Genomic DNA, 144,179 nt, shown 5'->3' with positions numbered 1-144,179 from the left:
ACTTGCATTTAGGCACCTAAAATACCTTTTATCATGATTAAACAGACCTTTATATGAGGTTCAAGGCTTAACAACATAATCCAACCAATTTTGTGTTTAAAGTCCTCAGTTTTACATGCTGTTACATGCATTAAAATCAGCAAGACCACAAGGGTTCCCATATTTTTGCACAGCCAGTTTTTCAAATTTTATTTAATTTCATAAAACTAAATACTGCTTTTCAAAAAATCTTTGTTTGGAAAACATCCCAGTACTTAGCTGTTCCTGGTAAATGAAAGACATACCACTTTTATCTTTTTTGTGTGAAAGCAGAGTCAATTATAATGCCGGCTGAGAGGGGTTCCCAAACTTTTTCATATGACTGTAGCTGAGGTATTTTTTTGCTAACCTATGTTCACTATCAACCACAGTATGGGCCCCCTGCCATGACCTCCATGAAACCAAAGGGTTTTGGTCGAGAAGCTTAGCCCAGGATGGAGCCCCCTGTGTGGGGCTGGCAGAGCGGACATCTGGCCTCTCTGCTGGAGGTTGCATGGATGAAGCCATCCATCCACCTCCAGGACCCAGCTGGATGAAATCACATTGAGCACTTGGAGTGCCAGCCAAGGGACATGTGAGTCACACACACACACACACAGTGACACACACACACAAACATAACCATGCACGCACTGACACACACACACACACACATCTAACCTAATGTTCAACCTTGTTCCAGTAAAGCCAGCACATCATTTCCAAATTTGGAAAGAGAATACGACCTGACACTTAACAAAACAGAGCACAGTTCTAGATTGTCCTAACATCTAGGATGAGGATGCAGCTGTTCAATTGTTAATTCTGTTCTCAAAAGAAAAAGAAAAAATGAATCTCTTCATTTGAGCAGAGAACGGACAGCACAAAATTGTAAGTAGAATGGGGCCAGAAATGACAGACTGTGATAACTAAGATGGATGGTTTGAACCTCCATAGGAAATGTGTCTCTAGATTTGACCCAGCAGAAAAGCTTTATTTGCTTTTTTTTTGTTGCAGTTCCCGGCTTTCAGTTATAGTCTGTTGTATTGAAAATCCACTGAATGTGTGCTATGAGTGAATCAGCACCCTGTAAAAGCCTGTTCCAAATGGATCTGTTAACCCACATTTACACATCTAGACTGTTTCGTTTTGTGTCAAATACAAATGTAGGATCAGAGAGAAAAAAAAGTCATAAAAAAAGAGATGAACAGGCATTTAATAAAGAGAAAGGCAGAGAATGAAGGCGGGATAAGCCAGGGCTGATGCAGAGAGAGAGAGAGAGAGAGAGAGAGAGAGAGAGAGAGAGAGGCTGGCTGTCTGGAGGTAAACAAGACACACAGCAGTTAATTGAGCAGCCGTTGCCATGGAGACATTGATGCTGGACATCCGGCCAGACCCAACCCCAGACACACACAAACACAACAACACAACAATGATTTAATCCTGCCCCTCGACACACTGAGAACTGCAAACCTGAAAATGAGCATTTACTTTCATTGGAAATACTTTATTATTGGATTTGTCTGTATGAGAAAACAGGTACGATAAGCACCACCAAGACAAACCAGTCAGCACAGCAAAGCGCAGAGACTAAGTCTGCTACAAACATTACAAACTGTGAGATTTTATTTAAAGCCAAATGTACATTTTCATGTTGCGTTCATATTGCCCCAGCGAACCATAGCAGATTCCTATCAATCCTGAAATGGACTTTGTTGTAAAGGATGTTGTCGTGGCCAGATCTCAGTAAATAGGCCTATGGTTGAATACTTTTGCCTATCCCTGCTTTTAGTCCAATGAAATAAAAAGTAAAGTATCTCCCTCCATTCTTGAATAAAAGAAAGTAAATAGTGTCTCTGTCACTGCTGTGATTAGATTTCAACAGAAAGGGAAATTGATGACACATGTGCACTACTGAGACCACAGCAGACAGTGACAGAAGGACATGGCAGCAGTGGTGTGTCTGTGTGTGTGTGTGTGTGTGTGTGTGTGTGTGCGTGCGTGCGTGCGTGCGTGCGTGCGTGCGTGCGTGCGTGCGTGCGTGCGTGTCTGCGTGAGTGCACGAGGCCTTAAACACTTCTCCCCGGATGTCAAGTCAAATAAAGGTTGTCGCACGCCAAGCCTATTGTCTATCTATACAAGGATCCCCACCTCCCCATGAAATACCTATCTACAATGTCTAACCCCCGCAAATGTGAAACACACAGACACACACACACACACACACACACACACACACACACACTTCAATCCCCCATTTCTTTGTGTTCAGCAACAGGAGGTGTGGTCGTTTGTCTACAGTTAATGAGTTGGCGGGGCCATGAGGGCCAAGCGGAGGCACGGGTCATCCATTCATTTAGCCCCTTAATCCTCCTTGGCTTCCTCTACACACACACACACACACACACACACACACACTCAATAATAATGCTGCTGGTGATGGCAGACTAGGCATTTTACTCCCACTTGAAAAAGTGTCTTATCTTTCTATAAACAGCTGAAAATCTGTCTTAATCTCACAAACACACACCACACGCACACACACACACACACACACACACACACACACACACACACACATATACACATCCATATAGACCTGGTGTCTGGTGAAACAATAGCTTCTGGTAGCAGCTGGTCAGCAGTAGCCATAGGAGCCTCACACACACACAACCACACACACACACACATTCAACATGTACAAGCCCCTGCATGTCTAATGACGTGCCAAGACGACATAAGAACAAGCGCAGAAGACTTGACCATCTGTGGCATGGAGGCCATGTGGAACATCTGCGGCCATCATTAACACACTCATTTTCACACACACATGCATGAGAAGACATATTAACCAATGCAGGCATGTATGATGACCAAAGCACATCCATCTAGAAGACAACCTCTGAAGAAACTTTTTAGACACTAGCCCTGCTTTCCAATCCCCATACTTTCTGCTATGTAGTATGGTAGAAAAAAGAATTAGGATGTCCCAATTATTGTGGTCAGATTTAGTTTGCATAAAAATACTCGGATGTCTACTACATCTGGTCGAGATTTTTAGTGTTGAAATCAGCATGGTGTTTGGAGCGATTCTGACCCACAATCCAGTGCACCCTGGAAGTGACGTCACATTGTTGGAGCCTCTGTATGAAAACAAGCAAGCAAGAGGCAAGATCAAGTCTCAATGTTATGATGAAATAAATAAGTTAAAGTATGTCCCAATTGTATGCCTACTGCATGTTAAGTAGATTATTTTTTATGTTCAGATGTAGTTTGTAGAATAGGAAAACGTATGTGTTGCTCTTACTAGTGCCCTATGTACTGCCCACCAGCATTTTTGGACAATCAGTGTTTAGTAATGCACTTTAGCCAAATGGAAGCATGCTTGGTAAAATATTATAGCAATTCAGCCAGCCAGTGGCAGAGGCAGGGAGTCTTCTTTGTTAGTGAGTAAACAGGAAAATCAAGGGAACTGTTTATCTCACTAGAATGATCTATTAGCATACTACCTGACTAGTAGCATGCTATGTATTGTGCATGTGTGTGCACAATTTAGTCATTGGAATTATTATGATTATTGAAGATGAAAAAACAACATTTACTTTGATAGATGGAGTGAAACAAGGCTGCGTCATGTCATGTCATGTGGATGTGCGTGAAGAGACACGCACTTGGACACAGAGACATGCACAGACAGTAGTCCTGTTATGATGAACTAGGGAGGTGATAGGACCACTGCTTTTCTGGTGCGTTGAAATCTAGAGATGCTTGGATGGAAATTGGACAGTGTCGTATCCTGACATTTCAGTAACCCATGATGTACGGTCCCCGCATAGAAAGCATTTTTAACAGTCAATAATCCAACAATGACAAATAGCCTACTTTACATTTGTTCTCACTCTCTCTCACACACACACACACACACACACACACACACACACACACACACACACACACACACACACACACTCTATCCAAATGAGTCTCTTGGATTTACCTCAGTTAATTTTAGATTTTTCAAGACATGGGGATATATGTTAGACGTTTTCTCTGTAAGCAACATTGCATTACTATCTAAATAAGAATAATGTTTTTAATTAGCTTGCAATAAAGTCCAACATGATAAGATTCTTCTAATAATATTAGTATGGCATATACTGACAAAGACACCCACACATCAGTCAAAGAAAATGATTGGATGTTGCATTAGGCTTTCATGTAGAAGAAGAGTGACTTCATATGAGAGTCAGGCAATTATGAGTCCTTTTCATTTCCCCGCCATTGTATTCACATGGAAATGCACACATGTGGTAGGACTACACATACACACAGTGTGATACTGCTTACAAAGACATCAGGATTTGGTGAAGAGGAATTGGATTACACACACAGACACACACACACACATACACTCTCTCTCTCTCTCTCTCTCTCTCTCTCTCAAACACACACACACACACACACACACACACACACACACACACACACCTCCCCCGCTTCTGGGAAACACCTGCAGCCATTCTTGTTATTCTGGGGAACAGAACACAGTTCACACTCCCCTTAAGCAATTAGACAACAGAGTGCTCACACACTCACACAAACACACACACACACACACACACACACACACACACACACACACACACACACACACACACACACACACACACCTCCTCCCACACTGTTTATCTGCTCCAAAACAACAAGCATCTCCTTAAGTCTCAATTCCTACTCTATTCATTAGGACTATATTAACTGATCAATCACAGGGACACAAAGATAGTTGAGATGCAATGCAACTGTTTCAAAAATGTAATTGCACCGACAGTAAAAGCTCTTTTTTTAATGTGATCCACTATTATAGTAATCCATATGATCATATAATATTCCATGATCAAAATAATCCTGTGATAAGTCATGAATGATGGTTGTTGTATTATTATTATTATCCATGTGCTCTGTAAATGACCATGTAACATATTCAGTTTGGTAAACTGTGGGGCTTAAAGGCTAAAGCGTTTAAAGCCGAGAAATTCCACCCAAAGCTGCGGTTTTCATTATGCCAACATTAGAAAAAGCAGAAAATACATCCTACAAGTCCATTTTTCCATTGAGATAGCCTAAGTAATTGTGCGGTAATTGTAATTGTAAAAACTAATTAAATTTGTCCTGAGGGCCTACGTAGAAATCAAATGGGTTCATCCACTGGGGAGCATGTTTTCCGGCATGTAGCCACTTAGTAATCTATGAGATAAAAAAAATAATGAGAGAGGGTATTTCATATTGATATCTCATGTACAAGTAGACAGTTTTATCCCGAAGGTGACACTAGAGTTGAGTTCAAAGGGCACCAAAAACATTATGGATGATCCTCTGGGGACCATGAGTATGACCAGCAAGTCTCTATAGTAGATGTTGAGTTATCAAACTGATGGACAGCTGGGTGCTGTGTGTGTGTGTGTGTGTGTGTGTGTGTGCGTGCGCGCACGCGCGTGCGTTAGTGTGTGTGTGTGTGTGTGTGTGTAGGTGGTTGGGTGACCTATATGTGTCATTGCAGTTTGTGGGAGACTTTGGCTTGGGTTATACAGTATTTGGCCATCACACATGTTAACTCAACCAGAAAGGACACACACACACACACACACACACACACACACAGGGGTCAGAGACAGGATTATTGCCATCTCTAGTTGAGCTTGAATACACCTGATTAAATGAATCATGCATTAGTCCAAACTGCAGTTAAGTCCAATCAGAAATGCTCCTGCTTGGCTGTTGGACATACAATAGAGGACCAATCATTCTCAATTCATTCGGTCAGCCTTTGGTGACTCACATGCTTCACTATTATCTGAAAAAGGCAAAAATAGCAATTATAACATTTGAGTCTTCATGAACAAAACTGTACCTGCCGTAACTACTAAACTGCAATACCTACTATCCTCCAATCTTTGAGAAAAGAATAACAATGTCAATGGACTGCACTTGGGTATAGAGCCATTTTAACCGAAGCACTTTACATAGTTTCCCTCATTCACCCATTCACACACACACACACACACACACACACACACACACACACACACACACTCCAATGAAACAGCTACCACGTATGGTGCGGACTAACCATGGGGAGACATTTGTGGTTAAGTGTCTCTTTGCCCGACTCTGCTGGATGTCACAGTGCCTTTGACGTCATTCATAACAAGACAAACAACCTACAAACGTCACACAGAGGTTCACCTGACAATAACAACAACAACAACCTCTGTCGACATAGTGAGCATTGTGACAGGCAGGAGACATGGAGGAGCAGTTGGGTCAGATTTGTGCATGGTAAGATGATGTTTCTCTATTCTTCCATTATTTGACATAGTTCTCTGTCGAAAGCTGTGTTACCAGCAAACCGTATGACGCCGCCTACTCCGTTACCATGGTAACCCATGCAGAGCACTGATGTCTGGACACATCAAGTCCCATCTGATCACTAGCCTTTGAATATGTGGACAAACAGTCAGTGTTAAAAATCATCAGATTTGAGGGGAGTGCAGATGTTGTTGAGAGTGTAGATTTGCCTGCAGTCTGATCATGACTGGTATCGTGACTCATATAGTTGACTGACGGGCCCGACAGGCATAGTGGAATTTATTCAAGAAGGTATTGATAGAAAAACTAGGCTGGTAACTTTGTCATTTTCAAATAGGGGGAGAGCAGAGGGGTTCATGTTGTAAAGTAGCCGTATAGTGACAAAGGTTTATGAGCCTTAAATGATTCAAAGGTTGAATATAATCGTCATCTTTTTTTTTCTATTTGCAGTTAAGATCAGCCATGCGAGCCCCTATATGCTGTTCCACCATGGGGATCAGCACTATACCTACACATCCTCTCCATAAGCCATTGTTTAGTATGACCCACACATGGGATGGTCTCTCCACTTTACAAATATGATTCAGGATTTTGGAAAGCATTGCTAATAGAAGCTACATGTCGCAGGGATCCACTATTGCACTATTAATGAAGAAGAGGTGAATTGGGACACAGTCTGTAGCATTTGAAAACCCTGATCAATAAATACATTACATTGTGCTGATAGGATGTACCTCCTTACCCCGAGAAGGTGACATTCTCTAAAGATAATGATATCTCCCAATTGTGACCTATGCAGTGTTGCATGGGGGGACATTTTTACACATGTATTGAGAATGATCTTGTGTTGACAGGTTTTGGAAGAGGTATACCTTACCTTATGTGACTTTATATCAATGTTAGGATCCTTCTTTCAACCACATTTTTCTCAATGATAATTCATCTGTGGACTGTGTTGCTTTTGGTCAAGGATTTGTTTATTAGACCTGACCTCCATCACTCACAGACTGTAATTCAACGGTCTGTGTGTGTGTGTGCGTGTGCGTGTGCGTGTGTGTGTGTGTGTGTGTGTGTGTGTGTGTGTGTGTGTGTGTGTGTGTGTGTGTGTGTGTGTGTGTGTGTGTGTGTGTGTGTGTGTGTGTGTGTGTGCTGAAGGGATTGTATGGGTTTGATGTCCTTGACTCCTCTCTAATGCTTACCTTGGCATTCAATTTTGACCTGCTATGCTCCATTGACCTCAGATTACAGTACACACAGGCCCACAACTCGTCTAGCACAGACACACAATTAAATTTGACAGATTAGCTTGTCACATTACATTAGATTACATTAGAGGTGTAGTCAAGCATTAAATGCATTAAATGTGTGACGCATGTATGTGCATACACACACAAAAAGTGTGGCAAAACATGCAAAAAGTAGTAGTACCAAAATCAAATCAAGTCAAATCTTTTTTGTTTGTTTTTTGCTATGTTTTATCTGTCTTTTTTCATGACCAACATTTATATGTAAATTAACTAATTGGTAACAGCACTTTCCCATTTATAGTGAGACCGTTGTCTTGTTAACTTAACATAACAATAAAATATCCCATAGATAAATACTCAAAAAGCATTCAAGGAGCCCACTTGACACAAACTGTGCATGTGTGGACCACACGCCTCACACTGACCGCTGCAAGTCTTGTTTTGGAGTATATGAATGTAACTTCAACCGTCAACTTAAAAGTCCACAGACGTCATGTATGTAGGGCCCTTCAGTCGTGTCGCCTTTGAAGCACACTTACAAGCACCCACAACAGCTTCCTACCATCATGGAGACTAAAGACAACAAAACACTTCTGAACGTCTCGTTTTAGTTTAGAAACACTCCCAAACAGCCTAGGGGCAGTGTACACAGCGGAGGGCACCTTTTACAGGACATAGCGCTTTGGAAATTATGTCCAGAGCGTTTTCAACACACACAGACCATAGCGCACACACAGACACACACACACACACCCTCACACTCACACACAATCACACGTACACTCACTCTCAAACCCTCACACTCTCACACTCACATGTGAGAGTGTGAGAGTGCGGCAGTGCGGGGCGGCAGTGGCGAAGTGGGTAGGGAGTTCGCCTCTGGTGTGCAGGGTCGGAGGTTCGATCCCCCGTCTCCCCGCCACATGTCGAAGTGTCCCTGGGCAAGACACTGAACCCCGAATTGCTCCCGATAGTTAGCTTAGTTAGCTTAGCACCCTAGTGCTAAGCCTACCCTGCGTGGTAGCTGCTGCTATCGGTGTATGAATGTGTGTGTGACTGGGTGAATGTGTACAAAAACAATGTAAAGCGCTTTGGGTCTGTGATAAACGGAGATATAGCGCTATACAAGTCCATTTACCACATGTACACACACACTCACACTCACTCTCACACTCTCACACTCACATGTACACACACACTCACACACACACACACTCACACTCACACACACACATACACACACACAAGCAGCCATTATTGTGGACACGAACCCTCAGTCCACAAGTCAAACGTTAAAAGCACCTTGTAGAAAACTGAATTCAAATATCACCACAGTACTTTGAGTTTCAGCTACCACATACAAACTAAGCATAAGTGCAATATTTGCATATTTCACAATGTGGAACTGTGGAATCCTTCCAAAAAAAAAACCTTAATTCACAGAATAAGCACTTGGAAGTTGTCTCCTACCTCTAGCCCACACTGTTGTTGTAGCATTTATTTCCTGTTTAAAGCAAGCTGTATTTTTGAAGCAGACATTGTGATACCTCCCTTTTTTGTGTTGCATTACGTTTGATTTGAAATCAATCTAATAGTTAGGTTCATAATGGAACTTTTGTTGCATGTTTCTGTTTCCTAATCAATGTACACTGGTAAATAAGTGCTTCACATAGTTAATATGGACTTCTTGTGATGTGGAAAATAATCAAAGAATGTGAATAATCGCCATTGAAAAAAAAGAATGGTTTGACAGCCCAGGTTTATTTAGTCTTCCATCCAGAGCCCACTGACCTTCAACGTTATGGCCATGAACTTTAGCAACGTTTACCACCATACAACCATCCACCCTTGCCCTTCTGAGCATCTGCAAGCAATCACTGTGCTTATCTTCATGCATGCTTTATCATGCACATCTCGAGATCCATTCCTGTCTCGTGTATTTCTAACATCCCGATCGTCATTCAACCAAAAACAATCGTGGGGAGCCATTTTTCCCTCACAAGTATACGACCTTTGAGCTGATTGGCTGTCCACACTGAGTAGGTCCCTGTCCAATCAAATTAGATGATGGCCTGGCCTGGCTGGAACAGGCTCATAATGAGGTCCATGGGGTTATAATTGGTTGGGCGAGGAGCACGGAAACAGACGGGTGACCTCCAGACAATTCATCTTCTGCTTTTATCTCTCATCTCTTCCTCCATTCATCCTCCGCTCTCTCTCTCTGTTTTCCTCCATCTCTCCATCTCTTCATTGTGCCGTTCATTTGTCACAGTCATCCTCTCTCTCTGCATACTGTCAGAGTTAAGGGAATTAGGGATGTGAGCATTAAGAAATCAGTCGATTTATTGTGGGTAGTACAGGGTGACCAAAACATAAGTACTAATACTTCACAGGGGCTGTTCAACACTAATTACAATTCTGTAAATCCCCAGGCCACATGACCAAATGTCATTACCATATGCTATGAATGCTGGATGCTTGGCAACCCCTGCAAACAGGACAACCAGGGATGGATTCGCTGTAGCTAAAATTATTATATCAAAGATGCATCGCAATCAGTCTGAGATTTGACCTTTTTACTGTGTATTGAACCCTGCCATTTCAATTTCTTTTACTGTAGTATGTACGTGTAATGTAGGTTAAAAATGGCAATAAATATTCATGGTTACCGTGCATGCCATTATATTGCAAATTCACCAGTTGGATTCCAGGCGGCGACCTTTGATACATCCGTCCTTCCCCCCTCTATCTCTCTCTCTATCTCTCTCTCTCCCCCTCTCATTTCCTGTCCACTTCTCCAGCTGTCAACTGTAGCCTACATTAGAAATATCTCTAAAAACACATGCATTATTCATTGTAATGGATAAAAGAGTCATTGAGTGTAAAAGAGTCATAAAAAGGATTGTTCTCATGGTGCATGAATCAATGAGAATTATCAGCCAGCTGTGCAAAATCAATGGAGTTTTTACCATATAATCTCTGAATGTACATCACCTAACTAGCCCAACACAGAAGGACACAGTTAGTATCACAGGTCTGAGTCGACACTGTGACTATTTAGTGAAGAAAGTTGGTCTAGGCTGCTCTAGAACAACCAGAGCTGAAAGAGTTAATATTGGGTTACATTCACCAGTTGGAAACATATACTGTTGCTAATGTTGCTCTGTGTCTATTGGATGTTTAAGGAACCAGTGCTTTGCTAACTTTGCTAACATGTTAGCAAAGTTTTTTTCCAATCCCCTTGTGGAAAACCACTGTGTCTAAAACGAACAGTGTCACATACAGGAAATCAGCAAAACAAAGCTTAATTCATAAATTGACGACAAATGATATAAAATACATAGCAATGACCATTCAGCAGTAAAGGAGGAGATAGAAATATAATCGAGAGGAGCCTGAGGATTAGCACTTTCAGCATGTAACCCAGGGTCATTCACACATAGAGAGAAAGCCATGGCAGCAGCTCACTGCCTGAGGCCAGACTCAACGTGTGTCACTCACACAGCACAGATACACTCCCTCTGCACATATGAATAAATTATCAAGGCTTCACAAGCACAAATATGAGGACTCACGCACACACACACCCACCCACCCACACACACACACACACAAACACACACACACACACACACACACACACACACACACACACACACTGCAGTCCCTTGTGGCTGACAACACATCACACATCACCACTGATAGACCAGGCTATCAGATTAGTCATCAGATTAGTTGCTGAATGAGTGAACCAACCCCACTTAAAATTAGCTCAAAGGCCTCTTGACTGTGTGTATGAGGCACAACATTAATTATGCCCAAGGCTTAAACTGGGATTAAGACTTTAATTAATCATAGTTCATCATAGTCCATCATGTTTAGCCTTCATGTAGAACTGGGTGATTGTGGATATCTCGGGGAACATAACATTAACTGTATGTAAATCATCTGGTCCTCAGGGGTTAAGGTTTTTCTTTACTACTAAAAAACAGAAAAATGAGATACAAACAAACACGTCATCCACATATCAAAGCATCCTGAGCAGCAGCCACCATAGCCATGCCTTCCTGCATAGCTTCTGTAGAAAACGAGCAGAACAAGGTGTTCAGAGCTACAGCAGCACCACTTACGTTCAATAGAGTTCTACTAAGTGTTGCAATATGTATGACATCATGGTCATTCTTTGAGAAGAGTGTTAACTGTTTGAAAAGTGTGATAAAACAATGAGAAGGGGGCGCCTTTAGCTCAGTTGGTAAGGCGTCCCCTCCATGGGCCTCGGCCAGCAGCGGACCCGGGTTCGATTCCAGCCCGCGGTCGTTCTCTGCATGTCACTCCCCTCTCTGCCCCATTTCAACTCTGTCTCTGCATCATCAATAAAGCATAAAAATGCAAAAAAAAATATCTTTAAAAAAAAACAAAAAAAACAATGAGAAATAGTTAACCCAATTTACTAGAGAAAGTGTGAGCATAAAATCAAGTTGACACACGATTGGCTAAATGTGTATAATCAGTTTTCTCAGTAGCATAAACTGTAGCATCCACCCACTGTTAGGAGTGAATGTGTTAGATTTTTAAAGCTTGTTGATTTGATATTTCTTGTTGAAATGCACCTTCGGAGTTCCATTACATTTTTGGGTATGTCCTCAATCTGAATCATGCAACTTCATAAAATGTGCTGAAGTGCTCCAATGCTATAAGCACACTAAAGAAACAATAGAGAAGTTTTTTCTTTCTTTTTATAATTTTCACGAGCCAAACTCCACTATTATATGCTTATATTGTATATGCTTTGACATGCACCTGAACCATTTGGGGCATGGAAGGCCAGTACCAGTGTCTTGAATTGGAGTTAAAGGTAAACTTCTTTCCCAAAGTTGTTTAAAGTATTTATCAAAACAGCTATGTTCTACCACAGTTTAAAACCAATCCATACATGAATATGAAGGAGCTTTACCACCAGCATATAATCAAATATGGTATTTACTTGTTGTACCTAACCTTGGATTGATATGGTCAAGAAAATAAGAAATAAATGACCACGAATACAAAACAATTGATATTAAAATCGACATTTAAAAAGACTCGGTACTCATGTCATAATAATAAAAATAATAATAAAAATAAAAATAATAATAATAATAATAATAATAATAATAATAATAATAATAATAATAATAATAATAATAATAATAATAATAATAATAATAATAATAATAATAATAATAATAATAATAATAATAATAATAATAATATTAACGAAAAATTAAATTGCATTTTTGGTCTAAATGCACACAAATAAACACCTCCCAACCCTCTACATTCATACTTCTCTCATTGACATATTAATGTGGAATATGAAATGCCAATAATAACCATCTTCCTTATGTTCTAACCACACTTCTTAATGTTACGCATACTCATCACCTGCCCCTGTTTTTACTCTTCACCAACTCCCTCTTGTCTGTCCATTCTCCATATCTCGTCTCTCCCCCCCCCCCCCCCCCATCTGTTTTACACCTCAGCCCCCTCCACTCCTCCGCCCCATCATTTCATCATCATCTCCCTGTCTTGTATTGATAGAAACAGACACTGGTCATTTCTCTTTCTCCCTCTCTGTCTCTCTGTGGTTCAGCTGCTGTGTGTGTGTGTGTGTGTGTGTGTGTGTGTGTGTGTGTGTGTGTGTGTGTGTGTGTGTGTGTGTGTGTGTGTGTGTGTGTGTGTGTGTGTGTGTGTGTGTGTGTCTCTCTCTCTGTCCGGCCCTGCTGTCCTGTGGTCCTGTCTTTCTTAACCCACTTTCAGAGCAGACAATAGAGACAAAGGGGAGTGAGCCCCTGAGGCGCTGGGCGGGGAGGGACATGGCAAGGCCCAGGACAAAAGTATCAAAAGACAGAGAGGGAGCACTACTGCCCATCTGCTGAGGAAGCAAGGGGGGGGGGGGGACTGGAGAGGATCATTATGAGTGAGGAGGTGATTGTGGGGAGTTTGTGTGTGTGTGTGTGTGTGTGTGTGTGTGTGTGTGTGTGTGTGTGTGTGTGTGTGTGTGTGTGTGTGTGTGTGTGTGTGTGTCACTTATCATCCCCATAATACAATAATACATCCATTGATACACTGAGTATTTATCACCCCTATTGATTACATTTAACTTTTTCTGTCTTCCTCCTCCATGTTCCTGAACAAAGAAACACAGCAGTCACCCAGATCATTGAACAATAGTATGATCTTATGTTATCACTTACTTGCTTGCTATTCATTCTTAAAGATGGCTTGGTTTGGTAAATGGTTTTATGGAGGTTCTATTGAAAAAGAAGAAACCACACAGAAATGGGTTTATCACGTAGGCAATGATGGAGACACCTGGCTAGAGGAGTGATTGGGAGGAACGTCCTCTTTCATCTACAACACTATCTCTCATAGTGTACACATACACACAAGAACACAGGCCACCTTTCTACACCAACTCAGTACTAAAGAAAATAATGGAAAAAGGGACGGTCAGTCTTGGTGGAAAGATGAGGTGTGTGTGCTCTTGTTTATGTCCAACACACTACACACTAAACAAAATGAGGCGCAACCTAGTGGCCTTACATTCCATTACACCGGCTGGTACAACATGCAGCCGATTACACCTTATATCATTGAGGGTCAATGATACAGAGTGAAACAATCCATTTGATTGGAAGTTTCTGTTGAGCTTAAATGAGAAGTTAGTGATATTTGTTGTTAATACAAGCATCAAATCACTCTATATTCATACAGCAATCATTTATGTATTAAGAACAGTATGTGCAGTTCTTAATACGGATCTCCCACTCATTCAGCTTTCCAGTTATTGCCAGATAAAATTGTGAGTATCCCGCTCGTTTTTAACCAATCAGGAGACAGAGCGCTATGAAGAGGCGGGTCTCTGTGCCCCTAACGATGACTCGCTGCTCTCCACTGCGGCACAACCGACAAAGATGGCTGCGTGTTTCATGTGGTGGTGAAGTAGGGACGAGGGAGGGGACTGCTAACTGCCATCACTTACTTCTCCTTATAAAGGGAAGAAAAAAACACACCAAAATACTGTTTGTGCAATCGTAAAGGTGCTCTGCCTTTCTTTATAAAAATAGGTTTTATAGACGATGATACACACACATACACACACACACACACACACACATACACACACACACAGACACAGGCACATCTGGTCCATGCTAACACTTGGCTTCCTAATGGAGAAGGACGCTGACCTTATCTCATCAGAAGCCATTAACACAGCCTGCTAATGCCCTCTGTGTGTGTGGGGCGCTGAGTGAGTTCACTAGTCATGGTAATCTCACATCATGTAATACGTATTCCAAGAGAGCAGATGATACACACGAACACACACATACTATAACCATTCTTAAAATATTACTATTACAGCAGCTCCTATTTCTAAAACCTCCGAACTAAGACCAGAATAATGACCAGGAAAAATACTCTCCCTGCGTTCCAAATCTTTTCACTATTCTACATACTACATCTGACCATAAAAATAATCTAGTTAGGATGCAGTAGGCATACAATTGAGACATACTTGTATTTATGTATTTCATCATAACATTGCGCTTTGATCTTGCCTCTTGCTTTTACAGTATATCCGTTGCGATTCTGGACTGTGGGTCAGAATCGCCCCAAATAGCATGCTGTCCTTAACAAATGTTTTGGGTAAATAAGTCAGCCCTTTTAAAAAGTTAAAATTATATATTTTGAGTGATTTATTCATAGTTACCTTTTCAATAGATTCAATTTACTTTGTCACTTAAAGTAGAGGACCTCTTAATCAGACAAGCAGCTGGCACACATTTAACTGCACATTGGTATTGGTTGTCTTAACTTCCATCAACAAAAGTCTTGCTGAACTTCACTCGTCTCAAGAGCACACAAGATGCATACACACACAGTTGATAGTGTCTCCTTATAGCAATAATACACAATTTTGAGTGTTTTTTTAATGCTATAGGGACAATCTCATACATTTGCATGTGTGTGTGTGTGTGTGTGTGTGTGTGTGTGTGTGTGTGTGTGTGTGTGTGTGTGTGTGTGTGTGTGTGTGTGTGTGTGTGTGTGTGTGTGTGTGTGTGTGTGTGTGTGTGTGTGTGTGTGTGTGACACCTCAGCCTTCCACTGCACTTCTAACTTGTCTAAACTGTCCTATCAGGTGCCAGGCCGGTAACAGTGTTATTGATCCAGCAATAGGTTAAAGCCTGATCAATAGAGCAGTGACAGCAGCTAGTCAGCGAGCAGTGTGAATGCCTCGCAGCGCTATGGGCTGTCCTTTGTTAACAGGTTTAGGAGCTTCAGCTAATAATGAAGAAAGCCTTTTGTATAGCAGACACTCCTCAGCCCTTGCTGCCAGACCGTAGGAAGACATATGGCGTATGGCGGTGGGAACAGCCTTAAGGTATTCACGTTTAGTTACACAGGTTGGAACAGAGCTGGAAGATCAGGTGTAAACTCTAAATTGTGTCCAACATGTGTTGTCTTTTGACGCTATCATTTCTAGTGTGAGGATGAGGTTCAGCTGAGATTCAGGCATCATGTAATAATCAGAATTTATTTCCAACTCAATATTCCCCAATGAAAAGCTACTGTTTTTGTTGTGTCTCACACAGTTTGTGTCACTGGTTGGAAGACACAAACTTATGGCTTGTTACTCCTAATACATACTCATGTAAAATGACCATGAAGCGAGCTACTAGCTGTTAAACAGCCTTTGCCCCCTGTATAGCAGCAGTATAGCATCTACAGGTTAGTTAGATAAACACTGAGGAACCTAAACAACAGCAAACAAAGACAAAATGCCATAAAGGGAAGAAATGTGAAAATATCAGTATTTTTGACATATCAAACTAAAAGCGCAAAACCCGCTAGTGACCCTTAGAGGCTGAAGAATCCATTACACCCTAAATTGCGAAGTGCATGGAATTACTTACTCATTTATTAAGATCTGATTCATCCTTGCTTAACAATAAGTGTAGGTTTGACACCACAGGAAACAATGGATTAGGAACAAGCTGTTTATGAAGGCTGGGTTACTTGTCAAATCTAAACATGTTGTCGGTGTGTAAAGACTGATTGAGTAGAACAAGGTGGAACAGATTTGCACTCAACCAGAGGTGAAAACAGTGGACATGGACTGAATTATTGATTAACATTGTAGCCATTTTAATAGGGCTAATTTCAGTTGCACAACGACAACATCTGCTTCCTCTTTATAGCCATGAGCAGTCCATAATCACTCACACACACACACACACACACACACACACACACACACACATCACAATTACATGATATGATTTTTTTTATCTCACTGTCAGTTAGATTCAGGGCCAATCAGAGCAGTCTGGGCTTTTTGGAAGGCGGGGCTTAAAGAGTCAGGCTCTAAAACGGAGCATTTCAGACAGAGACTGAAAAAAGGAGATTCAGCAATGGCAATGTGAGAAATATACAATACACCTTGTGTACCACATGAAAACAGTTTCTAAACAACAAACAATTTTGAATCTGAAAAAGAGCGTAATACATTAGCTTTAAAGTAATTCTTTAGAATTGAAAACAGAGGTGAATGTTGCCTCTAGACAAATAAGCAACAGAACAGACGTCACAGTAAAGAGGTCATTAAATCAGAGCACTCCTGTTAGCATGCAGAAACTTTTCAGAGCAGAGTTTCTCGTAGTTTGTGTCCTTATCACAGCTGAAAAGGCCATGTGTCACTTCTGCCCTTCATGCAAATGCACGGCCTAATGTAATGCTGCAAGGCATACACACACACACACACACACACTCACACACACACACACACACACACACACACACACACACACACAACACATCTACAAGAGAAATTCTGAAGCTCACATATTAATGGAAACGCAAAAATCTAAACATAGTGCAGTCTCACAGAGATAATATAAGCTCACATTAATAGTGGCAATACTGCACCACAACACTGATGGATTCCTATTGGTTAAGGTTGAATTGGCGAAGATTTGAAAACAACCTTCGTAAAGCTTTATTCTCCTGCTGTATATCCACATTCAGCCTCTGGTTACATAGCACACTGTCACACTGAGAGGTTAGACTGAGAAATCATATGAAAAGCTTCCCACCTTTGATATCACAGACATACAGCGCATTAAAGGACTCTTTGTTTCTAGTGTTCACATTAAAGATCCACTTCAAAAGACTGAATGAATGAGTAGGCAGTGAGAGAAACATCCTCATTTAGACCAAATAGCAATACAAGAGGCGGTGAGTGTAAGAGATAAATCAATGGAGAGATGGAAAGCAGTCAGACAAACATAGCAGGCCTTCACTTTACTGATCTCTCAGTTTTCAGCCAATCACACGCTGCGTCTCAGAGGATCTGATCTGCTGACTGTATTTCCATCCTCCAAACCATGGAGCAGAAGGTAGCCTGTGGCAAAGCTGTTAAACTATCCTCAGTGTGTATGGACTGAGCAGGGTTCCTGTGTCTGTCTCCTCCAGCATTACCCTGACATATGAGGCCAATACAAGGCATTTAAAACACACACACACACACACACACACACACACACACATCTGGTCCTCTGATATCATGCAGTCTGACAATGATGTTGTACATTATTTCAGAACCGACTGACTAATCTAAACTCATTATGAAGATATTCAAAAACATGATGGGGGCTGCCTGTTATAGGAGCTCCCATCTTTTAGTGTTTTCTATTTTATAATTAACATGGTGTACAGGTCCATTGTGTCTCACTACATCTAGTTCCACCTGGAATATGCTCTGTAATGCAAAAGGCAGTTGAAAGGGATAATTGAGGCATTAGCATTGTGTGTCTTCATTTAAGATGGCCAGAACATGTTTTTTTGACAGTGTCTCATAGTATTTCATTGGCCTCTCTGTTGTAAAGCTGTTGGCAGAGAACCCCCCCCCCCTGTCTGCTCTCAGTGGTTTGTGTTTTTGAACAACATTGATCCAATATCCGCCCCAGACATATCCTGGTCAGACATGTTCCTTGTGTTCAGTGTTGTGAGTGGAGCCTGAGGCAGCCTCTCTCCAGCTGGCAGCCTGCCACACAGCGCTCTGTCACTCCAAACACACTCACTCTCTTTCTTCTTCTTCTTCTTCTTCTTCTTCTTCTTCTTCTTCTTCTTCTATTTTAATCCTTCCGTCTCTCCTCCCTCCCTGCCCTCTGAGCAAACAGCAGCTTCTGTCAGGCATTCAAACAGAGAAACTGCTGAATATGCCAAAAGTGATGGACACTTGAAGGTGTCCCTAATGAAAACATTTTATAGAAAAGGGCTATAGCACTATAGGGACAGTTTGACATGAAGTGAAGGTCCACGGGTCGGATTCGAACACGCAACCACTGCAACAAGGACTGAGCCTATATAAATTGCAATAATAAAATGTGCAACGTTCCTAGGGTTCCCACTTGCTTTTAGAAGTTCATCCACTTTTCCACACTTTTCATTTACAGTTTCCATCAATGGAGTAAATAGGGCACTGTAAAATGGAGTGAACCACTCAAAGCTCATGTTGTTGAACTACACGTTAAGTGGTTTTGGTTGTTACAGCATTCAGAGTGATGTAAATGAGGTTTGTTCCTTCTGAACGGAACATGGATATGTGTGCTGTCTGACTTCTCAACAACAGACATGGGTGCTGTGTGTGTGTGTGTGTGTGTGTGTGTGTGTGTGTGTGTGTGTGTGTGTGTGTGTGTGTGTGTGTGTGTGTGTGTGTGTGTGTGTGTGTGTGTGTGTGTGTGTGTATGTGTGTGTGTGTGTGTGTGGGTGCATGGGTGCATGGGTGCCTGCGTGTGTGACGCGCGAGTGTGTGTGCGTGCGTGTGCGTGCTGGCATGGAGCCTCTTGGTGTTGCTCCCAGCTGTTATTCCAGTCTTTACAGTCCACCTGGTTAGAGTTGTAGAAAAAACAACCGTGGATTAAATGGAAAAGCATGCGTGATGCCAGCGGGCTTCCCTAGTGCAGAATGAATTTATCTATGACAAGGCACCGCCCAATTTTACCCACAATCTACCTGGCCTGGCTATGTCCCATCTGCACTAGCTGCTCCATTTAACTGAATGGCAGCCAGGAGAGGAGATAGAGTGGTAAAGCCTGCTGCTGCTCCTGTATACTATCTATGTGCACTAAATTCATATAGGCTTATATTCATGTATACACTGTGTGTTCTTGTAAGGGAAGAACAGCCTCTGCATCAAACATGAACACCACCATTAGACACAAAAGCTGATGGGTTAATAATACATAGGAAAATAGTATGTATATATACAAGTGATTGTGTGGAATCTGGAAAAAAGTATAGGCTAAATATCTACACTATTTGAATCATGCTTAAGATATATATTTTGTGGCAAACCGTTCCTGTCTGCTTCTAAAGCATTTTCCAAACATCAAAGTTTTTAGAAATGATTAGCGGTGATGAACTATGCCACAAACATGAACTGCACTGTAGCAAAAAGCATGGAAACAGCTTATTCTGGAGGTGTAACTCCAATCTTAATGTCCCATCTGTGTTAGTGTGTGCATATGTAAGGAAAAGCCAAAACACCACAAAACACTTCAAGATGCAGAGAAGCTTCACAAACCAATTGGATTTAGGGCACGCACAGACAGAGTAAGTCTGTCTGTGAGTGTATAGAGGTGTGTTACTGCCATCTGCTGGCCAACAATCCAAACTGCTCAAACTTCCAGTAGGAGCCCAGGGTTTCAGAAAGAAACTTTAGGGAAATGATTACAGGATTATGACTGTATTATGAAAAAAAGAGAGAGAGAGAGTAGCATCCTGTCTGCACATTATGTCTCTTTACCTGTCACAAGCTCAGAGAGCAATCCACGCCAGTTATCACATAATCTATTATCATTCCCACTGTTTACATAACTCTATTATTTACAGTCATATGCCATTTGTAACGTGTAGGCCTATATATGCATGTATATATGGGTGGGAGTGTTCTTCTGATTGTTGTCATTTTTTATTATTTGTAGCCTAATGCTTTGGCAATACTTTTTTTTACAATAGTCATACCAATAAAGCTTTTTGAATCTAATTGAAACGTAAGCTCACTTTTTCATTGTTCCATCACATCAAGACTGCAGATAGCCTGGCTCCGCCCGCCTACCTACTTCTGCCCAAATTTCATTTTCCCTTCAGTAGTCAGTCTGGGGCTGCGGTGTATTCATGTGTTCGAGCTCAGGAACATTTATGCTCGTCCAATCAGCGAACAGAGCGAGTGGCTGAGAACGATGACGTCGAAGTCGCGCTCCAGTTTCAGTTGAATGCTGCGTTCCTTTATACTCGGAACTCGGAAATGTCTGACTTGGTAGTTCCGAGTTCCGACCTGTCAGTGTTCCAGTGCATCTGCTCGGAAAAGTATGGACGCCTACATCCTTTTCTCATCCAAATAAAAACGTTAGGCTCTAGCAAGTTACCGTTACCAGGTACCGGTAGATCCATAGACTACGATATGTAGTGAAGTCGGAAATTTCCGAGTTCCCTGTACAACTGGAACGCACCGTCAGAAGCCGGCTCATGACATACGTCACGACCAAACGTTATGCGATTGGTTGGAACTTGGCAGATCCAGAGTGGCACTGGGCAGATCCAATAGTTTTAAACTTCAACAGACACTCGCCTCCTAGTGAGTGAACGTTTGCCAATAGGGCAGTTACAGATCTTCTGTACAAATGAAATGAAGTAGATGGTCTGGTTGGACCAGGCTAGACTGCAGAGACACCATAACCAAACAGTTAGACAGAGATTAGGGACCCAGTGGGAAGGACGGAGCACTTTAGCCTTGGCTTTTCAAGTGTCTAGCCTCAGGAAACTTAGAAAGCCTTCTATATTTGTGAGTGGGTCTCCATAATGTTCACAAGCATCTCAGATTACTCCCATTTTTTTTATTAGAGTAAGTCAGTCTTAACTGCTGACACCTGAAACCCTAGGGTCAGATTTCTCAGTAAAAGAACATTTCATTGCATCTGGAAATGGGCTTGTGCATTTTGAAGTATGTGGTGTTCATATTTTTACCATAATCCAATAGGTGTCTTTCAGTACACAACCCCTGATTTAACTTAAAGGTGCACTATGCGGTTTCAGGGGAGGGGATTGGTTGCCATTATCAGTGCCTACAGTTGGTTTACCATAAATCAAAACAAAATAATTTTAAGGCACCTGGTCCCAAACGTAAGACTAGACTACGTACAGTATGTCTGTAAACAACTACAGTGAAACAGTACATTTATGGTTAGATTTATTTCTGACTTCAAACAGTGTTCCAGGGATCCAATTGTCTTGTGAGGAAAGTTTGTTTATTAAGTTAAGAAAATATACCTTACTAAATTTTCATTTCTCTGACACACCAAAAGTTACATAGTGCACCTTTATAGACAGTATATCTGCAGCTCTGTGTCTGGTGTATCGAACAGCATGTTCTTTACACATGAAATGGTCATCTTCTCTTGAATTTTTATCTTGTTGTCTGTAAAAGCTCTGAGAAACATGGGCTCACACAAATTGTAAAATATATATATATATATATATATATATTTTTTTTTTTATTAATAACAGTTTTTTTTTAGCTGATAAGACTGTGAGTATAATAGTAAAACACGCCTTCATGTTTGAATAGCTAAAGTAAAAGACAAAGCTGAAGTATGTCGTTTTTGATTATTATAATGTTGTTAATAATAATAATAATAATAATAATAATAATAATAATAATAATAATAATAATAATAATAATAATAATAATAATAATAATAATAATAATAATAATAATAATAATAAATTGTATTTCGAGGCGCCTTTCAAAAGCTCTCAAGGTCGCCTTACAATCAAAGAATAATATAAAAATTCAAAGTTAACAATTATTTTAAGCATAGGGTAAAAGGCCTTGTACGTTCTGCCAATGGTCACTCGCTGGTTTAACCCCAGGCAGCGGGAGTGTGGACACTGGAGGGAAGCTGTTATTATATCTAACTGAGCCCACCATCTCTACCATTGTGTCCTTGAGCAAGAAACTTAACCCCGGACTGCTCCAGGGGCACTGCTGTACTATGGCTGACCCTGCACTATGACTCCTTCGGGAGAATTGGGTGTGGTGTGCGAGGGATATATGGGAAAAGATACATTTCAATAGCCTTGAGTGAGTTTGTGAAACTGCAGAGTCATGCTTTCCCAAGTGTGCAAGCATGCATAATCATCCCTAACTTTATTTAACTTGTGTAAGTAGGGATGGGCTGGTCTAAATACTGGATGTCAAAATCAGTTTGATATTATGCTGCATTCACACCAAAAGCATCAAATCCCCCTGTGGGTGCTCAGGTGTTTTCTATCGCAGTGCCAGCTCCTGTCATGTCACTTTTGGTGTGAAGGCAGGGGAACAGGGGTTAGCTTGGGTAAGCTAGCTGGATGGCTAACAGTGATATTTATCTCTAGCTGGAAAGTGTCACTGTCTACCATCCAGCCAATTGGTTAATTTTAGACTTCTATACAGGGAAGATAAGTAGAAGCATTCAACCTTTACGTCATCAACTCTTTGTTATTCAGCTGGAATACAGACTCACACACACACTTTGCTCTTTCCATGGCTGTTCCAAGCAGGCTCTCCTTTAACAAATCAATAAGCCAAACACATACGTACAGGCCGCAGATCCTATGGAAGAACACTATTTCAAAGTCATATAATAGAAGATTAAACAATACTGTGAGCCAACCCATTCAAAGCAAGCACTTCATTTTGTACAATGACAAAATGGTACCCACAACTTATAATGATTCAGTGGTCTGAAACCTTGTATATTTCACAAATGTTGTTTAAAATAAATTAGCGTATCACATATTTTCCATACGGTATATTGCATTTGTACAACATGAGTGGTGGTAAATGTGCAAAGTAAATACAGGCCAACTACCCACCAGTAGGCTATCGGCTCAAGCTAAACCAAAACAGGCCTCTGTTACTAAATCAGTAATCATAATCCAATCATATGAATAATAATATACTCTGAGCGCAGTACTTCTGCATAAAGATTAGTGGTTATGGAAAACGTTGGCTTGTTCCTATACCGTGATGACTTGGTTCCTAAGTGGTTCTGAATACTTGAACATCTCGTGTTCATAAATCTCTATGACAACAAAGTTCATTTAGTTGTCTTAGTACGATTGGGGGATTGCATGAAACATCCTACTTGACATATAGGACACACACCAGCGATTAAATACAAAACAAGTAACTATAGTAAATATAATAGTAATCAATAAGAAAAGTGGGCGCTATCAAAAGAGAAGAAACCCAAAGTAGGCTAACATCCTTGATGTTATACAATAAGCTCACTATTGATGAGAATTCCCAGTGGAATATATAATAAGAGCCTATTTGGAATGTAACACAGGGCTAGGGTATAGACACACAGTGATAGGCTACCCATCATACTTTGATGTGATTTCATAATGGAACTAAACTAAACTGAGGACAGATGTTATGGATCATTAGTGATCACATGGGTATTTATACAATCATGTTAAACAAGGTCACCATTAAATGTGCAGTGTAGCTAGCACAGAAAGTCACTACCTTAATAGGCCTACCAAGGGAACGGAGTTAAGGTGTGTGTGTGTGTGTGTGTGTTGTTTTGAAGTGTTTGTCCTTCATTGGTTGATCTCGCGGTGTGTTCTTTGAGCCGCCTCCCTCACATCACATCTCTCTCATAGATCTAGGCTACTTCCAGACCTGACTCACCCTGGGGCCTAACCGAACCAACCCAACAGCACAGCCCTTTTAAATGTCCCCGTTCATCCGTCCTCTGCAATGACACCTCACACATCACACACGCACGGGCCTCTGCAGATGCCACGGCGAGGCCGGTCCCGGTCATCTCCACACACTTCGGTACCTTTCTTTTCGATTTGCGCAGAGCAGCAAAAAATCCCAGGAAACCGCCGCATCATCCAGAAGATGCGCAGAGAGAGGCGGGGGCCTGAGTGCACCGGCTGCCCGGAAAACACTGCAGAGAGACGGGACAGCGCTTCCCACAGCCCCCTCCTGCACGAGACACATTCCAACCTGCTGTGGTTTCAATTAGGCTACCTCGGTTCTCATCGTCATCACCCCGGTCCGGTCCGGTCCGGCCCAGACACAACCGGGACACCACCCGATGCGTCAGCGCGCTGAAGCTCCAACTACAGAGAGCCACAGAGAAGTGTGTAGAAAGTGTCGCTTACCTGGTCCGCCGCTCCGCTCCTCTCCGCTCCCCGCTGCTGCACCGGGAACCGTCAGCTCCGCCTGGGCATCTGGAAACTGTCCACCGGCTCCTCTGGGCGGTCGGTACCGGACCTCTGACTCCGCGCTTCCTGTCAATGCGGTGCGGCGCGCTCTCTCTCTCTCTCTCTCTCTCTCTCTCGCTCTCTCTCTCTCTCTCGCTCTCTCTGTCGTGGACTCTTCCCTCCTCAGCTGTTCTCTCCCAGCTCCGCAAGCGCGCGACCCTGGCTGTGTCGCCGCGTGCACACGCTCCACACGCAACCAGGGGTTGTCGGGCAGGTGGGGGGTGGGGGTGGAGGAGGCAGGTGTGTGAGTGCCTGGGGGGGGGGCATACAAAATGTTTGAACGAGATGTGTAAACGGATAGGCTAAAGTTACAGTATGTATTTAGTTTATTATAGTGGCTTATTCATCTCATGGGTCTAGCATAAATTGAGGGAAAAGTAATTTGTGTTTTTGGTGTCTGACGATGTTGACACAAAATAAGGAATGGCAAGTTAAAAAGCCCATTTTGATCAAAAGGACAAAAGCTGGGAGGTTGTAAAGCGTAGCTCAGTAGCTTAGTATGTTGGATAGCTTATACATGTAATTTAATTTGCCTAAACATAGGGTTTCTATTTGTTCAACATTGCACCCTGTTCTCAAGAATCACTGAAACTGTTCAATCTGGGCCACTGTCAACATGTTCTTCCAGTCAACTGTGATGACTGTTCAGAGACAGAACTAGTCAGCAGATGGCAATATACCAGTGTGTTATATGTATTGATTTTTAAGATTAAAAAAAAGAAAAAAAGATCATTGTTGCATTGTCGCCTTTTGATATTGTATCAATATTACGCAGGCTGACTACTAGTTATGATAAACTTAATTGTATATTATGTTCATGGTCTAATGTGTTAATAAACAAACAAAAGGAAAGAGAAGAAAAGATTCCTAACCTTCACCATTAGGCTACATACATGTCCCCATATCGCACAAAAAGGATGACCAGGTTGTTTTGTGCTGCTTAGAATACTTTCATAAAATCAAACCATGACCCAATGAAAACTTTTGATCAAACGATCAAACATGAAATGTGACATCACAACTGTGCCAAATGTAGGGTTAGACAGTAAGACCACAAAACACTCTTTCTGCCTTTTCTCAGGCTAGGATAAACCGATTTCTAAAATGTTTGCACATTTATACTACATAGGATCTCAGAGTTCAATACACCTTCATATTCCCACTGGTGAAGTAGGTCTTTAAGGATTCTCGTTGGTCTAATGTGGAAGTGAATTATTGGATGCAAGTGAGTGCGCCCTGAGTCTGCAAAAAACTAAAAGTACCAGAACAGTATGTCAAAATATCTATGATGTTAGTCATCCTTGGATACTTTTTGTATTTATTTGTATTTATTAGCAACGATATCTCTCAGCGGGGTGAAAATTCAAAAAAGTTACTGGTTATGACAGCTTCCATTCTCCAAACTTGACAGATGTAAATGGTGAGTCTGTGGTATGGTTTGCCTATTTTTACCTTATAGTCTTCCAGAAAAAATAGTTTGTGCCAACATAGTAGTGTGATGCTGTGACAGTAGCAAAAAAGTAGGCTAAGTAAGTGTAGGAGAATGAAATGGGAATACAATGCATCAAATGTGTCACATCTCATACCAGCACTGTTTTTAAGTTAAATGTGTATGGTGACCATCTTTAACCAGGCAGGGTTTATTTTATTTTGCCTATACACTCCAGCCTGTCCTATGGGATTCTAGAGTAGTTTGGTCATGTCCGAGAAAATGACTTCATGGCTTGTGATCTCAGTTTGGGGAGGTGACACATTTTGAACATAGACCTGCATTAACATATGGGCATGGGGAGTTTGAAAGATGTGTGGGCCTTTATAGCCAGGTGTGGTCTGTTCACATTTGACAATATATATTATATAGGATGGAAAAAATCAACTTAAAAAGTGTTGTAAACGTTAGAAGTTTTAATTGCGACGCCCTACCAACTGAGCTAAGGGCGCCTTATCTATTTTTGAATGTTTTAATTGGTTGTACCAGTTAATCTCCACCAGATGACAGTGTTGCTATATAGACAACATGCTCGGAAGGAGAACATGTTTTATATCATGTCACTCATATTAGATATGAAAAACAGAATAGGTAAGAACAAAGTGTAAGTAAACAAAGGGCCCAATGTAACTCAGCGCACACCTATACAGTCTACGTATACAGGTAACAGATCGTGAGGAGATATTCACTGGTTTTGACAGTAAGGGTTCTCCAGAATCGCTGACTCCACCTTAAATGCCTCCAGCACACACACTGACAATGGCGTCAGACATCATGTATGCAGCAATTAAACCTTTAAATTAACATGAATATTTAACATTCATAGATTCTGAGCTTTTCATTAAGAAGTGCATGTTAGCATTTTTAACTTGATAATTTAACCATTTGTGATAAACTTCATTCGATATAAATTATTTTTCCAAGCAAAGTATTTTTGAGGATCTTAAACATGTCTGGAAGGGATCTTTAAGTTTTTATATTTTGTGACTAGAGAATATTTTTTAGAGTGTAAGTGCTAAACTTCATACTTTTACCATCTTGTTCTGAAGTTTAAATTACAAAATTATACACTGTATAACTAAAACCATAGTTGTGAGACTAGTCAGTCAGGGTAAATGCAGTTGTGCATTTTCTTTGATTTTCATTTATAAATAAACAGCCTGCTTATTGGACATCCTTCTCATGTGTTGCTTGCCTTGTTGAGCACCTGCCCAGCTGCAGCTCCCACTGTCACCACGGTAGCGCATCTTAAGACAGTTGAAATTGGCAGGTAAAATGTTGAAAAGAAAAAAAATGTTTACTTTTGATTCCATTTAGAGTGCTCGTCAACACAATTAGTGGCTCAGACACCTTAATGTACCACACTTTATTGCACATTCTTCCAAGACACACAGTCAAAACACCATTTATTTTACACTGTTTGAAACAGACATTTGGTTACTTAAAGCATTTCATTGTTTGCAGGAGATGGTGTAGTCAATTCTCTGTATAGTGTGTTCACTTTGAGTGCGGGTCTCGGCTTCAGCTGGCTTTCTCCCCGCTGTGCATCCTAAAGTGGGTGTTGAGGTGGGCCGACTGGTTGAAGCACTTCCCACAGACATGGCAGCGGAAGGGCTTCTCTCCCGTGTGGATGCGCTGGTGCCTCTTGAGCATGCTGACCGTGGTGAAGCTCTTTCTGCACACGGCACAGCTGTACGGCTTCTCCTTGGTGTGCCAGCGCATGTGCACCTCCAGCTGGCAGGCAAAGCTGAAGACCTTCCCACACTCCTTACAGCTGTGCCACCTCTGGCTCTGGTGAGGGGCGCGCAGCCCCAGAGGAGGAGCCTTCAGGGATCTCACATTGTGGATTTGCAGTATGTGTAAGGCGGCCTTAGCCTGCTGCTGCTCTGTGTTGTTGCTGTCCAGTTTCTGTGCACCCTTTAAAGCCCTCCCCTGCTGCTGCTGCTGCTGCTGCTGCTGCTGCTGCTGCTTCTGTGTGTGCTCAGTCCTATGGTTCCTCCTCTCAGTGCTGGCATGAGAAGGGCTCTGAGCTGCTCTACCCTTTGAATAAAGAGCCACGCTGCTGCAGTCTGTCCCTGGCTTCACCTCATGGGGCAGTGGTGCGGGGGACACAGTCTGTCTGCTACACACAGTGTAGGCCGAGGGAGGCTCCACATCATGCCCACAGCTACCTCGCTCTGAGTCACTTACTTCCTGTGAACTGTATTCTGTTTGAATGAGTGTGGGTTCTTGTTTAATGTATGGAAGCGCCTCCACACTGCTCCTACCCTCGCATTCAGAGGGATGACCATCTTCTTGGGACTGCACAGAGTGAGGTTCTGAAAGGTAACACACGTCACAATCACTCCAAGGGATGTTCAACAATCAACTCAAGGGTTTTAGGAATGGAATGGGTTTGTAAAATGATTTGTTGGAAATACATATGGATGCTATGCATAATCATTTAGTTAATTACAGATGAGGAAATTATCTCGCAACAAAGTAGCTAGTTTAAAAAGTAAAAAAAATAAGCCCACTATAATAGATAAGAATGATCTGATCCAGTGTGGTGCTGATACGGCCGTAATTCACTCATTAGCAGGCTACCCCTCCCCACCCTGGAATGTACATACAGCAAGAGGGTGAGGGCAAGAGCCAGGAAAATCAGGCAAGACGCCTCTCACCCAGATTCTGGCCTCTTCACCCTGCTGCCGTCAGGCAGACGCCTACGCAGCCTTAAAGCTCGGACTGAGAGACAGAGGAGGAGCTTCTTTCTGCAGGCAGTTAGACTGCTTAACTCCGATGGACTTTAGCTGGCACTCTTGCACTTTCTGCACCACTTTCTAGGCACTTTTATATTTATATAAAAAAAATTTAAATGACTGTTTTTATAGCATAACATATAAGGGATGTTTTTAAATTACTATTACCTATTATTATTTTTTTTAATACTTTATTTTTTTATTTTTCACTTTTAGGGAAACACACATACATTGAAAAAAACAACAACAACAAAACAGTTAGGTCACTGAAGAAAGGGCATAATAAAGCTTCACATCTACAATCAAGACACGTTACGGGTTACATTCCTAGTATTCTTAAGAGGGGATGGACACAAAATCAGAGTCACCAGCATGTCATCACAGTTCAGATAAAGTCCTTATAGTCCAAATGAAGTCAATCCAGCATAGGAAACCAAAGTGGCTGGGTCTTAATGGCTTTTATCCAAGACGCATGCCTCAAAGTCCAGTGTAAGTTTAATCAGACCAAACACAGATGAAGAAGTAGGAGGGGAGGGAAAAAATTAAAACAAATAAATAAAACGGTACATTCCATGTGATAGTGCTAGTAGAACACGTACTTGTCTTACTAATGTGATGACCATTTTAACCAGTACTTCTTAAATTTATCAATACAAAGCCTAAGGCTGAATGTAAGTTTTTCCATCTCGTATATTTCTTTTACAATTGCTGACCACTCTCTTTTGGATGGTGGTTCCTTGTTAAGCCTACTATTACCTATTATTTATTCAGGTTACAGTAATTTGCACAACGAACGACAGAGTGATAACCCTTTTTAATTTCACTGTATGTAAAATGTTATTTTTGCAATCATGTGACAAATACAACTTTGAACTTGAACTTTGAACTTGAACTTATAGTTTGAACTGATTTGATAGTGGAGATATTTATTTATTTATGATATTTATTACCTCATGAAGGAGTTGATTGTTTCACGTGGCACCCTCTAAAATTCTGCTAATTTGCTTATGAACGCATGTATGGAAAAACATAATTCTAAAGAGTTTTAACAAATGGCTTTGGAATTCATTCAAATTTGAAGCAGGCCTGTATTTGAATAGTTTTTACTTTGTAATAAGAAATGCTGTGTGGTTTATTAGAGTCTCATATTACCTTAAACATTAAACCAAATAATAATAATAATAATAATAATAATAATAATAATAATAATAATAATAATAATAATAATAATAATAATAATAATAATAATAATAATAATAATAATAATAATAATAAATGAAGAAACGTGCTGTGCCTGTGGTATCAGCATCAATATCAGCAGATGTTCAAATCCAGGTATGTGATCTGAACTGAAAAAAGTGGATAGGTGCACCATGCACCTTTACCACCTCTACACAGGCTCGCCCACATAAATGGCTGGGCCCCTGAAAACCTCCAGTCAATGGACCCCCCTTACTCATGCTTTACTATGTGTATGCGTGCGCCCATCCCTAAAGAAACACATACATTTGTAGAGAGACTAACTATCTTATCAACCAGGGGCAGCAGGGGCTCCAGTGAAAAAAAACTTCTCTTTCGCGATTATTATATAGGCTATTATTTTAAATAGTAGCACATTTCTGACTTACTTACCAATTTATTGTAATACCCTAACACTCACGCAATTGTTTAATACTCAACAGATCTCTAAAAAATTACATTGGTCTTCTTTAGTATTCACTATGTTCATTACAGGAGCAGGCAACAACAAAGCACACTGTCACAGATATGGCCTATGCCACAGGCAGACTTCCCGATGGTGTGACACCTGGGTCTGGTAGCCTATATGCAGTATGTTCAACATTTTTCAAATACATATTTAAACCGGTTTGTAGACTCAGGGAAATTACAGAGTAATTATCCCGGCAACTTTATAAGAATGTAGAAGAACTACAAAAGGTAGGCTACACCTGTTTTCTGGTGAATACAGGCATCTTGGGACACTTTCCGAAAATATATGTCTTGTGGAAGTTTTAAGTATGATTCAAAGGTCTTTTCCCATCACATGATACCATTCTAAACAGCTTGAGATCTCTGCTATACAACAGAGAAGAAGAAATAAGTCAAAATTAAACACAGGATGAATGACTCTTCAGCAAACTCACATTGACCCAAAAAAAAATTTCAAGGCATTACTGTCATCTTGGGACACCTGTTATTGGCATCTTGGGACAATTAAAATACATCAAATTGAAGTAATAAAACAGTAGCAATTCAAATAAAAAGCACTTTAATCTCAAAGGAAGGGTGCAACAGATTATCTTAATCATTGTTGAGCTATATTGCCTAGGAAAATCAAAAAAATGAACTCAACAAATATTGACTAAAACTATAGCTGGCAGTGCTAATGATAAATGTGATGCTAATTGCTTGCTAGCTATTATAAACCGATTTTTTTTTAAATAAAAGCTATTTGGAATAATCGATTTGCAAATTTTACCATCTAGATGTATGAGGACAAAATTCCCCATTAAAATGACTTGAATCACTGTGTCCCATGATGCCAGTCTTGGGACAGTGACAAAATCACATTTTTTACAGAAAATAAGATTGATCTGAACATGATTTTTTTAAATTCTGATTGACCACTCTATTACCTAACATAATATATACACATTACAAACATCCATACATTTGTTAGATTTTTATGATCTTAACATCATTTACAAGAAAACGCTATGTCATTTGACTTTTCATCTAAATTCACTGCAATGCTGTTGAATGTGGCTAGACCATGCCACCAAAAGTGATGTCATGACCACATAACCAATATTTTTTCATTCCAAACTTTCTCATGATTGGCTCAGTGTAGAATTTTAGAAATAAAATATTATTCATTAAAAGAAAAACAAGATTAAGCTTAACTGTCCCAAGATGCCCATTGTCCCAAGATGCCAGTATTCACCCTAGGCTATTATTTTAAATAGTAGCACATTTCTGACTTACTTACCAATTTATTGTAATACCCTAACACTCACGCAATTGTTAAATACTCAACAGATCTCTACAAAATAACATTGGTCTTCTTTAGTATTCACTATGTTCATTACAGGAGCAGGCAACAACAAAGCACACTGTCACAGATATGGCCTATGCCACAGGCAGACTTCCCGATGGTGTGACACCTGGGTCTGGTAGCCTATATGCAGTATGTTCAACATTTTTCAAATACATATTTAAACCTGTTAGTAGACTCAGGGAAATTACAGAGTAATTATCCCGGCAACTTTATAAGAATGTAGAAGAACTACAAAAGGTAGGCTACACCTGTTTTCTGTTTTACCTGAGGGGTCCAAATAATTTCACAATTCATAGAACAACACCCAGACACAAGTACATATAGACCTAATGTGTAGAGCGGCTCTATACGTTAGGTATACCTGTAAATGTTTCCTATTGCCCTGTTCATAAAGGCCTAGCCTATGAAGATTTGAACTGTATTGATGTTTCATGATCTCTCTTTATTATTATGTTATGCTCTGTTGTTCTGTCACTATTGGACTGTCCTTTTCCAGTTAATAAAATCAATCATATTTAAAGTATAGGCCTACAACACAGTCCATTCCAAAGAGAGACAGTTTGGACCGAGACATTAGTGCTGGTGCCACTGGAGCTCACCTGGCTGCAGGAGTAGCCGCTGCACGGCCACGCTAAGCAGCCGCCTGAGCCGCTCGTTCTCCTCTCTGGAGCGGACCACCTCACTCTGGTACTCCAGCACCGTGTCTTTCACGGCGCGGAAGATGTCCTCTGCCGCAGCGGTCAGCCTGTCATTCACAAACACGTTCAACAGCTCCAGTTTGCTCATGTTTGTTTCTGGTCTGTTGTCCTTCTGTTTACATCATAGATAGTACATCCACTTACCCGGAAGTGGCAGCACACCGGCTACTGCGTGCTGTCAAGCGTTCAGAAGGTACGCCACCTGCTGGACACACTGCACTCTCAAACACTGCTCCAGGGGCCTGTTGCATAAAAGTGGAATAAAGATATCCAGGATGATTGATAAAGCCAGCCTTGACAACGTATAGCCTGGGCAATTTGGATTAGTCAGTTGCATAAACGCCAATCCAGGATGAAAAGGGGCCGCTTTGTCAAGCCAGGTGTAAGTATTTCTGTTAAGTGCCAGCCAGGCCTGCCCACACAAATGGCTAGGCCCCTGAAAACCTCCAGTCAATGGGCCTCCCTTACCCATTACTCCTATCAACAATGAGTGTGAGTGCGCTCATCCCTCAATAAACACATACATATCTTATCAACCAGGGACTTGCAGGGACAGTTGGGGGAGCAAGGGCTCATTATTATTTTAAAATAGTAGCACATTTCTGACTTAGCCCAGCATACCTACCCATTTATTTTGATTCCCTTACACTCACACAATTGTTTAACAGATCAACAGATCTCTTCTTTAGTATTCACTAAAGCAAACAGTTTTTTCACAATTTGCACTTTTTCTATGCTACTAGTTTCTGGTAAGATACATTTACACTAATTGACTGCACCAAATACTGCACTTTTTTGTATTTCTGCACATGCCATTAAATCATTTGAAATCTTTTGGTGGTATTGTTGAAATAAAAAACACTTAAAAAACAACATCAACAACAAATTCTTCACACACAAATGAAAAAAAGGCGGTTCTCTACATGAATAACCAAACCAACCTACCCTCAAAACTATAAAGTTGGCCTGTTTGGTTGCAACATTTAGGCTTAGTACATTATCCTCTCATCACTGCAAAAGCACTGAAATCATTACAAAAAGAGTTCTTAATCTTTGAACTCAAATTTTTTCCTTCAATTATTTCCAACTTCTTTATGCCTTGTGTTTTTCTTTGCATTAAGATTTTTTTAGGTCTATTTTTATTTTTCATTTTTAGAAACAATACAGAAAGCAGGACCTTGGTGGTTATGGCAATAATTAAAACAGGATGATGCTGCTCGTCAGCTTCATTGTGGTATGACCCGGCTGGTTGGTCAATTGGCCAGGTTTGTGAAAAACTGGTCAGACTTGGCTGGTCGTGTCAACCTGAAGATTTATGTCAAAGCCTTTAGAAGTTATAGTCCCCAAAGGGAAATTCTTTTTCACAAAAATGTACGTTATGGGGAGAGAGAATTTAAACCTGTTTGTTGACTCAGGAACATTACAGAGTAACTATTGAATGTAGAAGAACTATAAAAGGTACCCAACCTGTTTTTTCATGGGGTCCAAATACTTTTCACAACAACACCCAGACACAAGTAGCAGGTATGTGTTTTCCGTGAGCAGGAACGACTCAGGAAATATAATCCAGCCAAAACTGTTTAATGTCAAAACCCAATCTTGTCACCTTTTGGCACACAAAGGGTTTATAGTATGGATTATGTTTGAAACAGTTACACTCCACTGTGCTCAATCTGAAACATTTTGAACATTTCTGCTTTTCTACTGCTTTTTAAATGGCCGTAAGCGGAGCCGTGGCTCTGTGTAAACACCCAACTTTGAATAGCCTAGATATTGACATAAATATAAATATCTAAAAATAAAGTTTAGCTTAGTTAGGTTCTTGGCTTCCAAAGACCATGGGCCCCACAAGTGGCTGGGCCCTAGAAAGCCTTCCCACTTTCTACCCCTTATGGGCGGCCCTGGTGCCAGCCCACAGCTTTCAGAAGTAGACCCAGAGATCGAACACAGATTTACTGATATAAAAATGGAAAAGACGGCCCATTTTCCCACAATGCCTTGCTAGTTTAAACCATAAGTGAGGGGGCTATTCATTTCATAGAGGAGCTGTATTCTCTGCCAAATTACCTTGATGCCCCTGTATTGATTAATGCTAAATTAGTATCAAGGACTCCACGCTCCCCCCCCCCCCCCCCTACAGTTACACACAGCTGATGCTGATTGGCTGATAAGACCTTTGCAGCTCCTTTATCATTTCTGCATGTTTAGCATTGTTTTGCAGTTCCTAGTATTATTTCAGCACAAGAGTTGTGCTCTGTGACACGGATCATACAGCTGTTGCATGCATTGCATTGGACAAAATGGGAACTTTTTGGTGACATAACAAATACAACATAGAAAGAGACCCTCATTTCCATTATGTAGGAGAATAAGGAAACCATACAAGTATATATGTGTGTCTATGTAACCAAAAACTCAGACGTCTGGGGAATTTCACCCAAGGAATGAGTTCACTCAGGATTTTAACCGTCACCATCTTTGCCACGCTACAGTCAGAAGTGATGTGTTTTTAGCCTGCAGCAGATGACGTATAGGATTTTCTGCTGACACCTTATGTTATTCCTTAAAGCAGACCTAAAAGCATTCGCATGAGGTTTTCTAATCATCAATTATCGATTGATTTCATCAAAGGCATTCTTTATTTACAGTCATTTGTACAAGTTACATTGAACAGTAGGTTTGTGGGAAAGAGTCAGGAGGACAGAGCAATGCATATTAAGACCATAAAAGAGTCCATCTTTTCTCAGAGCACATTGATTAAACAATGCTAAGACAAATTAGAAAGACAACTAAAGACAGTGTGTCATTGAAATACAGTGTTTGTAATAGAAAGAAGATATAAACATCAGAAACAGTCCCTGAGCTGTTCATTAACGAAGACCAGAGAGCGTGTCCCAGACTAGTTGTTTCAAAGTATGCCCACTGAATAAAATAAATGATTAAAAAAAAAAAAAAAAAAAAAAACACACACACACACACACACACAAACAGGCTCACACATTTGGGTCAAACATTATAAAATGACTAAAGGACAAATAAATAGAGCCGGTGCACTCCATAAGGTCTGAGGTGAAATCCCATATACCTGAGGGATCCAACTATCCTCAACAGTAACATGACTGATCTGTTGGTTCTGTTGACAGGTTCATCCGTTTCACTCAAATTGATATTTAAAATGTCATAATCGGGGCTCTATAGCTGGCACACAAGCAGTTGGGTTGCAGCTACTGTAAGTGCAGCAGCATTCATTATATCTATATTCAGCGTGCTCTTCCCTTTGCATACACAGTATACGGATAGGACTTCTCTCTAAAATGACACAATCATCATTGGCAACATTAAACATCTTCCAGGGAGTCCTGATCAATTGAAGATGTTCTTTTACACCAGAGCTTTTTTCCATGTTCTCTTTTTTTCCAGGACCTGATAAGTTTGAGAAGGATCATGAACAGACATGATCATTTAAAAAAAAAAAGTATATAAACCCTGCGGAATAACTCCTGGGGCCATGAGCTGATCATATTAAAACAATGAAAAGGAGAGGAGATTGTCTAAAATGTTAAAAGCGACGAACATGAACCCAAAGCTTAATATAAGTTAAACTTTGAAGAAAAGTTTTTTTTTTTTTTTTTTTCACAAACACTCCATTGGTAGATATTGGGGTGGTGAGAGTTTGTGGGGTGAAGGTGGTTGGGGGGGGGGGGTAGAGGGATGGAGCCCCTACTCAGCTGTCTATCATCTCAGACAGTTCCTGCAGCAGGTCGTCCTCTCCGATGCCCGGGTCCATGTCCCCCTCCAGGTGGTCCTCAGTGAACTCATTCATCAGATCGTCAAAGTCGTCCACGGCCGAGCTGGAGAGGGCAGTGCTGGAGGTGGAGACAGTGCGGGGCGCGCCAACGCTCAGCCTCCGTGACTTGGCCTGGGTGGCAGTCTTCAGGACAGAGCTGGAAAAACACACACTTGTTATTTATATAGTTGGAACAACTAGCATCTATTTCACTGGGATTGTGGAAAGGTTGGCAAAGGTTAAGTACATTTTTTGTTGTTATCAAACGATGACATCAAATACTAATGTATTCCAGATTTCTGTTACAGTACATTGTTTTAAAAGACAAGGCTGTTTGGACAGGCTTGGCTCCTAATCAGAATTTCACACTCCTCACTTGGGGAGGGATGAATGAAGTTCACATTCTAGAGTCAAACATTACATAGTCAACAGAACAAAACAGTTTTGGTGTGATGAACACAGAATTATGTTTACAGTTTTAAATGTCACCAGAAATGAAAGTATCCCTCCCCTTGTGACACTGTGACGTTGACTAGAAGTGAACGTTGCTGTTTAAATGCTGAGTTAGAGTGGATCTTTACCTCTGGGGCACGGTGGGCTTGCTCTCTTGGCTGTGTGTGAAGACAGGGACGGTCTGCAGTTCCTCTCTCAGTGGACTGGAGTCCAACAGAGGGCTGGGACTCTGAGGGACAGCAGAGCTCAGCTGAGCCTCTGCACAGGAGGATGGGAACACCTGATGGTCAAACAAAACACACCTCATTTAGAGCACAATAAACTGTTTATTCCCTTTGAACTAAATATTTGATGATGATTAGGTTCAATTACCAGTGGGGAGAATGTAATAAAGGAGCTCACAGACTAACTGTGTAAACGGGTATTTCAATCCACAATGTCAATGTGTTCAGGACATGTTAAGTAGAAATGCATAAACAAAAACTACAACATTCAGAAGGTGTGCAACACAATAACAAAATAATGTAAATAGAAACATGAATGCACTATACACAAATGAGGAAATATGAAAGTAAATGTGCCACATCATATTCATTTAACACATGCTCTGAACAGGCACCATGCGAACATACCTGTGTGTCTGTGCATGGTGTGTCCTGCAGTGGCTCCTCCGGGCCTGTAGAGGTGCTGAGAAGAGGCTTGACAGCAGCCACAGCAGATCGCTGCGCTCCCCTCCTCTTCTGGCCTGGCTTCACCTGCACCGCAGGCTTCATGACAGATGGCTTCACATTCAGTTTAGGCCTCACTGAAAAGACAGCAAAGCTGTGAGGATTTGTTAACACACACACACACACACACACACACACACACACACACATGCACTTCTGTACAAACACTGTTTGAACCAGAATGCAACAGTAATGTCATTAAGGAGCATGTTTATGCACAAATTGATCTCTGTTTCCCGGCCTATCCAAGGCTAAGGTGGGTTACCATATACTTAAACAGAAACATTGGTTTTAATATTAAGTATGTATGACAGTACCTTTGGTATCTGCAGTGTATTCCTTGTGATTATTGTTGAGTGTGTTCTGGTGCTCGGCTGGTGATATTGTGGTGGAGCTGCCCAGGCTCTGTGAACAGGTCTCAGGGAGTGAGGTGAGGGCAGGAGCAGTGGGGCTGATCACTGGTGTAGAGGCTTTGGATGTGATGTGGAGCCGTTTACCAACAGAGGGCTTTAAGGTGGGAAGGCTAGTGTCAATGGGCACAACTCTTGGGCTTGCTGCCATAGTAAATGTGACTCTAGCAGGAGACTTCCTCTTCAAGCTCCCTTCAGTGCTCTGTGTCTGACCAGGCTCTGCTTCAGCCGAGCTTTTGGCCTCCTCCTCCATCTCCTGCCTGCGATTGCGTTTTTCCCTCATGATCTCCTCGAAGGTCTTGACCTTAACGCTGTTTCCATTGGCAGCACCGTTCTACAAAAACAAAAGAAAAGACTATCACCTGGAGTCAACAGTTTAGCAGGTAAACAGTCAATAGTGCAGTATCTCACAGATCCTACCTGAGGAACAGCCATAGGACTTTTCACTGGCTTCTCTGTCACATCAGCACTCTTCTCTTTCTTCTCTCCTGTTGTGGTAGTGTCTGCTGAGTCAAACATAGCATTGGTTATTAGGACATTTAAATAGATGGGAGATTAGCTTATTCAAACTGTATCAATGTGAAAGACATTCACAACAGCAAAAGATAAAAATGGTCTATACAACACAGGGGGAACAGATCTTACTTTGTGCAGGCAGTTTGCTGGTGCGCAGTAGGCGGGGCTTCTTAGCACTGGTCTCCTCAGTATCAGAGGTCTTGTTGTTGTTGTTGTCAGCCGTCTGCTGAGCCTGCATCCTGGCTGCCTTGTCCCTGCGGATCTCCTCCAGGGTCTTCACTCTAACCCCCCCATCACTCCCAGCCTCAGCTGGGGCACACTCCGTCTGGCTCTTTGCTGAAGCCTTCTCCACACCGGCTTTGGCTCTCTCCTGCTGCTGTCCTTTCTTCTTGGCATGAAGGACCTCGGAGAAGGTTTTGACGGCGGTTTTGTAGTTGTCTTTGGTGGTGGTGACGGCCTGCTTGACAGCCTTGGTGGCTTTGGGACTGATGCTTTTGGTTGTGTTGGTTTGTGGAGCCTGGACTGAAGGGCCATCTCCTCCACTCTGACACTTCGCTGCTTTCTCCTGTCTGATCTCCTCCAGAGTTTTGATGCGGATCCTCTCGGGGGCTTTCCTTGACTCTCTGTTGGTCTCTGCTGTTGTGGGGAAAACAATCAAAATGAATCAATGCGCATGATGACAGACAAAACCATGGTCAACCTTTCATATTCTTGAAGCTTCTTACCAGGTGGAGTGGGAGCAACACTCCCAGCAGACCGTCCAAGTCTTTCCCTGATAGGCTTCAATACTGCAGAAGAAAGAAATATTCCTTCAGTTTTTTTTTTGTAAATGATGAGGCCTTTCAAAACTACACTCTGTTAGCACACCACCACACATTCTAGTGAGGCAGAAGTGATCATTGAGTAAGATAATTTTTGTATGACTACCTATTTTTTTTTATGAAAATGTTGTCAACCTTTAAAGAGACTGGAAGGCTGCAGGTGTTATTCAGTGAATAGAATTGATGTGTCCTGATACTGACCTTTCTGAGGGGGCATTGATGGCTCTTCATCATCAACAACACTGCCCAGGCGATCCGCCAGACTCCTTTTCATCGAGACACCTTCTCCATCTACAGCAAGAACAGGGCATGAGCTTCTAATCGCTGCTCTTCAAAGTATTATTATTAGCACTGGAAGATGTTGATGAGGTGTCACCAGAGGGTATATTTACCATGGCTGGGCATCCTCCTTCCTAGCCTTTCAGCCACACTGCCTCTTGGTCTCCCACTTTCTCCAAAGACAAGTGTCTCTAGATTGAAAGAGAAAGCACAGGCTGTTTGAGAACAGGGTAATCGTGAGTTTTCTCTCCAGATTGAAAGTAGGTTGTTAGTTAGTCAGTCAGTTTATTTGAATATTTTTTATTAGCTCAACGTTAACAAATATTTTTACTTGTTTCTAAGAATGGTATGTTCCATCTTATCATGCGATGAGAGAGAGAGCAAAGTTATATGCTGCTTCAAAGCTATGAGCAGTATATTTCAGTTCATCAGACAAATAGTGCAAATTACTATGACTCTTTCATATGTCAATATCCGTATCCCAGTCTGTTTCTTTCTGAACAATGCAGTGTTATTGTTCTGGCAATTAACATGGTTAATAGCAACAGCTATGTAGCTAAGTGTCACGCTAATACCCCAGGCATTTCTTTACACTGGTTATACTGTTTATGTTTATGCTAGCAGTACAATCCTTCAATGTACATAATTCCTAAAAATCGTATTCCAAATATTCTCCAAAATTTGATAACATAAAACAAGCCACATATTATATATTAATGGAAAGAGAAATGCAAATCTGGGTATCCAACTCCCTAAAATGTGGAGTATATCATAAATTCCTGATTTTTACCATCTCTCTCCTCGTAGAGGGATGGGCGAAAGAAAGACTGGATGTTTTCTTTCCCCAGGTTGTCCGAGGTGTCGGCGCTCTGGATGGGGTAGCCAGCTCTCTTCATGCTGGCCTTCAGGGCCTTCCTCAGGCGGATCTCCTCCAGGGTGCTCACTCCAAAGTTCAGACATTCACCTGGAAAGACACAACATTGCCCCAGAGCACAACATTTTATAAAAAACCATCTCCCTCAAGTCCCACCTAATGATCTATCTGCTTTTACTCTGACACAGACAAATGACACAAAGGTTGATAAATGTATCACTACCCTATCGAACAGTAAAGCCAAGGACATATATGGACTTGACACAGCGCTAATAAAAAAAATATAAAGAAACAATCACTTCTCCTCTAACTCAACTAATAAATAAGTGTATAGATGAGAGCACTTTCCCCAGTGCCTTAAAACTGGCTATAATAACCCCTGTGTACAAATCTGGAGGAAAAGAGGAGGTAAGCAATTACAGACCAATAAGCATACTCCCTGCCATTTCAAAAGTAATTGAAAAGGTTGTAGCAGAACAATTAATTGCACACCTTGATTCCAAGGCTCTGTTACACCCCATGCAATTTGGCTTCAGGAAAAAACATTCTACTGAAACTGCCTGCTGCTACTTCCTTGAAGTATTGAAAGCCTATCTTGATAGGGGAGGAGTAGTAGGAGCAGGCTTCCTTGATCTACGAAAGGCATTCGACACAGTAAACCATACTATATTACTCAATAAATTGGCCAACTATAACGTTTCTATCTCTACACAGAACTGGATTAAATCATACCTAGCTAGCCGACAACAATGTGTTCGAATAAATAACAAATTATCACCTCTGAAAAACTGCACCATGGGAGTGCCACAAGGCTCGATTTTAGGACCGCTGCTCTTCAGTATATACATAAATGACCTTCCATCCGTTTGTAATGATGTTGAGCTTATGATGTATGCTGATGATACTGTGTTGTACACCCATGGGAAAAATACCTCAGAAGTTGCTTCTAAATTGACTAAGGAAATGGAAAATGTTGCTAAATGGCTTACTGACTCAAATCTTACACTTAATGTTGGGAAGACTGTTACAATGTACTTTTCAAATAGGTGCAAATGTAAAGATTGTCCTGACATTTATGTTAATGGACAAAAAATAAAAAATGTGGAAGAATTTAAGTACTTAGGTGTCACTCTTGATCCAGCACTAAATTTCAAAAAGCATATAAAAAGGTTGAGTAACACAATCAAATTTAATCTGGCAAACTATCGATTCATAAGAAACTCTCTTACAGTTGAGGCATCAAACACCTATCTGAATGCTATGATTCTTTCCCATTTTTCTTACTGTATGACAAGTTGGTCTCAAGCAGGTAAAACAACCTTGAGACCACTTGAATCATTATATAAAAATGCTCTTAAAATTCATGATAAAAAAACTCGTCAATATCACCACTGCAAAATCTTGGATAAACACAATCTGCTTAATTTGAAAATCGCATTGTGTATGCTAATGTGCGCTTAATTTTCAAAATCATACACAATGCTGCACCTCCTCCCTTAAGACAAAGGTTTGGTTGCTCACGCAGCAGACCTGCACACACCTATAGAATGTTGTAGTGCTAGTAGGATAGGGGTATTTTTTATTTTTTTTATTAATTAAGTAATGTAGTGCTTTTCATAAACTTTTTTTATTTTTATTTTGTATCCTATGTATTTATACCATTGTATCTTGTTATCCTTTTAATGTTTAATCCCATGTCTAGATATTATTGTGTCTTGTTTAGTACTTTTTATTACCTGCCCAGGGACTACAGGTGGAAAATAGCAGTTTGCTAAAACCTGGTACAATGCATCAGTGTTTCCCATTAATGTATCATTCCGTGGCGGGCCGCCACACTTTCATTTTGCCCCGCCACACTTTCATTTATTTTTTTTTTTTGATATATGTATATTTTACTATTTAAAAATATACATGTAGGCCTATACATTTCATGTGCAATGCGCGAGTTTCACTAGGAAACAATAGCATTTCCGCATAAAAATCTTTAACGTGTGATTCGCGCTGTGATCTCAAGAAACAATATTTCCTTCAATCATGGACGTATTATCAAAGCACCGCTTGAGGGATCGAGGCTTCAATCTCCCCGAGTCAATCAGCCCCTCCCCCTGCGGTGTCAACACGCGCTGTGACTGTATTGCCTCTGAACACTCTAATTTTTTCAAAGTAAACGCTTCGGACCCCGCGGGACACTCAGTTAAGAGCATCGAGGGGGCGCCGAGAGGCACGGGCTGGGACAGACGGTAGCTCGCCTCGCGGCGGACCGTCAGCTCGATCCCGAGATCCAACTACGAGCTTTTTAACTGCAGCAACTTTAAGATACGCTATTGGAGCTGGAATTGCCGCGGCTGCTGGCACCAGACTTGCCCTCCAATGGATCCTGGTTAAAGGATTTAAAGTGTACTCATTCCAATTACAGGGCCTCGAAAGAGTCCTGTATTGTTATTTTTCGTCACTACCTCCCTGAGTCGGGAGCAGGGCCGGCGGTAGCCAGGGGCCAGGGTGGGCCGTGCCCACCCAAATGTGAGCTGTGCCCACCCAATCAAAAAAAAAATCAATTTTTTTTTTATTTTTTTTTTTAGGTGGAAGTCCAGACCCACTATCGGACGGACCTGTTCATTCGCTGTACAAGAAAATGTCAAATAAAATTCAGACAATTAATTCATACTAAAGAATATACCATTACCATGCATTGGTTCTAATTGTATTATTGGGTGGGCAGGACAGCCTGCCTCCAAGTTACCCACCCGCTTATAGTGGTCACTGGTCAGCAGAGCTGGCCCGAGGCATAAGCGGAATGAGCGGTTGCTTAGGGTCCCGACTGCCAGGGGGCCCCCCCAATTAATTTTTAGTTTGTGTGTTTGATATCAACATCATATTATGTAAATGTAAATTATCATACAATAAAAGGAATACAATGTTTTGGTAGATAGTTAATATCTTAATAATTGAATCAGTTCATCTGGGAGGTAATCCGAGGTTAACTGATCACGTCACGTTCAAGTCCATGGCATGCACAGTGTGTATTGAGTTTATTTAAAAATATTTGAAAATGGGGCTACCCTCAGTTGCCCATGCACTGAGTAGGCCTATAGTCTATTGCCTATTTCAGCCTCGTCTGTGGAAAAAAAGATAACTGGACAACAGAGTTCTTCTGCTTCGTTCCTCTCACTGCATTTAAATTAATTCATTATATTACAGAAAAATATGTCCCGTAAAAGAAAAAGAGCTCCAAGCCCAACCCAGAGGACCCTGCATAATATTTTATTTCTAATTTATATTTCTATGGAAAATCCATGTGTCTTTCTTCAATAGCTTCTAATTCATCCGACCCAGTGTCTTCAAATTATTTGTTCACACAAAATTCCTCAGATTTAGCCTCTTAATCTTCCTCTCAAAGTGCACCAGATTCATGCATTTCACTTTAAAAAGGTAAAAAAAAATCTCCCGGGGGGGGGCATACCCCCGGACCCCCCTAGCAGGGTTGTGACCTCGGCTGGCTACTATTTTCACCCAGCTGGACATCAGAGGCAATAGTGGAAAGTAGTGTGTATACTATATAGCTCTGGACTACCACCATCCAGGTTGCCCAGTCCCAAAGCTTTCTCTTCAATCAGCTCAGACTGCCTACAATTTAAAAAAAAGATACATTATGTTGTATATAATGTATATTATATGTTATTCATAAACATTTGGGAAAAAAAACATGCAAGAGTCAAATCTCCCACACAGCAACACTCAAAGTCAATTTGCATATTGTGTTCTACACAATTCACAGTAAATGTGCCAAAAAGCAGACGCAGAGATCTTACAAGGGCTAAAAATTTTGGCTCGCGCGCCCTAAGAATATTGTGAGCTATCCTTCGTGATTGTAGTCACAGTTATTTGAGTACTAGTAATTCAACAATCTAATAAAACAAAAGGGCGCTTGTGTTCACTCTTTTGAACCACAGGTAACCACCACCTTTGCTTCATTTTTTTGATGGCTCAAATGTGTATCATAGAAAATTATTTATTCATTAACCATTGATAAGTGTGTTAAACTCCATCTTAATCACCATTTATATAGGAATAGTGTTCCTCAAAGTACACCAGATTGATGCATTTAACATTTAAAAGGTACAAAATTTTCTTCCGGGGGAGCATACCCCCGGACCCCCCTAGGGGGGTCGGGGTCCCCCCCCCACACTTTCAAAAAATTCTGTGGGAAACACTGCATCTCTCCTCTTGTTCCAAACAAGGTTAATGTTTCTTTTGTACATTGTCCCTATTCAAATAAAGTCATAATAACATAGCAAAATAATCCCTGTCAGTCCATGAAGGCCACACAGGATTTGGGATGTAGTACAGCTTTGGTCTAAAATGAACGCGTGGCCTGTCCCTCACCTGTTTTGGCTAATTTTCTCGGAGAAGGGCCGACCTTGCCATCTTCTCCCTCCTCTGAGAACTGGTCTGGAAAATACGAAGACACAAGAGTGTTAAAGTCTTTTGTCAAGATGACACAACGAGGTGATGTGTGAGGCGAGAAGCAACAGCTCACCATCTTCGTCCTCGTCATCATCTGCTGGGTTGATGACCACCGGTGGGTGTGTGGGGCTGGGCACGGGCTCCTGGGCCTCTGTCTTGATCACTCCTCTGAGCTGGGGGTTGGCTGCAGCAGGGAGGGGAGCGGCCGGTGGGGGAGACTCTTCCTCCTGCTGCTGCTCCTCGTTCTTGCTTGGACCTGGGACAATTCTATCCGTTATCCTTCTGTCTGATGTCACATAGTATTGAACTCTCAAATCGTGCGTTGTGTGTTTGCTTCAACAAAGCCCACTCACTTTTATCAGCCGGGACAAACATGCCATCAATACAGCGGGGCTTTGCATGGAAGAAGGCACAGTGAGGCTTCTGGCAGCCAGCTGGTTGGTTCTCCCAGTAACAATGAATTACCTTTCGGTTTTTCTGTTTTGATAAAAAGAGATGAACAACATGTAACAGCAGGCAAGGAGAACATGGTCTGATCAAGTCTCAATCCAAGCCTGGTCCATCAGATTTACAAACAGCACAACTTGACTAAAGGAGACATTTTCAGGATTTTCTATTAAAACTTTTCTTATATGGTACTGCGTAGGGCTGTCCCCGACTCTGTTAAATACAGAGACATAACTATTCGCTGTACAATTTGAGCCATATGTTACTTTGCAACCTTGTTGATAAACAATATGACCATGAACAATTAATTAAATGATCCACAGCTTGTGTACATGTATCCTTCACTGGATACATGCACGCTCACGTGTCCATAGACACACTTGTTATCAGAGGCAACTAGAACTACCTCAGCACAACACTGCTTTGTCTAAAGTTTGATCTGTCAGTGGAAACTACTCCCTAGTTAAAGTATAGTGATGCTGTTATTATTCCAGGCTCCACATGTAGCTCACTGTCATCAGTCTACACACACACACACACACACACACACTTTTTCTCACAAACAAACACACATTCATTCTCTCTCCTCGCCCTATTTTCCCCCTCCTTTGAAAAATGACAGAAACCCCTCAAATTGACAGAACTCTAGTCCATGCATTTAAGCCACACAAAGCCTTGGGTGCGCAGAGCTTGATGGAGACACTCGTGAGCTTTCAGTTCAACCGATGTTTAGATTTTGCTTACTGTGATCTCCATGTGGCGAAATTTGCAGACGGCACGGAAACAGCGTCCCTCCTCCCAGAGGTTGCAGGTGGTTTCACTGCCCATAGCGGCCTCGCAGTGTCTGAAAGGGCAGCTGTCCCCCTGCACCACAAACCAAACACAGTCAGACTCTTCCCTCTGTGGTGGAATATGTTAGCTTAGTGCTCAAACAATGCTCAGTGCTCCAACTTACTTTAGAGCAGTTGGAATAGTAGAAGAAGTAGCAGTCATCTCCATGGTTGGTCATAGTAGAGCTGGTATGCGTGATGAGGTTACGACCTTCAGACCCAGCAGCTGCTTCTCTGGGGCAACGCAAAGCACAGCAACACGTCACAAACACAAACCCTACTCCATTACATCATCATCACTACTTTTCTTACAAGCCTTCAAGTGATTTGCTCCAACATGGTATTTTATTCAATATAAATACTCATTTATAATACATGGGCTTTGAACACAAACAGACCTAAATCGCTGTAATACAAATGCCAGGCCAGTAGTTGGCAGTGAAACTTTGTAGGAAATAGCCATTCCGGTGCAATTTGGCGCATTTAAACAAAACTATGGATCACCGTCTATGGTCTCTCTCTGCTGATCACAGTAATGGAGCAGCGTATCACACTTGGTTGGAGGGAAGTTAATAAACTTGTCAGAGATGACAACACAAACAAAGCTGGGTGAGCTGCTAAACACAGCTACGCTTGTTTATGTTGTCTTCTAACTCGCGTGTGTATATCGGATTGTTTGTAGGTTAATAGGATACACAATTGCCATCACAGGGAACAACTTTCTTAGTTTATATCTGGAGACGCTGGAGTTACATGTTAAAAAAGTTCCACTCTTTACGTTTTCGGCCCCAAACTTAAAACTACTTGTGCACCTGTGTTGAAAACGCTACAGTGTAAGCAGCCCCTTAAACTGGTAATGTTGGATGTACTAACAAGCCAATTTTGCTTTCGCTTTTTAGCATCTTGTCACCTTTACCTTGTGTGGCTGAGAAGTGGTCCCCCTCTTGATGCAGTGCTGGTGGGGTGTGTCCGTGGTGGTACGGAGTCCTGAAGGAACACTTGATCCGTGAGATAAGAGGAAAAGGGGGGTGGGTCGCCCAGAGACACTTGTCTTCCTACGACAGACCTTTTCTCAGACTCTCTGGGACCTCTTTATCTCCGCCAGACTGCTATACACTACTGATGCTGGATGCAATACAGTTCTTTGGGGATTTTTTTTTTCTTAATCAATTGGCTTAACCAATCAAATAAATAAATAAATGGATATGAACAGCTGGTAAAGTAGAAAAAATTAGATCCAAAAATGCTTTAACTGATGTGGCAAAAAAGGGGACAAACGTGGGGTTGGTGGGTGGAAAAAAAATCCTCAACTTCTTCTTTGGCTTGGAGGCACTTTGCACGAACGATGGCCGTAGAAAAGAATGGGCAAGATATTCATGCTTCTAGAGATTTTTTCAGCTGTTGACTACCAATTCTGAAGAGAAAAAAAAAATCTTCTGCCAATGTATTCTCAATGCTATCCATATCCAGGGATTCCCACATAGGGCCAAGAAGAGGATGCTTTAAAACCTATGAAATCAATCAAAAACACTCCCCAGGGAACTAAATATGGTTAATAAGAGAGACAGACAGCTTTGCACAAACATACAGGAGACAGTTGGACATTTCCACACATAGATAACCGCATCTCTTGAGACAAACATGTCCTCAATAATGACTAAAGGTCAAAATAGAATTTGGGTATTGAATGATAAGGCACCATGTTTGTATAATTCAGGGATCTAATTCAGAATACAGAATTTCATTTTCTATTTCTAGGAATCCAGACCAGGGTCGTTTCTTTACTCTAGGCATGAAGGCTCGACCCTGATGATCGGCCTGAAGAACAATTTTGTGTTCCATCTTAACGAACAGGCTGGATGCAACAAACTTAACTACACAGACACAACGGGATAAAAAAAATAACGAGACACCAAATTTACGTAGCCACTTTCCAAGTAAAACAAATCCTTCTCCCAGGGCCACAACCCCACGTATTTACAATTTGTTTATATGGACAAATAGAGGAGACCGCTGACCAGAATCGACTTTTCTTGGCAAACGAAAAGGGGGTTACAGGTCACCTTCAGATTTGGATCAAAATATGTGTGGTCAAGCTTTAATACCAAGACAGTCAAGGAAATGTTAACATACTTACTGTTTGAGTAATAAAAAAAGTAGCCCAAAGAAAGCTGGGAGGAACTACGAGCGATCCACGAGCTGTGTTGAAAAGACGCTAAATTACTGTATAGAGATTGGCAAACATTTAAGTACTGTTAAATGACGTAGTTCATTTGTAATTTTGCTCAGCCCAACTAACCAGTAACCGTTTATATAACACGTTATATGTAATGTTATATTCCCAAGACGTGACAAAGGATTCTCGAGAGCAAATAAGGGTTATTTAGCTTAAGCTAGCTAAATAACAGAGGCCTACCTAAACCACCGACGTTAGCTCAGTGTAGTTAGGACAGCTGTCTAATTTGTAATTATCGTGGTATTCACTTTTATACATTTAGAATGTAATGTTACCGTCAAATTTGCTTTATAAACAAAATACAAGTTCTTAATTACCAATTCCAGAGTTTAAAAGATAAGGAAATGAGTGTAGTGCAGGAAAAAACTCCGGTCCCGGATCCTTTACTGCGGCAGCCGCATTAAAGCAAAATGGCGGCAGCACAAGGTTGGGCCTCTGAGTGTGCTGCGTTCAAGCCCAATGGAAAGATAGTAAATTCGACATTTCGACTGAGAGCACGTTCGCGCTCCCAAAATGTCACTTATCGGTACCATCTGGGATCTGGGTGGGCAAATTCTAGTGGTGATTTTTTTTAATATCCTTTACAGAAGGGATGACAACCAACATCATGAAGGGGTAGCCATCATCCTTAAAAAAGGAATGGAGAAATGTCTGATGGAATGGAAACCTGTAAACAGCAGACTCATGAAAGCCAGATTGTGGGGGAAACACATTAACATCACAATCATCCAATGCTATGCACCAACCAATGACAGTGATGAAATAACCAAGGACACATTCTATGATCAGCTTCAAGCAGAATTAGAAGAAACTCCACAACATGATATGAAGATAATAATGGGCGATTTAAATGCAAAAGTAGGCAGCAATAACAAAAATTATGACAGGGCCATGGGGAGGGAGGGCTGCGGCATCATGAATGAAAATGGAGAGAGACTGTTAGAGTTATGTACCACTTACAACCTTGTCATCGGAGGTACCCTATTCCCACATTGCAACATCCACAAACTCACTTGGTGTTCCCCTAATGGAAGAGACAGGAACCAGATAGACCACCTAATGATCAACGGCACCTGGAGACGATCACTCTTGGACGTTAGAGTCAGGAGAGGAGCTGATGTCGGCAGCGACCATCACCTAGTCACAGCAGTGCTTAAACTAAAATTAAGGAGAGCAGGGAAGAAGATAACAGGACAGCAACATTTTGACGTGGATAAATTACATAACCCCAAAGTAAAGGCCGCTTTCATACTACAGCTGAAAAACAGATTCCAAGCTCTGGCAGACTCAAGTGACAACACACAAATAGGACCTGATGATGCCAACATGAAATGGGAACAAATCAAAACCGCTTACTCCAATAGCAGTGAAGTCTGCCTGGGAATAAAACAAAGGAACAGAAAAGAGTGGATTACAGCAGACACCTGGAAAGTCATAGCAGATAGGAGAGCCCTTAAAAAGAAATTAATGGAAGCCAAGTCAGAAAGGATTAAAGATAAATACAAGCTACAATATAGGAAAACCGACAGAACAGTTAAGAGGATGGCAAGAGAAAACAAGAGAAATTATATAAACAGTCTTGCAGATCAGGCAGAAGAAGCAGCAAACAAGGGAGAGCAAGGTAAGGTCTACAAAATCACCAGAATAGTCTGCGGTAGGTACCATAGAACTACCGATACACCAATCACTGACAAACAAGGGCGAACTCTTACATCAGAGGCAGAAGTAGACGCAAGGTGGGCCGAACACTTCAGCGAGGTCCTAAACAGACCCCCACCAACAGCAGAAGCAGAGATACAGGAACCTGAGACTGTCCTAGATGTTAACACCGCACCACCAGAAGAGAAGGAAATAGTTTCAGCCATCAAATCACTCAAAAATGGAAAAGCTCCCGGGCATGACAACCTGAATGCAGAACTATTCAAAGTACATCCAGAACTTTCTGCAAAACTGCTCAAACCACTCTTCACATCCATATGGGAGGGGAAAACAATACCAAACGACTGGTCAAAGGGTGTAATCGTAAAGATACCCAAGAAAGGTTCCCTAAAAAGCTGCGACAACTGGCGTGGAATTACCCTTTTGTCAATTCCAAGTAAAATACTATCAAAAGTCATCATACAAAGAATTTCAGATGCAATAGACAAGCAGCTCAGAAGAGAACAAGCAGGGTTTCGGAAAGGAAGAGGGTGTGCCGACCAAATTTTTACTCTGCGCAACATCATAGAGCAGTGCACAGAATGGCAAAGACAGCTGTATATCAATTTTGTAGACTTCGAGAAGGCATTTGACAGCATCCACAGGGACAGTTTATGGCGAATTCTACGTTTGTATGGGATTCCACAAGAAATCATCCTCGTCATAAAGGGTTTTTACACTAACTTCACATGCCAAGTAGGAAACAGCAACCACACTTTTGAAGTCAAGACTGGAGTGAGGCAAGGATGCGTGATGTCTGCATTACTCTTCAATATCGTCATAGACTGGGTGATGCGAAGAACAACTGAAGATCAACCTAGGGGCATCAGATGGACACTATTTACAACTCTTGAAGACCTAGACTTTGCAGACGACTTGGCACTGGTTTCCCATACACACCAACATATGCAAGAAAAAACATCCCGTGTCAACAGATTTGCACAACAAATAGGACTGAACATAAGCCTGAAGAAAACAGAGGTGATGACCTTAAACACACAAAACCCTTCACCTATACAAATAAATGGAATAAATATACCCACAACAGAAGAGTTTTCATATCTGGGAAGCATTTTAAGATATGATGGAGGAACAGGCAATGACATCAAAAGCCGTCTCAACAAGGCAAGAAACACATTCAGAATGATCAACAATGTGTGGAAGTCCACGAAGTACAGCATCAACACCAAACTCAAGTTATACCAGAGCTGTGTTCTCTCCACCTTACTATACAGCTCTGAATGCTGGAGGATGACGGAGAAAGACCTTTCCAAGATCTCTGTATTCCACACAAGAAATCTCAGAATAATCTTACGTATCTTCTGGCCTAACACCATCTCCAACCAGCAATTACTTGCTCGGACAAACCAAGAAAGTATAGAGACCATTATTACAAGAAGGCGGTGGAGATGGATTGGACACATCATGCGAAAAGAACAGGATTACATTACAAGAACCGCCCTACACTGGACACCTGAAGGCACTCGAAAGAGAGGACGACCCAAAGAGACCTGGCGTCGAACAGTGGAGAAAGAACTGAAAGCCATGAAGCAGACCTGGAGTTCTATCCAAAAGCTCGCCCAAAACAGACAGGAGTGGAGATCCTTTGTTGCTGCCCTACATGCCACTAGGCATAAAGGGCAGTAAGTAAGTAAGTACAGAAGAGGTTTTGATGTGATAGACAATGGACATGTTCAGCTTCAAAACATGCCGAAAAAGCCAATACTATTTTTTGATAGAAAAGGCTTTATCCGACCATATTCTGTTTTGTAAAAACCTTGGAGCCATAACCATAAGTTGTTCAAATGAATTAATGATTTTAAGTGAGCTTTTTCCAAAACGTAGTTTCTTTTTTTTTGTGCAAAAGTTTTCAAATGCAATTGTTCATAGGTGGATGTTGCTAAATTTGCATATTTATTCAAACATTTCTGAAAACATTGCAACATAATAAAAATATTGTTTTAATGTAAGTAATCAACTGGCAAAGTTTCATGATGATATCTATGAGTTAAAAATGTTAACCTATTCACCTGCAGTGTGTCGCCTCCATTACAGTATAGCAGCCTATACTTTAAGAAGGGACAACCACTAAAAGCTACCAATATAAGGTCTATCACATCAAAACTCCTTCTAGGGATGTATAGAATATAAAAAAATCACAACTAGAATTTGCCCACCAAGATGGTACTGATATATCTGGTCTGGCCCATGGACCTATATCATGCTGTGTCTGTCTTGATAGGTTATAATCCACTACATCTCCACTATAACTTCAAAATCATATACTTACACATTATGGTACCAACAAAAATAATCCAACAATAGGCCTATAATATAAAGCAATATTGGCTCCTGCAGCCAATGCCTCTTTTCGACAATGAGCGCCTTTACTTTTTATAATATAAGAACCTAAAGTATACGTTCAAACAAGTGAGATGTTGAATTGGTTCATGAATATAGTTCTAACACTAGTTTTGTATTGTTGTAAGTGTGTGTTGGTACACACGTTTTAACTAATATAAGAAAGAGTTATCTTAAATCCATTCACTTTGCAACAAACTATTTTTTTGATAGGCCTATACCTGAAACCAGTTGTTTCCCTCCGTGTCTCAGATCTGTCTAATCTGACCTGTCCAGCCATGCCCAGTTTTGTCCATCATCGTTTGTGGATCTCCTGCCCAGGAACCCACTCCATTGGGATTCCTTGGGACCTGGTCCCTGCTTCTGCCCAATTTTGAAACTTATTTGTGGCCTGTGCTGCTGCCCCGTTGGAAGTTCCTTTTTTGGCATTAAAGCAGTGTTTCTAACCTAACCTACTCCTGTGTCTGCATTGTGGGTCCAGTTAAAATATTGCTAAAGCAAACAGAAAAATGATTGATCTGAAGATAACAATTCTTTTATGACACTCAAACCGTTTTTCTCTTTCAAAATGACAGAGCAGTGCCCCATCAGTCTCCCATTTTAACATTAAGCAACTGGCAAAATGGGACACTATCAAGAAGATAAGCATTTTAGATAGAAAAAGGCCGAAAGGCTGTTGGAATTGATTCATATTTATTTTGATAGAGAATTATCAACCATAATAAAATGTATTGGAATGAAACAGGTTGTTTTTAGATTTCTAAAAGCTTAAAGCGGCTACGAGGAACATAGATTTATTGGTCGGTTACAACAACATTTACATAAACAGCTTGGTGATGTCTAAAATAATGTTAAGGCTAAAGGCTCCTACAGGTTTAAACCTTTTAAATACTATCTATGGTTTAAACTGTGCATCGCTGCTCAGTACGATTTGACAACAATTAGGTGCAAGCAGTGGCGATTCTAGGGAGGGGCCAGGGGGGGTCAGGGTCCCCCCTGAAATGTTAGCCACCCCAGTGCTAGGATTTTTTATTTAATTTTTTTTCAGATATGTAGCCTTGTTCAGAGATGATATGTATTTATTTATTTTCTTCTTCTTAACTTTTTTTGATAGGTAGTAGTTGCCACGTTCATCACACAAACACTCCAATCCACTGATATGAGATCAGTTTGCAATTTTCAAGTACTAAATTAATGGTAGGACTGTGGCCACTAGAACTGGTCTCTGGTCAGCAAAGGTCTTGAAAACAGCATAAGTGTGCTTGTGACACGCGTGCCACCCATGCACGTGTATGGGCATGTGCCCCAGCAGATTTTTGAAATCTGAATAAAAAAATTAAAGTTTGTAGTTAGCAGGTGTAACATGTTCTTAGTGAGGGCAGAATTTCATATATAAAGGTTTATTTTTAGCAAGATATTTGGTCAAAAGCTAGTGGTCATCCGTCCCTCTGTCCAGTTGTTAGGCATCTGGCTGCTAGCAAGTTATGTTGTCTTGCTAATTTTACTTTTCATCTGAGCTGAAATAAATGTTGACTTTTTCCTTTATTCTCTTCGCCAGAATGCACCAGAATGCTTAGATTACATGTTAAAAACACAAAAAAATCTTCTGGGGGGGTATGCCCCCAGACCCTCCTTCAGGGGTTTAGTTTTCTGACAAACATTACAATGGATAGTAACTTGATTTGGGCATTTGGGATTATAAATAATCTTTGAATTGGTTGTACAGCATCACATGCTATTCATTCAGGTGTGCGATGGCCACCCCACTCTAGCTCTGTGGCCTAGGTATACCTTGGCCACCCCAGTCAAAAATTCCTGGAATCGCCACTGGGTGCAAGAAAGCTCTTCTCAGTATGGGTGAATGGGTGGTTTCGGCCATGTTTCACGAGCTGTGTAAAAGCATGGACCTATACTAAAAGGGGCGATTGTGATTCTTGGATCAAGTGTCACTGTAGGCCTACACAACGCCACACCCACTCATATGGCATTATTCTATGCCCCCCCCCCCCCCCCTCGCCATAGACTATAGCTACATCCCAAATCTACGAAATCCTTCTAACTTTGTTATTTGGGTAGTTAATTGCATGATAGTTAGCATCTGAAAAAGAGAATATTGTCATTTCAGTTTAATTAACTTTACAGATTTGGTAGATGAGGCGGGCTATGCTCTGGTTTTTATTACACAATAAGTATTTTGAACCAATCACTGCAGTTCTTTGCTATGAAGACCATCTGATACGGCCACGCCCACAGTCCTGTCAAATGGTCCAGACAGTAAAAAAGCTGTTTTATTCAACAAAGTTTAATCATATTTATAAAAAAAAAATTCAATAGGATTTTTGTCAAAGTTTATCGAGACATCCAACTTTGATATCATATTGATTTTTACTATTTTAGACCAAGTTTCCAGAGGCTTGAGCTATGCATAAAGTAGCCTACTGGTATTGGGTTATTTTGTGTATTCCTTGAAAATGTAATTAATTCCAAAGCTTTAAGTGTCCCACTTTAACAGTAGGCTATGCCTACTCACCCAATTTCCTGAAGAAGAAAAAAAAAAACATTTTCACGTTTTCGTTATTTTGAAAAGTTATAACCGGAAGTGGTTATTCTGTTGACTTTGTTTTGACAGAACAGGGGTTCAGTTGTACTACTGGGTTTGGCAGTGATCTTATCAGTTGCTCGTTCGGCTGTTACTCCACCGCCTGTTGACAGTCCGTAGTCGTATCTTCTGCCACAATAGAAACTTTAAGTTTGCATTACAACCAAACGGAAAACTTTCGGAGTTAAACACCAACTGCTTGCCGTCGTTGCACTTTTTCAATGGACACTGTTCAGGTAAGTGATCAGCTGAATGCACAACCTGTTGAGTTAGCGCTAGCATGTCGTTAGCAGTAGTGAGCTAACAAGGGCAGGGCCAGTTATTCGCAAGGTGACAAACAGGTAACGATATTTGTTTGGGGCCCGATGTGAACAGCTGTTTGTTTAAACTTTTTTAACTATGTTGCGTGCTTGTGTTTGTTCAGTCTTCTTATTACTCAACTTGTTTGTTGTCCTCAGAACTTGGTGTCTGGATTTTCTCTGGACCTGGGACCATTGAAAGAACCTCTTGGATTTATTCGTGTCCTAGAATGGGTAAGTAAAGTCAAAAGTTACGCTACTTAAAACGTCTCTTCAGCTTAACAACGTTAACATATGTTACGTTGTCCTTATCTGTGATTATCCATCATATTTACTCAGCATTCCTCTCATTTGTTCTCCATGATGTTGCTACTTCATAGTAGTCCATTCCACTAATACCATGCAGGTTAGGTGTATCTTAGCGTTGTAAGCAAGATATTCTAATACACAGACTAAAGCATATAAAAAGGATGAATGCTGTTTTATTGCTTTGTTCATTTGAAACTTTGGAGTCTTGGCTTTTGACCTGCTTCACTGAGCTAAATTATGACACGGTTAATGGATTTACAATCCACTGAGCTACTGATTTCCCCAGTAAAATGTTAACGGAAATTAGTCAGCTTTCTGTTGTAGACCCTTAAACACTTTCCATAGCAGGCGAGATTTTGGAAAAAGCAAACTGGAAGCTCAAACAATTACCAGGGCATTTCCAAGTATTGTAACTTGTGGAGAGATAATAGCTGTTGCATAATGTGTGACAGTTGCCACCCAGAACAGGAGTGCTGTTGATGTCATGTGTTACACAAACAATCCATTTAAATTAAAGCAGGGGATTATGTTCAGTGTCCAAAATTGAAAGCAAGGATCTGAGTTCCTAGAACCATCTCACAATTATGCAACCCCTTCATGACAAGTGTTTCAGTACTACTTAGTCGAGCACCCTTTTCCTTTTATGACCTGCTGCAAACGTGATGCATAGCCAGCCACCAGCTTCTGGCATTGTTCCTGTGGAATCTTAGCCCATTCCTCATGGGCAATGGCCTGCAAGTTCAAGTAAGTTATTCGGTTTTTATGGGATTCAAGTCAGGCGACTGTGATGGTCAATCTAGAATCTTCCAGGGCGTCTTCTGAAACCAAGCCTTGGTTTGACTTTGAGGTACGCTTGGAAAAAAACATTTTCCTGTTGGAAGGTCCAATGACGCCTAAGCTTCAGCTTTCTCAGTTAGGATCTCTGTATCTCACAGACGGCATTAACATTTTCTCCTCAGATTTCCTGATATTTGATAGATTCCATCTTGCCCTCCACACAGTCACACTGCAGTTTTCCAGTGCCGGAGGAAGCAAAGAAGCCCCACTGTAGGCAGGGTGTTCTTTTCAGCATATGCTTCATTCTTCTTCCTCCTCCAGACATACCGCTAAAACATAGGCCTGAAAAGCTTGAGTTTGGTTTCATCTCTCCACAGAACACAATCCCAAAACATCAGGGGTTTATTTGTGTGTGATTTAAGATAAAAAAAAAAAAAGTGATGAGCATATCGAAGTCGACTTTTATTGTGCTTTTTGGTCAGTAGTGGTGTATGTCTTGGTGTCCAGGCATTACAGTTTGCGTCTTACTGTGTAAACTAAAACTACCAACCAAGTATTGCTGCAGGTCTTTTGCAGTCACTCAACCGTTTTTGAGCACCTACCTCCTTTAGGAATCTGTTGGAAGGCTGTTACTTTACCTTTGAACTTGCGAATAAAATGCTTCCAACTGTATCTTTAGGAACATTCTACATTCAGTACCTTTGCTATCTTTTTGTATTATTTTCCTTGTTTGTGAAAGGCAATGATCTCTTCTCTTTGCGTTTTGGTCAATTTTCTTGTCTTACCCATGTTTCTAACTCACAGTCAAATTCCACTCCATAAAATACCTTGTTTTAAACTTTATATTAGGCACACAAACATGTTACAAACCACTTTATTTGCCAAAAGAAGGCTTTTGATGAACGGCTACTACAGTCTAGTTTGTTTGACAAGTGTGAGTGCTCTGTAAGTATTACGACGTGATGACGTATGAAGAAGAGGCAATCGTGCCTAGGCAAGGATCTTTAGGATCAGTAGGTGCAGGACAGGCCATTAGTTACTCTGCTTTTGAGTTTGAGGGTCGTTGTTTCTCAATTGATGGTCACTTAGCTTTCAAATCAGATTTTCACAACTGCAGACATGTGTTGCTCTAAACTTCTAACTTTGCTTCTTCCAGCAGTCAACACGTTACATTTGTTATTTGTCTGGTTGAAGTAGACCGAATTCTTCCAGGGTGAGGCATTCTGTATATATCCAACACTGGGGAAATGCTTAGCCTCCAGATTTGATTGTAATGTAGTCTTGGGAGATGTTTAGAATTTATATTTCTGGATGTCAGACTGGTCTGTCTGTATGCTACAGCCTGTAAACATGGACAATAGCCAGTAACTGCAGGTTTTTAGTGTCTGGTGTAGGGTGGCCATCGTTCAAGGGAGGGAGTGATCTGGCTATTTTTGTAATCATGACCTGTTGGGTCTGTTTTTGGGTCACACTCGCTGTATGTCCACGTGATGTTCTACACAAATATAGGATGTTGTATATAATTCTAAATTGCTACAGTCAGAATCTTGTGACTGGCGGCTGCTGCATCTCATCTGTCCTGCCACTCCCTGATTTGAGAAAGTTGTGTGGAATGCCTCAGTCAGTGACTGTGGGAGGTTTGGATTAACACTGGGCTCTGGCCAGGGAACTCCCGCCCTATCTGGAAGGGTTATTTGGGGTGCTGCCTGTCAGATCGGCCTGGGTGGGTCAAACAGGGCTGAGATGAAAGCTGAGAAATGTTGTAGGGATCCAGACACACCTGAAAGATGAAACCCATTCCTGGAAATCCATGGGTCTGAAGCCTGCTAAATACTGCACTCCATTTCCATATGTATGTTTCTGCTGTTGATCTTGCTGTATTCACAATGGTACTGCAGTGTCAGACTGTTCACCTGGCCCTTTGGGCTTTGGCTAAATGTATACAACTGTTATGAAGTTGAAACCTGGTGATTTGGGAGTGTTGATGTGGGCGTAAGTGAACAAAGGAAACTATTCTTGAGAAAAAGTATGGAAGCAAGAACCACATTCTGGAGGAAGGATGTTCTGTGAGGCAGGAGAGGGTCTGTGAAAGGGAACCTCCCTTAATGTGTTACTTAGTGTTTAGGTACTATAGTACAAATATACATTTGATATGCTTAACAAGACGATTACTGGGAACGTAAAATACTTCCACACTTGTGTGAATTAAGAGTATCGGAATAGTCAGTGGCCAACTAGGTCAAAGTTCAAATAATTCAATAATATATTTTAAATTAACGTCTAATTTGTATTTTACAATTGTTTTATAACTTGTGTATCCAAATATTATTCACTGACAAAATATACTGTACTGCAGTTTGAGCTACCTTTGCAAAAAAAATGTTTTTTAAATGTTTTGAAAAAAAAAAAAAAAAGAATATTCCGAATACTGAATTGAGCTCCAAATACTAATTTAACAAACTCGGATATTCGAATATTTCGGACCAGCCCTAGATATAGCCTAGTATCACTTTTACATGTCATGTTGATTAAAGTTTGGGCTTTTAACTTTTGAGCGCTCCACATTGAAAGAAGCGCAACCGCTCGCAAAAATATAAAGGAAAAAAATCGGTGTTGCAAACAACCGTGGACTATGCAGACCTCTACAGGCAAGAACGGAGAAAGAAGAAAGGACTGACGGACAGACGTTTACTTGGTTACATGGTTGGCATGTCTATTGGTGGCCAGAGTTGGCAGAGAGCTGTTGTATGAAATCCTACTCAGCCCCTTTTGTAGATGGTCTCATTTTAGCATGTAATGTCTTTACTTTTACCTTTTCGGCACCCTTTCAGACGACTGTTAGGCATTAGTGCTACTCAAGGGTGTAAAGGCCAGGACACACCAGTCCGACTACCCGAAAATGGTGACTGCCGATTCAGGGAGCTCCAGTCTTCCCGTTGCGGCCGAAAAAGTGCAAAGAACACACCAAACCGACTGTTGCCTTTCCGTACGCTCTGCGCTTGCGCGGGACGTAATGGCTCCATAACAGCAGGCGGCGCTAATCTGTATTGTGGCCCGAAAAAATACGGAAGCCGGAAATGATGGGACGGCTCTCTAGAACATAAACATAGATAGAAATACGTATTTATATTTATGGACCATGAAGAGCACCATTTTTAGCAGAGTGTCGAGCATGGTGTCGAGCAGTCAACAAGGGTTGATGCATGTGAGTACTCGCTGAATGAAACAAACAAATATATTAAAACGATGGCTAACTGCTGTTAGCTGTTTGTGCTACCCGCCTCACTTCCGGGCTTCACTGATTCGCTAGCCCTCCACAAATCAAATTGCTCCAACTGAAAGACTGTCCGCCGCCGATTGAAGCCCGACGACATCAACGTCGACCGATTTCACGGCACACACCAAACAGATTCGTGTCTCCGAGCCCTCCCGACTCTACGACGGCGATTATCGGGCCGGTGTGTCCTGGCCTTAAGGTTTTCTGTGGAGGGCTTGGTTGTATAAGGGTCACTAGGATTGTTTTTAGAGAATAGCTTATTAATCTTTCGTACAAAGTGGAATGCACAATTTCTAAAACGCCTAGTAGAGCACTGCTGAGGCCTGACATGTTTTTCAATCTTAACCGAACCTTGTTGCGTGACTTATTTGGCTGAAACTAACTGGTCGGATTTGAACCAGAATCTTATTAGCTGATGCATTTAAAACTCTTAGCGGCAGTTTGTGTTGCACTACAGTTGACTCCCTGGCGTCCCTGATAAAGGCATCACAATGTTTCTGCACACTCAGTTCATGCTGAAGGTTAGAGGAAATGGTCTGGGTTCCCCTCTGCTGTCCATTCTTCCTGCTGGTAGTCTATGCTCTGTCAGCAAAGCTTAGGATAACGGCTTGTTTTTCTCTCAAGACTTTTTGCTGACACAAATTCGTACGCAACATGAAAGACAACTTGTAAAAAGTAAAATACTATTTGACAGTATTTACATTTAAAGTAGAACAGTTTTCAAAGGGCTAGATGTTCCATTCCATTTTTCCATGATTTTGTCATAGAATGTGGTCTGATATTTTTTATAACCACAAGGATGAATAATGCCTGATATAGTAACATTAAATAGCATGTTTTGGCATATGTATTTACTCATTTGTTCGTCAGGTTAGAAAAACCCTTGGTTTTAGTAGCTAGTCAAACTTTCTTTTACAGCCTCAACCAAATGTCGTCCAAGTCCATGTGTTGATCACATATCTATGGAAGTAAATTAGTGTCATCGGATTTTGAAAATAAAAAGCCATTGAATTTTAAGCACTGAATATTTATGCATTGAAATAATGTATCTGATTTTTTTGCCGCATTGAAATAATGTATCTGAATTTTTTGCCTCTGAATTTAACTCATTACATTTTAAACAACTAATTTTCACCTTTATTTTACAATGTTCTCAAATTCAAAATCAAATATTCAACGTTAAAAAATTCAACGTGCCAAATTCAACTGCAAAATCCCATGTATGAAATTCAGAGTAAAACTTTGGGGACCCAAGGAAGAGCAATCGATCATAGATGCTCGATCGCGTTCAAACAAAGAGAGCCAGTGGGAATATTAGCTTGTTGCCTTGGATACCCCTGACTGATGCAGGAAGGCAAATCAGGTTTTAGCCATGTCAAACGGCAACGCAAGTAACGATGGTGCTTGGGTGAGTACAAACATGTTTCTATATAGGGAAGAATATAATGGCTAGCGATCTAGCATCTATGATCGATTGCTCTTCCTTGGTTGCCCAAAGTTTTACTCTGAATTTCATACATGGGATTTTGCAGTTGAATTTGGCACGTTGAATTTTTTAACATTGAATATTTGATTTTGAATTTTAAAACATTGTAAAATAAAGGTGAGAATTAGTTGTTTAAAATGTAATGAGTTTTGATGATTTAATGAATTCAGAGGCAAAAAATTCAGATACATTATTTCAATGCTGCAAAAAATTCAGATACGTTATTTCAATGCATAAATATTCAGTGCTTAAAATTCAATGGCTTTTTATTTTCAAAATCCGATGACACTAATTTACTTCCATACATATCCACATTGGCCAGGATGAATTTAGAAATGTTCATTTTCAAAGGAATATCTGCAAATTTGAGGAATTTCAAAATATACATTTGCATTACATTTCTATTTTATTTTTATTTTATTTGCTTATTAATTCGAAATTACAACAGCAGAATCAGGTTTGACTTCCTTCTACAACTAGAAGCCTGATAGCCTGACCCCTGTCAGTCAAACACATAAACTTGCCTGTCTCATAGAATCTCTAACCTTGCACATTTCTCTACCTCCACAGGTCTTCACCATCTTTGCCTTTGCCACCACTGGAGGTTACACTGGGTCAAGTCATTTCAAAATAAAGTGCACAGGTCCGCCCACCAAAGAAATTGATGTAAATCCTACATTTGGTTACCCATTCAGGTACTGTACAACTCTACATCGCTCCCTGTAATACTAACCTCTGCTGTTTCTTTTTAATAAAGCAACATCCACATTACAGCTACTACATTTTGAAATGCAGTTAAGAAATGATACAGGATTTTAAGGTAGTTTTTTTTTTCTTAACATTTGCAACCCACATTAAAATGCCAGGACATACACGTGTTAGCTGCTTTCAGTTGACAACAACATAATTGTGGATTAATGCAATAATCTAAAGGAAAATATCACTCCACAGGACAAACTAAAGTCATGTCCCATGCAACTTTGACACGTGACTGCAGAAGCATTGAGTAAGGATGGGATTTTGGGTCTTTATGCTACTGGGTGACCAGTCCAACATCAGTTTCTGGTTGGCTGAATTTAGATGTGCTATCAAATAGCACGGGGCCATGTAGTTTGAATCAATATATAAAAAATATCCTTCAATTAATATATATCAAGATATGGAAAATGTATGCAGAACCATATAAATAATGTACAGCATTCCAATAATATTTGAATTTAAAGTGGAGTCAGCAATTCCAACACAGTTGGGATGCACGATATTGGATTTTTTGCAGATATACCGATATTGTAAAACTCATTCTGTGGAGTCTCTTCTGTGGAGGAATGAACATATTATTATGCAAACTCTTATCACGTTGGCCCACCAGCAAATGCAGACGTAAACTACGGAGCTTAAAATAATTTTAATTTTTAATTTTTGAAAACGTTATTTTTATTTTGTATAAATATAAAAAAAAATTACATAAAAACATGTTGTGAAAAACATTTTGAGCTTTTCCCTCGTTCTGCTGCAGGTCGACATATGTGATGACGCAGCAGTATATTAACGGTTTGTTATATCGGCTTTTCGATATCCGATATTACATTTTAAAGCCAATATCTGCAAAGCCAATATCCGCTATACAGATAGCGTACCGATAATATCATGCATCCCTATAACACATAGTGCAGGCGGGCAGCAGGTCGTCAGGATATATTCACAGATTTTGACAAAGTGTTTTTGACGACAAGCTTTCTCCAACCTTTTAAACCAGACAAATCCTTTAAATGATTAAATACATTTTAAGTAATCTTTAATGAAGTAGTTCAGACTATGACAATACAAAAAACAATTGTTTCAGCATCTTGGTGACGTCCTCCAAAAGATGCAGCTCTCAGCCAGTAGACTAGGAGAGTAGGCTGGGTTGTGTTACTGGAGAAATCCAAGAAGAGGATCCTCACATTGCAGGCCCCAGATTTCAACTCATCAATGTCCCTTGATCCACTAAGTATATAATGGTATGCTAATAAAATGCTATTTTGATGTGCCTAAGGATGACGTTAGACCCCTACATTTGAAGTACTGCAATGTCCCCTGGGTAAACCAAAGATCTACTGGAATACATCCCTGCAAAAAAAAATAAAGATTCTTAGCAATGAAGCTGATCTAAACCAATCAACAGCTCAGTTTGTGAACAGTCTGTTTTAAATCTTACATGTGTCGCTAAATTCTTCCACATTTTTCTTCTTCTTGCCTTCCCTGGATAGAAGAGTAAGCCAGGTGAGGTCTTGTTTTCTCAGAAATCTCAACCCAAAAGAGTGGAGGGGAAAAGGGAGTGATCAGAGCCAGTGTTAAAGTGCCGTCTCCCTGTGTGTACCTTCCATTCAGGTTGCCAGCCACCCCATATGAGTTACCATCATGCAGCGGCGCTCAATCCAACGCGACCTACCTGCAGGGGGACTTCTCCTCCTCGGCAGAGTTCTTTGTGTGTGTGGGCGTGTTTGGCTTTCTCTACTGTACGGCTACGCTCGTCCTCTACCTGGGCTACCAGAACATCTACCGCCAGACCAGCCGCGGCCCCTTCATAGTGAGTACACACATGGCCTCTGCTCTGCAATGGTCTGAGTTCAGCTTCAGCACTTTTTTAAAATATTTTGGGCCAAATTCACAGGGCTTTGTTAGTGGGGGGGAGGGGGGGGCATGAAATACTATCCAGGAAGTGTACTTGGAGTAACGGATGCACAACGTATATACAGGTGAAACTCGAAAAATTAGAATATCGTGCAAAAGTTCATTTATTTCAGTCATTCAACCTAAATGGTGAAACTAATATATTATATAGACTCATTACATTCAAAGTGAGATATTTCAAGCCTTTATTTGTTATAATTGTGATTATTATGGCTTACAGCTTGTGAAAACCCCAAATTCAAAAACTCAGAAAATTAGAATATTACATAAAATCAATAAAAAAAGGTTTTTAAATACAGAAATGTCGGCCTTCTAGAAAGTATAATCATGCATATGTACTAAGTACTTGGTTTGGGCCCCTTTTGCACGAATTACAGGTCCTTCTCATATAATTAGCATATTGTGATACAGTTGATTATTTTCCATAATGTAATGATAATAATTGAACTTTCATATATTTTAGATTCATTGCACACCAACTGAAATATTTCAGGTCTTTTGTTGTTTTAATACTGATGATTTTGGCATACAGCTCATGAAAACCCCACATTCCTATCTCAAAAAATTAGCATATTTCATCCGACCAATAAAAGAAAAGTGTTTTTAATACAAAAAAGTCAACCTTCAAGTAATTATGTTCAGTTATGCACTCAATACTTGGTCGGGAATCCTTTCGCAGAAATGACTGCTTCAATGCATGGTGGCAATCAGCCTGTGGCACTGCTGAGGTGTTATGGAGGCCCAGGATGCTTCGATAGCGGCCTTAAGCTCATCCACAGTGTTGGGTCTGGTGTCTCTCAACTTCCTCTTCACAATATCCCACAGATTCTCTATGGGGTTCAGGTCAGGAGAGTTGGCAGGCCAATTGAGCACAGTAATACCATGGTCAGTAAACCATTTACCAGTGGTTTTGGCACTGTGAGCAGGTGCCATGTCTTGTTGAAAAATGAAATTTTCATCTCCATAAAGCATTTCAGCAGATGGAAGCATGAAGTGCTCCAAAATCTCCTGATAGCTAGCTGCATTGACCCTGCCCTTGATAAAACACAGTGGACCAACACCAGCAGCTGACATGGCACCCCAGACCATCACTGATTGTGGGTACTTGACACTGGACTTCAGGCATTTTGGCATTTCCTTCTCCCCAGTCTTCCTCCAGACTCTGGCACTTTGATTTCCGAATGACGTGCAAAATTTGCTTTCATCTGAAAAAAGTACTTTGGACCACTGAGCAACAGTCCAGTGCTGCTTCTCTGTAGCCCAGGTCAGGCGCTTCTGCCGCTGTTTCTGGTTCAAAAGTGGCTTGACCTGGGGAATGCGGCACCTGTAGCCCATTTCCTGCACACGCCTGTGCACGGTGGCTCTGGATGTTTCTACTCCAGACTCAGTCCACTGCTTCCGCAGGTCCCCCAAGGTCTGGAATCGGCCCTTCTCCACAATCCTCCTCAGGGTCCGGTCACCTCTTCTGGTTGTGCAGCGTTTTCTGCCACACTTTTTCCTTCCCACAGACTTCCCACTGAGGTGCCTTGATACAGCACTCTGGGAACAGCCTATTCGCTCAGAAATGTATTTCTGTGTCTTACCCTCTTGCTTGAGGGTGTCAATGATGGCCTTCTGGACAGCAGTCAGGTCGGCAGTCTTACCCATGATTGCGGTTTTGAGTAATGAACCAGGCTGGGAGTTTTTAAAAGCCTCAGGAATCTTTTGTAGGTGTTTAGAGTTAATTAGTTGATTCAGATGATTAGGTTAAGAGCTCGTTTAGAGTACCTTTTCATGATATGCTAATTTTTTGAGATAGGAATTTGGGGTTTTCATGAGCTGTATGCCAAAATCATCAGTATTAAAACAACAAAAGACCTGAAATATTTCAGTTGGTGTGCAATGAATCTAAAATATATGAAAGTTCAATTATTATCATTACATTATGGAAAATAATCAACTTTATCACAATATGCTAATTATATGAGAAGGACCTGTATTGCCTAAATGCGGCGTGGCATGGATGCTATCAGCCTGTGGCATTGCTGAGGTGTTATGGAAGCCCAGGTTGCTTTGATAGAGGCCTTCAGCTCGTCTGTAGTGTTGGGTCTGGAGTGTCTCATCTGCCTCTTGACAATACTCCATAGTTTCTCTATGGAGTTCAGGTCAGGAGAGTTGTCTGGCCAATCAACACAGTAATACCATGGTCAGTCAACCAGTTACCAGTGGCTTATGGTACTGTGGGCAGGTGCAAAGTCTAGCTGGAAATGGAAATTGTCATCACCATAAAGCTTGTCAACAGACAGAAGCATGAAGTGCTCTAAAATCTCCTGGTAGACAGCTGTGGTGACTTTGGACTTGATAACACAGCAGACAACTCTCCTGACCTGAACTCCATAGAGAAACTATGGACTATTGTCAAGAGGAAGATGATACACACCAGACCCAACAATACAGAGGAGCTGAAGGCCACTATCAAAGCAACCTGGGCTTCTTCTCACATGACAAAACACTCGACAGTGGTTTAATAATTCTATGTGACAGAATTCTACAACGTCAGAAAATTATAACGGTGGTCATGTCTTTCATTGCAACAATTTTGAGGCAAACAGTAGAATATGATGTTCACATTCAAAAAAAGCAATTCACCAGGAATGTGCCTGGACATCCTTATTGTACCTGTAAAGTGGTCGTTGGAGGTTAACTGGAGAACTGTCTAACCAGAGCTGTGTATGAGCAAGGAGAGTTTTCAGCAGAGACTTCACACACATCATCCACAACAAACCCTTAAAGTTAATCCGAACGCCTATTTGTGGAAAAGAATTATAAAAATCTGTTATTAATCTCAAATATCTGCTATGCTTTGGACGATATCCCTGATACTTTTTAGAACTAATAATAAGCTGTTTTATATAGTAGACTATGTTAACATTGAACAGGGGGGCTAAGATTATCTTGTGACGTTTGCCATGTTTCCCTATGTGCAGGACCTGGTGGTGACTGCTGCCTTTGCCTTCCTGTGGCTGGTGTCGTCCTCAGCCTGGGGCAAAGGGCTGACTGATGTCAAATGGGCCACTAACCCCCTGCACCTGGTGGAGTTTTGCAAGGAGGAATGTGTGGCCGGAGAGTACCCTTCAATGGGCCGCCTCAATGCCTCTGTGGTAAGTCATGGTAGAACATTCTACTTTCTTCTTGAGGGACCCACAATTATCAAAATGGCAGTATAAAAAAAACTGTATAAATCTATATAACCATATAAGCTCATTTTATAGTAGATATGACAGGATCAGTGAGATGTTTCTAGTTGGTGGGGGAAATCAAATTCATATTACTCCACCCACACAACTGTGTACTCTTTAAATATTATCGCAAATGATTGTATCACAGACATAATGTCATTACTCCATACATTAAAACCACAACATGTATGATTATTTATGTATAATGTGCAGGCAAGCAAATAGGCCTCAGCATCAAGGCCATTCATCCACAGACACACCATGAAACCAAATGCACATTTGTTTATTTGGTATCGCTTAAAGCAGCTACGAGTAACATTTAAATATATTTTAAACATCCTCATGTTTCCTCTGATAGTCATAAATTACCTTTAACATCAAACGAGACCATCAGTGCAAAAAAAGACGTTTTTAGTACTGCTTTTGGTCTTGTCGCACACCCAGTCCGATTTTCGGTTTACGCGTGCAGGCTCTATGGTCACATATTTGTATGGGTCGCAGATTTCAGTATGGCGCAGCAACGTGATTGGAGAAGCCTATCCCTCCAGGTGAGGGAAGGGGAGCGGGAGCCTTGTTTGAGACAGTTATTTGTCGTCATAATGACTGTTAACGGGGCTGAATAAAAAAAAAAAAGAGGACGCAATGAAGAAAAGCTAAAAGGGAGAGTGATATAGGCTACGGTCGGGAGGAGGACGTTGCCAAGCAACGTATACACGATTTCACAGGAGCGAACTAGACTGCAGTGTTTACTCCTAAATGAATGAGCGGTACTAACTAGGGCTGTCAAATTAACGCGTTAATTTCGATTAATTAATCACAGAAAAATTAACGCAATTAAAAAAATTAACGCAGATTAATCGCACTTCTATAATGCCTTTTGACCCGGTGCAAAAGTGGTGCGGAGCTGCACCTGTAGCTCGCCGGGCCGGGCGCGTGGGTTAAAGGGAGAAAGGTAAAGAGAGAAGCAAGGGAAAGGGGCCGACTCGAGGGCTCTTTGGACGGTTTATGGGATGCATGAAGGTAGGAAGACATCTTACTTAATTCTCCGCGGTGTCCGTGCATTATTTATTTAGTGGGTGCAACAATGTAGGCTAGGTTCAAAACAGTAGTAGGCCATATCTCTCAATCTTCCTCCAATTTTGTTTGCTAGCTGTCTAGCACCCGCCGTGTGTGTGTGTGTGTGTGTGTGTGTGTGTGTGTGTGTGTGTGTGTGTGTGTGTGTGTGTGTGTGTGTGTGTGTGTGTGTGTGTGTGTGTGTGTGTGTGTGTGTGTGTGTGTGTGTGTGTGTGTGTGTGTGTGTGTGTGTGTGTGTGTGTGTGTGTGTGTCAATATTTTTGCCTATGAGTAGGCTACGAAATGGTGGCAGTGCAGCGCTGTCTGTTGTGGGAGATGGAAAGTCGTAATTTTGTCTGCTTGTTTTTTTGAGAAAATTCGGCGCTAATTCATGTATAAAGCTGGCTGAGGGGAGGAGACAGAAGTTACGAGAGACGGAGAGAGACAGAGAGAGAGACAGAGAAACAAACTGTAGTAGGCTATACAGCTGTTTACAAACAAATATAAAAGTGTCGTATAAGTATGCGATTAATTTAGATTAATTAATCACAGAGCCTGTAATTTATTAGATTAATTTTTTTAATCGCTTGACAGCCCTAGTACTAACACAAAGTTTGCTTTGCTTCACCATCATCAGATGAGTCGACCATTATTCATCTGAAATAGTCATTTACAACAACATAAACACATAACCTCATCGTGATCCATACTATCTGCCGTCTCTCGTTCATTCGCTTTCTGTGAGGACACGGAGTCTTTCAGCTCCTTGAGAGTAGTTAGGTGACGCTGCTGCATCAGCTCATTGCAATCAGGTGTGTGTGGCACTGACTGGCATAATGTTGATGCAGAGTCACTAAACACTCTCACGGGGGCCGAAAAGAGTCCGTGCCCTCACACTTTCAACACACGGACATGCACTATATTGCGCGGCGCCCGAACCATTTGACACTCGCACGCCCGGCACGAGCTAGACAACCGCTTTACGACAGCGGGCGTCGTAAAAATACTACCGCTTTTGTCCAAAGGGGACGCCAACGGACAAAGTTACTGGTAGTGGCTTTAAGTTGAGTGGAAATTGTGTGATTGTGATTATTGTAGACAATATTGCAATTTGCGATGTGATATAAATACTTTTATTTATTTTGTTTTTACACATTTATTGTACTTGCTTGTTTTCTTTTAATTACAGGGAGTATGAATAGTTTTGGAATGTGTATTTCTCAATTTAATACATACTAATAATAAAGTAGCAAAAAAAAAAAAAAAAGCTTTTACCCTAGCCTGCTGCTTTCAAAATAACATAACAGTTTAAATGCTAAATAAAATGTTTATCCCCTTGAAAATAACTAAATACATTTCTCCAAAGGTCAAAGACAGTAGCAGTATGTCACTCATGTTAACTCACTGAACCTTGCCTGGGCCAGCACTCTCTCATGCATTCATGACTTGTCTCTCTGCTGTCTCAGCTGTTGATAGATTGGTTGCGTTGCCACGGTGAACTTAGCCCCTTTTAACTTTACAAGTTTTGCACAGCACTTCTTTCAGTTCAACGTTTCTTATCATATCAGTGCCTTCTACCAACCTCAGTTTAACTACTTTTTCCAATTTTTCACGGTATTCCACATATTGGAGGGAGGCTGATAGTGGATTATTGTTATCAGGCCGCCATTGTTGATAAGATATTGTTCTTACTGACTTACCTGTATAAATAAAGGTGAAATAAATAATAACTAAAATAAAATGGTTGCATACGAGAACAGCCAGTGCCATCTGGTGTTCGAAATGCAAACATTCCCCTCTACTGATGGATTGCATTTGCTGCAACAGTTCAGAGTTAACTTTTATATAATAAAAAGTTGAATGCACTTTGTAAAAAAAAATGTGGTCCTAAAATTGTATTTTTATTTTCCATTTTTGGATGCACTTTGTTTTTCTACTGAACAGTATAGTGTGTTACCAGTAGTGGTGGTGAGCTAGTGTGTATGAGATGGACATGTTGACAATGAATAGAATGCTTGTAGTGAAACTCTTCCACAAACTGATCTTACAAATGACCAGTTAGTCAGCACCACTTAAACACTAAATATTAACATACATGATTTCCTGTCTTTCTGCAGATTTTTGGCTTCTTGAACTTGATCCTGTGGGCAGGCAACTGCTGGTTCATTTTCAAGGAGACTTCTTTCCACAAGGATCCCAACCCACCAGCCACCATGGAGGAAGGAGGTGCCCCTGGGCCCTGAGGCGGCTCCAGCACTGCCATGGACCTACAGCACAATGCTTGGAGCCCTGCACTGCTCTCTGTTAACCTGCACAAATGGAAACTAAAGGAAGGCAATTGTCCTAAACCCCCCCCCCCCCCCTTATACATACAAACACTTAGCTTTTTCTTCAGTTAGCCCAGTCCCCAGTGGCTGAGAAACACTATGATCTTGTATTAATTTCAAATTGTGTCATCAACCCCCAAAGCTCTAAAACACAAAACATGTCAGTAACTTCAATAGATTAGCCTGAAGGTTAATATAATTTCAATACTTTTTTTTCTCCCGGTCAAAGCAACACTAACACAGCCTTGTAGAATAATGACATCAAGTTTTTACAAGATGTTCTCTCAGTTTCTTAACTTAACCATCTGCTGGTTAAACGTACTTCCCTGCCATTCCCCAACCACACTCTCTCTCATACACACACTCTCTCAAATATCCTTCATGACGTTGAAGTTTCAACACTAATTCGATTTATTTTTTTCTACGCTTAACTTTTGATGGTAATAACAAATGTATGCACACTGTATGTGAAAGGGAAAAGTCACACCACACTACTACTGCATTTCTATGTACTTCATGTGTGTAAGCGGAGACTTTATCGTTTGAGTGATTTTCAGGTTGTGACGTGTGTTTGCCACAGTCTCTATGTTTACTGCAGTAGCTGTTGTACTTGACTTCACAGTGAAGTGACTGGTAAGATGTAAGGCCAAAGCGTGTTTAGTTTATCTTTTGGTCAACATGTTACATTCACACTGCTACTAAATAACACTGACTCATCCTAGTTTAAACTTATCTTTTGCAACAACAAAAAAGGTGCAGTGATATTATTTATATACAGGTAATTTGTATTTTTATCTACATGAATTGGTCCATGGTATATTTTTTAAAAACAATGTTGGGTTTCTGTTTGTGTTATCGCAATGCAGAAAGTTTTGGATGCAGCTTCTTGTTTCTTTCTTTCTTTTTTTTTTAAAACATCAGATTTGCTGTAAAAAAAAATGTTGTACCACTGAGTTTCCTTTAAGCTTAATCTTGTGATGGGAAAAAAATAGCTCTTGAGTAACACAAGCGTGTCAAAATATGCTTGACAGATTGATGTTATCCTGCTGAATTTCTTTTTGGCAACATGCTCTACATGTAAAACTCTACTACAGCCAATGCTAGACGTGAGAATGTTTTGGATTCAAATCCTACAGTTGTTCCGAGTCACTATCAATGACTTTTTTTGTCGACACATGATGGACTATTTGCATTGCACTAAGAAGGGATCTAATGATCTCTTATGAAGTAACTGTTTTGATTTGAGTTATTGGGCCATCTATGCAGCTGTTTTATTTATTTGCCATAGGGAATAAATGAGGGGCTGTTGAAATCACTATAAGTAAAATAATATATTTCTCACACACTGAAATTAGGCTTATATTTAGTAAGATGTTTCATCATTTTAAAAAGGATATATCTCTTAAATTTGGAGCACGGCCATAAGTGGGATGTTTCTGTAATGAATTATTGACATTGGACCTAATGTGTTGTGTGCCTTGTTTGTGCAAAAAGAAAAACAATGGTTTATCTGTATTGAAGTGTAAAACATGAGAGCTGCAACTGCTGGATTCTGTCTCCTTTATTAATGACATAATGCAAAATGGGTTCGTTAGTTAGCATGTGTGTTCTTGTCCAGCACCTGTCCTCATGGTTTACTGACATTGAAACACACGTTCTACAACTTGTATGCCATTATGGCCTCTTTTACATTAGTCCGATTGTATATGTTTGTTTTGTTTGATACAGATGATCTAGTTATGCTTTAAAGTTGACACGCTCTAAAGTCATTTCATTCAGAGTCTCTGGGTCAGATCAACCTCATCAGGCAGCATTGACTGCAAGCTGTCTTTATTATAATAACATTGGGTGTCGCCAAATTCAATTATATTACAATTCCATAAATGTGACTTCAATTTCCTGTTTGACCAACCAATCAGTTAACAGTGCTAGTCAGCCATATATGAAATCATCCAATTTACCCTGCGTTCAAAATCACATACTTTTTCTTCTTACTATACTACATACTTAAGCATGCTGGCTTGCATAATGACATTGGATGTATTAGGACATCCTGGTATTTTTGGCATACTTCATTTGAAATGCATGTATTGGGACATCCTAAGAAAATGCTGGCATAGGCCTACTTTATAGGATCGAACTATAACAGTACATGCTTCAAATGCCACTGAAAATGCCTTTTGACCTGTAAACAACAGTTTAGAACAGTTCAAGACAGGAGAGATGTAGCCTATCCTTCTTTGATTGTCATAAGACCTTAAGTAAGAAAAGGCAAAGCAAATCAGTGGTCTAACCAAGTAAATTTACTCCAGTAGCCTACAGTACTTAGTACTTTGTTTGAGGCATTTGTACTTAACTTGAGTACTTTCTTTTCATGCTACTTTATAGTTCTACCCCATTACAATTCAGTGGGGAATATTCAACTTTTTGCTCCACTACAGTTTTCAGATAAATTAAGTTAGTAACTTTTCCAATTAATATTTTTGCACACGAATCATATGAAGTTAATAAATACTTACTACCCAATAGTAGGCCTACCAGCCTAGATGAAACAGTTGATTCATTGATAACTTGAGTGTCAGAAATGTACTTTCTAGTGACTACTTGATAAGTAATTTATAATGCAAAATTCGAGGTTCAAACTTCTCAAATTGAAAATCTCCTGCTTTTCTTTGAATCAGATTAAAATGTTTTACCAAGCAAACAACCAATATATGAAAACAAATAAATTAACACTTAAATCCACAATTAAAATAAAATGTATTATTTTTTACATTTAATTTCCGGCTACAAACCCTGCTTTCACATTAATGCATGAGTAATAATAATCTAATATATAAAAGTAGAACTCACACTTTGAATACTTTATACTTACACAAATACTTACATACTTTTAAAATCAGATTTTACTTTTACTCAAGTGGTATTGTAATAGGTGACTTTTTCTAGTAAGGTATCTCTACTCTTACTCAGGTATGGTCTTCAGGTTCTCAGTTTACACCATAAAATGAGAACAGTAAAAGTAGTGCAGTACTCTCAGCTTCCTGTAGTAAAATGTCTCCTGTGACCTGATGTCTGATTCTCTTACATTATTAAACTGTTAATCCTGATGACTCAATGTGTCAGCAGCATGTTACTGTTGTCTGTTGGAGCCACTCCATGTGATGCTACTATCAGTTACTATACAGGTGAAACTCGAAAAATTAGAATATCGTGCAAAAGTTCATTTATTTCAGTCATTCAACCTAAATGGTGAAACTAATATATTATATAGACTCATTACATTCAAAGTGAGATATTTCAAGCCTTTATTTGTTATAATTGTGATTATTATGGCTTACAGCTTGTGAAAACCCCAAATTCAAAATCTCAGAAAATTAGAATATTACATAAAATCAATAAAAAAAGGATTTTAAATACAGAAATGTCGGCCCTCTAGAAAGTATAATCATGCATATGTACTAAGTACTTGGTTTGGGCCCCTTTTGCATGAATTATTGCCTAAATGCGGCGTGGCATGGATGCTATTAGCCTGTGGCACTGCTGAGGTGTTATGGAAGCCCAGGTTGCTTTGATAGAGGCCTTCAGCTCGTCTGTAGTGTTGGGTCTGGAGTGTCTCATCTGCCTCTTGACAATACTCCATAGTTTCTCTATTGGGTTCAGGTCAGGAGAGTTGTCTGGCCAATCAACACAGTAATACCATGGTCAGTCAACCAGTTACCAGTGGCTTATGGTACTGTGGGCAGGTGCAAAGTCTAGCTGGAAATGGAAATTGTCATCACCATAAAGCTTGTCAATAGACACTTTGTGTGTGCAGTTGTTTGCATGAAGTGCTCTAAAATCTCCTGGTAGACAGCTGTGGTGACTTTGGACTTGATAACAGTGGACCAACACCATCAGATGACATGGTGCCTCAAATCATCACTGACTGTTGAAACTTGACAGTGGTCTTCAAGCCCCTTGGATTTTGTGCCCCTCCACTCTTCCTCTAGACTGTGGGACCTTGATTTCCATGAAAGGCAACATTTAATTTGGATCAGTGATGGTTTGAGGTATCATGTCATCTGCTGCTATTAGTCCACTGTGTTATCAAGTCCAAAGTCACCACAGCCATCTAGCAGAAGATTTTAGAGCACTTCATGCTTCTGTCTGTTGACAAGCTTTATGGTGATGACAATTTCCATTTTCAGCTAGACTTGGCACCTGCCCACAGTACCATAAGCCACTGGTAACTGGTTGACTGACCATGGTATTACTGTGCATGAATGGCCAGACAACTCTCCTGACCTGAACTCCATAGAGAAACTATGGACTATTGTCAAGAGGAAGATGATACACACCAGACCCAACAATACAGAGGAGCTAAAGGCCACTATCAAAGCAACCTGGGCTTCCATAACACCTCAGCAGTGCCACAGACTGATAGCATCCATGCCACACCGCATTGAGGCAAGAATTCATGCAAAAGGGGCCCAAACCAAGTACTTAGTACATGTGCATGATTATACTTTCTAGAGGGCCGACATTTCTGTATTTAAAAACCTTTTTTTTAATGATTTGATGCAATATTCTAATTTTCTGAGATTTTGAATTTGGGGTTTTTATAAACTGTAAGCCATAATAATCACAAGTATAACAAATAAAGGCTTCACATATCTCACTTTGCATGTAATGAGTCTGTATAAGATATTATTTTCACCTTTAAAGTTGAATTACTGAAATAAATGAACTTTTGCACGATATTCTAATTTTTCGAGTTTCACCTGTATGCGCATAGCAAGCTCTATTTGGTCCAGGGTCACCAGATACAATTGAGGGGTGATTAATGGGAGAGGAGAGAAGAATAAACTCAGTCCTGATGCACATAACTGTTTATATAATTATTTTTTTTACTATTTCTCCGCCGCAGCTCAACAAGGGAACAATTTCCAAGAAAACGAAGAGAGGGAATTCAGCAGTACAAATGTTTGTGTTTATTCTGCTTTATATGGCTATATGGCTATTTATTATTTTAACACAGTCTTGGTAGGTGACTTCGAGAGGGAGGATCCTCCATCCACCTGACACATTCAAAGACTGTACATGGTTCTAGAGGGGGTGAAAGAAAGAAAGAAAATAACATCTTGCCAACTCAAATCCCAAATTAAGCTTTTAATGTGCACATTAGATTACCATAAATATGTCAAATAAATAAATACCAGCCAAACAAATACTTAATTATATTATTCAATACATTGGATCAAAATCATCAAAAACACTGAGCAGCTCTGAAGACTGTAAGCAAAGGAATACCTTACATTTAGAGACACCACTCTGCTGAAGCCTCAACATTAATAATGAAGACTGGATTACTAATGGAAACAGGCAACTTCCCCGGGGCACAGACATCACAGTTCCACCATGTCTCATTGAATTTGAATGAGACTGTTTGCCAATGTTGAGGTCCTGTCTTATAAGGGTCCTGTGCCAAAAATTCGGTTTGAAGACCTTAACTATTTTATTTTATATTGTGCTCACGAGCCTCATGTGCTACACACCATTTCATTTGAAAATCGTTTAAATGTTTAATTTGATCAAGTAACAGACCACTAGGGATTTATAGTTTCTTGCTCATGCGTTCTCTTTTCTTTTTCTTTTTTTTCTGCATTTTTAATTGCCTGTACGTATGAAAGATTCACCCAGGTGGGCCTACAGTGGGAGCTGAACATTAGTTCCCACAATATCATGAGGAGATATTCACTGCATAAAGCATCCTCCAGAATTATTAATTACAACTGGGCTTACACTAGAGGACTTTTAAAATACTTTGAAAAGACTGAAGACTGACACCCTCTCACATCTAAAGACTATCAACTCACACCTGAAGACAATTTGTCCTTAGCTATCTGAGATTTTTGTCACAGGCCGAGATTTTGCAACTCATATTGCAAGACTACAACTGAATGGATTTAAAAATGTTTCCCACAATGCCCCTGGTGTTGAAACAAAAACAATGGAGCAGAAAAAGAAGCAGCTTTTGGCCACTGCTGCCTTTGTGTGTGCAGTTGTTTGTTCTGAAAAAAACAGCTAAAAAGAGAAGACGCCGAAGAATATGGACACGACATTGGTTGAGATAACGGGGAAATCAAGGCCTGTCCATCTTACAAAAGGAATTGGAGGTGAGTTATGACAAGTAGTTCACTGATTCATAGTATGGTCATGAGGTGTTCTGCCATTCACGCACCTATTGTATGTGTTTTTTACATGTCTTTTCTTTGATCAAATACTTATTCAGCATATTAGGTTATTAAAGTAAACTGCTGGTTGTCACCATCACTTTCCTTCATATTGAAGTTTTGCAAGATGTTCAAACATTAAGGGAATTGCGAACAGGAGAATATTATGCACCAGCTCACAGCTTGGATACCCTTCTACAGTGCCAGGGATGTTTTGGTGTTAGGGGTAGTACTGGTGTAACATCCATGGGAAAATGCTACACAACCTTCCTGTGAATTAACATTTATTATGCCTAAACCATAAAGCTGACATCATATTCAATGTTGTGTTATTCTATGTGTTAATAGAAAATGTAAATGCATTTGTTTGTATTTGCTTACACAAGGTATTTGCTTACACAAGGTTTCGGAAGGCCATCAGTGCAAGGGAACGGTTGTCTGTCATTTTTGGCCACAGGTAACCACATAGAAGGAATTTACACTCCTGTTGTATGCAGGTCAACTTCTCCTTCCTTCCTTGACCTTTACTCCCTCCCTCAGTCGCTCACATTTCACATGGTAAATTTGACCTGCTGGTTATGAATGGCCTGAGTGCAGGATTATAGTGGAGTTCAAGTTTATACCCTCTCCTCACATACTCATAAGACAAATATGTTTTTTCAACAGCCACTAATACCACATACACACATTTTCAGCTCACAAGTGAAATGGATAATCTGATCACATTTCTGTTGTTTTCATTTTGAAGGTGAAACTTTTAAATCCCTGGGGTTTCAGTACCGCATTGGCAGCACAACAGTCTCCAAACTTGTCCTCTCAACATGTGAAGCTCTCCATGAAGTGATGAAAGAGGACTACCTAAAGGTAAAACAAATTGGAAGTACATTGAAAGAAAAGTTCATATAGCAGAACATTGGTAATCCTACATCAGATATTAATGGATATGAATACATTGCTATACTGTTTATGTGAATCATGACATTTCTTTTTAGACACCAACATCTGAGGCTTGCTGGAGGGCTATAGCCAAGGATTTCTATGAGAAGTGGCAGTACCCGAACTGCCTAGGCGCTTTGGATGGAAAGCACATACATACAGCCTCCTGGTCATTCAGGCAGCACCTTCCGCAACTACAAAGGGCGTTTCTCTGTGGTGTTACTTGCTGTTATGGATGCAAATTACAGATTTGTTTATGTGAATGTGGGGAGCCAGGGCAGGCTTTCAGACGGCGGTTTATTTGCCCACTCAAACCTTCGCAGAGGATGGAGGCCTTCTCAATGTTCCCCAAACAGAACCCCTGCCTAAAAGCAACACGGTGACCCCATACATGTTTATCGGGGATGATGCCTTCCCCCTACAGCTTGACCTACAAAAGCCATACTCGCACAGAGAGCTCGGTCATGACCAGAGGGTATTCAACTATCGCCTCTCAAGAGCTAGGCGGGTTGTCGAAAATGCTTTTGGTATTTTGACGAACAGGCTGCGGGTCTTCAGAAGCACCATCTGCCTGGATCCACATAAGGTGGTAAAGATAACCCTGGCATCATGTGTTATCCACAATTTCTTGAGAGAGCGCAGGTCTGAAGCCTACACACCACCCACATTGGCTGACTGGGAGAGTGCAGACCATGAGATGGTCCCAGGAGTGTGGAGAAGAGATGGCCATGGGTCATTCGAAAGTGTTGCGGCCTGCAAGTCACGCAATCCGACCCATGGGTCCAAAGAGATGAGGGACATTCTGAAAAACTACTTTGTCTCACCTCAAGGCCAACTTCAATGGCAGGAAAGCCGCATATAGTGTATCTATCAGTGTGATGATACCTTAATACATGTGTTTGCTGTACCTTTTGTTATGCAGATAATGTTTTACTGCTGTACAATTGCTTATGTTTACTAGAATGGATGCAATAAAGAGCATAACATTGCATATCTATTCATATTTTATTGTACTTGTGTCAAGTTTAAAAAAATAAGTTAAAAAAATATATAGTAGAAATACAATCCAACCTGCATTTAAAAAAGGCACACAAACTGAAAATGTCTCTCTTGTTCAAGTCTTTATGTAAAAAAATATATAAATTAATAAAATACAGCAATAGTCTGCCACACAGACTTAAACTAATAAATAAGGTTGCTTCTTTAATTACTAAATCAAATATTATTCAACCCTAACTGGTATGTTAATAAAGGTATCGATAATTATTAACTGATTTTAATCTGTTGAAGCAGCTGGACCAGCACTGGACTTCAGCTGGTCTTCTTCTTGCATGTCATAAAGAATGTTCATGATTCTTTTTTTAGCTCTTGTTCTCAATGTGGGGTCCTTAATTTGCCACACCTCAGCTGCCACCTGTTGACCAAATAGTGATTGATCATTATGCTGGAAGCCAGACTGAATAGCTTGGGACATCTCCCTGAGCATCCCAATCTTTTGGAGCTCTATTTCATTGTCATTATGGTTGCTTTTCCTAGGCCTTTTAGCCCTGAGCTCAGAGGACGAAGTGGGTGGGCTTCGTTCAGGGAGTGGTGGTGAAGAACTTCGTCCAGGCTGGCTACATAATGAAGGGGAACCATCATGGCCCTGGTCCTGTTCCTTGCAATCTTCAAGCTGTTGGAGAAAAAGTATAACAATGATCTACTACAGTCTACATAAATACAGGCTTCTGCACATTTCATTGTCTTTTCTTATATTTTGTTTTCAATTCAACAAGATTGTTCAACCATCCATTTAAAGAATAAAGTTCACAGTTGATCTATCAGATTATAATTACAGTAATTAACGCCATTCATGATGGTCTTTGCAATACAGTATGTAGCTCCGGGTGGTGTCGGTTGCTTTGTGGTCACTCTAAACTTGATGTCAGGCTCCTACTACTTTGTCTATTGTTGCTGGTAATGTTACATAATAGCTAATCACCTATTATGTAACATTACCATTACATTAAGAATGGTTAAGTTTTTCCACAATATGAACTTGTGTGGCATACTATTAGGATGATAGTTGCTAATCCAATCCTCAAACAATGAGGAAAGAGGCTACTACATATGTGAGCCATATCATATATTGTGTGTTTTTGGAATAGTGTACAATCAAGTATCAAAACACTATTTCAATGTGCCTTTTGGTGATGAGCCTGGACTGGAAAGGTACTTACATAATCAAGGCTGCTCTCACTGTGGCGGTGAACCACAAATGGGAGCAGGAAGTCCAAGTTATTTTTGAGCCACCGTTGCTTGGAAGTGAGGGTCCTTTTACCACTGCCACTGAGGAGGGGTTTTATAAGACGGCAGTACTGTGTCCTCAAAGAAAGACCTCTGGTTTTCACCTCTGAAACTGAAATAACAGGATACATGAAGTAAACACACAAACAAACACATATGTAGCTTATGACATTTACAACATTCCATTAATGTAGCACCATACAGGGGTTCCCCAATTTTTCATTCCTAACCCCTAAAATACAGTGCCAGACACTGGGGACCCACACCGACCCTGGAGGTGTGTGTGTGTGTATACAGTTTATGCATATCCCTTTGCACACAGCCACACACAGGCATTGTTAGGCCCTTGCAAACACAGGCTTTAAACAAAAGAAAGACAGCCAAACAGCCATACATTTTTATAGTGATTTTAGAAAGAATATTTAAACACAATTTCAGTCATCTCTGTGAATAAATATTATCAGTAATTATTTTATTTGCATGGTTTTATTTGAATAATTTCAAATCATATTTCTGGATGTAGGCCTGTTTGTACAACAATGGGTTCAATTTACAATTTTAAGATATTTTTATTTATTTGTTTGAATGCATCTCTGTGTGCATCTCTGTGTGCATCTCTAGCAACCAGCCGGCAGTCCCGACCCCCACTTTGGGAACCACTGGACTAATAGCATATACTTCTACTCACCGGGGATTTCCAGTGCTGCAGCAATTTCCGTCCACATCTTGCCTTTCTCCACTTTGTCGTGGTATTGGTTCGAGGACACGTCAAACAGGCAGTCTCTCTCACGCCACAACTCGACCAATTTCTCCTCCTTCTCAACAGTCCAACAGAACCGTGGCTTCTTTACCCTCCTACCTGCCATGTTTACATTAGCCAGCTGATTGTCAGTTTGCCGCTTATTTTGTACTGGAGGGTGCGAACCGAACCGATTGGTTTTTGTTAATGTTCACGTGGTTTAACGTCACTTCCAACCCTTAAGACTAACGATAATATCAAACATGTTTGATAATGTGGTAACGTCAAGACGGGGAGAAGACTGGCTGAAATCGGGTCGGAAGACCACCATACACCAAACGACTGACATTACGTGCGCGCGCCACTACTCCAGCACGACTTCTGTGATTTCAGTCCGACATTGGAAGATTGTCTGCGACTGTCAAATCGCGTGAAAAGTCGTGTAGTGTAAGCCCATCATAAGTGACCCTTGATTAAATATATAGCCACACCAGCTAATCTCAAAGTAGGCCTACTTGAGATTGGCATAGGCTATATTTTGGATGAATCCAAACATTTTCCTCAGGAGCCGCTGAATGTGTTTTAAAAGTTTGCTTTCTAAGGATCCCATGAATTCAGGACCACTTAAATAATTGATTGCTATGCATAGACTGTATACAAGGTGCTATGAACTGTCTGACTGGACTCTTTTCCTGTCTATTTCCTAGCTGCTACACTGGTTTCTTCTGTCCCGTCCCTGTGTGTGGGTGTCCCAAGAACGCGCACGCAGGAAGTTCCTATCCAGCAGAGAGCGCAAAATATGACGTAAGTAACTTGCCGCGCAGTGATGATGGCGGTGCGTGAACGCGCAGTTAAAGTAATGGCTGCTCTGGATCGGCGGGTGCCTAGCCTCGATGATTTCGTTGGTCAAAGCTGGACTGCCTGGGCCGAGTGGGCCGGCGTGGCAGTGGCGGGTGGTAAGGAAGCACATTGACGCAAACACTGACAGCTACGAAGCCATTTAAACGAAGCACCGGGCTTTATTTTCGTGGAAACGGAGGAAAGAGCTAACCATGTTACCCAAACAAAGACCCTACCGGGTCCTAGCGCTGGGTGGGTAACATGTTGCTCTCTTCCAGGTCCCACTGCATATGCTGTTTTCATGAAAAATTTGTGATTGTTATGAAGATATAGTCATGATAGTGGGTGTTTTACGGCTGTGGCCATTAAACTAGCTGTCGGTGTGAAGGGGATGCGTTTGCGTTGAATGAAAGCAGCCGGGCAGTGGTGGCATCAGAGCGGAAGGAGGCTAGTATGGATGGTTGGGTGAGCAACTTCTTGCCGTGGAATGCTAGGCTACCTAGCAAGCAAGCCACAATAGCCTTTGACGACGGGGCAGTGAGCGTTAGCATGCTAATGCTAGCAGCAAGAGGATAGAGAGTAGACACCGGTGACGGAGGAGGAGTCTGATGATGCTGTTGCCACCATGTAGGCTAAATGATGGCCCAGCCTTTGGTATATGCTAACGTTACTATGTGTTCTTTTCACTTAATTTGAATGTTTCCTATGTTTTCTTACATCGGCGCCTCCATTTATCTGATGTTAACAGTTCTCTACGCGAGAGGAAAGCTCACATGATGTGTGACTTCAGCCCCAAAAGTGCTATTGCCCTTCTCATCTTCAACTATGTGCGCTCACTCATTGTCCGGCATCTCCAAGTGTTTACAAGTATTTAATGCTCAAATAAAGTCATCCAATTCCCCACAGTAATTTAGCTACTTATTGTTTTGAGCAAACTATGACAGAAATGACTAGTCGAATTGACCTGCAGCAGTCATTGGAGAGGCAGTCGACCCTGCAAACCAGGCCTTTTTATATAACACCGTTAAATGGCCTATTTACATGCCGAATTTGTGAAGTAAGGTTAGACTTTGTCTTGCTGATGAACCTTACTTACAATTTTTGCAAACCGACTGACGTTCCAATTCAGGGCTTATTGAATGTACCATGTCCACTGAGCACAGGGTTGGCGGTTCTATCCCTACTTCCTCATACTACTGTGTCCTTGGGCAAAACACTGAACCACAGTGCTCCTGTGTGGTAGCTTGCTGCTGTCGTGTGTGTGCGTGAATGAGCAGGAAAAACCTGTATAACACGCTTTGCAAAAAAGCACAATATAAATGCAAACATTCATGATTTATATGTGATGTTTCAGGGTCTGATGTGGAGGACTGCAGCAAGAATGGCAAAAAGGCTGCAGAGGCCATGTCGCTCAGTAAAGAGGGTAAGTCTGCATACTGTCATCTACAAGAAGAAATAGTACAGTCTGTTGTTTTAGACGTATGAAAACAAGAAGGCATAAACTAATACACAATGATTGCCTTGGGGCCTCTTGTTTTATCCGGAAAAATAAAGGCTAAATGAAAAAGTAAATTAAAAAAATTGCAGAAATCAGGGAGTATTATTGTAGGGTAGTTATGCTAGTGTTGCACTCACCCTCTCACAGACATGCTGCATCAACGCCACATGGGAGTATCACCCTAAAAAAGCTTCCAAGAAAATTGAGCTGGGGTCCAACCCATGTGCAGTGATTTAAAGTGTATAATTGAAGCTTGACAGAATCGGCGGAATCATTATCACTGTCGGCCACCAAATGGCATTTAGTAGCGTTTCACCACAGACAGTACTTTTTAAGTGAGAAGATCTACCACCATATTTCCATAATGCAGCATCATCCCTGCCTGTCCTCAAAGCCATAATACCATGTTACCTCTTAACTGATACATTTGTGTGTCCATTGCATATGCTCTCAACATCACCCCCCCTCCCTTTCCCCCTGTCAGACATGTCCATCTTCGGCCTGTACCCGGGCCACGATGACTTCTACCTGGTGGTGTGCAGCCACTGTGGCCAGGTAGTGAAGCCCCAGGCCTTTGAGAAACATTGTGAGAGGAGACACGGCCCCCTGTCCAAGCTGTACGCCCGCCTGCGCTCTCCCACCCCTGCCCCCCAGCCCCAGCAGAGGCCCCCCACACACCACAGCCACGAGACCAACGCCGCCTCTGCCTGGGAGGGGCGTGCCGCTCAGCCACGGCCAGCCCCACAGTCGCCTTCCACCCCACCCCAGTTTAAACACTCCAAGAACTCCAAGGATGGAGTACGGTACGTATACAGAGTGGGGCAAGTGGAGGAGAGCGCTCTGCCTCAACCCAGAGTTCATGGGTCATTAACATCAAGACGTCTGGTCCTCACCATCTTCAGACGGGTCAAGAAATAGACACACACCCCCCATAAGTACACAACTTGTCATTATAAGACTTTGTTCATTACCCTGGAATTCCACTGGCTGCGCGTGCGTTGTCCAACGGTTTTGCTCCGTGCGCCCACGTCCGTCAACACCCACCGGCTTTGTTTTCAAAGCAGGCACGGCCAGCTCCGCTGAACAGCTGGAGTTGCGAGACCGAGAAGTTCCTGCGGTAATAAAAGTGACGGGCGATCGCTCTTGATAATATGATTTTATATATGTGTTATTTACACAACAACAAACGCACGGAAGAGATTGTTACCTGCAGTGAACACCGAGTGTCTTATTTTGAAAATTAACCGGAGGTTTTATTGTTTTGTCGGCGTCTGTGTTCCTGTCTATCTCGATGTGTTCTGTGCTAAATTGATGCGGTGAGCTCCGGCATCCAGCAAAAATAGAAGCAGTGCGTATTTCACCGGACAGCTGGAGCAGCAGTGGAGCAGAGAGACGGTGCAGCGGAGCTAGTGGACGCTCACGCACTGACTAAAGTAAAAACCTGACGGCTCCGATGCCTTGCTGGAGTGGAGAAGGACCGGACAGGCAGCCGGTGGAATTCGGCCTTTATTGTCCCAATCAATGAAGGACCCTTGTTAATGTATGTCGTGAACTTTTGTATTTTATTGTTAGGCCTGTCGCGATGAGGAATAAATCAATTAATTTCACGATAGATTAAAATGAGCGATAATTTGCCGGCCGCAATAATTACCATTTGCAGCTTGTTTGTTTTCCTCAAGTCTTTCTCTATCAAAGAGACTAGATGACAAGAGTTTCCACTCCGGTGTATCAACCCTCTTGCTTTTTGTGTGAGAAAAACAAAACCATGTTACCTAGGCTTTTTTCATTGCACATCTCGCTGTTGTCACATCTTTAACATGTTGGCGACTTTGTCGCTATATTTGCCAACTTTCCGCCATTGCGATAAGGCTGTTAAAGACCACGTGTCCTCTCTGTGCAAGAGCTGCCAGGTGACGCTTGTAGACAAGTAAATAGTTCTATAGGTCCTCATTCAATAGGCCACTGCATATCTATAAAAAAACTAACCATTGTTATATGGCATCAAAGACAATGTAAAGTTAGTTTGTGAATATGTAAATAGGCCTAGTGAGTTTTTAAAATACCTGATCAGCATTTTCTATCCATTTAGCCTCTTTCAGAATAGCATATTGTGCAAATTAGCTGATTATGTCATCTAGCTACTACTAGCTACTTTGGGCCAATAACTACACTCAACAAAAATATAAACGCAACACTTTTGTTTTTGCTCCCATTTTTCATGAGATGGACTTAAAGATCTAAAATTCATTCCAGATACACAATTGTACCATTTCTCTCAAACATTGTTCACAAATCTGTCTAAATGTGTGATAGTGAGCACTTCTGCTTTGCTGAGATAATCCATCCCACCTCACAGGTGTGCCACATCAAGATGCTGATCTGACATCATGATTAGTGCACAGGTGTGCCTTAGACTGTCCACAATAAAAGGCCACCCTGAAATGTGCAGTTTTGTCTCACAGCAAAATGCCACAGATGCCACAAGCATTGAGGGAGCGTGCAATTGGCATGCTGACGGCAGGAATGTCAACCAGATCTGTTGCTCGTGCATTGAATGTTCATTTCTCCACCATAAGCCGTCTCCAGCAACTTCGCACAGCCATTGAAGAGGAGTGGACCAACATTCCACAGGCCACAATTGACAATCTGATAAACTCTATGCGAAGAAGATGTGTTTCACTGCATGAGGCAAATGGTGGTCACACCAGATACTGACTGGTTCTGAGTCCCCAGACCCCCAATAAAGCAAAAGAAATGCACATTTCAGAGTGGCCTTTTATTGTGGACAGTCTAAGGCACACCTGTGCACTAATCATGATGTCAGATCAGCATCTTGATGTGGCACACCTGTGAGGTGGGATGGATTATCTCAGCAAAGCAGAAGTGCTCACTATCGCACATTTAGACAGATTTGTGAACAATGTTTGAGAGAAATGGTACAATTGTGTATCTGGAATGAATTTTAGATCTTTAAGTCCATCTCATGAAAAATGGGAGCAAAAACAAAAGTGTTGCGTTTATATTTTTGTTGAGTGTATTTTCCTTCTAGAGGAATCAGCAGAGATAGAGCTTCCTAAACGAATGTCTGTAGGACTTCATGCAAAATCAAAAACACAATGAACTGTATCATCTGTTGTCAGTGTGGTCCAAAACTTGCTTGCATTACAATATCAGAAGGCTTAATATAATTAAAATTGGGAAAAATGTGAATAGACGTGTTCCAGGTCCATTTAATGTGTGCCCCTACATTTTCTGGTTGCGCCCCTAAAAATGTTGAGTTAAGGGCGCCAGTGCAACTAGTAAAAAAAGGTTAGTCTGGTGCCCAGGTATTGATCTTTGAAAGGGTGTACTTGCATTATTATTTCATTAACATTAACTTAGTTGAAAATGGTCTCAAACCGGTTATATTATCGCTTATCGCAATCATTTCTAGGACAATTTATCGTCCAACAAAAATCGAGATTCTCATTTCTGAATCTAGTGGCTGTTTATTCATTTCTTTGTTGGTCACTGGCTGCCAAGTGTTAGCTGGTTAAATATGCATGCTAACTGGAATCCAGTCTCAAAGGGCTTCACATGTTGACTGCACTAAGTAAAGAATGGTCTCTCAGATGCTAAACTTTAAGGTGAATCCCCTATTAGGAAAAAGTGCAAGGACACAAAGACTATATGCTAATCACTTGGACAGAATGCCCCGAGTTATTATAAATAGTATCTTTACCATGTGTCTATGCTGCCTCTGATCGTCAAAAGTGAAAGCCAAACTTTAAACAAGCCAGTTATCTTTGCTGCTTTTGATGAAATCAGTTAATGCTTTCTAAAACAGTTTATTTTGCCAGTGTTTATACAAGTTAACTTTTTACCATTGTCTTCCATCACCCAGACATTCCCCGCTGGAAAAATCCTCCCACAGCGGCCACACAGAGTCAGCGGTGTTCAAGCAGCCTCCACTACTGGAGCCTCCGCTGAGCTCCCCGCCCCCGTCTGTCAGAGACCCGCCCTGGCCGCACGATGGCACCCCTCCTGCCAGAGCATCACCCACAGACAGGCCCTCCAGCCAGGGCCAGAGCCAGAGGAAAGACTCTCCACTGGCCTCTGCACTGGCAGCCCACAGAGTCCCTAGACCCTACAACAAAGTGGCATCAAGTGAGTACAAATGGAGAGAGTTGGCTAATATGGAAATGGAATTGAAATGAATGATGAATATACTATATTTGCATGAGATTTGTGTGTTTATTATCAGATAATGTTGCATACTCACAAATCAATCATCAGATTACCCAGGAACTGTCTACTGATATCAACTCTCAGCTCAGTTTGAGGCTCATGACGGGTTTCTTTTTACCTTGATCACGTGTATGAATTTAAGGATTACCCAGAATAATTGTCTGTAGACCAAAGACTTCTATGGGAGCTGTTTTCGTGGTGTTTAGCTGTTGAGGTGTATCAATGAAATACCATCCATCCAAGGCTTGTTGTATGCCAAAACTCTGCACAGTTTAATAGTAAGGCAATTACTCGTATCAATAATATGATGTTATGAATGTTGGTCTGAGGGTTATCAGCTATATTTGTTTTGAGTTAAACAAACACTTGTCTAAGCTTATTTACAATCATTTATATAAATTGATACTGAATGACCTATGTATGTGAACTGACAAATGGTTCAACGCTGAAATGTCATGATGGTTGCACCGAAAACCTATGCTACACATAAGAGCTCAAACACGAGGTCATTGAAATGTGTCTTTTGGCATCTCCCCTCTGTTATATTTGGTTGACTGTATGATGCTGTTGCTGAGAGTGTGTGTGTGTGTCCTACAGAGAGGGAGTGTGACTTGGACAAACACTGCGGCGTCCTTGATCCCGACAGGAAGAAAGTGTGCACACGCCTCCTGACATGCAATGTAAGTCCCACACACACACCATGCCCCCCCCCCCCCCCCCCCGCTCCTTCTCATTCTATTGCTCTGGGGCCGTATTCACAAAAAATTTTATCTTAGCACTAAGAGTACTCCTAGGGAGCACTAAAAGTTCTTAGTAAGGAGTAATTTCTTAAAACCTATTCACAAAGCTGATAAGACCAACTTTTACTAAGGAATGGGAGGGACTCCTAAGCTAAGACTAGAGGGCGGTGTTGACCCTGTTGCTATGGATGATGTCATGTTCATACCTTCTATGCCTACAGTGATTGGCTGAGAGGGAATGAGAGCTAAGAGTGAATTTATGATAGAAACACTGTGGGATATATCCATATTGTGTCGCTGTATTAAAGTAAAGAGTTTTTATATACAATTAATGACAAGTGACACTGATTTAACATGAAACCAAGATACTGCAGGGTTTCCCACACATTATTTCACAATTAGCCTACAATAGCGCCACATAGGTCTATTCATTTTAAATTTTACAATTATTTGAATCGGAAAAAATATCCTCATTGAAGAGCTGCACGCCATGCACTCTCACTGTATTTCTCTCAACGGCGGACTATGCAGCAATAGCCAGACAACGACAAACCGGGAAATTCATCATTTAGAAACAACAGCCGGCGAAATCGTAAAGTGCATGCGGAAGGAAAAAGGCGAGATGCGCAACTATACAGTAGCGGACCTCTGGAACGGAGGAGATGCTGCGAAGCGCCATATAGGCCTCTAGTAGGAAATTAAACCCAAACGTGACACCAACAGTAACTTTCAGTGCATCGTAAACCCAAAGCAACTGCAGGAAAAGGAACTTAATAAATATTTTATTATATACATTTAATAAATATAAATGTGTCTATACTTTCTAAATATAGCTTTACTAAGATCATTAACCCCTTACAGCTATCCAAAACACCATCAAATGACTGTCTGTGATTTACTCTTAGTGACTTAGGAGTCCTCTTGAGCTTTTCATAGATTTAGGAGCTAGTTTTAGCGCTAAAATGCTTTGTGAATTACACATTCTTCTAGACAATTACCAAGCTGTTAATGTACATGATGTTGTAATGTGCGGCGCGCTGTTTATTATTAAGATAACGGCCCTTCATCAGACACATGTGGACCTACTGGACAGATTTACGCATATCGATCGCTCCATCAAGATATCCAAGTCAGGGCTTTTTGTATGGGCAGAGATCGTTATTTTAAGTGTCTTTTATAAGACATTTCTAAAATGTAGAATTTTAGATGGTTGCTGTAGCGCCACCATCAGGACTATTATCATACATACATCAGACTACATCAGACTAAGTAAGTAAGTTTGACACAGGACTGGACTTGTGTGTGCAAAGTTTGGTGGTGATTTTTCACACATGGGAACATGGATTTCTTTGAAAGATGGAGAATATTTTTTTTTATTTTCTTTTTATAAGATTTTTTTTGGCATTTTTATGCTTTATTGATAGTGTAGAGACAGAGTTGAAATGGGGCAGAGAGGGGAGTGACATGCAGAGGACGACCGCGGACTGGAATCGAACCCGGGTCCGCTGCTGGCCGAGGCCCATGGGGGGGACGGAAGATGGAGAATATTTTTGAATAGCAAAAACAAGAGGGTCCTTGCAGCCTTTCTGCTCGGTCGGATGATCTGCACTATGGCACCTTAATCCATTAAGAGAAGGTGACAGTTAATTTTGCTTTACAGAAGAATTGGTCACTGATCTATCATTCTCCAACTGATGCTTTGTTTTGTGTGAAGGTGTGGCTTCTTATGCATTCTACATTTCATTCGTGTTTTTAAAAGTTGAAATTATTATACCACATCAAATGAAGAGGAGAAAAGAGTGATGAAAATCTAAGACCAGAGAATATGCTGGCATATGACTGCAGTCCCTGATCAACACTACTGATATAGTGAGTGGTGAAAATGGCAGCACAGGAAGAGTCCTTATATGGTGTCTGGTTGTGGGAAGGAGGAAGTGAGTGTGAGAGGCCACATCCAGCCCAGTAGCAACAGGATGACCTGATTAACAGGAAATGACAGGACTGACGGGAGCGACACAGAGGAAAACAACCTGCAGCTCTAGGTGAACGGTGTGTTTTCCACCTGTTACCAGGAAGGAAATGCATCAAGTAGACATTTGAAGTGAGTTAATCATCTACAATGATTGATTGGCATGATATATGTGTTTATAAGCATCATAGGTGCCTTAGTTCAATTCTAACAGCAATAATGTTACTTGGTAAAGCCTCTTGCAAGTTCTTCTCTATAATAAAGACTAAATCACCCTGTTAATGTTAGCATCACTAGCGTGGTAACATTGAGGGGTGTGCAGAGTATTGAGCTGCTTCTCTCTGCAAACTCGACCGGTGGGTGACAAAAAGCTACTGCTAGCACTGTGTACTGCTGGCCGTACCAGCGGTGCAGCAGTAAAAAGGGTCCCCCTCGCAACAGAGTTCAAATCACAAGAGCACCCTTTGCCATTTTCAAACCTTTGTTTCAGCTTTTCACCGGTATGTGAACATTTGTATTGCCCGAGTCATTTCCACCGAGCTGTGCGGCTCGATTGTCTTTTATTTGCGTTTCCATTGCCATAAGTTGGGTAGGGTCCCGAAATAAGCAAGCTGAGCCGCTCTTATTTTCGTTACTCCTCCGTACCAAACTGTCTGAAAGGGTGGAGCCACTCTGCAATCCATTTATTGGTGTGTGTAGTCACCTCAGCAGGAGTCAAGAGAGTCTTGTGATTTAGCGAAAAATGTCTGCGTGCTGCTCTCTGTTTATTGTGTGGTGTTTTTCCTCTTCATTGAGTTAATCAGCGGGCTACACTGTGTCCCAGTAGTCAAGGCAGGAGAGAATGTGGGGGGTGTATAAGTTGTTCAACAATATTTTTTTGGCGTACTGGTTTGACTTTGGCAATGTTTCTGATGTTGTAAATAGCAGGACTAAAGCAGACTGTTTAATGTGCTAAGTGAAATGAAAGTGCTCTTATTGTCAAAGTAGTGTTGATCAAGGTGGGCAAAATGTATGTAGTTCCAAGTTAAAAAGATGTGTTGCACTTGGACAGAAATGACTGGGAATGGAATTGTAAGTCCAGTTAAAGTCCAATAGAACCTCAGCAGCCTCCCAGTCCACTGTGGTCCACACTGACTGCATTAGTTAAACAGTTTGATGGAACACCTGGGGTTCTTTAGCTGAAGAAGCTCCCCCTCTCATCCAGCATGTGTTGGGAGGAGACCAAACATATCAATGATGAGAAGCAGTTTCAGCCTATGTGTTTTAAGTTATCTGGTTTGGATAATAAAGCTAGCAAGACTTGCCTCTAAATCAAATAATTATTTAACCAATAATAATTCAAGAGCAAATGTTGATTGATTTTGTCTGTGTCCTTGTTCCCAGATCCACTCCATCCACCAGCGCAGGAAGGTATCGGGCCGCAGCAAGAACTTTGACCAGCTGGTGTCAGAACTAAAGACCAAAGTGCGTGAGAAGGGTTCCCAATCTCTGGACGGAGGCTCCTCGGCTGGACGCTCCCCGAGCCCCGAGGCCCCCAGGGAGCAGGCCGGGGCCCCACACTGCAGGAGACTTCTGGCCAGCCTGCCTGCTTTCAGGTGAGGGGAGAGCTTCACTCAAAGCTAGCTGGAGAGGGATATGTGAGCGCATGCTCCTACAGGATTTCTACACATTATAAACCTTTATATCAACTGGAATAATGTTTTGCTTTAAAAAGGGAGATGCACAATATTAAATGTAGGACTGTTGTATTACACTGCATTTGTGGGGCGACTGTGGCTCAGTTGGTAGAACGGGTTGGCCGATGATCAAAGGTTTGGAGGTTCGATCCCCGCCCTGCCACCTGTGTCATAGTTGTTGTGTCCTTGGGCAAGACACTTAACCCACCTTGCCTTGTGTGAATGTCGATAGTTAGCCTGCTATCGGTGTATGAATGTGTGTGTGAATGGTAACGTGGGAAAGGAAAACAGGTCTCCCTTGCAAAAGAGTCTTCGATCTCAATGGGATATACCTGTATACATAAAGGTTAGAAGAAGAAGAAGATTTGTTTTAGCTAGGCAAACCTAATATCACGGCATCTGACTCTGTCCCAATTTATATGCAAGTTCATCATTCCAAAACTCAGGCAGAAAAAAAGTGAAATGTAGCATAATGAAAGGAGAGAGTGACGAGAATGCGCTTGAATATGTAAATGGACCGGTAGGGAATATGGCTTGTTTATGGTCGGAGCATATTAATGTAATCTAGGCAGTCTCACTACATCATGTTCCTGTTAATAAGAGATGTTATGTTTTGTTTCAAAGTCGGTCCACGACTGTGTCAGAGAGCAGCCCAGATGAGGAAGAGGAGGAAGAGGAGGAGGAGGAGGAGGAGGAGGAGGAGGAAGAGGGCAGCCTCCGAGCCCCCTCGCCTCTGGTCCAGGGGAAACTCTCCAGTGATGAAAGTGATGGAGAAGGACCCGAGCAGCCTGTGGACTTCTCATCATCCTCTGCACATCCCAAACCTCTAGCGGTGAGCAGCTTGTACCTGGCTTTAGACCCAGACTCGCAGCCTAAATCACGTTGCTTCTGCTCTTTATTGTCCCTTCAGCCGAGGCCAAATAATCGGTGTCTATCCCATCACGGAGCCGGTAAACGTTAAACAATGTGCAGCCTGAGATTCATGGTTCTGGTGAAAAATAAATGGTTTGATATCAACAGCGACCAAATGCAACCAGTGGAGGACAGGAGCCACCTGATCTGTCAATCCAATTTGAAAGAATTATAGATTATTTAGATTATATTTTTCAAATACTTGTGTTTTTTTTCTTGATATAATGAAATCAATACAGTTACATCTTACTTGAAGGAAATTAGCAATGGAAACAATAATAAACTACGGTTATAAAAATTCAGGTATGAAAATATGGATAAATCACAGATTTGTGCAAGAAACGCTCGTAGGCACGGTTTAGGCACGAATCTGCACTGTTAGTAAATGAGGGCCACTGCTGCTAAAGATCCAGACCTCTGACCACATGTGCAGCAAACATTCCACATCAGACCAACGCGAACCCTTCTCTTCGGCAACACTGTTTTTTTTTAAATGTCCATTGTGTGCAAGGACATATTGGGTTGAGGGGAACATCTCATATATATTGACGTTTAGATCGCCGTCAATGTGCGTGCTCATGCCGGCTCATCAGCATCTGTACCATGCCCAAGCACACCTCTCCCAACTGTGCCGGAGTTGAGGAAGTGTACCGTGCCTGAGCACTGAACAGAGCACTCACACTGGTTAAAAAAAAAAAAAAAAAAAGACTTTAGGGGTCAAACGTACTTGGGCACAGTACAGACGGCCTATGCATGATGGTAGCTTCTAAGCCACCACTGAGCATCACAGAAAGCATATTTACAACAAGTCTTTGTTTGTCCAGGTCTGTAAGTTTGGCAGCCATGCGTTGGGTCACGGCATCTACACGTTCGACAGAAGACTTCATCACCTGAGGTCGGCCCTCAGCAGCATGCTGGAGCAGCACATCAGCGCACATCTTTGGAGGTAACACCTGCTCTCACATTAAGCCTTTTCTCTGCTTTGATGTTGCTACTCCTGGAGATTTTTTTTGCAAGAAAACAAAAAGCGTACATGTATTTTCTCACTGGCATTTGTAGAAGCACGATAAATTGTACCTTCCACCTCCAGAACTTAGATCAACGTTCCCTCAAGATACTTGTTTTTTCAATATACAAATATTTATTGCACTATTAGATTTTTAAACTGGACTGAAATCATTTTAGAATTTTTCAATACTGCTGGACATATTAAAAATAATTTAAAGATACTGCTTTAGAATAAATAATAAACAAATAAAATCTAGCACTCATTCTATTTTGGACAACCAGCTACTGTTCTTAAAGCTTATTGGTCAAGAGCCCAAGCCGACAGTATCAAGGAGGAACACTGGCAAGTCACAATAGTTAAGTTTCTTTATTTGTCAATCTACACAAGGTACATAAAAATTCATTCTGCGCACATCCCCTCTCAAGTTACCACACTTTGGAGGGGGTCAGAGTGCAGGGTCTGCCGTAGTACAGCGCCTCTGGATCGGTTGCTCTGATCGAATATGTTTTAATAGATGTATTTTTCTCTTGACCAGGAAAATACCTCAAGCCACAGAAGTTCAGTCTCCACCTCCTTCAGCCAAGACCGTCCCTTCCTCGTCTCCCTCCTGCACATCCTCTTCGCTACATTCTAAGGTCCGCACTGGAAGTCACATCAGCTCCTCCCTCAAGACCTCATCCCCCTCTTCCTCCAGCCGGGGTCCAGGCAGACCAGCCCCCCAGTCGGAGAGCTCGGTGGCCGGTGTGTGCAGCAGCGCGAGTGGAGGCCACGCCGTGTCTCAGAGTAATAAGCCAGCAGGGGTGCGTCATGGCGGCTCCGGGCGATCTAAGAACCCAGTGGGCCGACCCAGCAAACAGATGCTCAAACAGCGGGAGGAGGCTGCCGCCGCCGCCGCCCAACGCAAACGCAAGGCCCCCTCCCAGGAGAGCGAGCACTCAGGCCCAGAGAGGAACTGCATCAGCCTCCAGGATCGGGGCCGCCCCCCCTCCACTGCAGCCTCCTCCTCCTCCTCATCTTCCTCTTCTAAACCCCCACTTCCCTCAGCTCTCCCCCACGGACAGACCAATGGCACGCTCTCCCCCAGCGGTAAGGCCCGCCCCCAGCCCTCCCCTTCAGAGTCCCACTCCCCGGCTGCCAAGGCAGTGTGGACGCACAGACAGACACACACCTCGCCCTCAGAGCCCATCAACTCAGGACTGCATGGGGCACGGTTTGAGCACCAGGGGCCGGGGAAGAAACGTAAGGGGGGCAGCATGGAGGAGCACAAACCCTCAGCTGGGCGCCTGCCCTCCTCCACCTCCTCCTCCCCGCGCTCTAACTTCTACTCCTGGAAGGACAGTAAAGGGGGGGGGCTGGCCGGGGGGGCGGACAAGAAACTGGGCGCACAGAAGGTGAGTTTGGAGGAGATAAAGGCACGGAACCCAGCCTCATACGGCCGGACAGGGAAAATCATTTGGTAGTCAAAGGTTACAATATGCAACTTGTTTTCCCTTGAGGCTGAAGTATATTGCTAGTGTCCTTGTTCCCAACTCAACACTCATCTTGATTTGTAATCAGTTGTGAAGCTGATGAAGCAGCCTCTGTAAAGCTGCTACAGGCTTAAAGAGGCACATAGTGAACACTGCCAATCTGCCAAACAACACACTCCCCTGTGTTTCCTACCAACACTTCATGACCTGTGGCTGTTTTCTTTACTTTGCTTTCAATGCTGATATGACACAACTGTATTATACGTTCCCTAAACCCTTACCTGCAAAAGTCAGTTCAGTCATCCAATAAACCACATTGCTCATGTGGATGTTATCTTGTCAATAAAACGTATATTCTACGCCATTGGTGGGGCTGGCCGATATGGGCTCAAAGATAATATTGCAATATATTTTTTTAGACTATATCCCGATACACCATGTATATCTAGGTATATATTAAATCTCCTTTAGATCACTTCAGATGCTCAATTTATTATTAGCATGGAGTGTATGACAAGCAGTGGATAGGAGATAAGCCAACACCAGGCAAACACATGCCAGCAGCATAAAAACAATTGCATCCTGTGTAGAACATCTGGCCATACATTACTTATGTTTGACGTATCCACCCACCCTTAGTCACAGGAAAGTTTTGTTTTGTGTATCAAACACTAACTTGTTGGCATTAGTGGTGCAAGAAGTTTCTCACTTTTATCAACAACAACAAAAATGAATGTGACCCCGGTTCAGCATTGCAATTCATTCTAACTTGTGAATCCAAGCTGCTAGACTTTTCAAAGCAACCGGTGTTAGACACAAGTTCTCTGTGGACAATTATGTTCATGTGGAAACAACAACGTATTTTACCTCTGTTTTCTCATGGCAACAGTCAATGAGTGCAATAAACCCATCTTGAGACTAAAAAAATTAACTTGTAATGGATCTTCCACAGGGCACCGTAACAATGTTGGGGTTAATCGAGGATAGCTGCATTTCAAATTGTAGGCTACCAAGAGTATTGAGATTTGGGTGTTTGTGTACGCAATCTGATTTTTCCTACAGTGCCCAGGAGGGGCCCAAAATCCCCCAAATTTAATTTAAGTTTAGTTTTAAACATATGCATAACAAAGTGTCTTCTCAATCCCATTAACATTAAACTGTACAGTTCTGAAGTGAATATACAAACAACTTGTCAACATGGAAATAACGATTTGACATTTTTCTTTTGTCCCACAGCCAAAACTGCACCATTAAGAGTGCCTGCCTTACAAGCCACTATGAGGGAGCCAGCTCTGCTCAGTCAAAGACTGAGGCAACAGGACTCAAGTGTATGTGTGTGTGTGTTTTGTCTATTGAGTAAATGCTCAAGTATGAGTGGCTCAGGTTGTTTGAATGTGCAGTATGGATGTTTTGTTTGAATGAATGTCTGAGGCCGAACAGGGAGAGGGAGGATGGGATGAAATTCAGAGTATGAAATACCTCAAGACCATCCGGTTATGCTGCTAAATTAAATATGTTGGTTTATAAAATGGATTAAAAATGTCCTTTACACTTGGTTTCTGTGACTCTTTTTTTTTTAAAGCTCTGTTACATTTAAGCTGTCCATCGTCTTTATTTCACTCTCACCCACTCATCGTCAACCGCTTGTCATGGGTTGGGTAGCGGGGGCAGCAGCTCCAGCAGGGGCCCTCAAACTTCCCTTTCCAGGGCCACCAGCTCTGACTGGGGGATCCAGAGGCGTTCCCAGGCCAGCTTTAAGATATAATCTTACAACCTAGTCCTTGGTCTTCCTCCTCCAGGCTATACGTGTGTGAAACCTCTCTTGGCGCACAGGGGGCATCCTTACCAGATGCCCGAACCACCTCAACTGGCTCCTTACGACCCAAAGTAGTAGGGGTTCTGCCTCGAGTACCTCACAAATGATAGATCTGTTCACCCTATATCTAAGGGAGACGCCAGCCATTCTCCTGAGAACCCATTTTGGGCTCTTTTACCCGCAATCTAGTTATTTCGGTCATTACCCAGGCTTCATCACCATAGGTGAGAGTGGGAACTAAAATCAACCGGTAGATTGAGAGCTTTGCTTTCTGGTTTCTGGCTCAGTTCCCTTTTCGTCACAACGTTGCAGTAAAGCGGATGCAATACTGCCCCCGCTGTGCCAAATCTCCGGCCAATCTCAGAACTCCAACGATAATTGAACTCCTTCACTTGGGGTTTTCACTACCTGGAGTGGACAATTCATTTGTTTCCTGCTGAGAACCACGGCCTCAGATGTAGAGGTGCTGACCTCATCGCAGCCGCTTCACACCTGGCTGTGAACTGACCCAGTGAGAGCTGAAGGTCACAGACTGATGTCATCAGGACCACACCATCTGCAAAAAGCAGCAATGAGATCCTCAGCCCACCGAACAGTAACTCTCCCCACCACGAGTACGCCTCAATATCCTGTCCATGAATATCACAAACGGGATTGGTGAGGAGGCCAACCCCCACCCGGAAGCAGTCGGCCGAGAACCTGGACACAGCTCTGGCTTTGAGTGTACAGAGATCAGATAGCACTGAGAAGGGACCCCCTCACCCCATACACCCACAGCACCCCCCACAATATCTCCAGGGAAACCCGGTCATTCGCCTTCTTCAGATAAACAAAACACATGTAGACTGGATGAGCATATTCCCAAGCCCCCTCCAGGATCTTTGCAAGAGTGAAAAGATGGTCCATAATTCCTTGGAGTAGACTTTACCAGGCAGGCTGAGAAGTGTGATACCCCTGTGGTTTGCACAGACTCTCTAGTCCCCCTTTTTGAACAGTGGAACCACCAACCCGGTCTGCCAGTCCTTCGGCACTGTCCCCGACTTCCACAGAATGTTAAAGAGACGTGTCATCCAAGCTTTCAGTATTTCTGGGGGGATCTCATCAACCCCCGGGGCTTTGTCACTATGTAGTTTTTTGACTACCTCAGTGACTTTCACCAGGGATATTGACAATGATCCCCGCCCCCCCTCCCCCCAGCCTCCAGCTCTGCCTCTACCAGGACGTGATAGTCGGATTCAGGAGTTGTTGTGCTATTTTCTGGACATTTAGAAAACTCCACAGTTGTACAACTTTACAGCAAAATGTAACAATATATATGATGCTCAGTGATAGGAGTGTTTAGTCTTCTTGCTTCAGATTTTCCAAAACTCTGCCTGACTTATTTATCTTTGGAATTGTTTGAATTCCCAGTAAGTTTTAAAATACATTTCCACTTAAAATTTGGACACAGCCTGGGTACAATGTGACCGTGGGATAATGGAGCTACTGAATGCTTGACTATCTAAACTGTTATGATTACTCATTAATCATGACTGCTGTAGTATTACAGCTATGTTCAGATATGTTTATTATGGTTCTGTTGAAAATGAAAGATTTTAGGTAGCAAGGTTAATTTCAAAATGTTAAACAGACTAGTGTGGCTACTAAAGAATGAAGAACTGTTTATTGAAGATTGTTTTTGAAGTGATACTTTGTCTATGTAAAAGAAAATGTTTTTAAAAAACAAGTTTGACAACATATAGCCTAAATTGAGTTTTTAAATGAACTGCGTTACTCTACTTCTGCTCCATACGTTGAGTTTGTGCCTCATAATAAAAATACATGAAGTTTTATAGTAATAATGTATTATCATTCGTGAGAATGCATAAGCAGTAGCCTACACACAGTGGAACAGCCTGGTGGCAGCTTCGAGCACTGTGAAAAACATTGAAAGTGAAGAGATGGAAGTGAAGCATCTCGCTCTTTCCTTACTCTTCGGCAGGGAACCAGGAAGTGAAACTAAAACAGGCTGAGCTACTGTTAAAAAAAAGGAAATAGTCTTGGTATGGGAAGCTGACGGGAGGAGACTCATACCATTTAAATAAATAGTATCGTAACCAGCTGATGGTAGGCAGCACTTTGTGTGGCATTGACACAGAATCAACACGGAGCGGTTGAACGCGAGGAGCTTTAGCTGGATGCGGAAGTATCAGTGTTGTTATTGTATGTGACTTGAATGAAGCCGTGTTGGTAGTATCGGCTGTTCTGCTGTTCTCCCACTCTTTAATCTCTTGTGAACATGGAGCTTGTGCAGTGCTCTGTCCGGACCCGCGGTGTTGGCGGTGGCGGGCAGAATGCGGTCTGATGTAGAGTACAGCCCGGTGGGAGAGGGGCTCGGGATGCGGGACTACTGGCTCTACGTGTGGATGCGGAGAGCGTCGGTCATAGTGGCTCATGTCACCGGCCTGGGCCTGACCCTAACCATCTCCCTGCTGTCCAGACCCGGAACCAGTGAGTGCATGTTTGATAGCTTACACCAGCACAACATTTATCATTTGTAGTATTCTATCAGGACAGAACATAGGCTATATCTACCATAGTGTAAAGAAATTATTCATTTTAACTGGAGTCATTCAAGGATTTACTTGGCACTTTTACTGTCCTGTTCAGCTTTCCCTGATTGTTACCCTGTTCCGTTTAAAACATAGGCTAATTTATTGTTTAACGGAATAGCCTAATGGTTGTGGCATTAGATGCCATTTTTGTTTTTAACTCTACATATTCTGAAATAGTCCAGTTAGAGATTAACTGGGAGCAGTGAGGGATTGGTGTTCCACGATTACATCTCCACTAGAACATGTCTTCAGGTTCTGTTGGTATTTTTCAGATGATTGCAGCGGTTAAAGCCATGCGGACCCTATGAGACACCGTTCAGTCATTGTGAACATGTAGGCCTAACTTGATCACTGTGGATTATTTATAACATGGTTAACTGTTGTTTGTATCTCTGTTTCAGGTTTGTTTTCCTGGCATCCAGTGTGCATGTCTGCTGCAGTAAGTCTATGGACCATTAAGGCTTTACCTTCTCTCTCTCTCTCTCTCTCTCACTCACTCACTCACTCACTCACTCACTCACTCACTCACTCACTCACACAGTAAAGGTCAGATCTGATTGGCTGCCCTCCAATTCTATACTGACAAAATGATGATCTCCATAATATAACCGTGAGATAATGGTTCAGTAGTTGTTGATACTGTTTCATATTCATGACAAAACCAATAGTTTTTATCTCACTATCTCAGTGTTTTCTCCAAGAGGAAAATACCATTACATAATAAGGGGCCATTATGACACTATAGCCAACATGAGTTTGCTCACTCTCATTTCCTTCTTAGTTTGACACTTTTAGGACTTCCTGATGTCATAATTGCCTATGTTTAGATAATTATAATTGAAGAAGGGGGTTCTTACTTTCTTAATGTTGAACTTATTAGGGAGGACAAGTCTTTCCATTAAGGATATGTAAGGAAACACTCCCGAAGCTCCGTCAACCTCTGTCTCCATCTTCTTTTCCACTGTGAATAATAGATTGTGTTGGGAGCAGGGAGACTGTGGTGCATGACTCTGTCTGCTATTGTGTTACAGCTGACCTAGAATATATGCTATCGTTTGGAGAACAGCTTTGTACCCTGACATAGTGGACAGGTTTACGTTGTGTTTCTGATTGTAATGGCAGTACAAACACCAGGCCTCTCCTGTTTGGGTCCTATTTTCATTATTTGCCTTCATTTATATTAAACAAAAAACTCCAGGGCTGCGTTCCAAATCGCATACTCTTTCTTTTCTTTATTCTACAAACTACATCTGACCATAAAAAATATTTAGTTAGGATGCAGTAGGCATACAATTGGGACATACTTTTACTTATTTATTTCTTAATAACATTGCGCCTTGATCTTGCCTCCTGCCTTTGTATCCGTCACATCCCCGGTTGTTTTCATACGGAGGCTCCATTGATGTGACGTCACTTCCGGTGCGCACTGGATTGTGGTTCAGAATTGCTCCAAATAGGCTGCTGATTTCAACACTAAAAATCTCAGCCGGATGTTGTAGACATCCGGGTATTTCTAACCATACTTAATCTGGCCACAAGAATTGAGAGATCTCAAATCTTTTTTCTACCATACTAAATAGCAGAAAGTATGGGGATTGGAACACAGGGCAAGTTTGAGAAAAGGTCTATGTTAGAGGCTAAATGTAAAATGAATGATCACATAAATTGTCTGACGTCAACTTCTTGGGACAGCTTTGACATACCCCCCTCTTATAGCAGAGGAAACATTTTAGTCGCACTCACTTTCAATTTGATCTCCAAATGAAGTGGTTTGGATCATGTAGGTTTGTTTACAGCCTGTCAACACAGGCAGAAGTCATTGTAGCTTATCACAGTGTTCCCTGAGGAGCTCAGTAATCAATTATCCATGAATTAACACTGGTGAATCTCTCCTGGATATGCGCTGAAGTGACCACACACAGGCATAACATCTCATTAAAGGTGAACAATGTCACTTTGGGTATGTCAGAGAAGTGAACATTTCCTAAGGTATATTCCCATAACTGAATAAACAAACTTTCCTCACGGGAAAATGTGATCCCTGGAACACTGTTTGAAGTTAGAAAGCTTCCTGAAAAGTCACTGTTTCACGGCAGCATGGCCCACAGTTGTTTCAACACACAAACATAGTCTTACTTACGTTTGGTAAAGAAAAACATGAAGAGTAAATATATTTAGTAAACTAACTGCAGGCTCTGCTAATGTAAACACATCTCCATCCCTTGAAAAATGCATAGTGCACCTTTAAGATATAAATGATCATTGGCCATGAAACAATAGGAACATAATAATCTTTCTTACATTGGGTTACAATACTATGTTTTGTTTACACACACAGTATCTGCCTGCTTTGCTTAAGAAAATTAATAAAATCTCTCTCTCTCTCTCCCGTTTCTCTCTCCTTGTGCAGTACTGCCTGTGTATGACTGAAGGCATCCTCCTGTTCTCGGCTGAAGGATCCCCCTTCTGCTTCAAATCCAGGAAGTGTAAACTGCGTCTGCACTGGTTGTTGCAGGCCCTGGTGCTGATAGCTGCGGCCACCGGGCTGGGCTTCATGGTGGCCAGTAAGAACGTGTCTGAGCTGCCCCACCTGCTCAGCTGGCACAGCGTCCTGGGTGTGTGCACGCTGTCTGCCACGCTGCTCCAGGCGGTCTGCGGCCTCTGTGTCATCTGCCCCAAGCCGCTGCGTCTGTCCTCCTCCGTGCCCCGTCTCAAGCTCTACCACGCCACCTGCGGTCTGCTGGTCTACCTGCTGGCCACCGTCACCGTGGTGTCGGCCATGTTCTCCGACTGGTTCCAGGCCTCTGTCAAAGGGCTGGCCTGGTGGGCCCTCCTCCTGCTGCCCCTCTTCCCCGCGCTAGTGGTGATGAACCAGATCACCAACGCCTACCTCCCCCGCAAGAAGATCACCAGCTGAAAAAAGAAGAGGCACATTGACGCTGTGTAGTCCCCCAGGGAAGCAGAGAGAAGCAAGGCTCTTAACACTAATGCAGCTTTTTGAAGAACTAAAACCTGCTTCACATGCTGCTTGTTTTGTAGACATGAGAAGATCATAGAAACATGGTCATGATGACAGGTACTGTATCTAAAGCCTGGAGCGTAGGAGCACAGTCTGACTGAGGCTGAGATTAGAAGAAAGGGGAATCTCAAACACCACATTGGATTTGATCATTTGTTTTTGTTTTTAACAATGTTTTACCCTCAACATATTTATCTGTTCACACACATTATTGCATTTCCATCCAAATGAATGTGAGAAGTCACTTGAGCAGTAGGACCCGCATCTACAGTTTGTTTGGTCTGGTTCAAAAAGGCTAGTAGGCTAGCAGCTGTATGTCAGTGTGGATGGTTAACACATTTGATATACAAGAGGAATGAAATACGTAATTTTAGGTTACAATGAACAGTTACTAATTGGACAGTGTGCATTACTAGGCTGAGTGCATACAGAGGCATTTAAAAAAAAGCTAATTACGCTTTGGCTAGCATGACGATTACCATGTCTGAATTGAGTCCTTTATTTGTCAATTAACACACAAGGTTACACAAATGCAATTCCTCAGGTGGGGGTCCTCGCAATCATACACACACATGGTTATCCTCCACACTACTGGAAGCAATCTCACATTCAGAACTTGAATCCTTTGCCTGTGCAGAAAGATATTTGCACTAACTATTTATTGAAAGTAGCCTGTACATTCTATTAATTTATCCATTTATGGTATATTTGTGTTGTGTCTGTCTGGCTGTCTACAGGTGCTATAAGAAGCATTTATTTGCGCAGCCGTCCTCGTCAGATAGTGCCGCGATGGAGAGCAGCGAGTCATCGTTCAAGGGCATACTCAAACGAGTGGGATACTTAAAAAATTGTATCCGGCAATTACTGCAAAGCTGAATGACTGGGAGACATGCGCTATGAACTGCTCTTACTGTTTAAGGGATTGCTGTATGAAGAGTGATTTAACACATTATTAACTAAATAAATATCACTTACTTCTCCTTTAACATTGAATTAGAAAAATAGCTGACCATTGAAACAGTGGACCATTGCCCCTAACAAGTACCGCAAATTCAAAGCTCACCAAACTACACCTCCACCCATCTCCAACCATTTGAAAAGGTTATTTTGTTCCAGGCTACAAATAATCAGGACAGCGCTCAAACAGAGGAATGTGGACTATTTTAGAAAATAGTTTTTTAGATGATGTATGAAGGCCTATTGGATGTACTCACCCGGCAGCACATTATAGTTAGGCAAAAAATAAATCAGTTGTTTCCTTTTTCCGCCCTGGCCTTCAGAATGCAAGCGAGGTATGATCTAGAAAAGCCCTCATGTAGAATGGACTTAATGCTGGGGGAATAGTAAGAAAACCAGGCCACAGTAAAGCTGTTTTTTTTTCTCCAGAGGTTTTAGGGGTCCTTCATTAAAACAGGCTGTTCAAACTTGCTAGTTTTGTAGCTATTTCCTTATTTGGTGTCAGTTCAACTCAAGGACGATGAAAAGCATTTAATGAAAGGAATGTACAACAGTGGACAACAACAAATCAGTTTAGTGACATTTTCTTTGATAGTGGAACTCTTTATTCCACATTCAGAATCCATTTTGTAACTTCAATTTTTTTTGTGACCGGTGTTGACTTAAGAATTTATTTTCCCACAGATGAAATGGTATGGATATTCTGCTACATGCTACAAACACATATTCCTTTTTCAACCTACTACTCAGGACCTTGCTTTATTAGGCCGTTGTGTTTTTTTCTTAGGATTTCAGAAAGTGTGTATTTATCCAATCCGTGTCAGCAGGTGTGTTACCTTTGAACACTTCTGTAATAAACAAATAAATATATATTGGATTTTCTATTTGTTTTTATTTACAATAAGACACATCCACATTGAAACACACCCATTTCCTACTGCTGTCAAAGCATTTGTTTAACGAACAAATATGACACATCAAGAGTAGCATTTCAGACTGTAGAAAACTGGACATGTCAGAGGAGAAATAACTTAAGAAATCAAACGGAAAAAAATCCAGTGTGGACAAGAGTGAGACCAGTTTCCATAGTAGCAGAGAATAACCCAGAATGCAATGCAGCACCACACCATATTACCTTTATGTTCTAGCTTTTCCTTTTAAAAAGATAAGGCTGGTTTTCTCATTGTTAACAATTCTCATTAGAAGAACAATAAATAAATGTGTCCACTGAATAGTACTGTGTGTGTGTCACAGGCTAATGTATTTTAGAGCTCTATTAAAAACACATGAGCCACACTGTTGGACATGTTCCTTCATCACCACTAACACACACACACACACTGTACTGTAGTTTATTCTGACCAAGTCCCACACACTGCTACCACAAATACTCACTAGAGCACTACATGTGGATACATCCGCCTCTGAAAATAGTCCCAAACAAATGCCCTTTTGGTTTTGGGTTTTTCAAGGAATTTGTTGACGGTAAGAACTATGTCACATTAATGAGTTATGTGTGAGTGAAAGCTTAACAAAAACATTGTGAAAAGATAATTCCAGGAAATGTTTTCTAGCCAATTTAAATTGACGTGTGTAATTTACCAGTTAGCCCCGCTGGTCGCTAAACTAACGGGGCTGAATACGTCACCTTGTTCATTGCTCTGATTGGTCGTAGTGCTATCCAATCGCGTGCAGGTAGTACTTTAAAATGCATGTGCTGGTGTCACCCCCTTGAGTAGGGAAGGTAGATATGGGTCTGGATTTCAAGGCTAGGCCAGAGCCTCACCTTTAACTGAGAGTCCACATTCCATCTCTGGGGGACAGCTGTGTGCTAAGTGTAGTAAAAGAAGCAGGGCTGGAGGAGTGGGCACAGCATGATGTTTGGTGTTGGCTTTTTTCCGTACACATTCAGGACTGCTCTTATAAGCCAACTAAAACTCATCACATTTACTAAAACCACAAAAAAAAAAAAAATGTCGGTAGACTAAAGCTATAACCAACAACACAGTGGTTGGCTTGTAAATTGAGGTGACTTTAGCCTGTGTTGTAGTTGTGCCATTGATCAAAGCGGAACACATAAACCCCCCCTCCCTCCCTGGGCTCATAGTTTCATGGCTGCGTGTGTGGAGCTGCTGTCTTGTCCTCACAGATGAAGGTGACGGAGCTGTCGAACAGGTCGTACATGTTGACTTCCACCACCTCTGTTGCTGCTGCGCCCTCTGCTCTGCCTCCAGCCAGAGACACATACACCTCAGCCTGCTCCTCACACAGCACCTCACTGTCTGCTGCTGCTGCTTCTGCTGCTGGAAGACCCTGAGTGGACAGACATGATGTACCGGTATGTTAAAGGTGCTCCAAGAAACCTTCAGTTTTTGTTCATTCTTGAACCCCCTTTGGACAAAAGCGGTAGTGTTTTTTACTACGCCAGCTGTAGTTCCAGGGTGAGCATACCCATGACAAAGGCATTGAGAAAAAGGATATACAAATAGCATTATTTGCACTGATGGTGTCGTTTTGCTGTTACATGTCATTTATGATCATCAGAGGAAAAATGTCATAAATATTTTAAAGTTCCTCGTGGCACCTTTAAATATTTATTTTAAAAGGTAAAGGCTGCAGCTTTAATCATCTTTATTCATAACCAAGGTAGCACATACTGATTTAAAATGTGCAGTGAAATACCGGTTGTGCTACAATGCAAATAATATGAATGTGAAAAAATTTAAAGGATAGAAATTACAAATTTATGTAATAGAAATATTAAATGCTGAGGTGCATATTGGCCCACCGTGTGTGGGTTGGCTGTCCCACTTTACAGTATATAAAGATATAAAATGTATATGTCACAGCTGTAAGAAAACATATACATTAACATGTAAACCTTCCCAGTGCAAATATGCAAATGTCTTGTGTTGCTAAGGAGTCACAATGTGCTAGACAAGGTCACCATTCTAAAGACATACTAAATGATGACAAATGTTCATGTCACATTCCTGAGGCCAAATACATGGCTTTAAATTTCTTAGTGTCTTATAATAACTAACTTATTTAAACTAATAATGTATTCATAAAAGAGTAAGACGATGGAAATGATCCAACAAACTTTTGACAATGCCACTTATAAGTGATTAAAACTGCCATCTGATTCATTTTCTGCTGATCCAGTTTAGCATCTGAGCTGGGGTGAACTATCATTTGTCCATATAGAACTGTGTGTGTGTGTGTGTGTGTGTGTGTGTGTGTGTGTGTGTGTGTGTGTGTGTGTGTGTGTGTGTGTGTGTGTGTGTGTGTGTGTGTGTGTGTGTGTGTGTGTGAGTGAGTGAGTGAGTGAGTAGGGTTGCAAAATTCCGGGAATTTTCAAAGTTGGAAACTTTCCATGGGAATTAGCGGGAATTTTGGGAATTAACGGGAATTCACTAAATTTAAAGCAACCCAAATGCACTAAATCCTTCTAACTATGTTATTTCAGTCCTGGCAAACGCTCTACTGTAAAAAAGCAGTTTTTTCAAATCAGTTTTATAATATTCATGAACATTTCATTTCAAATCAGATTTTTTTTAAAGCTTATTGAGACACCCAACTTGATATCATATATTGACCTTTACTAGACCAGGTTTACAGAGGCTTAAACAGTGATTTTAAATATAGTTGGGAACATATATTTTACCATAATCTTGACTAAAACAACCAGATTTTATGCAAGTACACTTGGCAAGTTGCACATAGCACACTGCTTACTGCAGGGGTACTGAGGCCACGCCCCCTACATGCACTATGCATTCCTCCATCACATGGGGGGGGGGAGGGGGGCATTTTACTTTATTTATTGAATGGATGGGGGCAGACAGAAGAGTAATATTTTACTCAACATTCATCTTTTTGTTGTTCAGTGAACTTAATGATTTTTCATAAAATAATTAAAACTTGATAAAGTTCTACTTGTGAGTGAGTGAGTGTGAGTGTGAGTGTGAGTGTGTGTGTGTGTGTGTGTGTGTGTGTGTGTGTGTGTGCGTGCGTGCGTGTGTACGGCTGTGTGTGTGTCTGGCTGCTTACTGTGTTGGAGGTGGAGGCCTGCTCGTGCTCTGTCTCCATGTGGCAGGAGAGCAGATGTTCCTGCAGCTCCAGGTGTGAGGGGCAGAGAGTGGAGCAGAATGGGCAGCTGAAGGCCTCACTGTGTGGCCTGGTGGGGCTGCTGCTGCTGGTAGTGGTGGTGATGTGCTGGCTGCTGATGTGCTCCTGCATCTCCTCCTCTCCAGCCAGCACAGTGGGGCAGTGAGGACAGCGTGCCGATGAAGCTGATGAGCCTGGACAACACCAACACACACCTGATAAGTTAGTCATTCATTCTGAAACACACACTGCAGCTAGGAACATTAACTGTCACACATGTTGCGATACGCTTTCTTCCGTGATACGCTTTCTTCCGCCGAAACAATGGCTGAAGTATTACGATAAAAAAAAACTCTGGCATGAACACATGGAACACCCCCCCCCCCCATTTAGACAATAGAAAGCACAAACTGTTTCATCTGTTCATAGTAGATTTATATTTTTTAATCTTATTTTTTTGGCATTTTACTTTATTAGACAGAGTTGAAATGGGGCGAAGAGGGGAAGACATGCAGATAACGACTGCTGCGAGGCCCGAGGCTCTAACCACTACTAACCCCCCCCCCCCCTCCCATAGTAGATTTCTTAAACACACCTTGAAGTTGAGATGTAGCTAAACAGTTCTCGGATGTATCTTGTGGTGAAAGGCCACATTAATTCAATCTTCTGGCCATGCCGGTGTTGCCCTCTCACCTTGGTGTTCAGCTGACTGGTGTTTGGTCAGACTGGCGGCACTGGGGAAGAACTTGAAGCAGACGTCACACTGCACCAGGGTCTTGAGCTGCCGCGTGTGATTAGCAAACACATCGGGATGGTTGGTCCTGTTATGGTACCACAGGCCGGACAGTTGCTACGGAGACAGACAGAAACGATCAAACTTTATCTATAGACTGCTTTTCACTGAAAATTAAGCACACAGTGATTTACATAATAATAATAATAATAATAATCCGGCCCGTGGTCGTTCTCTGCATGTCATTCCCCCCTCTGCCCCATTTCACCTCTGTCTCTTCTCTGTCTAATAAAAGCATAAAAATGCTAAAAAGTATCTTTAAAAAAATAATAATAATAATTAGTGCTGTCAGTTTAACGCGATATTAACGGCGTTAACTCAAACCCATTTTAACGACGTCAATTTTTTTATCGCGCGATTAACGCTCGTCATGGCCTAGGAAATGTTGTGATTGTTGTTTCACATGCTGTTGTGTCAACTAGTAATGTTTGAACAACTAACACTACAAACTATTCATATTGCTCGAAGGTAAGTTACTGTCAATTCAAACGGAACATGTCCTACAGCGTAATTTCACAATAAAATCATTTAACTGACAAAACGGCGAAACGTCAAGTCAATTCGGACTTTTATTTTGAAGCAGAAACCGGAACCTAGCACTTCCTGCTGCGCGACCTTTACTAGTAGCTTCTTCCGTGTTGTGAGTCTGAGACTATGCGGAAAAGAACAGTAAAGAAAGCCTGTCATTTGCAAAAGTCCTACTTATAACTCTGCGCCCCCACCAAAACCTCCATGAATGTTAGTGGCAGCCGCCAGTCATTCATTTTCACTTTAATTTTCGCTACGAAGCCTCGGCTGCAGCAGCACCATGGCAACCACCTGCACGCAGGCATAGTGTGCCCACTCCACACACAGTCTGAAATAAGCCGTGGATGAAAGACTCCCAAAACATTTAGGCCTACAACAACCAGTTTAATTTAGCTTTAATACTTATTTGTTTATATACCCTATGTTGTTTTATGGTTTGGTTTTTAAATAAAAAAATAAGTTCCAATATGTTTGTGAATGCTGTTCTAGGGGTGGTGGGGAGGGAGGTTATATAGCCTATTGTTATTTGCACTGAATTGCAAGTTGTGATATTGTAGAAGAAATAGGCTACACTGAATTACAATGGTGTAGACATCATTGTAATTCAGTGTATTTCTTCTTTATTATCATAATTAGAATGGGTGTGATAAGAGCATAAATATTTGAAAAAAAAAATGCGATTAATCGTGATTAATCGCGATTAATCGCGAGTTAACTATGACATTGATGCGATTAATCGCGATTAAATATTTTAATCGTTTGACAGCACTAATAATAATAATAATGAACTATGAGAACAGAAAAAAATTGATTAAGACATATAAATATATATAGTTAAATACATGTTTTTTTTTATTAAAAAACTAAATAAACATAGAAATAATAAATAAATTCATAAACAAATCAACATCATTTTAAAATTTAAAAGTTTTAATAAATTGAAATAAAATTCAGTCAAACGGTACAATTCAATTAAAAGCCTTAAAACTGAGGCTCCACTACCTGGTAGGACTTGTTGCACAGGTCACAGCTGAAGGGCTTGGTTCCACTGTGTGTGGCTGTGTGTTTGTCCAGCAGGGCTTGGCTGGTCAACACCTTGCTGCAGGTGGGACACTTGTGGAAGTCTTTAGGGTGGGACTCCTGGATGTGCTGCCGGTGATCCTCTAACGACGAGAAGCTCAGACAACACTTCTGACAGTCATGAGGCTCCGACAAATCTGACACCCAGCCAAATACATATTCATTACATTACGATGGTGTCTGCTACATCACTTACACTACGGATGAGTTCCTATTGCTGTTAAAGTGAGCATTACAATGATTAATGCAGTTCAACAGTTCAACAAATAATTCACACATATACATATATATAAGGAATGGGTGTGAGTGTGTGTGGGCTGGTATTACTCATGTCGTAGGGACATTTGTCTGTTTACACAGTGATATTGTTGGGACGTGCCTTCCTTGTGTGGACAAAATGGAAGACCCCATAACTTAATATTGACATTTTAGGGTGAACACTTTCTTTAAGGTAAGGGTAGACTTAGGTTAAGGTTAGGGTAATATTAAGGCTAAGGCAAGTAGTGGTTATGGTAAGGGCAAGTCTCCAGGAAATGAATGTTAGTCTATTTAATGTCCTCAGAAGTGATGAATAGGGTATGTGTGTGTGTGTGTGTGTGTGTGTGTGTGTGTGTGTGTGTGTGTGTGTGTGTGTGTGTGTGTGTGTGTGTGTGTGTGTGTGTGTGTGTGTGTGTATGTGTGTGTGTGTGTGTGTGTTCTCTTACTGTGGAAGGTGTGCAGGTGAACGGTGAGTCCACTGGCCTGGCTGTAGCCTTTGCCACATTCTCGACAGACATACGGCCGATCCCCAGTGTGTGTTCGCACGTGGCGCGACAGCTCAATAGACTGGGCAAACACCGCCTTACAGTACTGACACACATACATCTTTCCTAAACACAGAGAGAACAAAGACACACCATTAAGAGGAGATAAAGTTCTGCCCCATCAACGACACAAAAGCTGAATACATTTGGGTCCAATTCAAGATATCAAATAATAATTACATTATGGGGATAGCAGTCAAAAGATAACACAATTATTAACTGTTACTGGAATGAAATCATAATACTATTGTTAAAAAAAATCTTTATTTTATTAAAGGTGCTATGCAGGAACTTTTTAATATTTTTCCTCTGATGATCATACATTTTTACATGTAACAGCAAACGAGACCATCAGTGCAAAGAATGCCTTTTTCTATTTATAGTTTTTCTTAATGGCTTTGTCATGGGAACGCTCACCCAGGAACAACAGCTGGCGTAGTAAAAACATTACCGCTTTTGTCCAAAGGGGGCGCAATTGTTAAACAAAAACTGAAAGTTCCTCGGAGCACCTTTAAATGTAAAGTGTAATGTATTCAAAATGACAAAGATGGTCAGCAGCACTCCTACACCACCAACAGGCCTGTATTTTCATTGAATCATAACCACTACACCAGGTGTCTGTCTGTCTGTCTGTCTGTCTGTCTGTCTGTCTGTCTGTCTGTCTGTCTGTCTGTCTGTCTGTCTGTCTGTCTGTCTGTCTGTCTGTCTGTCTGTCTGTCTGTGTTTATTACCCTCAGAGTGTTTCTTCTTGGTGTGGTATGCGAGTGCGGCCGCCACACTGAAGCTCATGTCACAGTGTTTGCAGTGGTAGGGCTTCTCCCCCGTGTGCAGCCTCATGTGGTTCTTAAGAGAAGAGTTGGCCCCAAACTTTGCTCCACAGTCCTCACAGGCAAAGGGCTTCTCCTCAAAATGCTCCGTGCGCTTGTGGTAAATCATGCCTGGAAAACAGGAAACACAAACTTTATGTCCTTTGACCTTCTTGAGGCTCGCCCTGACTAGCACAAAATCATGACGTAATTAAAAAAAATAAAAAATCTCATTTTAGAATGTAAAAACCAATATGACAGTAGGGACAGGATGACATTTCCATTGCTGCAGGTTGGTTGTTGGGTTTTCTAAATGTATCTTCTGAAACTGTCTGTGTAGGTGGGAAAATGTTTTCAGTGATACAGCAAAATCCTCAAAATAGTTTCATTCAGCTTGATAAAGGCATACTAAGTGATCTCCAGCGAACGCTTGGCGACCGTTTGTTTACGTTTAGACTAGGATTAGAACTGAGCCGGGCCTTTTAAGATCGCTGTTAGCGGATTGCAAACACCTGATCTTTTTTTTCAGCTTGCACACACGACGGACAGTTAGAGGCTGATTTTGACAAAAAAGTGTTCTGGATAACTATCACTTCGTTTGCCTTTTAATGTCATTTGAAAGTCTTCCCACATGCCGTCTGCTCTGCTTACAAATGTTAAGGCAATTTTCCAGGCAATGTACAACATTCTTAGCCTGGAAATCCAGACCCTGATATCTTGAACGATAGAGGGTATGGCCACGATCAATAGTAATTTCCAACTGAAGGGGCGGCTCCTACTCGTGCATTTCAAATGCCACTGCACGCAGTTGGATAGCACTACAACCAATCAGAGCGATGCACAAGGTGACGTAAGCCCCGTTCGTTTAGCGAACAGCTGTTAAACTGTTAAATTAAACGTTTGCCGTGGTCGGTCGGCAAAACAGAACATTCCACTTACTTGCTAATGAAAGATTTGAGTGCCGTCTTCCAAATCGTAAGGGGTCGAGGCCAAAGCAGTCTCAAACTCACACAACATATCCGCAGCCATCTTTGATGTTTACTATCACGGCTTCGACGTCGCATATACGTCACTGTCGTCATCCGGTTACCTCCGCCCCAGAGCACCACACAAAGGCCGCTGGCGCGCCCATATTAAATAGAACCAATTGAAACGTGAGCCCAGATTTCTGGTCTTTTTGAAAAAGCTTCAACGGAGAGTGTCCAGACCAACAGGCGCAGCAAATTTAATTTGCCAGCGCCTAGTGGCAGGTCTGGGAATGCCAGGCTACTACATTCTACTTTCACCCATTTAATTTGAATTGCAGCCATTCGACATCGCTGTTTGTGTTGTTGTTTATGCTTTGCATTTTTTTGACTCGACATCATTGTAAATGATGGTCACCCCTCCATTGATCTCTTGAGTATAAATAAAGGTTAAATTAATGAAAATGAAATGACAGTGTCCCAGGCAATACACTGGGCTCTCACCTGATGGGTGTGCAAAGGTGCGCCCACACAGGTCACATGCGACCTTCTTCTTGGGCCGTGTGGTGCTGCGGTGAGCCTCGGCCCGGTGGCGCTGCAGGGCCCGCGGGTTGGGCAGCTTCCTGGGGCAGTGAGGGCACTGCTGCTCACACTGCTGGGACAGGGAGCAGCGCTTCATGTGGGCCGCCATGCGACACTTGTAGGCAAAACCCTTCTTACACCAGCGACAGGAGTACGGGGACGGGGAGGAGTCTGTCTTCTCCTCTTCCTCTTCACTCTCCTCCCTTTGGCTCTCTTCCTCTTCCTCCTCCTGCTGCTTTTCTTCACCGACGCTGGCTTCTGGCTTTTCAAAGTCAACTGTGATAGAAATACAGTTATAAATAAATAAATAAAAATATATATAAAGTTACTTATAAATTATAAATTTTATAAAATATGATTTATAAAAAAAACAATGTGTCACTTTGTAAACAAATGAATTGCTGGATGTATTTATATTTCTGATGTTGCATTTCTGGAGATCAATTTTTTTGATCTCCAGAAATGGAAAGTTGTAAAAAGCCTTGCATTACCTTGGAGGGTTGAAAGAACAGAAATAGTTTTTATTGGATACATTTTTAGTTTCAACAACTGATTTGGACAACTATCATGATCAGAGGGCAGTGTGTTAATATAAATGGGTGTTCAAAAGTGAAAAGGACTTTTTTGTTTGTTATGTTGAAGCCTCTTGAAACCTGGTCTAAAATAGTAAAAATCAATATATATTAATATATATATATATCACATCACAGTTGGATGTCTTAATAAGCTTTTGTAAATAAATTCTCATAAATGTTATGAAATTTAGATTTTTACTCTCCATGGCAACAGTAATTGTTTTTTTATAGAAAGCGTGGGCAGGGAAGGGCAACTAACTCCCCAAATAGCATAGCTAGAAGGATTTTGTGGATTTGGGTTTACAGTTGGGCTGTATAGGTGGTGTAGGTGCCTAATTGCCTCTCCGCTCTATAACCCACAGTGTTTAGTTATTTACCTCCTGTGGTAGGCTCCTCCGGTCCCTGTCTCTCCCCCAGCAGAGAGAGCAGTGGTGTGGGGAAGGACGAGGGAGCGGTGTGCTGGAGCTCCTGGAGCAGCCTGAGGAGAGCTGCCTCACTCAGATCACCTTCCTTCACTCTGTTCATGAGCTGCTCCATGGCTGGGCCGGGCTTTGCCTCCTCACAGCACTCACACACAACCTGCAACAACAACACAATAAGTCACCTTTTATATGTATACTTCATCCACACATATACCCAGGCCTATTGAAGACAGATTTGTATTGCTCATTTTGATAATATGCTATATTCTGTCCTACATTTTATTTGCCGTTTTCACTTCATTCCTGTTGTCTTGATACATTCACTATATTGTATATTTGCACAACATCACTGATCCTCTCAGTAAACAGTGGTGTCACCCTCACACCAACTTTATTTGATTTGTTCAGTCTGTGTTAAACCACACAGTAATCTAAACACAAAGCTTCCAGCACAGATTTCAGATTAAAAGGGCTTCCAGTAGCTCAATTATCTATATACAGAAAGTTTATATTCGCTTTGTTTGTTGTTTTTATGACAATCCTTGCACTCTACTACTGTTGACCTGGGAGAGGGGGAGACGTATGGGTGACAACTCAATGGTGTCTTATGGTGTCACACGATACATTTCATACACTGTTCCATTTATACAAATAGTAGTACATAATACACGCAATAAGTAAAACAACTTAAAACACACAGGACTGACCTTTGCCACAATTCATCGACTCGTAGATACTTTACTTAGTAATTAAGGAACTCAAGCTACAAGGTCAAAAGGGGAGGGGGGGATACTTTTTGCAAATAAATATTACTTGTAAAAACATGTTGAACATATTCTAAGATTTAAGCTTTAAGTCCTGCCACTGGTTTCTCACACTGTTCCACTGTGTAGCGGAGACTAACACACTATGTTTTAGTTGAGTAACAAAGTAGCATTACTTTTATTATTAAGACCTTTGATTGTAGTGGTAATATTCTTTGGAGGACTGGGGGTGCCCTGTTGTACCTGTCTGTCCTGCTCATCCAGACAGTGTGCTGCCTGGCTCAGCAGCTCCAGGGCAGAGGCCATGCTGCTGAGGAGAGACACCAGCTCAGAGGAGTTCTCCAGTAGAGAAGGCCCAATGGAGGGCTTGACTGCCGCCATGTTGCGTTCTTCTGTGTCCTCACTTTCAACTGAGGATTTGGCTTCGACAGGCTCTGTATACCCACACACATATGCAGACAGTTCATACATTCGTCATACATACATCAGAAAGTATTGCATATTGTAGTTGTATTAAGATGAGACACTGCATGGAAAAATATATTTTTTCAAGCACAGCTGAATTTTAAGATTTTTGTCTATTTTGATTCCATAAAATGTCTTCTTCCATATGTTGTTTATTTGGCTAAACCTTGTCTGTTTGAGTCTGTATATGTAGTACACATCCGGGTATTTCTAACCATACTAAATCTGGCCACAAGAATCAGGACATCCTAAATCTTTTTTTCTACCATGCTAAATAGCAGAAAGTCTGGGGATTGGAACGCAGCCTGAGTGTATTACTCCCTTCCACGTGTTGAGCTGATACTGACCTGTGGACTCCACACAGGCTCTCTTACAGGCTGGCTCCTCTGTGTCTCCACTAGCCCTCTTTGGCTCTTCCTCCCTCAGACCAGCCTTTGTCTCTGTCTGCTCTGAACTAGAGGGCTCAATGTTGGGTGGCTCTGAAGCTTCAGGGCTCAAACTCTGGTCTTTGTTGACCACTGCCAGGCTGGGTATAGTGTGTGTGTGAAGGGCCGGCTTTGAGGGCTGCTGGTTGACCAGGCTGGTGAGCACGTGTTTGAAGCCCACTGCCACGTCAAACATCTGCAGGCTGTCCGCGGCGGAGACGATGCGGCTGACGTTGTGTTTGCCGATGGGCAGCTTGCCCGTGTAGACCATGTCCAGCAGACAGCCAAACTCCTGGGAGGAAACCATGGCCGTGTCGATGGAGATGGTGTCGGAGCCATCCAGCAGAGACCTGACAAGAGAAGAGGGACATTTTGATTTATTTTTCCATTTGCCACAAAGTCACTAGTCCCTAAATTGACTACCCCACTATATGACATCTTTCTTTATCAAATCCATGTGCCTTCACGATGATGGCTATTGGCTAACACAGACTTAGGCTTGCCCTGCAACACTGCAACTAAATAATATGAAAACCAATGATTGGTCAATTCAATTATATTTGGGAAATGATTTTCTTTTTTTTATACGAGAAGATGATCAACATCACTCCCATTATTGTGTGTTTATTAGGTTAATTGTTAAACTAAACTTAGCGGAGGAAGAGCTCCTTCATTGTCTAAAATGACATGTTCTTTAGCCAGTGAGTTCAGTACTTAAGAGTCAGCTGTGTTTTGTACATAATTTTTATATTAATATTGTACTTACTATATCGTATAGTGACTTGTTCTAACTTATCATACTCACCCTCAACTATTTGCAAACTCACTGACAACATATACAGGTCTATTAACCAGTCTTTCATGCCCTGCACAGTGCTCACACACTACCTGAAGAGCATGCTGGAGGCGGCCAGCACTAGCTTGTGTGCCCGGTGAGGGCTGTCTCCCACCAGGATGGTACAGTCACAGAAGCTGCCCTCCTTCCGCAGGGCCCACAGCTGCTGCATCAGCTGTCTGCTGTAGTTGGGTAACTCCATCATTCTGAGTGACGGTCTGGAGGGGCACAATGTTCCACTCTGTCTCACACAGAGAGAGCATCATGTTAAAACAAACTAGATTCACAAATTGACTAGTTTTTTCAGTCATCATTTATTAGCAAACAGCTAACATACATGTTAGTTAACACACGTTAGCTGTTTGAAGACGCATGACTACATGTTCAGTAACGAGCCACAACAACAACACTGAGCTCCTCCTTTGAATCTCCAGCAGCAGAAACATGTGCTACATGTATTTGATGGTTAATGCTACAAGCTTCCATGGCAACAGGAGTCAAGTGCTGAAGTGCAGTGAACAGGATACCCATTTAGTAAATAAATGGATGAGAAATATTCATTAGAAGCGAAAGCTGTTGGAGTTACGTGGTTGTTATTTATCTTCTGTTTTAATGGCTTTTGGAATTTCACAGCACATTTCTGCCAATATATAACACACGAACCAGCCAGCTTAAGCAGGCTATCATCATTAGCTTTAGCTACGGATGCTAATGTAATCTATGTGGTAGTAATGTAGGTAGGTGAATGTCATCGGGCTATAAGGGCAGCTCTACGGTTCTACGCTGACAAAAACCCAGACGACCGTCCCGCATGCAGCTTCCGGTCGATGGATATCTTTACCTTGAATCATTCAAACGATCCGTCTCTTTATTTAAACTTCTTTGGTTAACAACTGGATGTGCGCAATAAAGCTTAGCCGTATTGAAAATGTGAAAATGGAGATCTAGGGCTTTCTTCTTCTTCTTGTGAAATTGCGGTAGACTGGACGCCATGCAGCACGTTGCTGCCTCTTACAGGTTGGGATTAGAATGCAGTTTTGTGTTTCCATGCTCCAGAAGTGAGATCTTGATGTAGCCTACTGTAGGGGTATGCATTTAAGGAGGACAGGTCCCATGGTGGGATTCATTGTGACTTTGTGCCCACTGCCCAGGTTTGATACTGCAGCATGTATCCTTGATTTCTGTTCCATATTGAAACAGTTGCATTACAGGAGGTTATTTTTAAACTGCGGGTCCCAGAGTCCATTGACATGTTTGCATATCTTTGTGTCCCATACATACAGCACAGTGTCTGAGTCTTAGTGAAAACTGTATGCCTTCTCTCTCTCTCACTTAATAACTGCTCTTTCTGCTTCACAGCTGTTATGTTTCTGTTGATAATAGATTTAAGTTGTTTTAGTTGCTTCCCTCCCACCACAACATGGTCCCCAACAAATACTGATATGAACTGGTTATGCTGCTGTTCTATGACTTCCATAGACAACCATTATCTTTTATCGTTATCATTGCGCATCATGGTCAGCACTCAGCACCCCATGAACTCTCTGAGAAGGAACATCAACAACAACGCAATGTCATTCTTAGGCCTACTAGACAAGTGTGGCCGGATGGTATCAAATAAAAGGCAAGATGGTCAAAACTGATCATGGAACTACATTAGGCAACATGGCAGATTTGATGTGTTAGTATTTTTAAGGAAAATAACAGAATATCTCTGTAGGATTCAAAAACTTTCGAGCAGCACTGTATATAATGGTTGTCCCACTGCCGGAAATGCATGTTAAAAGAGGAAGAAGTGCTATAGAATAGATAACTAAATACATCTTCACCTCATAACTTGTTATTGGAAAGACTTGAGGGAGTGGTGAATGAGGCCATCCTTAGTAACTAGCTTCTTGAACTTGAAGGCTACTGGAGCTTCTGTAAATTCTCCGACATTACACACTGTAGGCCTATCTTGAAGAAACCAACCAAAACTCGAAATTTCTGCAGTTCAAGCCTGGCTAGCGACCATTGCCACCTCATTTCCTTATGTTCTTCAATCTTTCCACACACTAGGATTAGTGGTCCAAAATATGTGCACCACGTTATGACAACATAAACCAAGACAATAAAAAAATAAAAAAATCAGTCTTATAAATTTAAAGATAAACAACAAATAAACGGCTTGGGGAAGAACTTTTTATTGTCTCTAATGTTTTCAGTGTAGGATATCCTTGATAGACAACTTTCGAACTTAAAAATATTTCAGGTTAACACCAACATTTCCAATAAGTCATACTGTAACTATAGTATGCACCTTACTGACATAAGATAGCACTAGGCAATGAGTTTCAATATGAAAACAGCTGTTTGTAAAGGGTGACAAATATTTGTTTTGGTTTAGTTTGATTCCATCACAAAACAACCAAACTTTTAATTTATTTCAAACAATAATTTAGAGGACAGCTTAACACATGGACATTTATTTCAACAATGGAAGAAATAGATTGCAGACTTAGCACTTGCATCAGTAACTAATCAAATACATACTTTGTCAACCAAATCCACGTTCTATTTGGCAATTTGTTGAATCTAATAAGGAGTTTGTGAGGGCAGGATGATTTGAAAATAACTTTATTTTCCATAAGAAATAACAGTGAAAAGAACAGGTCATGTCACTGCTTGTATTCTGTTTCTCGCTTCCAACTCTTGAGGTTTTGCACTGCTAAAAGTGCAGGAATCCGCCTCTATACATACCGTGTGGCTATGTATCTTTAAATGCCACATGGAGTATATGGATATAGATTTGCTGTAGAGGTAATACATGTTCTAACATTGAAGAGCAGTTATATTTGTAATACTTAACAGTTACTCGTGCATTCTTTTGACAAACCTGAAAACTGCAGTAGGAACATAAGCTTCCACATAATGGAAAAGAAAGAACATTGTCTTGATTTTTAGTGTATGCCATAATTTAAAAAAGTCAAAAACAAAGCCCATCTTCTCTTTGTAATGGTAGAACTTAACTGAAGCCAAGCCTCAGACATACAACTGACCCACTGAGCGTCCTCAACCTGTCAATTAATCAGGCAGTAGCACTACCATGAAGTCTTTCAGAATGATTAGGAAGTTTAAATATCAAAGGCCAGCTAACCTTGTGTAGAGGAAAAACAGCGGCTTTGCAACAGAGTCACAGTTTTATTAAGGAAAGCCTACTCAAAACATTTAAAAAAACAAAACAAATTAAAGCACTTATTTATATATGGACACTTGACAAATTCAAGCTTTTTCTTTAAAATTTTCCATCCGTCACCCGTCCTAATTCAAGCACAGCCACAGCGCAGCTTTCTTCAGTGGCCGAGAAGACCAGTGCCTGCAGAGAGGAACAGAAATCATTAGATCAGGGAACCTAAACATACTTTTCATAAAAAATGGAACTTGAAAAGAGTTGACCAACGAATACATTTCAGTTCTTCATGGTTATCAAAATTTAACGTCATTGCCAAGCCCTAAAAAGATGATCAAATCCTTCACAAAATAAATTTAAGTGTGAATTGAGAATGTTTGCATTGTGTCCCTCTGTAGAACAGCTGGATTGTAGCAAGCCATATAGAATAATGAGGTGAATGCAGTTGGATTATCAGGGTAGTAGACCCTTTAAACTTCATTGATTCAGTGTACAGATTTGGATGAAGAAAAAGAAGAAAATAAAATCAGTTTGAAAACAAATGAAGAAAAACCCTGCTCACCTTTAAATCCCTCTTCAGGCATTCTCACTGTGAAGACAGTAGATGACTCCATATGAGAACACAGTATTATCATGATTTTTATTTTTTATGTAAAAAGATAAGGTAATGTAGCAGATAAAGTGAAGGTATGGCACTTACCCTGGTAGACATCGTCCATTGCAGCATAGTCTGCTATTGGTTCATCGGCCTGTAAGGAAAGAATAGAATTAGTGTTTTGGATTAAAAGAAAACATTTCTATAATCACCATCAAGTTGACAGGATGGGAGTCAAGATTAAAGCTGCAGTGGTTAAGATTTCTATGTACAAATCTAAGTATGAAGTACCTTAAGACAGATGATGCATTCTGGGATTACACCCAAACTGCCCAGTGTGGCCGAGTCGTCAGTCAGATTTTTCCCATCAATAGAGAGGTTCTGGTCGAATGGAGCCACAGAGAAGGCGTGCATAATCTACAGGGTCAGAAGCAACGTTAGACTACTAAACTATATATAAGGGTTTATCACAACATTCGCAATACTTCTTCCAAAAGGTGTTCCAAGGAACTTTGAATTTTTGTTCATTCTTGTACCCCCGTTGGACACAAGCGTAAAGTATTTTTACTACGCCAGCTGTAGTTCCCGGGTGAGTGTACCCATGAAAAAGGCATTAAAAAAAACTATATAAAAATCGAATTCTTTGCACTGATGGTCACGTTTACTGTTATGTGCTATCATCAGAGGAAAAATTAGACTGTTTCAGGAATATTTAAAAGTTCCTCGTAGCACCTTTAAGCTAATTTCATACAGTATCAGTTCTTGTTCAGGACTTCCAAATACCAGTGTCAAACTTCTAATTCAGTAACAGACCGTTTTGGTGACCATCCATCCTAAAATGTCCTAAATCGTTAAATTATTATTATTTTTTTTCTATTTATTTAAATTGTTTAGGCTTTTATCCAGCAACCCAGAAGTGTATCCGGTACTTGGAGCTCTCACCTGTATTTTCAGCTCTTTAAGCGTTTGATTGGCTGAAACAATGAGTGCTTTCTCTCCTCTGAGCTTCCTGTGCCGGGTGCTTCTCCTGGTTCCACCTAGTTTGGTCATGTTGCTCACAGGGAGAGCAGCTGCTGATGCTGGGCTGCTGTCACTCAACTTTAGCCTCTTTGAACCATCGTCCGACTGAAACAAAGCAAAGGGATTATTAGCTCTTAGGGCCTAGGCCTCTAAACCAAAAAAGTAGTTCAACTGTCAACAGTCCACCAGACAGAAGTTTTAAATGAAACTAAAAGTAATGAAACATGAAGATTATCTGTGTGTATGTTACTGTCAGTTGTTATTCCAACTGCTCATGGACAATTGGTATTCCTCATCCTGCTATCATTATTATTATTACATTGTTTCTTGTTGGCTTTTGCATTTATTTGAATTGTGAGCACTGCTGCTAAAATCCTCCCTCTCCCCATTTTTGTTATTTATTTATTTTTTATGCTGTATTGATAGTAGGGCTGCTCGATTATGGCAAAAATGATAATCACGATTATTTTGATTGATATTGTAATCACGGTTATTAAAGACGATTATTCATTGTAGGGATGCACCAAAATGAAAATTCAGCCAATTCTTTCAACATTACATAAACAAAACTCCCAATTGTGCTCCTCAAACATAGCCTACAACTAAAAAGCCACACAAAATAAATAATCAGTAAAACCTTCGAATCTAAGAGTAAAATTAATATTTTACTAGGGATGTGATTGTGAACCATTCATTGATTTGTACTTTGACTTATAAGAGGATGTAGGCTATGAATCTACAAAAAGATCGACTTATTGCCTTCTTTTTTTTTGCAGTGCACGTTGAGTTGCTGTAAAAAAAACTACACCACAGCTGACACCGTAATGTTCAGACTTCAGAATTTGCATCAGAGCGCTGATCATAAAAATTAGACGCTTTATTTAAACGAAGTCCATGCTTAGGTGCTGGTTGTAACTTTTCGTCTGTAGACTGAAACTAATGGAGGGGGTGCGGCTCACTGTATGTTTGCTCTTGTCGCGCAGATAGTTTGCCGACATGGCACAATATATTCAGGCTCGAGAAATGCAATCAGAAAGCGGAAGCCTTTCCCCTCAACAACGTTAACGTGCAGGGAATCCCCGACTATCATTTTACCCGTAAAGCCACAGAGCTTTTCTGCGCGGCGGCTCACACCGGCAAGTTCTCACAGTGAATGACACCGTTACCCACCGCCATCACAGTGTCTCACTCACACCATGTTTCACCGAGTGAAACGCTGCTTCAATCGCGCAAGGCTTTTGTGTTTCGGTGTAACATCCTGGACGAGCGTTTTAACTTTATGCTGAATAAACAATTGCACTGGAATCGCTGAAAGCGACAGTGTTCGGGCGGGGGCGGGGCGGAGCGCAGGTGGAGACAGAAGGGTGCGCTGCATTTACTACACATGACCCGGCGTGCCGCACAATAACCGTTTTATTACGATTATCTTGTTTTCATGATCGAGGGAAGCCAAAATTGTAACCAAAATCAAAATTCAATTAATCGCCCAGCCCTAATTGATAGTGTAGAGATAGAGTTGAAATGGGGCAGAGAGGGGAGTGACATGCTAAGGGCGCCCCCTCCCCATTCTTCAAAAGGACATTCACATAGCCTAGCTCCTTCAAACTAAAGGGCAGTGTGTAACATAACATAGCCAATGTGTAGACGAGAGAGCGAGAGAGAGCGCTAGCCTCAGAAAAGTTACATTGAAGGCGGCAGAGCGAGGGAAGTAAATCAGTATCAGTAAGTTGTAAATATGGCAGTAACTGTACAGTACAGACTACAGTGTGTCATTAATAAGTCCTAGCTAAAATCTCCCTTTGGCTCACAAAGCTGTCTGTCATCTGAGCATGAAACTAACCGTTAGGTTAAGTTGGCCGCTATGTAATGTTAGCTACATTTACAAGAGGTAATGGTAAAACCTTGACTTAGCCGGTAGATCTATTTGGTCTGTGTGAAGAATGTCAGCTACAGGCTGAGACTTAACTGGTGCTCAACTAGCAACGTAACTGAAAAATAAAGTTATATTTCATACATATATTGTGAATATGGGTCAATATGATATTCTTGTGGACATAACGTGTGCACAACAGCACCACTGCTGAAAAGGAGAAATGGCACACTTAAGGTACAAAAGTTCAAGAAAAAGAAACTAAAAATTGTGGTAAGAGAAACAGTGTCTGCAGTGGGAGAGCTACAAAGACAGATGAAATGTTAAAGAAATAATGAAAAGAAAGTCACTGAACCAGACAAGAAAAGGGCAAGACAACCAGCCACATGATGTCTTAGACAATTGGTGGACATCCCTTGGTGTCTAGGTTTAACAGTTTTAATACGGTAATGGACTTACCTGGCTGAAGTCTGGGTCGGTCTCTCCATCGACCTTGGGAGGTTCTTCTTTCTCCTCCTCTGCCTCTGAACTGCTGGCGGTCTGTTCCGGAGCTGCCTCCGTTAATGGCTATGCAGGGGAGAATTATAAAAAATTCAAAAACACAAATACTACAAATCAATCATAGGAAATCTGTGGATCTCATTTTTGACATTATGAGAACATCTAATTGCCATTCTTTAAAGGACATGTATATGTACCCTGTTGTCTTCAATGACTTTGCGAATGTAGATGGTTGCTTGGGTATACTCTCTGAGGTCCCTCTGCTGCTGGAAAAGGAAGCTCTCTCTGCACTCCCAGCACAGATCTGAACAAACAAACACACACCTACATCAATATCAAATGAAGGACATTGAGAAGGCAACAAAAAAGGGTTAAAGCAACCCCACACAAAATGTTTGACTATTAAACAGTGGGAAGGTCACAGTAGCTTTAAATAGTTTCAGCTTCAAAATGCCCATGTATTGCACCAAACAGCTCCTCCTGCAAAACCCTCTTCATCAATATTCTATGGACATTTGATACTTTGTGTGTATTGTATCACTATAAAGATTTTCAAAGACTCCTCAAATACCTTATATTACAGTAATATGAAAAATGAACATTCCCATAAATGTTCAAATTGAGCAGTGAACATGGGGTGGAACTTACTAGGCTGTGTGGTGTACTGAGAGGTGGGACCAGTGGGCGTGGTCTGTTTGAAGCAGTGGATGGAGATAGGCTGGTCCACCATGAAGAGTCTGCTGATCACTTCCCATTCGCTGGGCCAGAGCAGAGCTATACTGTGCAGGACAAACAGCACAACATGAGACCACCACAGCAGTGCCCCAATCGGGTCCCATTCAGATTTGACTCAATTGTACAGTGAAGAATAAGGGTAAGGAAAAAATTGTATGAGTTCTAATGGAGCAGCTTGTCTGACAGAAGTCTAATTATGGTGTGTCTGGGTAAAAAGCAAGTGGCCAATTAAAGGAGCAGAACTCAACTGTTGTGCATCTCCGTTGGTCAGGGAGTCGTAGGTGAACATGAAGCCTCCGTGGGGACAAAGCAGCAGCGTGTTGCCTACATTAGACACTGGCGAGCATTTAGTGGGTCTCCTAATACAATGCACACAGATGGGAGAAAGATCACCACTTGAAAAGGTTGATACGCAACTTTACTGCAACATCGTTTGGGACTTGCCGACTCAGAAAATGAAAGTATCAGCCAAATCAACAAATTGCTTTAGGTCCTTACATACATCTTATTTTCATGCCAAACTTGTGGAAGGCTGACTCTGTGCTTGAGTGCAACTTTATTCCGATAACAAACAGTAATGCCATTATATTGAAACAAACATACCTGATGAATTTTCTCCACTCATCCACAAAATATAGAGGGACTATGTACAGTACGTCTGTGTCCTGCAGAGAAACAAGAGAGGATTAATCACAGCCGGTTGTCACCTATCATGATCATTCTATATTGTTGATATTTAAAACATTTGTTTCATTACAGCACTTCTATTCTATTTTCTTAGTTGATCTCAAATAGTATGATGATTGGCTTGATGGTTTGGTGTGTACCTCAGGCCACTTGGTGAGTACTGGTCGGTTCTTCTCGTGGAAGAGGTTGGGCAGTTGGTTCTTCTGGTCCAGGGCCATCATCTTACTGACGGCCTCGTTGTCCTTTTCTTCCTGCTCTAATGTCTGGACACATGAGAAGGAAAAGCTTTTAATTCCACCACTCACCCAATGGTTTACATTCACTGTCAATGCCACAACTTCTTCAGTCTTTGCACCTTGCCGTCTGACTGCAACGTTCTATAAGGGCTTATTTATAGTCCATTGTTAAGGTTACAGTGTATTAACAGAGCCTATGCTATTTAAAAAAATGTGGACAGGTCCAACAAACTTGGACAAGAGATGGAAGAATCTTCATCAACATGAATGGAGCTACACCAGAGGAAGCCAAAATTGTGCAAATCAAAACGGAGGAGGATTTGGATCAATTCCGGAGGGACGAGGATTAAAGCGGCAACGAGTAACTTTTAAATATCTTTTAAACAGCCTCATGTTTCCTCTCATAATCATAAATTACCTTTAACAGCAAACGAGACCATCAGTGCAAAGAAAGACGTTTTTATATAGTTTTTATTACTGCATTTGATCTGGTCGTACACCCAGTCCGATTTTCGGTTCACGCGTGCATGCTCTATGGTCACATATCCGTATTGGTCACAGATTTCAGTGTGGCGCAGTTACGCGATTTGAGAAGCCTATCCCTCCAGGTGAGGGAAGGGGAGCGGGAGCCTTGTTTGAGACAGTTGTTTGTCGTCATAATGACTGATAACGGGGCTGAACCATAAAAGAAAAAAAAGAAAATGCAATGAAGAAAAGCGAAAAGGGAGAGTGATAGTCGGGCGGGAGGGCGTTGCCAAGCAACGTATACACAATTTCACGCAGCGAAACTAGACTGCAGTGTTTACTCCTAAATGAATGAGCGGTAGCCTACTAAAACAAAGTTTAGGCCTACTTTGCCTCACCACCAGCATCATCAGATGACCATTATTCATCTGAAATAGTCATTATTTACAACATAAACACATTACCTCATCGTGATCCATTCTAACTAACTGCCATCTCTCGTTCATTCGCTTTGTGTGGGGACACGGACTCGTTCAGCTCTGTGAGAGGTGACAATGCATCAACTCATTGCAATCAGGTGTGTTTAGCACTTACTGGCATTAGTTGATGCTGTGTCACCCATAGACTCACGGAGCCAAAAAGAGTCCGGTGCCCTCACACTTTGCTTTCAACACACGGACACGCACCATATTGCTTCCTGATTATTTGAATCTGAACGCCCTGCACGAGCTAGAAAACAGCTTCACGACAGCTGGCGTCGTAATAATACTACCGCTTTTGTTCAAAGGTGTCGCCAACGTGCCGACTTACTCGTAGTGGCTTTAAAGAAGGCAATAGCATGGATTTTTGGGATTAAAGAAGGCAATAGCATGGACTTTGAACTAAAGGGATTTAAACTGGTTTGTGTCAAAATATAAGGTTTGAAATCGTAAATACAATGTGCTCTGCTATTGATAACCTAATGGAATGTGTGACTATTGAAATTCAAATGAAAGATAAATGTTAATTATCAGCTGTGTGTTCAGAACACCCGATTCAAAAATGGAAGACTTTCTCTGACTGAAGAATTTGTAAATACACTGCATGTTATGGGACTGTAGCCGAGGTCACCAGACACACTGACTGTTTTGAATACTTTTGCAGATGTGTTTAGGCTATTAGAGAAGGAATGGACAAGGCCATATCACTATCTGCATTGTCACAGGCAGAGAGGAAAATAGAGACCTAAAATGATCTGTGTATTAGAATGAATCTTCTTAAAAAAAAAGAAAAAAAAAAATTCTAACTGTAGTAGCTGTGTATCTGAATCTTATGGCAGTGGGGGCGGGACCCGATAAGCCTTTGGCTTCTCCTGCTTCCCTTCGGACGATAACACAAAGTAATATGTATGAATATGCAATGAGAAAATCATGTATTATGTGTAATTGTCCAGAAGAATAATAATAAATAAACAAATAAATAAATATGTACAACGGTTGGGCAATCGGTAACTTAAGGTAACAGGCTTACTATGAATAAGTACCTCATACAAACCCACTTCAAAATACTGAACTATCCCTTTAACTAACCCACAAGATGATGACCTGGTCAGCTTGTTTTCTTTGTCGATCTATTGGTGCAATGGAATGTTGAAAAAGGTCAACTAAACTAAAGGCAGCTACAGTACACACTGAGCCTAATTCCACATTTACAATGATAATGCAGGCTTGGAAAAAATACTTTCAGAAAAACAATGCAGATGTGAGGGTATAAACTAAAAAGGGAAAAATGAAAGATTCAAGTGAGTTCAAGTGTAGCGTGTATCCAGGTCTACTCACCAGGCACTGCTGACAGGCCTGTTGGTTTTGGTTGAACTGTGGAGCTTTGGGGAAGTATGCCCTCAGTTTAGTCCAAACTTCAGACGATACAAGCTTCCGTTCAGTCTCCAGAATACTCAGACCCCCTGTAGCAGGGACACAGTTAAGAGCCAACCACAAACATGTTAACTATGGAACTGCAATAGAAGCAACTTTATTTTCTTTTTAATTGGACAATGTCATTGTTTTTTTTAAATATATTTTTGGGCATTTTTATGCTTTATTGACAGTGTAGAGACAGAGTTGAAATGTGGCAGAGAGGGGCGTGACATGCAGAGAACGACCGCGGGCTGGAATCGAACGCGGGTCGAGGCTGGCCGAGGCCCATGGGGGGGACGCCTTACCAACTGAGCTAAGGGCGCCCCAGACAATGTCATTGTTAAAAAGGTATTTGTTGAGATCATTTGGGATGCTGCTAATGGGACAGTACCGTGACAGCAGACAATGTCTTCGTTGAAAGTCTTCATCTCATCCTCGTTGCCCACCGAGTGCTCTGCACCAAACCCTACAATCAAAACAATTCATTAACATTGTAAACATGCACAATTCAGAGGAGTTGTTGGTTGCACTTGATGCTTAATCAAAAGGGCACGAAACATATTGATTCAATGGCTGTGAATAAGTGTTTTCAAACACCTATCTTTAGTTATGTTAACAGCATGGCACCGGTGATGGCAATGTCGGCGAGTAGAGTCCAGCTGCAGCCCCGGAGATAAACACCCTGGCGGGACAACACCACCCAGGCGGGACGGAAGTACTGTGGTGTGACGGACATGATTTTTGACTATTTAGCTTCCATAACATGTCTGCTACGTCACCCACTTGCCCTAACTCTAACCACCCAGCTGTGATGCCTGAACCTAATCCTCAAAACAATATAGCCACAAACTTAGTATTGGTCTGCGGTCTTGTTATTGTTTGACGTTGTTTCCAACTTAGCAGTTTATGACGTAGCAAAAAAATAGGCTACTTAAATAAAATTAAAAAATAAATAAAATCTAAGGTACAGGTAACGTCCGTCACAACACAGTACTTCTGTCCCGCCTGGGTGGTGTTGTCCCATCAGGGTGTTTGTCTCCAGGGCTGCAGCTGGATACTATTGATGCCGGCTGTTTTTTCCCACCAATTTATGATACAGAATATCATAATGACATTGAAAATCCAGTGAAATGATGCTGGTTCTAGATACTATAGCAGGATAGTTTCAATATCGTTACGTTAAATAGTTTAATCGGTAATACATTAAACACATCCTTTCTTACTAACCTTCCAAAGCAAAATGTTTTCAATTTACAACAAAAGCAGAAAATCACTTGTACAACAAAAACAAGACAGAAAGAAATTAGCCTTATCCCTCCTACCTTTGTTGCTGTGTGGTCCCTGTCCATTGGTCTGCCCAGTGCTGTGCTTTGTTTCATGTTCATCCTCCTCCAACTGATCCAAAGCCAGCTGCCTCCAGCTCCGCAGAGACGCCTTGCCCACCCAGTAACCTTCACAGCTGAGACACACAGACACTTCAAAAGTTACGATAGTGTTTTCTGTTCTCTTACACTGTCATGGTGAGCTTGAGTCAGTCACCACCGCATTTTACAGTATCACCCTGCGTTCCAAATCGCATACTCTTTCTTTTTTTTCCTATTCTACTTAATACATCTGGCCATAAAAATAATCTAGTGAGGATGCAGTAGGCATACACTTGGGATTTGATCTTGCCTCTTGCTTTTACATCCCTGTTTGTTTTTTAATACGTAGGCTCTGTCGATGTGACGTCACTTCTTGTGCACTGGATTGTGGGTCACAATCGATCAATTTATTTACTAATCCACACATTGTATATATGTATAACCCAAATAAATGACAACAAGAAAGGGGCTATTGAAGTATAATGTCCTTTTAAACCTGTTGTGAGTAAAGTGCATGAAGCTAACCTGAGCGTGCGTTTGACCAGGTTGGAGACTTCCTTGAAGTCTTCATTGAGCTGGTTCTTGAGGCGCAGCACTCGGCATCGCTGGCTGACACACTCTTTACACAGAGAAGAGCCTGAACAAAAACACAGAAGTGGATTATGAAAGAGAAACAGTGTGCTCTTTGGAGTTTTACTAGAGAATGAGATGTACTTCGATTACAGTACAATAGGTTTCTAATCCGACTCCTTCAATGACCGAAGGACAAGCAAGCAATATAACCACTGCTTTGCTTGAGTGATAATCTAGTCAACAAGTGGTGTCAATGATTTGTCATTGTCACTGTGATTGCTTAATCCCAATTAAGAATTGAATCAGTCAAGATCAAAATACTTACTGTTCAGTTGGCTAATGCTGCTGCTGCTTTATTCACTATTCCTTTTTTAGTTTCATCTTGTATAACTTATCAGCCATTTTTGATTAAGATATAGTGAACAGCGTATAAATTAGAGGTGGGCATAGATTAATTTTTTTAATCTAGATTAATCTAGATTAATTTTGGAATTAATCTAGATTAATCTAGATTAAAATGGCTCATTTGAATTCATTCATAATATGTGTGTGCTCCCTAAATAATGACTCAAAGTAAGTCTTTGAGAACGTGTTTCTCAAGCATGGTGGCGCATCAGACCAGGGGCTCATCTCCTGTGCAGGTGCACACCTAATGCATCAAGTTAACTTGCGTGCAGAAAGAGGATGTCACGGAACTCATGTCCGTTAGCTTTTCAATATAAGACTGTCAAAATAAAAGTCCCGCAAAACAATCGTTATTTTGGGGATTAACTTCTCCGCGTGAGAAATTTGAGTTGTAGGCTAGCGTGTGAGAGTGTGAGCTGGTTGATATGAGTGTGTCTCACGGCCAAAAGGGTGAGACTTGGCAGCTCTGTCAGTTGTCAAACAAAGCGGACGGACGTGGTCTCTATAGCAACGAGATCTGCTGAGCTATCACTGATAAAAAAAAATATTGTTTCCATAATGATTTCCATAACCTTAAGCCATAGGCTAGCCTACATGTTGTGTAATTCAGTGATTTTCAACTTTTAATGAGTCGAGGCTATGCATTGGCTTTGGCGATTTCCCTTGCCTCTTTTTTTTCTCTCCACACAAAGCTCTCCCATTGCACACACGCATGCCCCGGCCGATTCCGAGAGCACAGACTGTTAGAACTCCTACAGTAAACCAATTCCGCATTGCACAAGGTGCAAACAACCTTGGTCTTGTCGAGGTTTCCATTGGGAAGCTTCTTAAAAATACATTTTCCCTGAAGCAAACCCGGCGGCTTCCTAGCTGCATCCATGTCAGCACGTTACGTTTGATGTGGTAGGCTACACAGGTGCGAAGTCGGACTCGTTCTGACTCGTGCACTACAGTGCAATTCGGCCAGGTATACATCCGCGCTAAAATAAGAGGAACAAGAGATTAACGGCGATATTTTTTTTATCGCCGATAAGAGTCTGGCGTTAACGCAGCACGTTAACGCCGTTATCGGCCCACCACTAGTATAAATATAACCAAGCCCTAACCTTATGAAAATACCTTGGGACGTCACTGTCAGAAAATCAGTCATATTGTTTTTCATTGATATAGCGATTTAGAGACTTTTAGGGGAAAATAATCGGATAATCGGATAGTGCACAGCATATCTAGTCTGATGTCATGTCCGCCAGAGAAGCCTTAAAAAGAGCAAGCATAACGTTTTATTCAATTCAAAGTGCTATAATATAGGCTCAACTCTAAGTTTCAAACAGACCTTAACACATCTATTTATGTAGAACGTTGATTACACACATACATACTTGATTGAATTCATTTTCAGAATTGATTTGATTTGGGTAAAGTCATGACTGCGATACCTACTTTGCGGTAATGACTGAATGGGGAGCAGTGATTGTAGAAGAGACTAACCGTCCAGTCTGGGCCCTCCCCCGTAGCGCTGGTACAGGAGCTGAGCAGCAGGCAGGGAAACCCTCTTGGAGTCGGCCACCTTGTCTGGATGCAGTTTGCCGTGTGAACACAGGAAGAGGGAGTTGTCGACCTCTTTGGTGGCAGTGGAGTCGTCCAGCCACTTCTTCAGCCATTCCAGAGGGATGAACTCATAGGGTTCACCTGAAGGCACAGCAGGGACCACAACACACCACAACCAAAAGAGACACACAATCAATCACATGACACACATCATCTTCATTCATTAAATCCAGGTTTATTCTGGGATAACACCTGGCTCTCTGTACATTAATACATAAACACATGTTAAGTATAAAACTGTATAGAATCAAATGCAACTACGAGTTACAAGACGACACCCATCGATAAAACTGTCGTCATCTTTTAAATACACAATTCCAAGGCATAGTATTTGCTTTTGACCAAAAAGCAATTGGTTCGGTTGGGTGTTGCACTAACAGTATAATAATAGACAAGGAAGCTGCTGTAAAAGTTACAATGTGGCTTCATTACATTCTTACATTACTATGCATGTTGTCAACCTGAAAACACAGCATACATTCACTCTCACAGTGTGTGTGTGTGTGTGTGTGGAGGGGGCGGTTAGGATGGGTGTTTTTACCGACCGTCTCTTGCGGGTAAAAGGTCGTAGAGCTCCTTGACTTCCTCGTGCTTGGCTTTGCCCTTATCCACACTCTGTTTTCTCATGTTGGCCATCTCGTTACACCACTCCTCAAACTTATGGTTGTCTTGGTCCACCAGCCTCTGAAGGAAAGCTGAGAGCCAGGGCAGAGTTAACAGAAAACATGGACCAGACTACAGGCTGGATTTGAACTATTAACAATTCCTTGATGCAAATAAAAATAGAAAACAGAAATGGTCGCTGCTTCCATGTGTGGTAATCACCTTTTTTTTTTGCTTTGAGGAACAGTGAAAAACACACAAAAAGTATAATAAATACCACAAAGTACCCACCTGGCACGTCGACGTTGGCCCTAAGGGGAATTGAGCTCTCCTCTTCCTGGACCTTATACACCAGCATGTAGGCGTTTCTGGAGCAGTGGTAGCCTTTACTGCACTTTGGCTTTCGTGTCTGAGACTTGGCTGTCTCAGCTAGGGACCGACAAGACCAAACAGGGAACAGATATTACCCACAAGTTGTGTAAAGTTAAGACTCTTTATTCTTTATTTTATCAATGCACCAGCATTACGGTGGCACTTTCAGCAAATTAACTTATTGACTGGAGTTGATCATTTCAGTTGGATGTTAAGTTTTTTTAAATGATTCTACAATACAAACAAGACTGGATAACAATAACACTGCTTAGAACATATAAGGCATGTATGGATTTCAGAAAGGTGGATAGTGTCCATTTATTGCTACTCACCGATGTCCTCCTCAGTGCCGAGCTGCAGCTTTTTGCCTTCCATCTTCTCGATTTCCTCATCATTGAACTTGTACCAGTCCCCGGTGCGTGCGTCCTTGACGTGGGCGATGTAGTGGCCTGAGTAGGCACTGATGCCCCGGTGGATCAGCACCGCACTCAGTTCATAAACATACTTCTGGTCTGAGGAGAGGCAGTCCAACACACACAGATATTAAAAACATTTACTTTTCCAAGAGTCCTCAACAGAAACTATTTTTATAACAATTTATGCCTGGATTCAAAAGAGCTTTGTTCTCTATTGTAAGATGAGGATTGAGAGTATTCCATATTTAGTTTCTTCCATTGTCACATACATACACTGATTAAGCAAAAGTGCAGAATGTATATTTGTGTGCGTCACAGACTCATACTGCTGATACCTTGTTTTCCTTCCAAGAAAGGCCCCATGTCCAACTGCTCTGGAAAACTGATGAAGGTGTTGAGTTTCTTCTTGTGGCCCGTTTGTCTAGAGAGGAAGCACAGGTTAATAAACTGTTCTCTGTTCTCACACCAGTAGAGACGAATGATTGAACAACAATCGTGAAGAAATATAGAGATGTCTGTCCTTTCTGTTATCAAAGTTACCAAAGTGATAAAGTTTATTTTATTAACGCTATGCCTTTTTTACACAAATGAATGAATGAGCAATGGCTAACCTATCAAAGACAAAGCGCATGAGCTGCAGGTTGAGTGTTGGAGGAAGGCTGTTGAGTTTGATCCTTCGGGTGGCGCTCTGTTTACTCTGACAGCTTTCACAGAAGTAGCGGTTCTCTCCGTCCAGCTTTTCCTCCTGTCAGGTGGCAACAACATATTTCAATTATCAACACATGCAAATACATCCTATTTTAAGTCAAGCTGCACAGATCATTTGATTCAATGTGATTGCATAACATTTTTTCTTTTTAACAAATTTTATTGGATCAATATTGTTTTCCTTAAAAGTACAAGCAATACTACTGCAAAGGACACCTTCGCTGATATGCAACTGTATGAAAAAATTACCTAAGATCCATATTTAATCAAAGTTTATTTTTTTCCAGCTCCAAACTTCAGCAGGTAAAGGGCTCATCATCACCAGTCCTTATAATCATTTAGCTTCATCATAAATCTGCAGCTTGACATTTAACAAGATTGTAATACATCATTATAATATTAACACAGGAAGTATAACATGAATTAGTTACAGGAAGGGAAAGACTGAGTAGCATTTGTTAAGACAAATGATTATTCTGTGATTTGCTGTGGTGATTATGGTCATGTCTTTGGAAAGCAGCATTGTGGTGGTTAAAAATAAAAATACAGCGTAGATTTTGCTTGCAAATTCAGTTACGTGTGTTTGACTGTCATTGTCTTGAATCCAGTTCCACACAGCAGAAGGCACTATTTGTTATGGTACAATAATACACTGTGTGCACAATTATTAGGCAAGTGAGGATTTTGGCCATATCATAATTTGTATGCATATTTCCCAACTTCAAGCTGTATAAACCTAAGTGCTTATTGGATTTAAGCATACCAGGTGATGTGTATTTGTGTAATGAGTGACGGTGTAGCCTAAGGAGATCAACACTCTATATCAAGGTGTTCATAATTATTAGGCAGCTTCTCTTCCTCAGGCAAAATGGGCAAAAAAAGAGATTTAACGGACTCTGAAAAGTCAATTTTTTTTTAAAGTATTTTAGAGGGATGTAGCACTCTTGAAATCGCTAAGATATTGGGGCGTGACCACAAAACCATCAAACGTTTTGTTGCAAATAGCCAACAAGGTCGCAAGAAACGTATTGAGAAAAAAAGACGCAAATTAACTGCCAAAGATTTGAGAAGAATCACACGTGAAGCTACCAGGAACCCATTATCCTCCAGTGCTGCCATATTCCAGAACTACAACCTACCCGGAGTGCTCAGAAGTACAAGGTGTTCAGTGCTTAGAGACATGGCCAAGGTAAGGAAGGCTGAAACCCAGAGCCGGCCCAAGCCTTCAGGGGGCCCTAAGCGAAATATGATTAGGGGGCCCCTCTCCAATGTTAGCGCTGCTGAAACTATAGATCTTTGTTAAATATCATTCACACACCCAGTGTTTTCCGCTAGTGCCTCCACTGTGCGGCTGTGCGAAAATGTTAGACAGCCGAGATTCAGACCCTCCTAGGCGGGTCCGGGGGTATGCCCCCCCGGGAGATTTTTTTAACCTTTTTAAAGTGAAATGCATGAATCTGGTGCACTTTGAGAGGAAAATTAAGAGGCTAAATCTGAGAAATTTTGTGTGAACAAATAATTTGGAGACACTGGGTCGGATGAATTAGAAGCTATTGAAGAAGGACACATGGATTTTCCATAAAAATATTAATATAAAATAAAATATTATGGGTTGGAATTGGAGCTCTTTTTCTTTTACGGGACATATTTCTCTGTAATATAGTGAATGCATTTACATGCAGTGTGAGGAACGAAGCAGAAGAACTCTGTTGTCCAGCTACTGTATCTTTTTTTCCACAGACAAGGCTGACATAGGCTATAGACTATACACAGTGCATGGGCAACTGAGGGCAGCCCCATTTCCAATTGTTTTTAAATAAACTCAATACACACTGTGCATGGATGTGAACGTGACATGATCAGATAATTTCGGATTTCCTCCCAGATGAACTGATTACATTTTTAGGCTATTTTTTTTTAGGGGGCCCCCCAGGCAGTCGGGGGCCCTAAGCGGCCGCTTAGTTCGCTTATGCCTCGGGCCGGCTCTGCTGAAACCCGACTACCACTGAACAAAACACACAAGTTGAAACGTCAAGACTGGGCAGATTTTTCAAAGGTTTAATGGACTGATGAGATGAGAGTGACTCTTGATGGACCAGATGGATGGGCCCTGGCTGGATCAGTAACGGACACAGAGCTCCACTTCGACTCAGACGCCAGCAAGGTGGAGGTGGGGTACTGGTATGGGCTGGTATTATTAAAGATGAGCTAGTTGGACCTTTTCGGGTTGAAGATGGCCTCAAAATCAACTCCCAAACCTACTGCCAGTTTCTAGAAGAGACTTTCTGCAAGCAGTGGTACAGGAAAAAGTCTGCATCTTTCAAGAAGACCATGATTTTTATGCAGGACAATGCTCCATCACATGCATCGAAGTACTCAATTGCATGGCTAGCCAGTAAAGGCCTTAAGGATGAACAAAATAATGACATGGCCCCCTTCCTCACCTGACCTAAGCCCTATTGAGAACCTATGGGCCCTGCTTAAACGGGATATTTACAGTGAAGGAAATCAGTACACCTCTCGGAACAGTGTCTGGGAGGCTGTGGTTGCTGCTGCACAAAAAGTTGATCGTCAACAGATCAAGAAACTGACGGACTCCATGAATGGAAGGCTTGTGACAGTTATTGAAAAGAAGGGTGGCTATATTGGTCACATCTTTTTTTTCTTTGACAGGTCGGAAATTTTTATTTGTAAATTTTGAGTTGTTTTATTATTCTCACTTTAACAGATGAAAATAAACAAGTGAGATGGGAACATTTTAGTTTTTTTATTTAGTTGCATAATAATTCTGCACACTAATAGTTGCCTAATAATTGTGCACATATATATATTCTCGTAAGAAAGACAAAACCTCACTTTTACTTTCTTAAACATTCAGGTTTAGGTTCATTAACATTTTGGATTGACCGAGAGCACTGTAGTTGTTCAATAACAAAATGAATCCTCAAAAATACAACTTGCTTAATAATTTTGCACACAGTGTACGTTTCCATCAGAGCTGAGGTAGGATACATTTAATTGGTTTTCTTCATAATTGCATGTTTTCTGCTTCATTTTTGGTACAAAGATTTTCTGTTCCAGCATTTAAAGCTGGGGTGGGTAACTTTTTCACTGTAATATTTGGCAAAAATGTCATATTAGCCATTCAGCTATATGTAGGTAAAGTGGTCTGAGAATATTTACTCATCACTTTGCTCTCCCCTGCCTCTGTGTGCCACCCCCAAAAGTTGCCACCGCTCATGTACACTTTGACCAATCAGAGCGATTCTCCGTTCTTATTGGCTGTTGGGACTGTCCATTCACTTTGGCACCGACGTTGTTGCGTCAGTTGCGTGAGCGTTCATGACCCTAGCAGTCTGACAGTTTGGCACTACGGCAGCCAACAAACAACAACGTCTACAATCAACGGCCCCTAAATGTCCTATTTCCCGTTTAACAACTGCTTACACCGCTAAAACGGCAAGGATACGAGGAAAGGCCGGGAAAGACACTAGTTGAAAAGACATGAACTTGCATAACTGTCGTTCGGAGGGAGGAGCTACAGCAGGTAGAGCGTGTCAGGGAGGGACCAGAGAGAACACAAGTGGAGCGGTTGAGGTATTTGGATTCTAATCTCTATCCCAACTGCTATTTTCTCCCAAATCATATACCCCAGCTTTAACCCCACTGTGTTTCACCCAAATAAAACATGTGGTGATCTACCTTCAGGAACTCTGTCACACACTCTGTCAGGTTCTTGTGGCCCTGGATGTTCAGCTCCAGCTCGTAGAATCGGGACTGCAGTGCAGATGATCGTCCACACTGGTTACAGCTAGAAAACAGCCAAACCATCATCAAAGATTCCTCCATAGCATCAAAATGGCTGAAGGTATGGTCTGACATTAGTTTTTCAATGGAGTCATTTTTGTTGTAATGATAAGTTTCAAATTAAATGTCAATTTGAATGTTTAAATTAAAAATGGTGCGAGTCCTTTGTATTTTCTATTTGATTTATTTGAGAAAGGACAGCACACCTCTCTGAGCAACGTGAACATTTCCCCTCAGGAAAGGTTCACCAATTCCTGTATTCCATAGTAATAAGATTCTCTTACAAAGTCAAATATCACATCTGAAAGTGAATGTCATATATCCAAAAAATCATTAACTTGTTTTAAGGCCAACCTTCATTCAGTTATACAGCCTTCATTCACCTGTCATGTATTAGCCAAGGCCTGACACCTAACTCTCAAATGAGGCACAGCTTGTATTTGTAAGAGGCTGCAAAGGTGACAGACAAAGGTCAGAAAAAGAAGATATGTCATAGGACATAAAGCCAGCACATTTTGTGCATCTATAAATGTTGATAACTACCTTTACCACAGAGATGGTCATACAGTAATTAGGACAACACTGAAGAAAACCTGGCCAGACTATGAAAAGTGATAAGAGAAAGTGTCTTGTCCTCACAACCCTGACAAGCCAGTATTATCCTGTATCTCCTATGTACTACAAGCACAACGTACTGGCAACGTTCTCTCAAGTATTTCTTGCAACTAAGCTGAATATACATTTTCCTCATTTGCCAAAATACTGTGATTTGTTCGTATGTGAAACATTATTCATCTCACTTTGGCCTCTGGTTGCAATAGCACCAGCTAACAAAATACAAATCCTTACATTTGAGGAGGTGTGATGTCCCACACTTTATCATGTGGTACATTTAACTTAGGCATAAACCTATGTCAGGTTTGAGTACTGAGTGGTCTTACACAGTAACGTAGGAAAACTGTCCACAGAACTGCCGTTGGATGACATTCTGCAGGTTGGGGCTCTTCTGCGTGGACAGTGTGTCCTCCAATAGAGACAGGAAAAGCTTTGAAAACTCCTGGGCATCCTAGAAATCAAAGGTTTGAATTCAATGCACTGGAAAGACCCCCAAGTCTCCAAAACTTTACCGCTACTAAACGTGGAAGCACTCTCATTCTCATCGTTTTAACTCTCTTGTGAAACTAATAGTGTTATAATAATCATCTAGTTGAACATCTGAAATTATTTTTTTTGATTATCAATTGTTTTTTTTGACAGTTGGTCAAATATGAACACATCAATTTGGATGTCATTTTAGACCACTGACAAATTTAGACAATTTAATGCTACGCACAGGTAAGGGAAATAGTGAAATACATGTCCACGATCATCTTACAAACAGTGAAACACACTCTGTATTTAATAAAATAAAATAAAATAAAAAATATTTCTTCGTAAAAGTGACGATAATTTGCAGGGGTTTGATGTGGTGATATACCTGCTGCTGTCCTGTGTCCAGGCCCAGTGCTTTGACCAGTCCTGAAGGGTCAATGTACCTTCTGTTGCTGTTCTGAAGGAGTGCAAACAGATACTGCAGATGCTCACAGATGGACTGAGGCTCGTACTCTGAAAGAGACACACATGTCCTCCTGAGATAAGGAAATACTTTCATCATTTCAAAAGAAAACTCAAGTGAGCTTTCACTTCTGTCAATTCCTTCTGCTTTGCCTTTTGCTTTTCATTTATTAAAAAATTACAATCCAAAACAATCTAAGAAATATAATAACGCTTTGGGTAATGTTGTTTTCTCAAGACTTGCAGTATGTCTGCATAGAATAAAATCAATAATTTGATCAATTATTTGATACATTGTTTTGGTTTATATATACACATGTTAAGTCTACAACAGTCATTACATTATTATGACATTTCATTTAGCTGACGCCTTTTTTCCAAAGCCACTTCCAAAAAGTGCATTCAACCATAAAAGTAGTCATTGCTTTAAATAACATTTTGCACACAAAAAAAAAACATGATGTAAACCAGGAAAGTAAGCAATCATACCAGACTCAATGTTGTGTTCCTGTGCTCTGGCATTGTGGCACTGATAGAGGCTCATACGCAGCTCCAGGTTGTGAAACCACACTTGCAGGAATGTGTTGACATAACATGTTGCACCCAGGTTGGTCAGGCCAACAAATGTGTTCTGGAAGTGGGCAGAGACACGGACAGACAGGAAGAGGGAGAGAGATAGTATCAACTATTTCTAGATCTATCCATCTCTGACCTAACAATTAAATTACAAGATGTAAGATCTCAGGCAGGTAAACAATGATCAATACCTTGTCTCGACGCTCTGAATTTGGGTCATCAATATTGTGGAAAGCATTTTCATCGATGTCCCCTAGCCATGCCTGTTCACCTATACCCACAAGACAGTTTGGATTCCCTTTGCAGTTCCTCCTGCAAAAGCAAGTCATGATCATAAACCTCACTGTTCCAATACCTACTTTAGAGGTAACATTTGACTGCAACTCTCTCCAGTGGAATCTGACAGCTTAACGATGTGCTGCATACAAAGAAAGCAACACAACCTTGGAAAGGAGCTTTTAAAGTGCGGTTAGAGGTCAGAGAGCAGGATAAAGTTTAGTAATATTTCATAAAACTTCAGTACGAACTACTGCACAGTGCGACGTCTACTGCCTTTAAACATGTATGTCAGTTTTTTAGTGTTCCAAATGGAAGAGTGGATCTTCATGACCTTTCAAACAAAGTCTACAGACCTTGCCCTGTAGGCTTTGAAGGCTTCTCATCAAGCAAAGAAACAAATCAAACCTTTAAAGCACATACATGCGGGAGTTGGTCATTAAGCCCTCAACTTAAAATGAACATTTGCAACTATAATTGTTTTACTAGCACAAGCTAGCACGTCCGTCGCATGTTGTTCACAAATGTAAATATAGTACCTGCAGGTTCCTCTCTTGCAGGCCGGGAGACTGACGCGATATGCTAGCTCGATATGCTCCAGTCCTATTTCTTCTGGTTTCACCGTTTCAACCCAACGCCAAGCCGCCTTTTCCAGCTGTAAGCGGGGCGCCATGATCCTGCGATTTAACGTTACACAGTCACATACGAATCGAGAAAAGCGAAATTGCAATGGCCTGGGGTTAGCCAAACTGTTTCCAGGAATGCTAACATAGCCAGCTAACGCGGGCTACATACGTTATTGCAGGTCATAGCTTGGTTCTTATGAAGCAACCTACCGTTAGCTATGTATTGCTACTTAACCTAGCCGACTAGTATTAGCCAGTTAGTTCCTTAACTACCCTATTTGACCCAGAAAGTAAGTATATTACCCCACAAATAGAGCAATAAAATACAACGAATCATAACAAACAGTATTTGCTGGGTAACGCCAGTAGTACCCTCGTGCTAATGTTAGCTAGCTAGCTAAAATGTAGCTAGTCCGACCGGCACTGTTAGCAAGTAATTTCCCACTAAACACTACCGAACGCTAATGTAACGAGTTTATTATGATAAGGTCAAATATTATCGAACCTTTCATGCGTGCAGCTGCTTCACCAAAATATTTGTATGTATTTTCACATTTTATTCACGGTTTATTTTAGATTTAGCGCCCTTACGTCAGTTTATAAATAAATTATTTCTCCGCTCAAAATCAACACGACGTCAACAAGTGACGTACCGACGTCTCTTTGTTGACACGGACTGGAGGGAGGGGCCTCTTCTATTTTTCCCTCTTTTTTTTAGAGGAGCTATTTATAATTCTAAAGAAAGCCAATGCCTTTGTTTTCAATTAGACCTAGTATATAGTTATAAAATAGTAAACGTCAAATAAAAGGCCTGCGTGGGCTTCTCCAAAGTTGGTGAAAGATGATTTGTTTAAAATGTTAATGACGATGGAAGAAACAATATCCTCATATGCCTAACCAAAGTAAACTGCTCTGAAGCTGAGCTGCATATTAACTTTATTAGAGTAAGAGTTCCATGCAGAATTTTTTTGCCCTTGTAAGATCTCTGCGTCTGTTTTTTTGGCACATTTACTGTGAATTGTGTAGAACACAATATACAAATAAACTTTGAGTGTTGCTGTGTGGGAAATTTGATGCCAGCCGAGGTCACGACCCTGCTAGGGCGGTCCGGGGGTATGCCCCCCCGGGAGATTTTTTTTACCTTTTTAAAATGAAATGCATGAATCTGGTGCACTTTGAGAGGAGGAGGCTAAATCTGAGGAATTTTGGGTGAACAAATAATTTGAAGACACTGGGTCGGATGAATTAGAAGCTATTGAAATATATATCCATAGAAATATAAATTTGAAATAAAATATTAAGCAGGGTCCTCTGGGATGGGCTTGGTGCTCTTTTTCTTTTACGGGACATATTTTTCTGTAAGATAATGAATTCATTTAAATGCAGTGAGAGGAACGAAGCAGAAGAACTCTGTTGTCCAGTTATCTTTTTTTCCACTGACGAGGCTGAAATAGGCTATTGACTATACACAGTGCATGGGCAACTGAGGGGAGCCCCATTTTCAAATATTTTTAAATAAACTCCATCCCAGAGGACCCTGCTTAATATGTGCATGCCATGGATTTGAACGTGACGTTAGGTTAGGTTAGGTTAAACTTTATTGTCCCCGTGGGGAAATTTGTCTTGGGCACAGTGCATCATTGCTTTCTGAAACATTCAGAGTACAACAGAACAAAAACACAAACACAGACACAAACACAACCAGACAAACTAACGTGATCAGTTAACCTCGGATTACCTCCCAAATGAACTGGGGCGACCGTGGCTCAGGTGGTTAAGCGGGTCGGGCAATGATCCAAGGGTTGGCGGTTCGATCCCCGCTCTGCCACCTGTGTCATGGTTGTTGTGTCCTTGGGCAAGACACTTCACCCACTTTACCTCGTGTGAATGTGTATGACTGCTGTATGTTTGAGGTGGTGGTCGGAGGGGCCGTAGGCGCTGAATGGCAGCCACGCTTCCGTCAGTCTGCCCCAGGGCAGCTGTGGCTACTATGGTAGTTTACCACCACCGGTATGACTGTGTGTGAACGAGTGGAACCTGGAACCCTGTAAAGCGTCTTTGAGTGCCTTGAAAAGCGCTATATAAATCCAATCCATTATTATTATGATTAAGCTATTAACTATCTACTAAAACATTGTATTCCTTTTATTGTATGATAATTTACATTTACATAATATGATGTTGATATCAAACACAAACTAAAAAAAAATAAAAATAAATGGGGGGGCCCCCTGGCAGTCGGGACCCTAAGCAACCGCTCATTCCGCTTATGCCTCGGGCCGGGTGGGTAACTTGGAGGCAGGCTGTCCTGTAGTATTAATTAATCGTCTGAATTTTATTTGACATTTTCTTGGACAGCGAATGAACAGGTCCGTCCGATAGTGGGTCTGGACTTCCACCTAAAAAATATATACATGTATATATATGTTTTATTTTTTTTGATTGGGTGGGCACAGCCCACATTTGGGTGGGCACGGCCCACCCTGGCCCCTGGCTACCGCCGGCCCTGATAGCTATACCTTTATTTAGGCCTACCAGATAGAGAGCCTATGGCTGACATAACACCAGATTTTTTTCAGCACACTAGGCCTATGCCCAAAGGAGAGGTAGCAGACAGTGACGAGATATTCACTGATTTCCTGCAACAAACATTCTCCAGTATTCTGCCTGACTAGTAGACTTTGTGGTAGCCTAAAGCCTATTTGTAATATTGGGTCATGCATACACATTAATTCAATGAATTACACATGTAATTCGGCTTCTCCAAAGACAGCATGAAGCTCTGCAGCCCATGGAGAATTATGAACTTTCATCCAAAGGAAAACTTTCTTTTTGATCCTGTCATCTCATCTGACACACATGTTAATAAAAGGATTCCGCAGTCTAATCATTTCACGTTTCCTCCTTATTGATCCAGGAAACCAACCCATGTCACCCTGGACAGTCAGAGAAGGGGCACATTTATGAATGCCTAACAACGTAGCTCTGTTTTGTAATGCATCTGAAATTCTTGTGCTTTTAAAAGATCCCCATAGCAGCATAATTCAAAATTGGACACATGCATACAGTTGAGAATAAGTTGAATATCCGAGGTCTTTACATATTTTTTTACTTGTTAACAAACCCCAAATGTCTGCTAGCTGAACTGGCCAAGA

General features: G+C 41.3%; 8 protein-coding genes across 13 annotated transcripts; 3 read left to right on the top strand and 5 right to left on the bottom strand.

Moving 5' to 3' along the window:
- Positions 1–27,972: 27,972 nt before the first annotated feature.
- LOC307248932 (uncharacterized protein) lies at positions 27,973–33,095 on the bottom strand. The gene is made up of 2 exons (XM_080025486.1): positions 32,888–33,095; positions 27,973–28,807 (listed from the first exon to the last, which is right to left on the bottom strand). The coding sequence occupies exons 1-2, from the start codon at positions 33,072–33,074 to the stop codon at positions 28,011–28,013; spliced, it is 984 nt and encodes a 327-aa protein (XP_079881612.1). The 5' UTR covers positions 33,075–33,095; the 3' UTR covers positions 27,973–28,010.
- A 2,794-nt stretch (positions 33,096–35,889) lies between these two features.
- Positions 35,890–49,212, bottom strand: zc3h11a (zinc finger CCCH-type containing 11A). Of its 4 annotated transcripts, XM_080025495.1 has the most exons (18): positions 49,149–49,192; positions 48,733–48,794; positions 47,512–47,582; positions 46,721–46,829; positions 46,510–46,629; positions 45,672–45,795; positions 45,392–45,574; positions 45,238–45,303; positions 40,771–40,944; positions 40,094–40,171; positions 39,903–39,992; positions 39,606–39,668; positions 39,010–39,516; positions 38,785–38,870; positions 38,272–38,698; positions 37,859–38,031; positions 37,355–37,506; positions 35,890–36,930 (listed from the first exon to the last, which is right to left on the bottom strand). In XM_080025495.1, exons 4-18 carry the CDS (start codon positions 46,772–46,774, stop codon positions 36,711–36,713), a joined length of 2,517 nt encoding a protein of 838 aa, XP_079881621.1. In that variant the 5' UTR covers positions 46,775–46,829; positions 47,512–47,582; positions 48,733–48,794; positions 49,149–49,192; the 3' UTR covers positions 35,890–36,710. The 4 variants fall into 4 exon arrangements, with proteins under 4 accessions (XP_079881621.1, XP_079881620.1, XP_079881619.1 ...); XM_080025494.1 differs by lacking the exon at positions 48,733–48,794 and having other exon boundaries at positions 49,149–49,212; XM_080025493.1 differs by having other exon boundaries at positions 47,512–48,818; positions 49,149–49,164.
- Positions 49,213–55,545: 6,333 nt separating this feature from the next.
- Positions 55,546–73,901, top strand: sypl2a (synaptophysin-like 2a). Its single transcript, XM_080025533.1, has 6 exons — positions 55,546–55,725; positions 55,948–56,022; positions 62,208–62,332; positions 64,008–64,206; positions 67,277–67,450; positions 70,699–73,901. Exons 1-6 carry the CDS (start codon positions 55,711–55,713, stop codon positions 70,822–70,824), a joined length of 714 nt encoding a protein of 237 aa, XP_079881659.1. The 5' UTR covers positions 55,546–55,710; the 3' UTR covers positions 70,825–73,901.
- A 5,357-nt stretch (positions 73,902–79,258) lies between these two features.
- On the bottom strand, positions 79,259–81,330 carry LOC307248934 (uncharacterized protein). Its single transcript, XM_080025488.1, has 3 exons — positions 81,034–81,330; positions 80,279–80,457; positions 79,259–79,731 (listed from the first exon to the last, which is right to left on the bottom strand). Exons 1-3 carry the CDS (start codon positions 81,209–81,211, stop codon positions 79,336–79,338), a joined length of 753 nt encoding a protein of 250 aa, XP_079881614.1. The 5' UTR covers positions 81,212–81,330; the 3' UTR covers positions 79,259–79,335.
- Positions 81,331–81,910: 580 nt separating this feature from the next.
- On the top strand, positions 81,911–96,921 carry atxn7l2a (ataxin 7-like 2a; the record flags this gene model as incomplete). Its single annotated transcript, XM_080025731.1, has 10 exons — positions 81,911–82,040; positions 83,279–83,347; positions 83,907–84,225; positions 87,306–87,568; positions 88,247–88,329; positions 91,742–91,953; positions 92,659–92,866; positions 93,771–93,892; positions 94,491–95,346; positions 96,661–96,921. 10 exons carry the CDS (start codon positions 81,911–81,913, stop codon positions 96,676–96,678), a joined length of 2,280 nt encoding a protein of 759 aa, XP_079881857.1. The 3' UTR covers positions 96,679–96,921.
- A 2,358-nt stretch (positions 96,922–99,279) lies between these two features.
- On the top strand, positions 99,280–104,661 carry cyb561d1 (cytochrome b561 family, member D1). The gene is made up of 3 exons (XM_080026476.1): positions 99,280–99,730; positions 100,236–100,273; positions 102,245–104,661. The coding sequence occupies exons 1-3, from the start codon at positions 99,574–99,576 to the stop codon at positions 102,749–102,751; spliced, it is 702 nt and encodes a 233-aa protein (XP_079882602.1). The 5' UTR covers positions 99,280–99,573; the 3' UTR covers positions 102,752–104,661.
- A 1,254-nt stretch (positions 104,662–105,915) lies between these two features.
- Positions 105,916–117,921, bottom strand: zbtb40 (zinc finger and BTB domain containing 40). Its single transcript, XM_080026000.1, has 12 exons — positions 117,805–117,921; positions 117,017–117,204; positions 116,051–116,478; positions 115,482–115,672; positions 114,430–114,631; positions 113,400–113,753; positions 111,856–112,062; positions 111,026–111,190; positions 110,244–110,458; positions 108,614–108,770; positions 107,864–108,114; positions 105,916–106,123 (listed from the first exon to the last, which is right to left on the bottom strand). The coding sequence occupies exons 2-12, from the start codon at positions 117,166–117,168 to the stop codon at positions 105,920–105,922; spliced, it is 2,526 nt and encodes an 841-aa protein (XP_079882126.1). The 5' UTR covers positions 117,169–117,204; positions 117,805–117,921; the 3' UTR covers positions 105,916–105,919.
- Positions 117,922–119,130: 1,209 nt separating this feature from the next.
- On the bottom strand, positions 119,131–141,671 carry usp48 (ubiquitin specific peptidase 48). 3 transcript variants are annotated; one of them, XM_080025601.1, is made up of 28 exons: positions 141,616–141,671; positions 140,938–141,075; positions 140,314–140,434; positions 140,036–140,177; positions 139,470–139,597; positions 138,934–139,058; positions 137,888–137,996; positions 134,089–134,222; positions 133,813–133,898; positions 133,394–133,573; positions 132,981–133,118; positions 132,632–132,781; positions 131,967–132,167; positions 130,026–130,137; positions 129,459–129,595; positions 128,528–128,602; positions 128,059–128,183; positions 125,681–125,803; positions 125,457–125,518; positions 125,102–125,212; positions 124,767–124,897; positions 124,316–124,422; positions 124,077–124,184; positions 121,670–121,852; positions 121,019–121,144; positions 120,833–120,881; positions 120,695–120,721; positions 119,131–120,318 (listed from the first exon to the last, which is right to left on the bottom strand). In XM_080025601.1, exons 2-28 carry the CDS (start codon positions 141,069–141,071, stop codon positions 120,296–120,298), a joined length of 3,147 nt encoding a protein of 1,048 aa, XP_079881727.1. In that variant the 5' UTR covers positions 141,072–141,075; positions 141,616–141,671; the 3' UTR covers positions 119,131–120,295. The 3 variants fall into 3 exon arrangements, 2 of the variants coding, with proteins under 2 accessions (XP_079881727.1, XP_079881726.1); XM_080025600.1 differs by having other exon boundaries at positions 141,530–141,655; XR_013844822.1 differs by lacking the exons at positions 119,131–120,318; positions 120,695–120,721; positions 120,833–120,881; positions 121,019–121,144; positions 121,670–121,852 and having other exon boundaries at positions 124,152–124,184; positions 124,767–124,892; positions 141,530–141,655.
- Between the last annotated feature and the right edge of the window lie 2,508 nt (positions 141,672–144,179).

This window comes from Ammodytes marinus (genome assembly GCF_949987685.1).
Source record: "Ammodytes marinus genome assembly, chromosome: 4".
Taxonomy (NCBI): Eukaryota; Metazoa; Chordata; class Actinopteri; order Uranoscopiformes; family Ammodytidae; genus Ammodytes; species Ammodytes marinus.
The sequence above is the reverse complement of the archived record's forward strand: the minus strand, read 5'-3'. Positions and strand labels throughout refer to the sequence as shown.

Excerpts from the sequence above, each read along its gene's own strand:
- LOC307248932 (XM_080025486.1), bottom strand. The coding sequence starts at position 33,074 with ATGAGCAAACTGGAGCTGTTGAACGTGTTTGTGAATGACAGGCTGACC. Across the intron at positions 28,808-32,887 it reads GCGGCTACTCCTGCAGCCAG|AACCTCACTCTGTGCAGTCC; the intron begins GTGAGCTCCAGT and ends GTTACCTTTCAG.
- zc3h11a (XM_080025494.1), bottom strand. The coding sequence starts at position 46,774 with ATGACCAACCATGGAGATGACTGCTACTTCTTCTACTATTCCAACTGC. Across the intron at positions 45,304-45,391 it reads TGATGACGAGGACGAAGATG|ACCAGTTCTCAGAGGAGGGA; the intron begins GTGAGCTGTTGC and ends CGTATTTTCCAG. Across the intron at positions 38,699-38,784 it reads GTCCTATGGCTGTTCCTCAG|AACGGTGCTGCCAATGGAAA; the intron begins GTAGGATCTGTG and ends TTGTTTTTGTAG.
- sypl2a (XM_080025533.1), top strand. Across the intron at positions 62,333-64,007 it reads ACATTTGGTTACCCATTCAG|GTTGCCAGCCACCCCATATG; the intron begins GTACTGTACAAC and ends CCTTCCATTCAG. Across the intron at positions 64,207-67,276 it reads CCAGCCGCGGCCCCTTCATA|GACCTGGTGGTGACTGCTGC; the intron begins GTGAGTACACAC and ends CCCTATGTGCAG.
- LOC307248934 (XM_080025488.1), bottom strand. The coding sequence starts at position 81,211 with ATGGCAGGTAGGAGGGTAAAGAAGCCACGGTTCTGTTGGACTGTTGAG. Across the intron at positions 80,458-81,033 it reads TGCAGCACTGGAAATCCCCG|TTTCAGAGGTGAAAACCAGA; the intron begins GTGAGTAGAAGT and ends CTGTTATTTCAG. Across the intron at positions 79,732-80,278 it reads GTGAGAGCAGCCTTGATTAT|CTTGAAGATTGCAAGGAACA; the intron begins GTAAGTACCTTT and ends TTTCTCCAACAG.
- cyb561d1 (XM_080026476.1), top strand. The coding sequence starts at position 99,574 with ATGCGGTCTGATGTAGAGTACAGCCCGGTGGGAGAGGGGCTCGGGATG. Across the intron at positions 99,731-100,235 it reads GCTGTCCAGACCCGGAACCA|GTTTGTTTTCCTGGCATCCA; the intron begins GTGAGTGCATGT and ends TCTCTGTTTCAG. Across the intron at positions 100,274-102,244 it reads CAGTGTGCATGTCTGCTGCA|TACTGCCTGTGTATGACTGA; the intron begins GTAAGTCTATGG and ends CTCCTTGTGCAG.
- zbtb40 (XM_080026000.1), bottom strand. The coding sequence starts at position 117,168 with ATGATGGAGTTACCCAACTACAGCAGACAGCTGATGCAGCAGCTGTGG. Across the intron at positions 115,673-116,050 it reads AGCCTGTGTGGAGTCCACAG|AGCCTGTCGAAGCCAAATCC; the intron begins GTCAGTATCAGC and ends GTGGGTATACAG. Across the intron at positions 112,063-113,399 it reads CACCTTTGCACACCCATCAG|GCATGATTTACCACAAGCGC; the intron begins GTGAGAGCCCAG and ends CCTGTTTTCCAG.
- usp48 (XM_080025601.1), bottom strand. The coding sequence starts at position 141,071 with ATGGCGCCCCGCTTACAGCTGGAAAAGGCGGCTTGGCGTTGGGTTGAA. Across the intron at positions 134,223-137,887 it reads GTGTGACAGAGTTCCTGAAG|GAGGAAAAGCTGGACGGAGA; the intron begins GTAGATCACCAC and ends GCCACCTGACAG. Across the intron at positions 121,853-124,076 it reads CCGACCCAGACTTCAGCCAG|TCGGACGATGGTTCAAAGAG; the intron begins GTAAGTCCATTA and ends GCTTTGTTTCAG.